The sequence below is a fragment of the Heptranchias perlo genome, chromosome 2 (assembly GCF_035084215.1).
Source record: "Heptranchias perlo isolate sHepPer1 chromosome 2, sHepPer1.hap1, whole genome shotgun sequence".
Taxonomy (NCBI): domain Eukaryota; kingdom Metazoa; phylum Chordata; class Chondrichthyes; order Hexanchiformes; family Hexanchidae; genus Heptranchias; species Heptranchias perlo.
Window position 1 is genome coordinate 95,632,511 of NC_090326.1, and position 136,644 is coordinate 95,769,154.

General features: G+C 43.2%; 1 protein-coding gene across 1 annotated transcript; it reads right to left on the reverse strand.

Moving 5' to 3' along the window:
- Nucleotides 1–5,541: 5,541 nt before the first annotated feature.
- hepacam2 (HEPACAM family member 2) lies at nt 5,542–106,004 on the reverse strand. The gene is made up of 10 exons (XM_067998584.1): nt 105,869–106,004; nt 94,777–95,127; nt 88,652–88,936; nt 66,677–66,973; nt 56,800–56,925; nt 43,443–43,467; nt 35,547–35,584; nt 26,809–26,885; nt 18,615–18,736; nt 5,542–8,160 (listed from the first exon to the last, which is right to left on the reverse strand). Exons 1-9 carry the CDS (start codon nt 105,954–105,956, stop codon nt 18,635–18,637), a joined length of 1,389 nt encoding a protein of 462 aa, XP_067854685.1. The 5' UTR covers nt 105,957–106,004; the 3' UTR covers nt 5,542–8,160; nt 18,615–18,634.
- Nucleotides 106,005–136,644: the final 30,640 nt, after the last annotated feature.

The following is a 136,644-nucleotide window of genomic DNA, read 5'->3' on the forward strand; positions in this document are numbered from 1 at the left end:
GGCTCGATTTTCGCGTCGGGTTACCTGCGGGTTTCCAGCGGGGGGGCCCCGAAAATCCCGATATCCGGTCACGTGACCGGATCGCGCCGAAACCCCGCCCACTTCCGGGTACCGCACTGACGTGCGGGGCTGCGCGCTCAAGCCCCGCTGGTGGGAATCCTGCAGGCAATTAAAGCCAACGGGGTTCCACTTGAAAGTACTTGCCTTGCTTGTTGAGGTCAGTTAATGAGCTGAAGCAGCTGTCAAAAGAGGAAGTGTGGGATTTTGGGTTCAAGGCAGTGAGTTTCCCACACTGGGGGAAAACAGTCTCTCTCCAACCAGGCGTGTTGCAGCCAGCAGCCTGTGGCAGGTGCCAAGGTGCACTCCACGGGGGAGAGCCCTCACCCACGCAGGAGGCCACCACGTCACATAGGGCAACCCCTGCCCTCCACCACCCACCGCCAAGCCAGAGGACAGACCGACACGAAACCGCAGCCCTAGTGCGAGGAACCACCCACCTACCCTGCACAACCCCTCAGACCAACACCTGCCAGATGGGTGGTGCGTGGACACCCTCGGAGGACGAACAGCATGACCAGCCCCAGCAGCCTCGCAGTCCACGCCGTCCGCCGCAGAGACGTGAAGCCCCCCAACACGGTGTTGTTGCACGCCCACCTGCACAGCAGGAGGGAGGGCTACCGCAGGGAGAGACGCAACGCAGAGGGCACTACCCTCGCCGCAGGGTCCACAGACCGAGGCGCAGCTCCCCGGACCTCTCCGAGCAGCAGTGCACAGGGAGGCGCAGATTCGCTCGACATGTAGTCGTGGAGATCTGCAGGCTCTTTCATGCCGAGCTGCTCCTGGCTGGCCCCAGCACCAACTGCTTACCTGTCGCTGTCAAAGTCACCACTGCCCTCCACAACTTCTCCTCCGCATCCTTCCAGGGTGCAGCCGGCTACACCGCCGATGTCTCTCAGTCGTCTGCGCGGAAGAGCCCTGCAAATACACCTGCACCTACTCTGCAGTAACACGATGGGTGGCATCAGTGGTGGGTCCTCATAGTGATACCCAGGAGCGGGCATTATTGGACACAACGGACAGGATTCGCGGAGACATGGCAGTGGTGGTGTCAATATAATGTGTGCTGTTTGTTGCTCTGAAATTCAATATAGGTAACACCCAGGACAAACCCTCAGACACCCTTGTGCACCACCTTCATGCTGACGACACGTTTGCCTTACGCTGCCTACTGAACATATGTGATGCATGCCCTGTGGCTGCAGCACAGGTGGTGGCAGGTTGAGTGAAGCTGGCCGTGAGGGAGATGCACGAGAGGTTGAGTATGGGATGGAGCAATGAGATTGTATGAGGATTGGGTCGCGTGTTAGTGGCAGGATGAGTACTGGCGAGGTGAGTAGGTGGAGGTAAGATGAGGATGGGGTTTGAGTGGGTATGAAGGGTGATGTGACAGAGTAGTGTTGGCAGTGCCGAAGGAGATGTGGGGTGGGGGCAGTGTTGTGGCAGATGGAGTGTAGGGGAAAGACTTCGTGTTCTCACTGTGGCTGACCTACTGAGGTCATTGCAGCGCCTCCTGCACTGTATGCAGGTGGGCGATATGTTGGTGGCGCAGGTGACCCCCTCTGCCACCTCGAGCCAGGCCTTCTTGGTGGCAGAGGCAGGCCGCTTCCTCCCGCCCGCCGGGGGGAAGATCTGTGTCCTCCCCCTCCTCCTCACCCCATCTGATGATACCTGGGGTGAGGCATCATTAAACTGGGAGCAGCCTTCCCCCTGGGCTGCTCCATGCTGCAATTTGTCCCATTGGTTGCAGCATCTGTCAGTGGAGGACTGCCCCTTTAACTAGAGAGCCTCCAGCTGACAGATCGTACTGCGCATGCGCAGCCCGCCCGACGCGCAGACCAGCGCCGTGGACCCCGGACGAGCAGGTAATTGATTCCTATTAGTGTGTTGCCTGCTACGATCGCGCGGGCAACCCACTAATTTCGCCGAGCGTGTTGACCACGCTCCCGGAGGACCACCCGCTGGGAACCCGCAGGCCTGCTAAATTCGAGCCCATTGAGTGAGGGTTATTCAGGATGACATATGTCAGAGATGCCAATATCTTGTATCTTTCAGTGATAGTTATCACAAGTGTAGTCACACACCAGGCTGCCTCACACACGTTGCTTTTGTTGTTTTGCAGATTACACATGTTGATCACTTCTACAACATTGATGCTGTACATGCATGTAACTTGAACATGTTAACACTTCATTGATTGAGGAAAAATAGTCCCCCATAACAAATAGGGGTATGTTGTGTTGTATTTTGTCCTACCAATGTCACAGCAAATTAATGCACTTTATGTCTCCAGTAAGATGATGGCATGTTTTCCAAATTTTAAATTAAGACTGAACCTTTTTTTCAGAATGTACTAATATCTCCACTGTCCTTTGCAGAGCTTTTTCAGGCAACTTGTGCTTTTGGAGTTTTTTTGTCTGTTTTATATTTTGCAGCACATTATATTTTCAAAATCTTAACTTGCATGAAAACGCAAAATGGTACAAAAAATAGCTGCTACAAAGGTTCAATGCAACAAAAAAAATTCTAAAGCCAGGAAGTGCTGTATGATCAATTTGTAGGAAAATTACTTGCGCTAACTCCTTAATTTTCAAGATATTTTCTTTGTCCCTTTCTTGGTCTACCAGCACCATCCCTAGCTGTGTTGGTAGCCTCTTTATAACTCACCCTCTAATTTTTCTCTCCCTTCTATAGAAAGTTTCTAGCATTGACTCAGGACAGCGATGAGGCTGAGATTAGCAACTCGGAGGTATGGTAGATTGCACGTGTAAGCTCACACTTCACCATTCTACGACGTTGTGAGTTGCCGTTTCAAGTTGCCAGACTGTACCACCATATCATCATAGTCTAACATCAATGGGGCTTTCCACCATATGGATGCCTAAAATGTCCAACACTTCTTGTATTCTCTAGAGTTTAGAAGGTTAAGGGGTGATCTGATCGAAGTTTATAAGATATTAAGGGGAACAGATAGGGTGGATAGAGAGAGACTATTTCCACTGGTTGGGGATTTTAGCAGTAGGGGGCACAATCTGAAAATTAGAGCCAGACCTTTCAGGAGCGAGATTAGAAAATATTTCTACACACAAAGGGTTGTAGAAGTTTGGAACTCTCTTCCGCAAACGTCAATTGATACTAGCTCAATTGCTAAATGTAAATCTGAGATAGATAGCTTTTTGGCAACCAAAGGTATTAAGGGATATGGACCAAAGGCAGGTATATGGAGTTAGATCACAGATCAGCCATGATCTTATCAAATGGCGGAGCAGGCAGGAGGGGCTGAATGGCCTACTCCTGTTCCTATGCTCCTATGTTCTAGCCTTGTAATGGCATGATTTGTGATTACCGCAAATTTGAATATTTTGCTGCTGTACTTCAGCCTTATTTGTGGCTTCCTCCCTGTCCCATTTCCCCCTTCCTATATCCTTAAGTTGATGGGTACCATACTACACCTCACCTATGTGGCCAATCTTTGTGTGTGAATCTAGATAGTGAGTGTCAGCAGGCTCTTTATAGGAGCATCATAACTGAACCCAATCTTGCCCTCACCCGAATTCTACAAATAAGCACTTCCTAACAGCAGTCACTGGATAACATTTAGGAACAAGAACCCTGAATGTTATTTTTTCCTCCCTAGACTGTGGGTGGGAGAGTTTAAGGCTGTCTGAAATGGCCCAAATGCAGCAGAGATCAATTAACTCAGCACAGGTTGACATTTTAACTCGTTACTGCGACAGCAGAAAAAAAGGACGATACAACAGAATTTTTGCATCTTTATTAAATTTAGAATCACCAGGTTAGATATAAAAAGCATTTGTATGTAAACTTATATCTAATATACAAAATAACCTGAATTATTCATTAAAAGATCACTTCCTGACAAACAAGCAGTGATGAAATGACACCAGTGGTGTAACATTATTCTTAACACTACTTTTAATCCACCAAAGAGTCATGACACACTGTTTTGCAGCTGACAGGTGATGCACACGGACAACCACTGTTATCACATTCAGCAACAACCAATTAAAACACTTAAGCAACTATGATCAGTCATCCTAAAGTGGTCCTGTGATAAAGGGTCCGCACTTAAACCCATGCCTACGTATTTCCACTCTTCTATTATAACCTTAAAACACATTACTGCAGAACATGGAATGCCTTCTCCTTCACATCCCAGATCTACCTGCATGGCAGAAATATAGGAAACTATGTAATTTCCTTTCATCCAAACCTTAAACCTACCCCACAGTCTGTGAAAGTTCCATTTCTATTTTTCTGGTAACAGTATTTTTCTAGCTAACATTTAAATTACACATAGTATACAAATAATGTGCTTAGCTTGACTCCTGAGAATTTTTACAATATTTATTCACAAGTACAAAGGTGAGGGAGGTAATTCAGCCCATGCTTACTCACTCATCCGGAAAGAAAAACCTACAGTACCCTGCATAACACCATCTGATGGTAAGGTTTTTGCCTCCATTATGCTACCTGGAAGTCAAGGAACGATTATTCTTTGTGTGAAGAAATTCTTCCCAACATCAGTCCTAAATTCATCTTTTAGCAGTTTGAACATATCCCCCTTGTCCTAATGTCACAGTTTACCTTGACGTAATGCTCCACAATGGCTTTTTCAATTCCATTTAGTATCGTGTATACCTGCATAATGTCCCCCTCAGTTATCTTCCTTCAAGGTGAAAGAACCCAGTTCCTTGAGTTTTCCCTCATAACTCAATTCTCTGAAAAGGATGGCCTTCGTGGCTCTTTTTTTTGCACTGCTTCTGTGGATTGAATATTTCTCTTTTCTCTTGGTGATCAAAATTGAACACCGTATTAAAGGTGTCAACTGACCACAACACTGGACAGTTTCAGCAATAACATCCTCTAACATATAAGTGCTGCCCACCATTTCCTGAAAGGGGCTCCTTGCAAGTGCCACTCCCTGTTGGGAGCACCAGATCATGGAATCACCCCTACATTTTACTGATTTAACAACATGGTTTATCCATTCTATTCACTTTGTTGATTGTTGTTCCAGTCACTTGACATGTTAAGTCTCCAGTCTCCTAACATCTCCAGATCTCTTTTAATCTCACCTTTAGGTAGTTCTGTACCATTCATGGAATATTGTATGTTGCCCATTTTTTCTTCCAATGTGCAGTACACTACAATTACAACACACCTGTATTAAATTTCATCTGCCATCGTTTTGCCAATTGACAGATTTTATCTAATTCCTTCTCTAGGTCTCTGGTTGCTTCCTATGACTCAGATTCTCTCCCCTCTTTCCCCCCTCCCCAGTTTGCTTTCATCTGCAAACTTGACCAATTCGAATTGAGTTTCTGAATCTTAGTTGTGATGTAAAGAAGAAACAAAGGTGCTCTCAACACTAATCCCGTGAGCATTTTATTTAGTACGTCCCTCCCCCTCTCCCCCCCACCATGAAATCCCACCCCCCTCAACCAACAAATAATCCCGGCTTCCTTTCCTTCAGAAAGATGCTTATTTATTTTTTTTATCTATTCCTGGGCCAATTTAACCTGCTTGTTACTTCATTGCTCAATGGAAATTCAGCCAGTTTCATTCCTAATAAAATGATCACAAACCACCACTGGGAGTTTATCGATTCTTTATATCATGTATTTTTAAGTAGAGATAGTATTAAAACTGGCAGTGATAATATTATAATATAAGTACTGAGTATAATTATACCCCCCATATACAAGTCACATGCTTAATCGTTAAGTACCAGTCAGAATGCTATGTCGGTTCAGTCTTACCCCTTGAGTGCTTAAGTACTATTTTAAGCTTCCCAAATAGGCACTTCTTATTTTTCACATAACATGTACAAAATTGACTTTATATAAACTGTTAGTATTAAACATTATAAAACAGAATGAGAAATTTTCAGAGAATTAATCAAGATGTTTTTGCTTCACAAACATTTCCCGTTGAAAAACACAGTGGTAGAGAGACTAAAAGTGCCCCCATGTGTTTTTGTAAGAGTCCCTAAGACAGCCTTAAAGATAGACTGTTGCTCCCAAAGGGGTTAAAGCAACTTTTCATAACTTTTCTTCAGCTGGTATTATAAATAGTTTAAAATGAATAAAACATGTACCATTTAACCATTTATAGCCACTACAATGAAATTCTGACAAGAATCGGACAGAGTGTTAGAGATGTTTGGTCGTATGTGAATTTCTAGAAGGATAGAAGAATTTTCTTAAACAATTGTGTATCTTTAGTGCATTAAAGTTCAAATCCTCTTTTGGATCACGTACATATCTTTACACACCTTCCCTGATTCAGATAAATGCCCATGTCACACCAAACGATACAAAAAACATATATATTGTGATTAACTATTAGGTTTACACAGCAATATCTTTGGTAGTCTGGAAGAAAATACACTGTGTCAATTCAGAATTTGGGACTTTGAATTTGTTTTTTTTTGTGTTCATTGAAGTGAGGGATATCAGTGCTGGGGAATGGAACACTTATCTACTTATTGTGTTCAGTGACAGTATTGTGCACTTCGGGGTCAAGTATACCATAGTTATATGCAGGATAAAATTCTCTTAACAATATGCCTCTACCCCTCAATAGCAGAGGGCCATCTCTATAGCACTAGTGATATTTTCAGTTACTATATTAGCTATTTTTATGGCCTCTCCGAGTTAGATTATCAATTTAATGCCAACAATTGTTAAATAATCTACAGTTTTGCACTGTGACATAGTGGCAATTAGGAACAACATTGAGACTCCCCAAACTAATTGAAGTTAAGATCCTTACTGCCAACAGAGAGGGTAGACTTTCATCCCACCAATTTGGGCTGGATTCAGATTTAGTTCTGTTTATTTAAATTTCTTTTTATATAAATGTGTACTGCACATCATTGTACAATTAAAAATCTCATAGAAAATGTAAACCAATGCCTACACAGAATGACAAAGAAAACTTAAGAGTAAACAAAATCAATGAGTAATGCTTAAAAATGAAAGGAATTTTCTAATAATCCCATGTAGTCACTCAAAATATATTGGGTTGGATTTTGCTGTAAAAATAATGGTGAGGCTAACAATGCTCACTGTTATTCATGTGCAAATTGGACACTAACTTCCGGTGACTGCGCTTGCACAGTTAAATGCGGAAATCGTGAAGTTGCTGTTTGAGATGCGATGCTCCTCCAAAAGCTGCGCGAAAATGGCATCTCACTGTCTGGCTCCAGTTCATTGAACGCCATGAAGTTCCTGTACTCACCTGATGGATATGGACTAAACTCACCAAAAAAAGTTAGGGCTTCCAGTGTAAGTACCATTTTAATGGTGTGGGAAGTCTTAATTACTGCCAAACAACCTCTCTAGCACTGAAAATTAACTTTTACAAGTATGGAGTCTCATTCCTTCAGATTTTAATTATTGTTGGACATTAAAAAAAATGGAAATAAAAAATGTTTTCTTACTTTTTCTTTCTGCCTCCTTTAACTCTATCTCTTAATCCAACCTTTCTTTCCCTCTCGTTATTTCACTTACTGTACCTGATTTGACATTGAATTCATTATTCTAACTTACACTTTCTGGTTCAGTCTTTGTGCTGCTCATTAAAGATACTTCAATCTGATTAGTTAAGGAGATAAACAGCTGCTTGCCCTGTTCACACAAGTCCCAGATGCCCTGTGGAGGGTGCCACGCTGTTAGGATCTCTAATTTGCAAGAACTTGCTGGCAAAAGCTTACAGAAAGTCTATGGGCAAGTGCAAGTCTAACAAACGGCTGGCACCATTCAATCGCCGCTCACAGCAAAATCCGGCCCAATACTTTACCAAATCAGTTACATATTACATTTTCTGCTGAAACCTTTAAAGTTAAATACAATGGATTGATAGGACTTTGGAGATAAATAAATGTTTACAAACTGCATCAGCATTTTTTTCTTTCTTGGGAACAAATGCTTCTTATTGATTCACCAAAATGCCGGACTGTAAAATGTTCTGTTTCTAGGTGTCTGACCTTGGCTGTCATTACAGTTTGCTGTCAAAACACATAGTCATTGCATAACTGTCTCAATCTTCCTGCATGTGACAAAATACAGCATCCAACTGGTAAAAGAGAGAAAATGCAAGTTTACTGTACTTTGAAATACATGTGTTCACAACAGTTTGCCTGCCTTATTTACAATATACACAGAATACATTTAGCCTGTACATGTGAATACTTAGAAAGTATAAATGGCATGATCTGATCATAAGCACACTATGATCAGAGTGCAATGTGTGATATCCAATCATTTTTGGGTTCCAATATACATTAAATTGGCAATACAGAAAGGAATAATATTACTTACAGCACTAGGCTACTGTGCTAGTGTATAATTCAGATTAATGGTGGTCATTCCTTTTAATACATTAGAACATTGACAAGAATGTTAAAAATATTGTAAATGCAGATCCTGTCCTGTGATCCAATAAAATATAGGTTAGGATAAGGTACGCTTTATTTAAAATGGCAGAGATTTGTACTTTTTAGGTTGGAGTTGAGCCATCGCATACTATTCTGCTATGAATTTTCATGTGGAAATTGTGATTTTGCCAGGTTGTTTGAGATTGATGTCTAACTTCATTGGTAGGGTAAAAGATTGTGTCACACTGTAAATCTTTTATCATTAAACATGATCAGAAAACTTTCATTTCAAAGTATGGGTCAGCTACCTCAGCAAGAAAATCAATTTTAAATGCAAGTCCTCTACATCTTTATTAAGAAAAATTTTTGAATCCACATTGAGCATTGAGACTCTAGTGCCCACTGTGAACGCCATCAACTTTCTTCTATAAATGTCTGGCAATTTTCTTCAACTTTATTGGTTAAAATTCAATCTTCCTCATTGGTTAAGTTTCTGTTTTTAAAAAAAATTCTAATTGGTTATTATCTACTTTTGTTATTCACCAATTATAATCTTCCCCCTCAAAAAAACAACCAATCACATTGCAGCCCCATGACAGTTCCCTCCCCACCTCCAGATACCACTAAAAACAAAACTGTTCACATGACAGACACATAAAACAATTGATAATTCACATTCTAATTGGTTATCTTTTACCTCGGTTGTTCACCAATAATATTGCACAGAACTTTTCTTTCCTATTTCAACTTACTCTCCCAATGGTATTTCACCAAATGCATTCCTCCCCATTCAGGTTACAACAAAACAAAGTCCTACCTGACTGCATTGCAACAGAAACATTTTCTGAGATACAATCACCATGATAGTTCCTCACCTACCCTATTATATAAACCTAAAATTAAAATTGAACAAAAACAAAAAATTCAACAATTCCAAAATAAAATGACAAACAGCCTGTAAATGTAATCACATTATCTTCCAATTGCTCCAATACATTTCTCCATACAGCCCATCATGCTCTGCTGGACCCCATCAACATCCCCAAAATTGCAAACATCCTCCCCTTCATGGCCCAGCCCATAAAGCTGAGCTTTGATTAGAGCCACACATGTTAGAAAGCACTTGCACACTGAGTAATCATTGTTCCCTCTCTTGCCCACTGAAAGTTAACAGCAGCTTCCATAACTTCAGAAATACAGATGTTCTGCCATACTAAACTTCCTGAGTGCTGCATTCGCCCATTCTAAAATCTGCCCACAAATCCTGGGTGGGAACAGTTATATCAGTGTTATTTAAAGGGATCCTCAGCCACAATTAGGTAAGAACATAAGAAATAGGAGCAGGAGTGGGCCATATGGTCCCTCGAGCCTGCTCCGCCATTCAATAAGATCATGGCTGATCTTCGACCTCAACTCCACTTTCCCGCCCAATTCCCACATCCCTGATTCCCTTAGAGTCCAAAAATCTATCGATCTCAGCCTTGAATATACTCAACGACTAAGCATCCACAGCCCTCTGGTTCACAACCCTCTGAGTGAAGAAATTTCTCCTCATCTCAGTCCTAAATGGCCGACCCCTTATCCTGAGACTATGCCCCCTAGTTCTAGACTCTCCAGCCAGGGGAAACAGCCTCTCTGCATCTACCCTGTCAAGCCCTCTCAGAATCTAATGAGCCGGAACTTGCTCTGATCGGAGTAGCAAGATTGTCCGCACATCCATAAGACTATAAGACCATAAGAGATAGGAGCAGGAGTAGGCCATTTGGCCCTTCGAGTTTGCTCCTCCATTTAATCATGGCTGATCTGATTTTTACCTCAATTCCTCTTTCCTGCCTTTTCCCCATATCCTTAGACTCTCTTGCTGATCAAAAATTTGTCTAACTCAGCCTTGAATGTATTCAATGACTCAGCCTCTACAGCTTTTTGGGGTAAAGAATTCCAAAGATTCACTACCCTCTGGGAGAAGAAATTCCTCCTCATTTCCATCTTAAACGGGCGACCCTGCGGACAAAGGCTATGAAAATATTTACATCGTGGTCTCCGACGTCCACTTGCTCCATTTAAAATTTTTTCTCAGTTCGGTGCTGTGATATCAGTGCACCTTCCTCGTACCGAGAGAGACTGTGGGAATGGAAGCCAGGCCCACAGAATCTGTCAAGAAGAGAAGTCACGCCCACAAGCAGGCAAATAAATCTCATTCATTTAAAATGAATTTGTCTGTGTTATTGTAACTAAAAATTTAACATACCTTATTATAAAAAGCCAAGCAAATCGTTTAATTTAATGAAACTTACAGAAGTTAAAAGTTTTTTAAAAATTATTTTCTTTTTAAATGTTAATGATCAAAAAATATTAAAATGAGTAATTTGACATTTCACATTTTTAAAATATAATTTTTTGTTGTTTCGCAGTCAATACAGTCACTGCGCTTTTAAAAAGTAGTGTAGGGCTGGTATTTTCCAGCGTACCTTTTGGTGGGGTAAGCATCTTCGTTCAAACTGGGCAGATGGGTAAGTTTACGAATGTTTCCTGATTTTGTTTGATTGTAGCGTAGGTGGCCCTTTAATTAGTAACAGTCAAATCACCGGTGAACCAATGGGAGCAAGTTTACCATTTCAGGGTTTTACTGCACATGTGCGCATTTGCGAACTTGCACAATCGATTCACCAGGAGTTGGAGAGGATACCATAATGGAGCAGCGTCCTCAGGTGAGTAATTTCTGGCCCCATATGTTTCAATGAGATCACCTCTCTTCTAAACTCCAGAGAGTATCGGCCCATTCTACTCAATCTCTCCTCATAGGACAACCCTCTCATCTCAGGAATCAATCTAGTCAACCTTTGTTGTACTGCCTCTATGACAAATATATCCTTCCTTGGATAAGGAGACCAAAACTGTACACGGTACTCCAGGTGTAGTCTCACCAGAGCCCTGTATAATTGCAACAAGACTTCCTTACTCTTATACTCCAACCCCCTTGCAATAAAGGCCAACATACCATTTGCCTTCCTAATTGCTTGCTGTACCTGCATGTTAACTTTCTGTGTTTTATGTACAAGGACACCCAAATCCCTCTGAACACCAACATTTAATAGTTTCTCACCATTTAAAAATTATTCTGTTTTTCTATTCTTCCTACCAAAGTGAATAACCTTACGTTTCCCCACATTATACTCCATTGGCCACCTTCTTGCCTACTCACTTAACCTGCCTATATCCCTTTGCAGACTATTTGTGTCCTCCTCACAGCATACTTTCCTACCTAGCTTTGTATCGTCAGCAAACTTGGATACATAACACTCGGTCCCTTCATTTAAGTCATTAATATAGATTGTAAATAGCTGAGGCCCCAGCACTGATCTTTGCGGCACCCCATTAGTAACAGTCTGCCGACCTGAAAATGACCCGATTATTCCTACTCACTATTTTCTGTCCATTAACCAATATCTATCCATGCTAATATATTACCCCCAACCCCATGAGCCCTTAGTTGTTAATCGTTTTAGACTTATATAGGGCTTTTATGCCTATTTTTGGCTGTATTGACTGCTGTAGTTGACTACAAAAAATTGATGCAAGTTATTTTTTGGAGCTGCCCTGTGTTTTCTGTACAAACCTCCTCTGACAACATGAGTGCGCTTCTCCGGCTGCTATTGTGGCTGGAGTTCCAAGAGGAGGAAGAGCAGCAAGCAAGAGTGGAGAGATCTTCAGCTGCTGGGAGAAGTTAGCAAAGGAGGGGAGGGTGCAGGAGACCTTACCCCATGCCAGTTTACAGGACCAGAACATCTTACCTCCAGTTGCCTGAGCAGCAGTGTGTCCGGTGGCTCTGCTTCACCAGAGAGGCTGTTCACCAGAGTTATGTCACCTGTTGCAGCACCAACTGCAGCCCAGCACCAGGTCACACACTTCATTGTGGCTCTGAAGATGACTGTGGCCCTGTATTTCTACATCTTAGGGTCATTCCAGACTACAACAGGTGACATTAGTAACATCAATTAATTTGCAGTCCATTCCTGCATCAAGCAGGTCACATTCTTCAACAAGGCAAACTAATTCATGTCCTTCCCAACGGTGGCAGCAAAGCAGGAAAACAGGGCTCTGAGCTTTGCTGGTTTAGCAGGTGCAGGGTATAATTGGCTCTACCGACAAGGCCTTGTATGCTCCAAATCATGAACAGGAAGGGCTTCCACTGAACGTGCAGCTGGTGTGCGATGCCTGGCATCACATCATGCAGGTCTGTGGCCAGTTTCTTGCTGTTGCCCATGATGCCTTTAACCTACACCAGTCTTCAATCCCCCCTCTCTTGCACCCAGATCATGGATTGTCAGGCTGACTGCTTGAGGACAAGGGCTATCTCCTGAACATGTAACTCATGACACCTGTCAGGAACCTGGGCACGGGAACTATAGAGGAACACTACAATCAGAGCCAGGCCTCCACCAAAGCTCTGATTGAGCAAACCAACGGCATCCTGAAACAGAGGCTCTGCTGCTTCAATTAGTTGGGAAACATCCTGCAATACAGCCCTGAGAGAGTCTAAAGGTTCACTGTAGCTTTCTGCATGCTCCATAACTTTGCCCTGAAAAGGGGATAGCCCTTAGAGCCTCCTAAGAGGAAGATGCAGAGGTGCAGGAGCAGAAAGAGCAACCAATCCTGCCAGCTGCCAGAGCTTTACGGCAGCAGATCAACGATGAACACTTTGGTCGAATCATCCCTCCCCATCCCACCCCACCCCACCCCCCGACACCAACAGCCACTCCTACCATCAAGCCCAGTCTCCAGATGAATGCCTTCAACTTAAGTAACAGCATGGATATTTCTATGACATCACAAGGCAGAGTCTACAAACACCAATTGAAAGAAACTGCACGACAAGTATTCAGTGCAAAATGATGATTGTAAAATGCCATCAAACAAATTCCAGAACCAAATGTCATCCTTGTACAAACCCTTAATGCATGCCTTAGATGCTCTGCTGCTTACTTTGGTGCTCCTACAAGGTGCTATCCCAGTGGCTACAACACGGGTGGTGGAAGGATGCTGATCATCCAATGAAGGCACTTGAGATGGTCATGGAGGGCCACTTCAAGGAGCTCTGACCTGAATTCCTGTCCTCTCCATTGGGCGAGCTGCCAATACCCAGCATGTGTAGCGCTGACAGCTGACAAACTGAATATGGTTCAGGATCTTGGCAAAAGCACTGAGCTTGAGCATAGAGGTTGGGAAAGACAGAGAGTGAACCTCTAACGGAGTGAAGTGCTAAGAGAGTGAGGACATTCAGCTGGGAATTAGGTGAGTGTCAGAATTAGATGTAAAGGGGGAAGGAGGTGCTTAGTGATTTAAACCACAGAACTTTAGACTAAGACTGAGCAGAGCATAAAGGGAGCCGCACGAGGAATCAAAACAAGGCAAGGAAGAGCGCTGAGGATAAGTCACTAAGTATTTAGTTCATTGGTTAGTGTTTTTAGTGGTTATTAGGGATAAAAGGAGTGGGAGCGGAGACCCGAGAGCAGAAGGAACAGGACCAGCGACAGAAAACAGAGCGGGGATATAAAGGAACAGGACCAGCGACCAAGAACATAGCGGGGATATAAAGGAACGGGACCAGCGACCGAGAACAGAGCGGGGATGTAAAGGAACGGGATCAACGGCCGAGAACAGAGCGGGGATGTAAAGGAACGGGACCAACGGCCGAGAACAGAGCGGGGATGTAAAGGAACGGGACCAACGGCCGAGAACAGAGCAGGGATGTAAAGCAGCGGGACCAACGGCCGAGAACAGAGCGGGGATATAAAGGAACGGGACCAGCGACCGAGAACAGAGCCCGGATCTAAAGGAACGGGACCAGCGACTGAAAGGAGAGTGGGGATATAAAGGAACAGGATCAGCGACCGAGAACATAGCGGGGATCTAAAGGAACGGGACAAGCGACCGAAAACAGAGCGGGGATATACAGGAGTGGGACCAGCGACCGAGAGCAGAGCGGGGATATAAAGTTGAGACCAACTCAAACACAGACAGAAATTGGAAAGAGCAACATTAAAGGACATCTGGTTGGTGAGTAATAGATTTGTTTGCTCTCTAAGCTAGGGGAGTGGTTTAAAGTAGGAACCTATAACCTGCTAACACTTTATTAAATTAATAACTTAAACCAGATAAATTAATTTAAAAGATAACTAAAAATAAACCAAATTAATTAATTACATAAAAACTTTAAGCAAATGAATAAAACAAGATTAGATAGAGATGGCAGGGCAGGTGGTGTGTCGTAACTGCAGCATATGGGAGTTTGTGGAGAGCAGTGTGATCCCAGGCAACCACATCTGCAGTAAATGCCTGGAACCCAAGGATCTTCGGCTCAGAGTTGTTGAGCTGGAGTCCGAGGTGCAGACACTGCGATGCATCAGGGAGGGGAAGAGTTACCTGGACACTTTGAGCCAGGAGGCAGTGACACCACTTTGGTTAGGTAGTGGTTTAGATTTGGTTAGCGGTCAGGGACAGGAGGATGTGACTGCGAGCCAGGCAGGTAAGGGAACCCCAGATGCAGTAGAGGAAGAGCCTCAGCTATTGCCCGTGTCCAACAGGAACGAGGTACATGCTACTTGTATGGATAAGAACAAAGACTACAGGGAGGATGGGCAAATTGCCCACGGCACCGTGGTACAGGAGGCCATTCAAGTGGAGGGAGTGAAAAGGAATGTGGGCGTGTTAGGGGATAGTATAGTCAGGAGGATAGATACTGTTCCCTGCAGCCGTGGCCGGAAATCCTGAAGGTTGTGTTGCCTGCCTGGTGCCAGGGTTAAGGACGTCGCTTCATGGCTGGAAAAGAACTTGAAGCAGGAGGATGAGGATTCATTTGCCATGGTCCATGTAGGAACCAACGACATAGGTAGAACTAAGAATGAGGTTCTGCTGAGGGAGTTTGAGGAGTTAGGGTCCAAAGTAAAAAGCAGATCCTCAAAGGTAATAATCTCTGCATTACTACCTGAGCCACGTGCAAATTGGCATCGGGACAAACCGATTAGATGGTTAAACCCATGGCTGAGAGAGTGGTATGGGAAGCAGGGGTTTCAATTCATGGGGCAATGGCACCAGTACTGGGGAAAGAGGGAACTGTTCCATTGGGACGGGATCCACTTAAACCAGGCTGGCAACTGTGTCCTGGCGAATCGAATAACTAGGGCAGTAGATAGGGCTTTAAACTAATCAGAGTGGAGGGAGGGTTCAGGTAAGGATAAATTTATAAATCTATGAGAAAAGTCAAGGCTGTAGATCAGAGTAGCCATTTGGGTTAAAAACAAGCAGAGAGTTTAACAAAAGTAATAGGGCATTAGTGACTAAGGTCACATCAGGGAAGAATAGTAAAAAGTTAAAATTAAAGGTGCTATATCTGAATGCACAAAGAATTCATAACAAGATTGATGAATTAATGGCACAAATAGAGATAAATGGGTTTGATCTAGCAGCCATTACTTAGGTGTGGTTGCAGAGTGACCAAGACTGGGAACTAAATATTCCAGGGTACTTGACTTTTAGAAAAGGTAGGCAAAATGGAAAAGGAGAGGGGGTGGGGCATGGGGGGGGGGGGGTGGGGGGTGGGGGTAGCCCTGATAATAAAGGATGAGATAAAGGAAGTAGTGAGAAAGGATCTTAGCTCAGAAAATCAGGATGTAGAATCAGTATGGGTGGAGCTAAGAGATAACCAGGGACAGAAAACATTGGTGGGAGTAGTTTATAGGCCCCCTAACAGTCGTTATGGTGTTGGACAGAGTATAAATCAGGAAATTAGAGGAGCATGCAACAAGGATAATGCAACAGTCATGGGGGACTTCAATCATCATATAGGCTGGGCAAACCAAATTGACAAAAGTAGTTTTCTAGAACAATATGTCGAGGAACCAATTAGGGAACAGGCTATTTTAGATCTAGTATTGTGTAATGAGACAGGGTTAATTTGTAATCTTATAGTTAAGGATCCTCTGAGGTCGAGTGATCATATTATTATAGAATTATGAGTTTGAGAGTGATGTAGTTACGGCCGAAACTTAAATGTAAACAAAGCCAATTATGTAGATGGGAGGGGCAAGTTGGCTAAGGTAGATTGAGAAATTAGATAGAAATGATGGTAGATAAGCAGTGATGAACATTTAAGGAAATAATTCATAATTCCCAACTAATGTACATTCCCTTGATGAATAAAATCTCTATGGGAAAAATGATCCAACTGTGGCTAACTAGAGAAGTTAAGGATAGTGTTAGATTAAAAGAAGAGGCTTACAATGTTGCCAACAAGAGTAGTAGCCTGAGGATTGGGAGGGTTTTAGAAATCAACAAAGGATGACAAGAAATTGATAGGGGGGAAAATTGAATATGAGAGTAAACCAGCAAGAAATATAAAAAAAGATTGTAAGAGCTTCTACAAATATGCAAAAAGGAAGAGATTAACAAAAATAAACGTGGGTCCCTTAGAGGCAGAGACAGGGGAAATTATAATGGTGAATAAGGAAATGGCAGAGATGCTAAACAAATATTTTGTATCTGTCTTCACAGTAGAAGATCAAAAACATAATGGCAAACCAAGGGTCTAATGAATGAGGAACAAGCAATTAAGTTTAGTAAAGAACAAGTACCGGAGAAATTAATGGGACTAAAAGCCAAAAGTTCACTGGACCTGATGGCCTACATCCTAGGGTTTTAAAAGAGGTGGCTGCAGAGATGGTGGATGCATTGGTTTTGATCCTCTAGAATTCCCTAGATTCTAGAACGGTCCCCGTGATCGGAAGGTAGCAAATGTAACCCCGCTATTCAAGAAAGGAGGGAGAGAGAAAACAGAACTATATGCCAGTTAGCCTGGCATCAGCAGTAGGGAAAATACTAGAATCTATTATTAAGGATGTAGTAACAGGGCACTTAGAAAATTGTAATATGATTAGGCAGAGTCAGCATGGTTTTATGAAAGGAAAATCGTGTTTGACAAATCTATTGGAGTTTTTTGAGTGTGTAACTAGTAGGGTAGATAAAGGGGAACCAGTGGATGTAGTATATTTGGATTTTCAAAAGACATTCGATAAGGTGCCACACAAGAGGATATTACACAAGATTAGGGCTCATGAGGTTGGGGGTAATATATTAACATGGATTGAGGATTGGTTAATGGGCAAAAAACAGAGAGTAGGAATAAACGGGTCATTTTCAGGTTGGCAAGTTGTAACTAGTGGGGTGCCGCAAGGATCAGTGCTTGGGCTTCAGCTATTTACAATCTATATCAATGATTAGATGAGGGGACCGAGTATAATGTATGCAAATTTGCTGATGATACAAAGCTAGGTGGGAAAGTAAGCTGTGAGGAAGGCACAAAGAGGCTGCAAAGGGATATAGACAGGTTAAGAGAGTCGTTGAGAAGGTGGCAGATGGAGTATAATGTGGGCAAATGCGAAATTATCCACTTTGGTGGGAAGAGTAGAAAAGCAGAATATTTTGAAAAGGTAGGAGACTAAGAAATGTTGGTAGTCAGAGGGATTTGGATGTCCTTGTACATGAATCACAGAAAGTTAACATATAGGTACAGCAAGCAATTAGGAAGACAAATGTTTTATTCGCCTTTATTGCAAGGTATTTGGAGTAGAAGAGTAAGGAAGTCTTGCAAGTATATAGGACTCTGGTGAGACCACACCTGGAGTACTGTGTACAGTTTTGGTCTTTCCTAAGGAATGATATACTTGCCTTAGAGGCGGTGCAACAAAGTTTCATTAGATTGATTCCTGGGATGAGAGGATTGTCCTATGAGGAGAAATTGAGTAGAATGGGCCTATACTCTCTGGAGTTTATAAGAATAAGAGGTGATCTCATTGAAACGTATAAACCTCTTACATGGCTTGACAGGGTAGATGCTGAGAAGTTGTTTCTCCTGGCTGGAGAGTCAAGAACTGGAGGTTAAGGTCTCAAGATAAGGGATCGGCTATTTAGGACCGAGATGAGGAACAATTTCTTCACTCAGAAGAACTGGGTTGTGTGGCCCAAAGGAAACTTAGATGTCAGAAAGAATTCTCAAGAATCTAAATAAGTATGCCATCCAGTCTCTGCTATACATTGTTAAAAATAAGGAACTGCAATATAACATAATTAGCAAATTCAAAATGAAAGCCATTGCTACCTGTTGTGATAGATCAGGCATCAGGATGTTTTTGGTGAATGGCAAATGACATCATAAACTGTAGTGTGAACATCTGGTACTCGAATAATATCATATACTGTGTTTAATTTATCCGGTGGAACCTGGAATATATTAAATGAGCAAAACATATTTTTTAAGTCTGCTTAAAATGAATTCCCATTCACTAAAGAAAAAGGTCACATCAAACCACACTTGATTTGGAATGGTCCCAACATTTTACCATAATGAAGGAAGGCAACTTCCATGTTGTATTGCTTCTACCATTGGCTGTCTCTAGTACACTCTTCACTATAAATCCAACATAGTGGCGGGTATAAGATAAACATCCGGCAACAATCAGAGGTATTTAATGAGTTTTAAAATAAATCTATGAAAGGGGAATTGCATTATTAAAGTGTCCCCATAAACTTTTAAGTATCATTTATTAAGCATAATAGTACTGAAACTACTTAGTATCTGTCAATAAACCATAGCAACAGTGTACAGCTGACTGTTATCAGCCACCACTGTAACCTACTGCTTTGTCTCTGCCAAACTAAGTTATCACATCATTAAAATTATTTAAAACATTAAAATAAATCATTAGCAGGAAGGGAAAGAGAGGAAAATCTATTTCAATTTATAGTTTTTTGTCAATTATTAGTGTATTGAGTTGAGGGATTTCAGCAGGACTAAATGGAACCCTTTGCTACTTTGATGACCCAGTGCCAACATTGAGTCTTCCCAAGTCAAGGGCAGACTAAAGCTCCCTCCCACTCTACCTCAACAGTAGGTTTTAATATCAATCTCAAAAGAGGTCTTCCTCCAGCAGTCGTGTGACATTTTCTATCACAAACTAGTTAATCTCTGATGGCAGCACACAGAGGTCCAGACCAAGAGTAGTCTTCAGGTAAAGTGGGATTAGAAGCCGGAGGATAATTGGACCAGGATGTACAGATGTAATTCAGTCCCCATTTTAAAGTCATATATTCAGTCCTTATTTTTCTACAATACTTTGATTTAATTTAACATTATAATTTATAGTTAAATAATTAAATCTAGAGCAATTTGGGAAGCAGAGAAGTTGAGTTGGTTGGAAGAGAGAAGTTTCTCTGCAGTACAGGCTGAGGAGATGGGATACACAAAACTGATGCAGTACAGTGGCAACACTGGTAATTACAGCATAATAAATTTATGTAGATAGTTTCCGTTATAAAAGTCGACATTGGAATTTATAATGGAAAATTTGATAGGAAATGCATACAGATGTTATATTTTTAATATGCTACTGATTGATTTCATGTGTCATTGCACAGGGGGAGTTGGGTCAAAGTGTAATCTTCAGGTGAAGCAGGGTTAGAAGCTGGGGGATAATTGGACCAGGTTGCACAGATGTAATTCACTCACCATTTTAAAATCATACATTCTGTCCTTATTTTATATTTCTATATTTAAATTTCTATGGCCACATTTATAATGGAAACTACCTATATAAACATGCTGCAATTACAACCTCATTCCAGTAGTGGCACTGCAGTGCTTCTACTGGGGGTGGGTATAATTACAGTGTGACAAGTTTACATGGGCAGTTCCTGTTACAAGTATGAATACAAAAACTTACAATGGAAAAAAGTTGACAGGAAGTCTCTGCAGATGTCAAATATTTAATATAAATACATTGATAGATGGATAGATATCCATTGTAAAACAAACCTTTTAAAGGGAATAGAAATGGGGGGCGAAATACAACTTCAAAACGCTTGTTTTGTGCTAATGCCGAAGTCTAATTTCATCCCCATAGTTTATTACCATAGTATGTAGGTTATTATCTTGTCATAAATATTAATAAATGGGCATAAATTAAAGAAACCATTTACCAGGGAAGTTACTAAGGTGGTGCAAAGTGTATGTGCACCAATATGTTGCATAATAGATTGGTAGGATATGAACGAGTGTGTAGGGAGGCACAGAAAATCAGAGGATGAATCAACTCGGCCCAGCCTGGCACTCCCCCAGCTGCTGCATTGCCAGAGGTCAAAGAACAGGTCACTTTCCTGCCCTTTTGGGCTCAAGGAATACTGTGTGGCATCAGGAATATAAAGAATTATATAGATATGTATATGTGTATGTGTATATATTTGATTTTATTTTGCATTATGCCCGTGTCAGCATCTGGAGTGTAACAAAGAGAAAAAAGGGCAAAGAACCATTATGGCACGCCAAGTCTCTGTACCCTTTGCGCTTAACACTCATTTTCTGGGTCATCCCTATTATGGGAGGGAAGCTCTCACTTGAGCATTTAAATTGAATACTAATGACACAAGAGTGGCTTCAAAAATCCTCCTGTGTCATTTTCTTGAATTTCCGCCTGATGGAAGTGGGCTTTAAAGATTGCAGGCAGCACCTTCAGATGGGAAGTGCGAAAAAGGGCTGCCAACAGCCTCCTACTAGACTAGGTAAGTTTTATTTTATTCTTCAGGGCCAGCAAGGGGGAGCAACAGGGCTGAAGGACATCTAGTTATTTTTTTTGACAGCAGCTAGAAGTCCCCAAAAGTCAACAGACATCTGCAGCATCATCCAAGTTCCCTTCCCTCAATATGGGTGCCCTGAAATTCCCAGGGGTGTTTCCATGCTGGGGTGAGGGCCGGACCATGCAAATGAACTGAATTCAGAAATTCACCTGCGTTCAGGTATGCCTCCAGATGGATGCAGTACAGAAACAACCATCTGACTAACCTTGGGGCAGGGGGAGGAAACTCAGCCCCAGTATATTCAAACGTTGAATCAAATGTTATTTTATACATTGTCAAGTTTATGTGATGTAGTATCATTTAACCCTTACCCTAGTGAATAAAGAAATATTCTGTACAGTTAGTGATGATTCAGTTTCTCCCAGGCTCTACATTGTCCAATCTAACAACTTTGGAAAAACGAGTTAGGTCATAAATTCTCAGGTCAAACGGTTGCAGAATTTGTTTTCCCCTGAGGGCAAGATGCAATCAAAATCTCTAAAAGCTATTACAATTGTTTCACTGTGTGCTCTGCTCTATAATTTTATCATTCCATCAAAGCTCATATAAAATGCTATCTGGGTTTATGGTTTCTAAATCACAAAATGGTGACTTGCACAGCCAGACCATTCAATTAGATATTGTTACAATCTTTCGGTACAGAGATATTGGGCTCGAATTTAGCAGGCCTGCGGGTTCCCAGCGGGTGGTCCTCCGGGAGCGTCGAAAACGCGGACGGCGAAATTAGTGGGTTGCCCACGCGATCGTAGCAGGCAACCCACTAATAGGAATCAATTACCTGCTCCTCCGGGGTCCACGGCGCTGGCCTGCGCGTCGGTTGGGCTGCGCATGCGCAGAACTATCTGTCAGCTGGAGGCTCTCTAGTTAAAGGGGCAGTCCTCCACTGACAGATGCTGCAACCAATGGAACAAATTGCAGCATGGAACAGCCCAGGGGGAAGGCTGCTCCCAGTTTAATGATGCCTCACCCCAGGTATCATCAGATGGGGTGAGGAGGAGGGGAGGACACAGATCTTCCCCCCGGCGGGCGGGAGGAAGCGGCCTGCCTCTGCCACCAAGAAGGCCTGGCTCGAGGTGGCAGAGGGGGTCACCTGCGCCACCAACATATGGCCCACCTGCATACAGTGCAGGAGGCCCTGCAATGACCGCAGTAGGTCAGCCGCAGTGAGAACATGAAGTCTTTCCCCTACACTCCGTCTGCCACAACACTGCCCCCACCCCACATCTCCTTCGGCACCGCCAACACTATTCTGTCACATCACCCTTCATACCCACTCAAACCCCATCCTCATCTTACCTCCACCTACTCACCTCGCCAGTACTCATCCTGCCACTAACACACAACCCAATCCTCATACAATCTCATTGCTCCATCCCATACTCACCCTCCCGTGCATCTCCCTCACGGCCAGCCTCACTCAACCTGCCACCACCTGTGCTGCAGCCACAGGGCATGCATCACATATGTGCAGTAGGCAGCGTAAGGCAAACGTCTCGTCAGCATGAAGGGGGTGCACAAGGGTGTCTGAGGGTTTGTCATGGGTGTTACCTATATTGAATTTCAGAGCAACAAACATCACACATTATATTGACACCACCACTGCCATGTCTCCGCAAATCCTGTCCGTTGTGTCCAATAATGCCCGCTCCTGGGTATCACTATGAGGACCCACCACTGATGCCACCCATCGTGTTACTGCAGAGTAGGTGCAGGTGTATTTGCAGGGCTCGTCCGCGCAGACGACTGAGAGACATCGGCGGTGTCGCCGGCTGCACCCTGGAAGGATGCGGAGGAGAAGGTGTGGAGGGCAGTGGTGACTTTGACAGCGACAGGGAAGCAGTTGGTGCTGGGGCCAGCCAGGAGCAGCTCGGCATGAAAGAGGCTGCAGATCTCCACGACTACATGTCGAGCGAATCTGCGCCTCCCTGTGCACTGCTGCTCGGAGAGGTCCGGGGAGCTGCGCCTCGGTCTGTGGACCCTGTGGCGAGGGTAGTGCCCTCTGCGATGCGTCTCTCTCTGCGGTAGCCCTCCCTCCTGCTGTGCAGGTGGGCGTGCAACAACACCGTGTTGGGGGGATCCACGTCTCTGAGGCGGACGGCGTGGACTGCGAGGCTGCTGGTGCTGGTCATGCTCTTCGTCCTCCGAGGGTGTCCACACACCACCCATCTGGCAGGTGTTGGTCTGAGGGGTTGTGCAGGGTAGGTGGGTGGTTCCTCGGACTGGGGCTGCGGTTTCGTGTCGGTCTGTCCTCTGGCTTGGCGGGGGGTGGTGGAGGGCAGGGGTTGCCCTATGTGACGCGGTGGCCTCCTGCGTGGGTGAGGGCTCTCCCCCGTGGAGCGCACCTTGGCACCTGCCACAGGCTGCTGGCTGCAACACGCCTGGTTGAGGAGGGACTGTTTCCCCCAGTGTGGGAAACTCACTGCCTTGAACCGAAAATCCCACACTTCCTCTTTTGACAGCTGCTTCAGCTCATTAATTGACCACAACGAGCAAGGTAAGTACTCTCAAGTGGAACCCCGCTGGCTTTAATTGCCTGCGGGATTCCCACCAGTGGGGCTTGCGCGCGCAGCCCCGCACGTCAGCGCGGTACCCGGAAGTGGCCGGGATTTCGTCGCGATCCGGTCACGTGACCGGATATCGGGATTTTCGGGGCCACCCCGCTGGGAACCCGCCGGAAACACGATCCCAAAATCGAGCCCATTGTCTATTAATACACCAGAAGACATGTTAAAAAATGAGTTGAATATTTTCTGCTAATAGCTGCTCATATATAGATTATAAAAGACCAATGAATGATTAGTTTGCTATAGAAGTCAACAGGTGCACCTTATTTTTCTTGTGTTAGCTTTTTGAGTGGTGCACAAGTGTTTCTAAATCGAAACCATAAATAAAATGTGAATAGCAGCCAGGATTTTCCTTCTATTGCTATTCATTTTCAGGAGTGCTAAAAAGAGTAAAATACCATAGTAAGGCTCGCCACCTCAAATCATTCCCACGTAGAACATGCTCTGCCATGTTTAAATGGAAGTGTGGCCAACGATCCTGCTCCATTTCCTCCAACTTCCACCCCAAATCTGACCCAAATTAAAATTGTCACTCATATAAATGGCGGAATGAATAGCACCATGGTATCCCTGTGATGGATGTCACATTGAGGAGGCCTTTTTGTTTGCTGGAGATGAAGGTTGATGTTAAATTGCCTGCATGTTGATTTTAGCTGTTTGCTGCATTGAAGACTCTGTCAATACTTTTCCAGCCTTATTTAGTCAGCTCTGCAAGAAGTACAGTTTTGAACTGGGGATATGGATTTTCCATCGGGAATCTCCCTATTCTTATGTTTTGCAGAGGAGGAGGATGATGATGTGGAAAGGCTAGTTTGGAGGCATTTGGAGACTGCACAGAAGACATTTGTTTTCCACATGTAGGTACCCACTCAAGAGTTTACAGATCTCGGAAGTCTTACTTAGATTTGCACATCACTGCCTCAGAAAGCAGTACTTCCCCATGGAGGCAATTGGGGAATTATGTCAGCTGCTGGCTAAAGATTTGCAACTTTAACCAGGAGAACGGCTTTGTCTGTACCAGTCACAGTTAGAACTGCCTTGATTTTCTTTTCAACTGGATCCTTCCAGACAGTATCTGGTGACAATTAGTCAGGCAGCAGCTTACCATTGTATTATGAAGGTCATTGACGCTCTCGTCAGGCAAACCACAAGAGTTCATTTCATTCTCAATGGAAAGAGAGATAGATAGAGCAGTAGATATCAAATTCTAGAGACTGGCAGGTCTCCCACCGTTGCAAGAAGCATTTGACGGAATGGAGCCCCAAAGCCCCAAATGAAAATCTTCTCAATTTCGTGAACAGGAAAGGTTTTCATTCAATTAACGTGCAGCTAGTGTATGATAACAATCACTTTATCCTGTACGTGAATGCCAGGAAGCTTCCATGATGTTTTTATTGTGTGCCAATCACCATACCAGTGTTAATTGTATCCATGTGATTTATATCAATTAGTGTTAATTGTATTCAGGTGGTGCACATCACTTGGGCATTCTCTTGCATCCATTTATAAGAGAACTGATGTAGGGTGTGGTGGTGGTGGTGGTAATGTGGGTCTCTGTGAATAAAGTCTTGAAACAACTGAAGACTAGGCTCTAGTATTCTATTCTTCACCACCTGACTATCCAATTTATAACAACCAGCCCTGATAACTCAAAGCTATGTATCAGGATTGTTGATTGCTGATCAGGGTTATTCCCTGTAGTCATGGCTTATGACTCTGGTAAGGCTTCTGCAGACGGAGGAGAAGAACAAATATAATGAGGTCCATGGGACTAGAAGAAATGTGACACAGCTGATTTGAGGCATTCTTAAATACTTTTAGGTGCCTGGATAAATCTGGTGGAGTCCTGTGATATAGCCCAGCAAGAGTCTGCATAATTACAGTAACTTGTTGCATTCTACATAATATCCAGAAGCTGAAGAGTATGATGATGAAGACAGTAGGGAAGGATTTCCATTCAAATAGCATGAAAAAGGTGCATAGGAGGAAGAGGGTGGAGAACAGGAGAGCCATCGGCCAACAGCTAGAGAAAGGAGACAACTTATGGCCGTGTGCTTTTAATGAACAAATGCTGACACACCAAATAAAAGTGAATTCACACCTGCCTGTTCTTCCTCTCTCCTCATCCTCAAAGTCCTTCACTGTCAAAAACTTCTGTCTACTTCCTTGTATCAGCCGTGGTTTAGTTGGTAGCACTCTTGCCTTTGAGTCAGAAGGTTGTGGTTTCAAGTCCCAATCAAGAGACCTTGAGCACAAAATCTAGGCTGACACTCCAGTGCAGTACTGAGGGAGTGCTGCACTGCCGGAGGTGCTGCCCTTCAGATGGGATGTTAAATTGAGACCCTGTCTGCCCTCTCAGCTGGACGTAAAAGATCCCATGGCACTATTGTGAAGAAAAGCTGGGGAGTTCTCCCCGGTGTCCTGGCCAATACTTATACCTCAACCAACATCACGAAAACAGATTATCTGGTCATTATCACATTGCTGTTTGTGGGACCTTGCTGTGTGCAACTTGGCTGCTGCATTTCCTACATTACAACAATGATTACACTTCAAAAGTACTTCATTGGCTGTAAAGCCCTTTGGGATATCCTGAGGTCATGAAAGGTGTTATATAAATGCAAGCCATACTTCTTTCTTAACAAGACAGAAATTTAAGTTTTACATATCTTCATCCAACTCCAAAAAGTTGCAACCATTCACATAAATGAATGTGAAGTCTGTGCGGTCAAACCATGTTTACTTTCCAGGAGAACATTCGCCAAAATGTGTCAACAAATCCATATATCCCATCTATAACTACTTCTTCGTACCATGTCTACCCTTTGTGCCAGCTTCCTTAACTGCGCTAGCTCCTATTATACTACATTTATGAGTTGCTCCCTGAGTGAGATGAGATTGAGTGGTGGGTGACTTATGAGGATTCCAGATGCAAATGATTATCACCTTTTTCAATAGCACAATTTCTACATTTACAGTTGGATTATTCAACAAAATGAAAGCAAGTTGAAGAAGAATCACATATAGGAGCTTCTGTTCAGCATTAAGCAAATGTCAAGTTTCTACAAACAGTCTTGCTCAGCTGACCAGTACACCCACCTGTTGAAATTCTGCTGATGCTGGCACGGCAACAAATTCATATATTCCATAATCATCCGTAGGAGGTTCTTGTTCCTCTGAAAACAAACAGAAAATGATTGACATGTATGGGAAAGTCTAAATTATTGGAAAACAGCCCACAAGTTGCAAGAATGGGACGTGCATGCATGCCAGTGTTATTCTTTGACCAACTACTAATGTTTTTAAGCATAATGGTCTGAAAGCATGAAAATCAAAGATTTATAGGATATTGTGAAACTTACTGTGTGCAGCAATGAATTTCTGTTGGCATTCCTCATGTATCTGTGGTCTGGATCTAAAATGGAGCTACATTTAACCTGACCTGTCCTCTTAAGGCCACAGTTAAAATATTCACTGTGGGAAAATGGTCATAATAGCCAAATACCGATAACTATAGCTGCTTGTAAATTCCTGAGGTGACCTGCAGGCTAATTGTACCTGCTTGTAAATTTCTGGCTCTGGATAAGAACATTGGGATTTTGGCAGACACTTTGAAGTGTGATATCTGGAGTGTGAAGAATGCACACTAGACGCAACACTTCCATCCATACTAGAGGGCATTGCTCATGTGATTTAGAGGATATGGGGCTCAATTTTGAAATGTTGGCGGGTTGGCAGCAGGGGTGGAGGGGGGGGGTGGTGAAGGTCCATGTGGCAAATTTGATTGACAGGCTGGCTGTCGTCAGAAGCTGCAATGCGAGGGGGGGGGAGAAGGAGAGAAAGAGAGAGAGCAAGATGTCATCCGGCGCTGGAACGGAAGATCGGGGTGGGGGCAGCAGAGTGGAAGATCGTGGGGGGGAGAGGGGAAGATCCGGGGGGGGGGGTGGAGAGTGGAAGATCGGGGGGGAGATCGGGGGGACATCGGGGGGGCGAAGAGGGGGAGGTCGGAGAGGGAGACATCGGACATCGGAGCAGGGAGGAAAGGTAGGTTGATTCTGTGTTTTAACTTAGTGCAATGGTTTTTCATTTAATTTATTTTGTTTCTTTTTGCCTGATCTGGCCCTTCATGGCTGGTTTCACCAGGCGTGAATCAGAAGCCATGGGAAAGCCGCTAACTAACTAATATGTCACAAGTAAAGTGCCTTAAGTACCTCAATGAGGTACATTTGGCCCTTTAACTATCATCCCGCCGGCTTTAATTGCCAGCAGGACATCCGAATTCGGGACGCCTGTGCGCATACAGGTGCGTCTGTGGGGAACTCGGAAGTTGACGGGTTGGAGCTGGCATCCGAACCCGAACGGGATTTCCCCGAATTTCGGAGTGCCCCCGCCCCCAACGCATCCGCAATTTCCTGGGAAAATTGAGCCCATGGTGTTTATAACACCAGGGGTGTTACGCCATGTAACAAATTCATTATTATCATCACTGATTTATAGTGACTGAACAGGCTAAATTATACGAGACTCCCATGGTGGTGCAGAGGTTTGCTGGCCAGGGTGCATATAGTAAAATTGAACATCAAGGTCTGCAAGTTCAGTGAAGATATTTGCTGCTTTTTGGAAGGCACACTTCCGACTGCTCAATCACACCTGGACTGCCACTGCTGACCCACCAAAGGTCACATCTCGGGAGCGGGAGAAGGGAAACAAGGAAGGGGAGTATGGGAGGAGGGAAGGCAGGAGAGGGGAAAAGAGAGGAAGAGGGGAAAAGAGAGGGAGAGGGAAGGAGAACGGGAAGGGAGGGAAGAGAGGTAGGGGGAAAGCTGAGTAAGGTAAATTCAGATTAGTGGGGATAGTGGGATTGCGCATGAAGCATCCAGCCATCAGGGAAGGGAAAGTGCATACAGTAGGTAGGGAAGGTGCTGTGGATGGAATACGTAGTGTGGGGAGGAAATGTTACTGTAACAGTGGAACACTCCTTCAGTACTGCACTGAAGTGTCAGCCTAGATTATGTTTTCAAGTCCTGGAGTGGGACTTCAACCCACAACCTTCTAACTCAGAGGCAAGAGTGCTACCACTGAGCTGAGGGTCCAAAGTGGTGGACCCTCAATTGAAGCTTGTCACGGTATAAGAGTGCTAAAATGACGCCAGTTTCATTTTTGCTGTAGGGATCTCCTACATCTCCAAATGTGCCTGTATGTCTTTTTGAAAACTGCAATTCTCTTTAAGATTCTCCAAGCTTGTTAGAGCAGTGATGGTTTCTGAATTTGGTGCTAACAATACCTCGGTTGGCACAAGTAAAGAAGCAGAAGTGGAGACACAGAAGTGGAGTCAAAGGTACCTGAGGAGCAATTAAATCTCCTGGCTATTAGAGTGTAGCCTGCGGAATTAGTGGTACTTCACTCACCTCTTTAACCTCCTGGCTGAGTATGAGGTGGAGGCGATGAAGATGATCATGATGAGTGTGGGCAGTGAAGGAATGATATCTGTTACATTGTGCCACATTATATTTTGTCATAAAGTACTTATCAGGACAAAGCAGCCCGCTTGATTGGCACCCCATCCACCACCCTAAACTTCACTCCCTTCACCACCATGGCTGCAGTGTGTACCATCCACAGGATACATTGCAGCAACTCGCCAAGGCTTCTTCAACAGCACCTCCCAAACCCGCAACCTCTACCACCTAGAAGGACAAGGGCAGCAGGCACATGGGAACAACACCACCTGCACGTTCCCCTCCAAGTCACACACCATCCCTACTTGGAAATATATCGCCGTTCCTTCATCATCGCTGGGTCAAAATCCTGGAACTCCCTTCCTAACAGCACTGTGGGAGAACCTTCAACACACGGACTGCAGCGGTTCAAGAAGGCGGTTCACCATCACCTTCTGAAGGGGCCAATTAAGGATGGGCAATAAATGCTGGCCTTGCCAACGTCGCCCACATCCCATGAACGAATAACAAAAAAGGATCATCTACCAAAGAAAAGGAATGTTTGAACGGCGACTAGCAGTGTTTTAATTGGAGATTTATTCAATCAATTTTAGAATTCTGAAGCAATTTTTTTTGAAAAACAGATTAATAGTGCTACTATTAAGGTAGTACGAAAGGTCTTCGACCTGAAACGTTAACTCTGTTTCTTTCTCCACAGATGCTACCTCACTTGCTGAGCTTCTCCAGCATTTTGTTTTTATTTCAGTTTTCCAGCATCCACAGTATTTCGCTTTTGTTAATAGTGTTACTACTATATCGAACCAAAAACTATAAACTTTGGAGATATTATAGAACATGAGAGATCCAGAGGTTAAATAGGCATGAGGCAAGTGGAGCACTTTATCTGAAGCTGGGAAAAAAACAAATGTAAGGCCCAGGCTTGCCTTGTATAGGCCATGAGAAAGGACAGGATATTACAAGCCTCTTAAAAAGGATGTTGTGTGATTTATTTTCTAAGAACATGAACTGCATTGGCTCATTCTGGTGGTGTGTGAGGGCTGTGGGATGAAAAAGAAAGCCGATTGCAAAGAAAATAAAGATCGACAGGTGCAGTGTATGAACAAACTGGATTGGAGAACAAAATTCCCTCATGCCAAGAATTTGCTTAAGTCTACATACAGTATAGGGTGGAGCTGACGATATTGTGTTGGTGGCTGTGAACTGTTACCGTCAACTTGTTTTACAGGTTTGCATCTAGTTCAATTGTGGAATTAAATTACTGTGATCAGAATGTGGTTACTTATTTGTTAAATGGGAGAAGAGTGTCCGATGGAGTGTTGAAACTAGAACCAGCAGGAATAAATTTTATTTTCCTGAATGCTGTCAAAGGTTTTATTTAGAGAGATGTATTTATCAAGAACTTTTGGGTTGCAAGCAAATAATTCTGTATCCACTGGAAAGCATTTACTGCCATTTAGATAATAGTTTTAGCACAGAACATTTTATCCAGAAGCTCCCTCGGAAAGATCACACTATTTAACTCCTCAGAGATAGAATGAATAGAAAGATTTCAGTGAAACCAAGGTGATGGGCCAAGGCCCACAGACAATTCCAAGGTTGAAAAAAGTTTTTTAAAAAAGATAAGGTAAATTAAGAAGTCGTCGTCACAAATAGAAGATCCAGATTTTCCTCAGCAGTGGCTCTACTGCTGGAGCTGTGGCAGGCTTTCTACCTACCCAATCAAGCTAATACTGACCCTAATGAATTTCCTCAGGTCAGCCTCATTAGCTTTACAGGAAGGAGTCCCGACAGTATTCTGCCTGTACTGAGAGTCTGCCTCGAGGGAAAGGGAGAAATGCATGCTGTAGGTCTCAGGCACCTGCAACAACAGAGTGGGCTGGCTGGCTGTGGGTTAGTAGAAAGAGCAGAGCCTTTAGAAGAAAGAAAATTAAATTTTGGAATGACAGGAGTGAATAAATCATCCCATAATTAATTGGGCATCTTAAGGGATAGATTTACCCCAGGATCAAAGGCCCTCAGATATTCAGCTCATATAGCTCCAACAGCTTCTCCTTCCATGTCCAGAAGGTTATGCCTGATGTGTCCCATCGTTCCATTCTTGGCCCCCTGATTTTCATTATCTACATGATACCTCTTGGCAATGTCATCTGTAAGGTCACAGGGACCAAGCCCAAATGATTTAATTTCTGCTCAATCTCTAGTTCCACCCTCTGAGATTTTCATCTGTATGAGAAGCGCTATATAATTTTAAGCTGCTGTTGTTGCCCTGTATGAACTTTATTCACTAAAGAGAATATTAGAAATATGTTGCATATTTTTTATAGCACATTGAATAACATCAAAGGATTTTGAAGTTAGTGTGAGACAGGTACGGGACAAGTTAAAGGAACTGAAGACAAATAAATCCATTGGATCTGATGACATTTATCTAGGGAATAGATTTGTGGAGCACTAACTAGCCTCATGAGAGAACCATAGGCTTCAGTAAGGTAGGGCTGAAAATAGATTAATGTAAAACCCATGTACAGGAAGAGAGACAAATCCAGTTCAGGTACCTACAGATTTACTAACTTAATTTTCTTATGAGGTAAAATAATGAAAACCATTCTCAGTGGTAGCCTCGTGAAGTATTTTTATATAATATACTGTATAAGAAATAGTCAACTTGGCTTCAGAAGGGAATTTCTGGAGTCAGCTTAATTTGAATAATTTCAGTAGTCTCTGAGCATGATTCCTGCATGCATTAGGGAGACCACCTTGGGGAAGGGTAGAAATTCACTGCTGCAGGGCTTGAGGTTCTTATGCTCTTATGGAGGGCTGTGTATGCTCAGTCATTGAGTATAGTCAAGACCAAGACTGATAGATTTTTGGACTCGAAGGGAATCAAGGGATATGGGGATCGGGCGAGAAAGTGGAGTTGAGGTCGAACATCAGCCATGATCTTATTGAATGGCGGAGCAGGCTCGAGGGGCCGTATGGCCTACTCCTGCTCCTATTTCTTATGTAGCAGCAAAGCATGCTTAGCTGCCTCTGGGGCACTGTAGTTCTAAAATTTTGAAAATTCCATGCTGCAGTAGTGTAGCCAATTGAATACACGGGGGGAGGGGGACAACTGATCAATAAGGAGCTGATCCCTTCTCCTTCGTGTGCTTATCTAACTTCCCCTTAAAAGCATCCATGCTATTTGCTTCAACTACTCCTTGTGGTAGGATGTTCCACATTCTTATCACTCTTTGGGTAAAGAAGTTTCTCTTGAATTCCCTATGGGATTTATTAGTTAACATTTTATTTTTATGACCTCTAGTTGTGGACTCCCCCACAAGTGGAAACATTTGCTCTATGTCTACCCAATCAAACCCTTTCATTATCTTCAAGACCTCTATCAGGTCACCTCTCAGCCTTCTATTTCTAGAGAGAAGGGCTCCAGCCTGTTCACTATTTCCTGATAAGTATATCCTCTCAGTTCTGACATCATCCTTGTGAATCTTTTTTGCATCCTCTCCAATGCCTCTACATCCTTTTTATAATATGGAGACCAGAACTGTGCACAATTCTCCTAGTGTGGTCTTTTTTTATTCATTCATGGGATGTGGGCGTCACTGGCAAGGCCAGCATTTATTGCCCATCCCTAATTGCCCTTGAGAAGGTGGTGGTGATCTGCCTTCTTGAACCGCTGCAGTCCTTGTGGTGATGGTTCTCCCACAGTGCTGTTAGTAGGGAGTTCCAGGATTTTGACCCAGCGATGATGAAGGAACGGTGATATATTTTCAAGTCAAGATGGTGTGTGACTTGGAGGGGAACGTGCAGGTGGTGTTGTTCCCATGTGCCTGATGCCCTTGTCCTTCTAGGTGGTAGAGGTTGCGGGTTTGGGAGGTGCTGTCGAAGAAGCCTTGGCAAGTTGCTGCAATGTATCCTGTAGATGGCACACAATGCAGCCACAGTGCGCCAGTGGTGAAGGGAGTGAATGTTTAGGGTGGTGGATGGGGTGCCAATAAAGCGGGCTGCTTTATCCTGGATGGTGTCGAACTTCTTGAGTGTTGTTGGAGCTGCACTCATCCAGGCAAGTGGAGAGTATTCCATCACACTCCTGATTTGTGCCTTGTAGATGGTGGAAAGGCTTTGGGGAGTCAGGAGGTGAGTCACTCGCTGCAGAATACCCAGCCTCTGACCTGCTCTTGTAGCCACAGTATTTATGTGTCTGGTCCAGTTAAGTTTCTGGTCAATGGTGACCCCCAGGATGTTGATGGTGGGGGATTCGGTGATGGTAATGCCGTTGAATGTCAAGGGAGGTGGTTAGACTCTCTCTCATTGGAGATGGTCATTGCCTGGGACTTGTCTGGCGCGAATGTTACTTGCCACTTATCAGCCCAAGCCTGGATGTTGTCCAGGTCTTGCTACATGCGGGCACGGACTGCTTCATTATCTGAGGGGTTGTGAATGGAACTGAACACTGTGCAATCATCAGCGAACATCCCATTTCTGATCTTATGATGGAGGGAAGGTCATTGATGAAGCAGCTGAAGATGGTTGGTCCTAGGACACTGCCTTGAGGAAATCCTGCAGCAATGTCCTGGGGCTGAGATGATTGGCCTCCAACAACCACTACCATCTTCCTTTGTGCTAGGTATGACTCCAGCCACTGGAGAGTTTTCCCCCTGATTCTCATTGACTTCAATTTTACTAGGGCTCCTTGGTGCCACACTCGGTCAAATGCTGCCTTGATGTCAAGGGCAGTCACTCTCACCTCACCTCTGGAATTCAGCTCTTTTGTTCATGTTTGGACCAAGGCTGTAATGAGATCTGGAGCCGAGTGGTCCTGGCGGAACCCAAACTGAGCATCGGTGAGCAGGTTATTGGTGAGAAAGTGCCGCTTGATAGCACTGTCGATGACACCTTCCATCACTTTGCTGATGATTGAGAGTAAACTGATGGGGTGGTAATTGGCCGGATTGGATTTGTCCTGCTTTTTGTGGACAGGACATACCTGGGCAATTTTCCACATTGTCGGGTAGCTGCCAGTGTTGTAGCTGTACTGGAACAGTTTGGCCAGAGGCGTAGCTAATTCTGGAACACCTGTCTTCAACACTACAGCCGGGATGTTGTTGGGGCCCATAGTCTTTGCTGTATCCAGTGCACTCAGCCGTTTCTTGATATCACGTGGAGTGAATTGAATTGGCTGAGGACTGGCTTCTGTGATGGTGGGTATATCAGGAGGCGGCCGAGATGGATCATCCACTCGGCACTTCTGGCTGAAGATGGTTGCAAACGCTTCAGCCTTGTCTTTTGCACTCACGTGCTGGACTCCGCCATCATTGAGGATGGGGATGTTCACGGAGCCTCCTCCTCCCGTTAGTTGTTTAATTGTCCACCACCATTCACGACTGGATGTGGCAGGACTGCAGAGCCTTGATCTGATCTGTTGGTTGTGGAATCGCTTAGCTCTGTCTATAGCTAATCTGTCTATATTACTATGAATTGAAAACATTTTGATCTTCCTAACATCTCTTTCTTTTTTTAAAATTGATAGCACAATCTCCAGCATGTGTTTAGAATGCAGAGATCACTAACAAGGTTGTTCCATTCAACAGAACGGAAGAGAAAAAAATTCTGAATCATTGTTCAGTTCAACTTGAAATTCAATGATTTACAAAATCTGAGAGAAAGAACTTATTTTTAATGCTATATAAACAAGTCGAGAAGAGTCCTGAAGTGCTTTCGACTGGAATTAAAGATTCTAGAATTATGTAAGTTTGTACCACAGAAGGAAGCCATTGGGCCCATTGTTTCTCTGCCAGCTCTTTGTTAAAATGAATCCTGCTGTCCTGTTCTCTCCCAACGTCCTTGTATTTTCCTGTCCTCCAAATGTTTATCTACTCTTCCCTTAAAATATTTAATGGTCTCTGCCTCAACTGTTCCTTGTAGCAAAGAATCCCAAGCTCGAACTGCTCTCTGCAAAAAATTATTTTCCTCATCTCTCTCCTCACTCTCTAATGACCCTTCATCACTGACTCCCCAACCAAAATAAATGGTCTTTTTCTAGTCACTCTATCAAAACCCTTCAGAATTTTAAAAATCACTATTAAACCTTCTCTTGTCTTTCTCTGCTCCACTGAAATTAGTCTCAGTATCTCAAGACTCTCCTCACTTTCATAATCTTGTCCTTTACTGTATGTTTCATTGTTTAATAATGGGATGTGACAACCAAGTCTGCCATAAAGATTATTTGCATCTCGAACAGGGAGGTGATGTAATCAGGTGCATGTTTGATATTAGATAATCTATTGTTAGACTTGTATGTACAGAAGTAAGATGTTCTCAGTTGCTTTCATTTATATGATCATTTCAAATTTTTAAATGTCACTTTATTCTGAGTATTACCTGACACTTGATGTGCTCGTATATAATCTGTTGGTGACCTACAACATATTAAAAACAAGTTTAATGCAGTGAATTAGGATTGGAATTGATTACATACTTTCATCAGGAGCTCATGCATCGAGCTGGTCAACATCCATTAACTCTTGCAGTGCAGTCTCCCCATGAGCAATCTAATTATGGTTAACACCTTCCTTATTAATTCTGGTTTTCTGTTGCTTTTTAAAAATCTTTTATGTAAACAATGAGTGCTGATAATATAAATAGAAGAACCAATTAGCAGGAGTTATCCCTGGCCAACTGAAGGAGCTACATAAAAGGGCAGAGAACTTTGAATTGATACGGAAACTTACCAATACTGCTTTATCCTCATTTGTACCTGTGTTTGAGAGATGTGATGGATTGTGAGAGCTGTATGTCATCAGCATACCTGTGGAAGCTGAGGAAGCGGACGGGGCCAAGGATGGATCCTTGGGGGATACCCGAGGTGACAGTATAGGGGTAGGAGGAGAACCTATTGTAAAAGAAGCTCTAACTATGATCAGATAGGTAAGACTGGAACCAAACATGGGCAGTCCATTCGAGCTGAACAATAGAGGAGAGACGTGTTCGACCTTGTTAAAGATTACAGAAAGTTTGAGAAGGGATAATGCACCGCCACAATGTCATTAAGAACTTTGCTTAGAGATGTTTCAGTGCTGTGGGAGAGATAGAAACTGGATTGGTGGAATTCAAACAGGGAGTTGCGGGAGAGATGGACATGGAGCTGGGAGGTGACAACGCATTCAACGACTTTGGAGAGGAAAGGAAGTTGGAGATGGTGGTAGTTAATCGGGGTCAAACGTGGTTTCTTCAGCGGAGGGAAGTTAATGATGGCAGTTTTGAAAGGGAGGGAGTCGGTGACTGATGACAGAGAACCACTTACAATATCAGCTAGCATGGGACCAGGAAAATAAGTGGATGATCAGGAGTTTAGTGGGAATGGGATCAAAAGAGCAGGATGAGATAAGCTTGGAGAGGGCGGGTGGGCGATAGGAGAGAAAGTAAAAAGATAGGTCACTGTTGGTGTAGGAGGGGAACTGGGAGTTGGGTTGTCTTAGGATTACAAGGGTAAGGATGAAGCAGCAAAGGATGCCGAAAGTATAGGTTAAGGGTATAGCTATGAACATGGGCGGTAGAGTTTGTATTGAGGGAAAGGTTTTGACAGGACAGAAGGTTGGTGAATTCAAAGGAGAGAGGGCAAGGGAATCAGAGGTGAAGATTGGAATCATCAAAAGCAAGGAATCACTCAACACAGAAGTAAAGGGAAGAAAGAAGTGAAGATACCTTATGGAGAAACTCAAGGTGGTGCTAAAGGTTGGGGGGGGGTGGGGGGTTGTTATAGAATGAGGATTTCAAAGGAGAGGTGAGAGAAATGCAAAAGGTGTGAGATGCCAAAATAAGATTTGATAAAAGTGCCACGCCATTGTTGTGGCAGTTTGGGTGGGATAAATACTGAAGAGAATAACCAAGTTGGGAGGTTTCAGCGCACGTGAGTCAAGGTTTAGTCAATGCCAGAATGTCAATACAATCATCCACAAAAAGGTGACAGATGGCAAGGGTCTAGTTTGCGAGTGACCATACATTTTGCAGAGATATGTGGTGAAGGCTGGTGATTGTGGATTCCCTGGCAGAGGCTGGGGTGGGGGAGGGTGGTGGGGATGGGACAATTAGATTGCTACTTATCATAGAATCATAAAATCATAGATGATACAGCACAGAAGGAGACCATTCGGCCCATTGTGCCTAGGCCGGCTCTTTGAAGGAGCTATCCAATTAGTCCCACTCCCTTGCTCTTTCCCCATAGCCCTGTAAATTTTTTTCCTTCAAGTATTTATCCAATTCCCTTTTGAAAGTTTCTATTGAAACTGCAATCACCACCCTTTCAGACAGTGCATTCCACATCTGCAACTTGCTGTGTAAAAAAAATGTCCTCATGTCACCTCTGGTCTCTGGTTCTTTTGCCAATCACCTTAAATCTGTGTCCTCTGGTTACCAACCCTCCTGCTGTGGAAACAGTTTCTCCCTATTCACTCTATCAAAACTGTTCATGATTTTGAACACCTTTATGAAATCTCTCCTTCTCCTTCTCTGTTCTAAGTCGAACAACCCCAGCTTCTCCAGTCTCTCCACATAACTGAAGTCCCTCATCCTTGGCAGCATTCGAGTAAATCTCCTCTGCACCCTCTCTAAGGCTTTGACATCCTTCCTAAAGTGTGGTGCCCAGAATTGAACACAATACTCCAGCTGAGGCCTAACCAGTGTTTTATAAAGGTTTAGCAAAACTGCCTTGTTTTTGTACTCTAAAGTCAAGGATCCCATATGCTTTTTTAACAGCCTTCTCAACTTGTCCTGTCACCTTCAAATATTTGTGAATACACACCCCCAGGTCTCTCTGTTCCTAAACCCCCTTTAAAATTGTACCATTTAGTTTATATTGCCACTCGTCATTCTTCCAACCAAAATGTATCATGTCACACTTCTCTGTGTTAAATTTCTTCTGCCATGTGTCTGTCCAGTTCATCAGTCTGTCTATGTCCTCCTGAACTCTGTTACTATCCTCCTCACTGATTACTACATTTCTGAGTTTCGTGTTATCTCCAAACTTTGAAATTATGCCATGTATACCCAAGTCCAGGTCCTTAATACATATCAAAAATAGCAGTGGTTCTAATACTGACCCCTGGGGAACACCACTATATATTTCCCTCCAGTCTGATAAACAACCGTTCACCACCACCCTCTGCTTTCTGTCCCTTAACCAATTTTGTATCCATGCTGCCACAATCCCTTTAATCCCATATTTTGCATACAAGTCTATTATGTGGTACTTTGTCAAACAACTTTTGAAAGTCCATATACACAACATCAACCGTACTAATCTCATCAACCTTCTCTGTTACTTCATTAAAGAACTCAATCATGTTAGTCAAACACGATTTGCCTTTAACAAATCCATGCTGACTTTCATTTATCAGCCCATAATTTTCCAAGTGCCAATTAATTTTGTCCTGGATTATTGTCTGTAAAAGTTTCCCCACCACCAATGTGTACTTCGAAACTACAGCACAGAGACAGGCCACTTGGCCCAACTGGTCTAGGCCGACATTTATGCTCCACACGAGCCTCCTCCTTCCCTACTTCAACTAACTCTACCAGCATACCCTTCTATTCCTTTCTCTCTCGTGCCTATCTAGTTTCTCCTTAAATGCATCTATGCTATTTGCCTCAACTACTCCTTGTGGTAGTGCATTCCACATTGTTACCACTCTTTGGGTAAAGAACTTTCTCCTGAATTCCCTATTGGATTTATTCATGATTATTTTATATTTATGACTTCTAGTTTTGGACTCCACCACAAGCGGAAACATTTTCTATACGTCTACCCTATCAAACCCTTTCATTTTTTAAAGACCACAATCAGGTCATCCCTCAGCCTCCTCTTTTCGAGAGAGAAGAGCCCCAGCCTGTTCAGCCTTTCCTGATAAGTATATCCTCTCACATCCTTATTGTGGGTTTAATGAATATTAAATAATCCCTTACTTCATATTTGTGATACCATACTTGTCATATCATACTTGTGAATATTTTTTGCACCCTATCCAATGAATCTATATGCTTTCTATAATATGGAGACGTTAGACTGGCTGGCTTGCAATTGCCGAGTTTATCCCTCGCCCCTTTTTTTGAACAGATGTGTAACATTTGCAATCCTCCAGTCATCTGGACATCTGGAGGATTGGAAGATTGTGACCACAGTCTCCGCAATTTCCACCCTTACTTCCCTCAGTGCTAACCGGACCGGGTAACTTTTCTACTTTGAGTACTGCCAATCATTTAAGTACCTCCTCTTTATCTATTTTTATCCAATTCAATATTACTATTATTTCCTCCTTTACTGCTACATTGGCAGTATCCTCTTCTCTAGTGAAGACCGATGCAAGGTATTCAGTTAGTACCTCAGCCCTCTGCCTCCACAAGAAAATCTCCTTTTTGGTCTTTAATCAATCCCACCCTTCCTTTGACTATCGTTTTACTAGTTATATGTTTATAAAAGATTTTTGGGATCCCTTTTCTATTAGCCGCTAATCTATTTGCCCCTGTTATTCCCTTTTTTAGATCTCCTCCTTACTTTCTGTACTCAGCCTGGTTCTCTACTGTATTATGAACCTTACATTTGTCATAAGCCTCCGTTATCTGTTTCATTTTAATTTCTATATCTTTAGTCATCCAGGGAGCTCTAGCTTTGGATATCCTTCTTTTCCTCCTCATGGTAATGTGTCAACTCTGTACCCGAACCAACTCCTCTTTGAACTCCTCCCATTGTTCAATTACTGTTTTGCCTCCCAATTTTTGATTCCAATCCACGAGGGCAAGATCCCTTTTTAACTCATTAGCCTTCCTCCAGTTAAGCATTTTTATGCTTGATTGTTCCTTGACCTTTTCCTTAACTATTCTAAACCTGATGATATTGTGATCACTGTTTTCTAAATGCTCTCCCACTGAAACATGCTCCACCTGCCCCACTTCATTCCCCAGAACTAAATCCAGCACTGTTTCCTTCCTCATTGGGCTAGAAACACACTAATCAAGAAAGTTCTCTTGAACACATTTCAGGAATTCCTCCCCCTCTTTGCCCTTTACTCTGTTACTGTGCCATTCTATATTAGGATATTTGAAGTCCCCCATTATCACTGCTCTATAGCTCTTGCATCTTTCTGTAATTTGCCTGCAATTTTGCTCCTCTATCTCCTTTTCACTGTTTGGTGGCCTATAGTATAGAACCAGTGGCCTAATAGATCCTCTACTGTTCCTTAATTCTAACTAAATCGATTCAGTCTTTGACCCCTCAACTACATCATCCCTTTCCATTGCTATAATAGTTTCTTTGATCAATGCTGCCGCCACCCCCCCACCCCCCCAATCCTTCCTTTCCTTTCCTTCTTTCCTGAATACCTTGTAGCCAGGTATATTAAGTTCCTAATCCTCCCCTTCTTTGAACCAGATGTCTGTTGTTGCCACTATATCACAGTCGCATGTGGCGACTTGTGCCTGCAGCTCACCAACCTTATTTACCACGCAACGTGCATTTACGCATGTGCACTTCAAACCTATCTTAGACTGCCTTGCATTTGCCCCATGTCTGATCACTTCTATTTCTGAACTATTCTTTACTCTAGTGCTACTTGCCCTTCCCAGGCCTCCGTGCACCTTGTTTCTCCTCTCATGTTTCATCCTGGTGCTCCTCCCCCTGCCAAATTAATTCATAGACAGTGAGTGGCAGGTGCCACATGGGTTTGACAGAGGATGCTAACGGAAGCACAGAGGGCAACTGTGAGCTCACTTATGGATGGGGTCAAGGCCAGGACAGCAGAAGGAGAGAAGGAAAGTGGAGTAGTAATGGATGGAGAAGGTGGGAAATAGGGAAGATAAAAGATGAGAGCAGAGCAAAGTCAGAGGAGAGCTGAAGAATAAAATAGTAGAGGTCTCGGGTCCAGAGTGGCAAGCAAAATATTTATGCAAAAAGGATACAAAAGCATATTAAAATAGAATTGGCATTTTATAACAAGGGCATTGAAAGGAGCATGACAAGATGGGATGGGATATTTTCAGTGAAGCACCCTATCTATATATCAAAACAATTGGTAAAAATATCCTGCTTAGCTTGAAATTCCATGTTTTTAGTTTTGAAATATCGGGCTCGATTTTAGGAGCGTGTTTCCGGCGGGTTCCCAGCGGGGTGGCCCCGAAAATCCCGATCTCCGGTCACGTGACCGGATCGCGACGAAATCCCGGCCACTTCCGGGTACCGCGCTGACGTGCGGGGCTGCGCGCGCAAGCCCCGCTGGTGGGAATCCCGCAGGCAATTAAAGCCAGTGGGGTTCCACTTGAGAGTACTTAACTTGCTCGTTGTGGTCAGTTAATGAGCTGAAGCAGCTGTCAAAAGACGAAGTGTGGGATTTTAGGTTCAAGGCAGTGAGTTTCCCACACTGGGGGAAACGGTCTCCCTCCAACCAGGCGTGTTGCAGCCAGCAGCCTGTGGCAGGTGACAAGGTGCGCTCCACGGGGGAGAGCCCTCACCCACGCAGGAGGCCACTGCATCACATAGGGCAACCCCTGCCCTCCACCACCCCCCGCCAAGCCAGAGGACAGACCGACACGAAACCGCAGCCCCAGTCCGAGGAACCACACACCTACCCTGCACAACCCCTCAGACCAACACCTGCCAGTTGGGTGGTGTGTGGACACCCTCGGAGGACGAAGAGCATGACCAGCACCAGCAGCCTCGCAGTCCACGCCGTCCGCCTCAGAGACGTGGATCCCCCCAACACGGTGTTGTTGCACGCCCACCTGCACAGCAGGAGGGAGGGCTACCGCAGAGAGAGACGCGTCGCAGAGGGCACTACCCTCGCCACAGGGTCCACAGACCGAGGCGCAGCTCCCCGGACCTCTCCGAGCAGCAGTGCACAGGGAGGCGCAGATTCGCTCGACATGTAGTCGTGGAGATCTGCAGCCTCTTTCATGCCGAGCTGCTCCTGGCTGGCCCCAGCACCAACTGCTTACCTGTCGCTGGCAAAGTCACCACTGCCCACCACACCTTCTCCTCCGCATCCTTCCAGGGTGCAGCCGGCTACACCGCCGATGTCTCTCAGTCGTCTGCGCGGACGAGCCCTGCAAATACACCTGCACCTACTCTGCAGTAACACGATGGGTGGCATCAGTGGTGGGTCCTCATAGTGATACCCAGGAGCGGGCATTATTGGACACAACGGACAGGATTCGCGGAGACATGGCAGTGGTGGTGTCAATATAATGTGTGCTGTTTGTTGCTCTGAAATTCAATATGGGTAACACCCATGACAAACCCTCAGACACCCTTGTGCACCCCCTTCATGCTGACGAGACGTTTGCCTTACGCTGCCTACTGCACATATGTGATGCATGCCCTGTGGCTGCAGCACAGGTGGTGGCAGGTTGAGTGAGGCTGGCCGTGAGGGAGATGCACGAGAGGGTGTGTATGGGATGGAGCCATGAGATTGTATGAGGATTGGGTTGCGTGTTAGTGGCAGGATGAGTACTGGCGAGGTGAGTAGGTGGAGGTAAGATGAGGATGGGGTGTGAGTGGGTATGAAGGGTGATGTGACAGAATAGTGTTGGCGGTGCCGAAGGAGATGTGGGGTGGGGGCAGTGTTGTGGCAGACGGAGTGTCGGGGAAAGACTACGTGTTCTCACTGTGGCGGACCTACTGCGGTCATTGCAGCGCCTCCTGCACTGTATGCAGGTGGGCCATATGTTGGTGGCGCAGGTGACCCCCTCTGCCACCTCGAGCCAGGCCTTCTTGGTGGCAGAGGCAGGCCGCTTCCTCCCGCCCGCCGGGGGGAAGATCTGTGTCCTCCCCCTCCTCCTCACCCCATCTGATGATACCTGGGGTGAGGCATCATTAAACTGGGAGCAGCCTTCCCCCTGGGCTGCTCCATGCTGCAATTTGTCCCATTGGTTGCAGCATCTGTCAGTGGAGGACTGCCCCTTTAACTGGAGAGCCTCCAGCTGACAGATCGTACTGCGCATGCGCAGCCCGACCGACGCGCAGGCCAGCGCCGTGGACCCCGGAGGAGCAGGTAATTGATTCATATTAGGGTGTTGCCTGCTACGATCGCGTGGGCAACCCACTAATTTCGCCGTCCGCGTTTTCGACGCTCCCGGAGGACCACCCGCTGGGAACCCGCAGGCCTGCTAAATTCGAGCCCATCAAGTCCAGTACAAGGTTAAAATTAACCTTATTAAATGTAACAATCTCAGAAAAATCCAAAATATACAGAAGTTAAAAGAATAGTTAAAAACATTGTCAGATAGTTTTACCTGTGGTATAGCTCCTCCTTAATAACTGTAAGAAAGAAAAGCATAAATTCAGACATATTTAATAAAGCCATACTACAAACACAAATACACTGAAAATCAAACAGTCACAAACAATAAATGGCAGATCTATACTGGAATTGCAGTGAAGGAAGCTAATGGTGATGGCGCTGTGCTAGCACAAGTATTAGTGCCAATGGTAACAAGTCAGTGTTGGCACTGGCACGTGCGATAATTGGTACAACCCAATATTCGCACTGGTGTACTGAATAATTATTAAAAAACTAAGTATATGTAAGTAATGATAACAAGCTTGTGACAAACTGCAATTAGACATACTGGTAACCACCAGTATTGGAGCAACAGTAGCAATTTTCGAACAGCCCAAGACAATTGACCTTCCCAGGCAACAGGCCCCTACTGACACTGCTGTTGGAGAGTATTGTTAACAGTCCATCAGAGCAGTTGTGGGGTACTGGCAATAGGTCCACACTAATAATGCTTTTGGGGAGTACTGTTCATAATCCTTCACTAGCACTGCTGTTGTGGAGTACTGACAACAGGCCCATATTAGGAGTCATACCACTTAAGCTGTAAAATAAAAAATTATGGACACAGAACCTAAAAACCAGGCACAAATAGTCAAAATCAGGGTGTACATTCCATGAATATTGAAATATCCTCGTATTTTCACTCTTTGCACTATTGGTAACCATTTTTGTACTGGTGCTTGTTTAGGTTGGATTCTGAGAGACAAATGTTTGTAAGCCACTCCTGCAGTGTGGTTCAAAGTCTTCCTGGAGTAGAACACGTACCTCCTGCTGTAACCACCTGCTGAACCTCAGCATCCAAAGACACCACTCCTTGGTAAGGTCGAAATTCATTCTGCGGGGACGATAAATCCAGGTGACAGGGTAACGGCAGGTAGGTACCCTCCTCCTCCTGTGATGTCTCACTTCCCTGGCATCCAGAAGAAGAGAAATCCTTTCCAGAAACCAGATATAAAGGAAATCCTAAATAGGACGTCCATTCTGAAGACAGGGACAGCAATCTCCAAACCTACCCCACTTTCCTCACCACAATTTGGAAAGCAGTACAGCCCTAGGTTTGCTGAAAATTTCACAAACTTTGAACAGTAATGATATGGAATTGCTAAACTCCAAATGCACAGAACTTGCTGACTGTGCTTTAAAATGTTGGGCCGTTCGTAACCAGACTTTGCTACCTCAACGCTCACTTTAGACAGAGGCAGCCTGCACTTCACTTGTGACCAGAAGAACCAGAGGAAAGCTGGTTGCAGGGATTTGTGGTGTCATTTGGCCCTTATTTAAATTTTACTGTAATAAGATTGCCTCTTAAAGTAGTAGTTAGACACACAAGTGAAGCGTATAGCCAGCATGGGGGCAGCACAACTTTATCTCTGCTTTTCACCCCAAAAGTAAACATACTTGAAGCAGAGGAAAATTAGCCCCCTGATGTCCTATATGTTAATGGGAAATAGTGTACCCTCAAATTAATATTTAAAGGGAGCACTCAGCAGAAAATGCAGCAGGATGCAAAATGGAAACAGTTCCAATGGGGCAGGACTTCCAGCCATTTCTTGGTTTCTTGCCATCCATTGGGTGAATTCAGAGCAAAATCTAGGCTTTGTTCTGCGACTTTAGCTGCTTTCATGTTGCTCCGGAAGGGTACTTTCACTGCTGATCCTCAACACACAGGTTTCGCGTACCTGACAGCGACCCCCAACGTAAACTTGTTGGATTGACTCAGACCCAGGCTGGGAAGACCTGGTAAAAAAGAAATTCTTCCCGTTGACCATCGCTTATCTTTCAGGATATCAACCTGTTTCTACTGACATTTTCAAACAGTTTCTTTGCTTCTCTTGAGATTTTCAAATGGTTCCTCTCATGGAATTTTCCATCTGCCAAGTGCTCTTTTCAGGAGATTTTTCCAACTGCTCCACTATTGACCAGGCTTGCTCCTTTTTATATACCAGCGAAGAGTTACCAAGAATTCATGAATTTTGAAAAATTGTGACTCAAATTCAAAAAGTAATTGTCAGTAAAATACAAGCTGAACCAATCACAAAGTCTGTAAGAATCATGAGTTACACTTCTTCTCAAGCCTGTTAGTAAGGACACCATCACCACAAACTTTGTATTATTGAATCAAGGTAACTTGGTTACAAACCTCTGGTTTAGCTGGCTATTAAATTCCCTAAGGATAATGACTGAGTTAAAGAAACAGTCACTAAATCAGAACTTAGACAAAAAAACATAATTTTTGTCACAACCTTGATATATTTTGATGGCACATATTTTAATGCTTAAGATACATACCTTCAAAATACAGTAAGATGTAAATTCTGCTCATTGAGGATAATGCAAGAAAGCAAATTAAGATTTTTTGATTTGTTTCATTCTCCAAAACCTGCAATGCCAAAACAAAGTCTTAAACTGCTCTTATATAGTTCCTCAGCCACGGGCTCTCGTGGAGTGGGTCTCATACAGCTGGCAGCCACATCAAAATAAGCCTACTGTGTTTTTTTTTGCAGACCGGCAGTTAAGAAAACCTGTTTCTTATTGGGTCCTCCTGACTACTCTTCGTCTCCCTAGTGGCAGTAAGCGTAGTCATCTTTTGTATTCACTTTGGACAGGATGCAATGGCATGACATCATCATACACATAGGCAGTTATGTTTTCCACAGGGACACTGTAATGCAACGTCACAATGTTACAACACTGCACACATGCACTGGCCAAAATATTGGGCCGGATTTTCCTGTAACAATAACGGGAAGGCTAACAGGGCTCACCATTATTTCTGTGTATCTGGTACAGCAACTTCCAGCGACTGCACATGCGCAGTCAAACGTGGAAATCCAGAGACTGCTGTACCAGATGCGACCCTCCTCGGTAAACTCCGCGAAAACTATCTCTCACCAGCTGGCTCCCCATTTAAATGAATGGAATGGCTTGAAGTTCCTGCACTGACCTGAACTAATCGAGCCAAAAAAAGGTAAGTCAAGTCATTTCAAGTCTAAGGATGTTGTTAGCGGCGTGGAAAGTCTTAATTACTGCCAAACAACCTCTCTGCCACTGAAAATAAAATTATACATGTGTGGAGTCTCAGTCCTTCAGATTTTAATTGTTGTTGGATTTTTTTTTAATTTAATTTTTATTTTTTCTTTCTGTCACTTAATTCAATATTTCTTACCCTCTCTTTATTTTGCTTTCTGTACCTGATTTGAAATTGAATTCACTATTCTAACTTACGCTTCCTGGTTCTGACTCAGCGCTGCTTATTAACATGCTTCAATCTGATTGGTTAAGGGGATACACAGCTGCTTGCCCCATTCACACAGGTCCCTGATGCCCGGGAGAGGGCACTGTGTTGGATTGAGAATCGCATGAGAACAACATGCAGTGCAAAAGCCTCTGAAAAGTCTTTTCAGGCAAGTGCAAGTTCACCATTCACAGGGAAATCCGGCCCATTATGTCCCGTCTGTGAATGCATGGAATGGAGGTATCTACAATGTGGCCAGTTTAGAGGAAGACCGGCTGCACATTACAAAGGTAAATGTGGGAGAGTGGGCTTGTTCTCCCAAGGCCCAGCTGCAATATATATTGTGCATAGGTACCAAGAACCAAAGGTGACATGAGGAAAAACTTTTTTACATAGCGAGTGGTTAGGATCCGGAATACACTGCCCGAGGGGGTGGTGGTGGCAGATTCAATCATGGCTTTCAAAAGGGATCTGAATAAGTACTTGAAAGGAAAAGATTTGCAGGGCTACGGGGAAAGGGCGGGGGAGTGGTACTTGCTGGATTGCTCTTGCATAGAGCTGGTGCGGACTTGATGGGCCGAATGGCCTCCTCCCATGCTGTAAAATGGCAAGTGACCAGCAAGTCAGGGTCACGCTTGCGGACTGAGTGGAGGTGTTCAGCAAAGCGATCACCCAGTCTGCGTTTGGTCTCCCCAATGTAGAGGAGACTGCATGGTGAGCAGCGAATACAGTATATTAAATTGAAAGAAGTACAAGTAAATCACTGTTTCACCTGGAAGGAGTGTTTGGGGCCCTGGCCCTTTTAATTCCCCTTCCCACTCCTACTCTGACCTCTCTGACCTCGGCCTCTTACACTGTTCCACTGAAGCTCAATGTAAGCTCGAGGAACAGCGCCTCATCTTTCGTTTAGGCACTTTACAACCTTCCGGACTCAACACTGATTTCAATAACTTCAGATCATAACCACTGCTCCCATTTTTTCGGTCAGCTAGTGCTGGTAATGGTTCTGCTGCTGCCATTTACAGCAACTCCTGATCAATCTTTTGTTTCTTAACCTGACCCATTACAGCCTTCCTTACCTTGTACCATCATCCCTTTTGTCATTTAATCACTCGTGTCCTCTACACTATCACAGACCTTCCCTTTGTTCTTTCCTCCCCTCCCACCCCTCTTTCCCTGGCTCTGTACTTGCTCAAAAACTTTAACTCTTTTAACATCTTCCAGTCCTGACGGAAGGTCTTCGACCTGAAATGTTAACTCTGTTTCTTTCTCCACAGATCTTGCCTGACTTGCTGAGCTACTCCAGCATTTTCTGTTTTTATTTAAAGAAATGAACCTGGCAAGTTTACCTTGGGGTTACTGCTAGCTGTGCGAGACCTGCATTTTGGGAACCAGTGGCACTGGCATTCGTCTCACACAATATAAAAGCAGCTTTAGGAACTATAATTTTAGGCCTGGATGGCATATAAACTTTGGAAGTGCCACTCTGAAGTTGCAAACGTGGGACAGGATTGAAATTCAGCTGTACATAAGAACATTACAATTAAAACAGAACAGTGCAGAGTTAAGGCATTAATATCTGGGAGGGTTTTACATTTTTGATTCATTACATGATTCAAGGAATCAGGCTGTACTTCAAATATGAACACTTACAAGACACTTTGTTGGTTCAGTCACTGCTTGTTGATTTAATTATTTCTTCTTAATTCACTCACTGCTTCCATGGTTGGTGCAATATACACTGACATGCCTAGGTACAGATAATTGCTTAGATTTTATACATGGCTGTGTTCTAGGAGTCTGTAGCCTGGAAATTGCTGCTGCTGCTACATTAATCAGGCCTTAATTGGTTTACTGAAAGTTTCTGGATGAATTTACTTCTGTTCATTAACCCTTGGTATTGTTAGTTTCAGTAGTTGGAGTAAATCATGCCCTAAGATATTTTCATAACAGACTAACCAATGGAGCAACAAAACTGCATTAAGGAGGTATTTAAACCTCTGAACTTGTGCAGGAGAGAGCAGGTGAATTCAGAAAAATTGCTATACAATGTAGGTAGGCAGGCAGGGTTCACAAGAGCCCTTCTAATGTGCTCGAATTGGAAGCACAGATACAAGATGTAAGGGCCAGAAGTGCAGTTTAATATGAGCTGATGGGCACTGTCCCCAAAAGTGTCTTATGCAACAGACTTGAGAGGAAATAACAGTAAATACAGTTTCTAAAACCCAGTGGACCTGGAGAGATGAGAGGAAGAACATGGCTGACCTCAAAAAAACTGTTAAGAAGTACAGTTTGTTATGATAAGTACCTGTTCCAAATAGATGTGCAACACAGTGTTCCCTCATAACCTGCAAGTCATTTTGTACCAACCCATCATATTCATTAATAGAATATTCTATGCAGCACTGACACAAAAGAATGCTTATTATGCATGGACATATATGCAGTATGACAGAAATATAGTGAGCAACTGCATAAATCAAAGTAATCCAAAAATCTTGAGTCTTCACAAGGAATCCAATTCAACCAAGCTGTATGATGCATGCTTATTTAATGTCAGAGAGCTTACAGAGATAGGGAGGGGTGAGACTTAAAGGGATGAGAATTTTAAATTTGAGGCATTGGGGGACCAAGTGCTAGTGTTGGTCACCAAAAACAGGGGTGATGATGTGAGATAGGATACGGGCAGCAGAGTTTTGGATGAGTTAAAGTTTATGGAGTGGACAATGGAGTCTGGTCAGTAGAGCATTGGAATAATTGAGACTGGAGGTGACAAAAGCATAGATGAGGATTTCAGCGGCAGATGGAGCAAGACTGAAGTGGAGGCAGAGGATGTTATGGAAATGAAAGCAGGTAGTCTTTGTGATGGAGAGGATATGAAGCCGGAAGCTCAGCTTGGAGTTGAATAGGATGTCAAGGTTTCAAACACTGGTATTGCCTGAGTCAGTAGCTGGGGAAGGGGATGGAGTCGGTGGCATAGGTTTGGTGTTTGTAGGGGGCCAAAGCCAATGGCTTCAGTCTGCCCAATGTTTAGCTGGAGGAAATAGTGATTCATCCGAGACTGGATGTTGGAGAAGTAGTCTGACAGCACAGCGGCAGTGGAAGGGTTGACAGAGATGATGGAGATGTAAAGCTGGGTGTCGTCAGTGTATGAGAGCTGCTTGAAAAGTGGCCTTGACCTGCCTGATGCAGTGCTGGTGGTCACATACTGCACATTCATGGAGTATAACCCCTTGCAGTTCATGTGAGCTATTGCATTTTGGATAGCGGCCTGGATGACTACAGGGATGCTTGTACGCTTGTAAAGCCAACAGCCCAGTTGAATTAGGCAGCCCTGTCATGCTGCTGTTATTGATAATGGGAAAGGAGATGAGAATTCTGTCCATTGTGAATAAAGCATCAGCCCACTATTTGATGCAGCTATGGACAGCAAATTGGCTAATACTGCTCATGTTGCCTGTGCAGGTCTAGAAGGAGCTGAAGGCATACATATTGAAGGTCACAGTCATCTTGACAGGCACTGGCAGATGTCACCCCTATGTGTGAGGTTGTCTGAAGGTTTCCTGAAGCAAATGGCACTCTAATCTCAATAAATGCCTCCGTGCTAAACCTCTGCCTCTGAGGCAGTGCTCTTCAGTCATTTCCAAGTTCTGTACCTAGGTCTGCAAATGCAATGAGTGTGTAGTGATGAGTCTGAACAGCAAGCCTCAGGCACCATCTGACATCTCTACTCCTGTTCATCCCCTTCCATTAAATCAAGTGCCAGGTGAGCACTCAAAACAATCCCCATTGCAATGAACTTTCCGTCAGCAGAATCTTAATGAAACAGCAACTCCCTTCAGAATCCTGACAGACAAGAACCCTGCACAGCTGCAATGCCCATTTCAAATGTTTGATGCATGAAGGCTAAAATTTGCTGTACTTCTTCCTTAATGAGTAATTATGCTGGAAACAAGCCTAATGCTGCCTTAAGTACAGAAGTACACAACATCCTCATTTACAATTTACACCAGCAGCAATTTCTGAGTACACATCTAAGATAACTGTAGCTGCTTCATCATAGCAATTCACCCTGCTGTAGAAAACACAACTAACAGTCCCATGCTAACAGTGATATTTGGGAGTACTATTAACAATCTCTCACTAGCAATCGTGTTAGGGGGTACTGGTAACATTCTTATATTGACAGTGGTTTTGTGCTCTGTTGAAAGTCTGGTATCAGAGTAATTGAACTGTGTTTGAACACCAGGAATGTGTATAGTTATATTGGTCTTTGTCACCCCCAGGCTTGATTAGTCTCTGGTTAGTTTGGCTAGATTGGGAGCTCTCATGCCTTTGAATCAGATGTGGAGATGCCGTTGATGGACGCTGTTCTCTTGAAAGCTAGGTAATTTGCTGCGAACGATGGTCTGTTTGAGGTTGGGTGGCTGTTTAAAGGCGAGTAGTGGAGGTGTGGGGATGGCCATAGCGAGGTGTTTGTCCTCATTGATGACATGTTGAAGGCTGCGGAGAACATGGCGTAGTTTCTCCGCTCCGGGGAAGTACTGGACGACAAAGGGTACTCTGTTGGTTGCGTCCCGTGTTAGTCTCCTGAGGAGGTCTATGCGATTTTTTGCTGTGGCCCGTCGGAACTGTCGATCAAGAGAACAGCGTCCACGACGCCACACAACCCTGCCACGGTAACCTCTGCAAGACATGCCAGATCATCGACACAGATACCACCATCACACGAGAGGACACCACCCACCAGGTGCATGGTTCATACTCCTGTGACTCGGCCAACGTTGTCTACCTCATACGTTGCAGGAAAGGATGCCCCAGAGCATGGTACATTGGCGAGACCATGCAGACGCTGCGACAACGGATGAACGGACACCGCGCAACAATCGCCAAACAGGAGGGTTCCCTCCCAGTCGGGGAACACTTCAGCAGTCATGGACATTCATCCACCGACCTTCGGGTAAGCGTACTCCAAGGCGGCCTTCGAGACACACGACAACGCAAAATCGTCGAGCAGAAATTGATAGCCAAGTTCCGCACCCATGAGGACGGCCTCAACCGGGATCTTGGGTTCATGTCACGCTACACGTTACCCCACCAGCGAACAAATGTTATCTGTTTTTAATATAATGGGTCATTTGCTGGCTTTCTCTGCCTTCCGGATGTTTCTGCCTCTCTCTGTTTTTTTTCCCTGTTTGTTTTTTTGTTGAATGTGTATTCGGGGGTTCTGCAGGTGACACCTCTCTGTCTGAACACGGTGATTGCCTTGGCAACGGGCAGTTGCAGGGGCATTCTGTAAACACCATGTATTGTTCTATATGTATAAATGCGTAGGCTTCGAGGAGCTCCTGAACATTTACCTGAGGAAGGAGGAAGTCTCCGAAAGCTTGTGAATTTAAAATAAAATTGCTGGACTATAACTTGGTGTTGTAAAATTGTTTACATTTGAATCAGAAGGTTGTGGGTTCAAACCTCTATTCCAAGACTTGAGCACAAAATCTAGGCTAACACTTTAGCTGACATAGCACTGAAGGAGTGATGTATTGTTAAAAGTGCTGTCTTTTGGATGCGATGTTAAACTAGGGCACTGTTCAGGTGTACATTAAGGATCCGGTGATATTATTTGAAGGCGAGTACGAAGTTTCCCTGGCTAACATTCTTGCCTCAACCAACAGCATCAAAAAACAGATCGAATGATCATTTATCTTATTTGCTGTTAGGGGACTTTGTTATGTACAAATTGGATGCTGCCTTTGCATCCAAAACAGTGACTACAACTCAAAAAGAAATTCATTAGATGTGAAGCACCTTGAGACATCCTGATGGCATGATAAGGTGCTTTATAATACAAACTCTTCCGGGTAGAAATTGAATCTCTTTGTTCTCGTTTTACTGGCATAAAAGGATGCAGTAAGGGCTAATTTCAGGGACCAACATCCTGCACCCAAAGGACACCTGAAAGATAATTGGGTTGGACAATTTTTCAGACACCCCTAGCGGCTGTCCAGAACAGGTGTTAGGCCCCTTACATATATGCAAGCACCCATTTCAGGCCCAAAAACAGGCCAAAGGCAATTTCACCCCCCCCCCCCCCCCCAATCTCTTTCTCGTAAAACATTCTCCTTACTGGTCTTCCTCATTTCCTGCTTCATAAACTGCAACTTATCCAAAAACTCCACCACTTACATTCTATCCCAAACTACATATCGTCCCCATCACCCTGCTCTAGCCAACCTTCTTTGTCTATTGTCCCCCGATGTATCAAATTAAATATCTTTGTCCTCATGCATATGTCCCTCCACAGCCCAGTCTGTCCCTTTATCTACTGCCTTCTCCAATCCTACATGCCAGCTTCTGCTCTTCCAAGTCCAGTTTCCTTTGCATCATTCCACTGGCTCCAGCTTTGCTAGGTCAACACTCTGAAATTCTAACCCTAAATCTCTCCAACATTTTTACTCCGCTGTTACCTTCAAAATCCTTCTTAAAACTACCTTTTTGACCGTGCTTTCAGTCATCTCCCCTAATCTTTTTCTCATCACTGCTCAGTTGTAATCTCTGTAAAGTGCTTCGGGACATTTTATTTCATTAAAGGTGCTATAACAATGAAAGTTATTGTTATGGTAACAGAATTGCACTTGGTTAATCACAATCTGTGGACCAAAGCTGTTTTAGGGGGAATAACATTCTTAAAGATTAGTGCCAAGAGCTGCTGACTTGCTTTGGAGCAGTTTTTCTGAAGCTGGGCAATAGTATTCTGTTTGAGGCAGGCATATCTTCAGTGTTCCAGAATGCAATTGTGGTTTCTGTCCACAAAAAGGGGTATCCTAGTGAGACCAAAAACTAACAAGGAATTTTGTGGATATCAGTAACTCTTAAGGTGGTTGTCTGGGTTGTCACATATTTGATGTATTGGAGGTCCATATAGTAACAAAAAAGAAAAGCTGGATTTCTTCCTTGTGGGGAATGCATCGAGCGGATTGTGTCTTTTTATGAGATCGTGAAATGCTGTTACATTTTATGGTGAGTTGTGCTGCTCATCATACTGCTTGGGAAGTGTTCCACCTGGTGAGGGCTCAAACATGTCCATTGTATGCATACATGTCCATTGTATGATGACCAACTACTGTTATGCAGATGTGTATTACAAGTGTAACAAATATCAAAGAATGTTTTTTACACAATGTATGTATCATGAAATACATTTAGCTTGTAACCACACATATTGTACAAATGATATGTCTGTATCAGGGACTTTTACTGGGGACAGCCAGAGACACTCAGTATATTAAGGTAATTAACTTGGAGGATGTGTATTAGACCCACAGCTCACTTTGTTTGATGTGGAGATGCCGGTGATGGACTGGGGTTGACAATTGTAAACAATTTTACAACACCAAGTTATAGTCCAACAATTTTATTTGAAAATCACAAGCTTTCGGAGGCTTCCTCCTTCCTCAGGTGAATGTCAAGAATGTCAAGACATTCACCTGAGGAAGGAGGAAGCCTCCGAAAGCTTGTGATTTTCAAATAAAATTGTTGGACTATAACTTGGTGTTGTAAAATTGTTTACACTTTGTTCGAGACAACTGGGAACGGGCCTTCTCCCAGACAGATAAGAGTCCATCTATATTGATGAGATTAAGTACCTTGCCATTGTCCCATGTCGGTAGCATCAGTAGCTATCTCCTCTTGATGAGGTTAAATGTCTCGCCATTGTCTCAGCAAGTCGATGATGTCAGGTCAGGTGCCGGCCTAGTCGGGATCTCTTTTGTCAAGATGATGATGTGGAGATGCCGGTGATGGACTGGGGTGGACAAATGTATGGAGTCTTACAACACCAGGTTATAGTCCAACAGCTTTATTTAAAATCACAAGCTTTTGGAGGCTTCCTCCTTCGTCGGGTGAGTCACCTGATGAAGGAGGAAGCCTCTGAAAGCTTGTGATTTTAAATAAAGCTGTTGGACTATAACCTGGTGTTGTAAGACTCCTTACATTTGTCAAGATTATGGATTATGTCTGGCCTTGCCACCTGTACTGAGGATGTTTAGTCAGCTCACCATAGGATTTCCTGCTGAACAGTATATAAAGACACAGCTCAAACAAGGGCTCAGCGTGGAGGATCCCTCCAGAGACAGCAGGCTAGGTTTGTTAAAGCAGACGTGCTGGCCGGAGCCCAACGCCCATGTCGGAAGAAGGAAAGAAGTCTACAGAAGGCATGATCCGCGGGATCCAAGAGGGTGGGGCCATGAGGACCGCGAGAGGCCAAGGTGCGAGCTCTACCCAGAGTGGAAGCGGGTAATATATCTCCAGTTTTCATTTAAATTGGTTTACCATAACCAATGGAGTCGACTCAAATCTTTCAGAACTGGGAAGTGAGTAGCGGAGCAGGGGCTCCCTAAGACCATCTATCAATTCCCAATACTAGTGACTATCCTTCTTGTGGAGAGGTAAGCAGATTTGCTTTGGGGTCTAGTTGGCTTTGAGATAAAATGTCTGGTGATAAGAGAATGGAATAAAGTCAATTTTCTGCGGTACACTGGGTAATCCTGAGCTAGGTGAATTCATTATGATCCAGATCCATAAAATGTAAGAGCGTATTGCCATACAGGCCAGCAAAGGACATACACCATACCCCATCAAATGCTGGTTCTAGAAGTTGGAATTGAGGAACTTCAGCAACCGTTTACCTCACTGTAACCACCAAGATAGTCACCAAGCCCTGAATATATGAATGCTAATGATGGCTGGTCAGCAAGTTTGGCTCATGTTACTGGATGCGTGGATTCTTGCCACTCAATTCCAAGTAGCTCTGCACGCCAATTTCTTAACAGGTAGGGTAATCCTAGCTTACCAATGCTCTATGCAGTTTTAGTCAGTTAACTCCAACAGTATCTCTAAGCACTTTTGAGGGTCCCTAAACATTGATTTTTGCAAATCTTTGCCTAAGTTTTTCAGAATAAAGTAAGTGGAGTCTGTCCTTGTGGAATGCACACACTCTCTCCATATCAGTGAAACTGAAACAGTACTTGTGTGAAATTCTCAGTAGTTTGGTTTGGAGTCATGTAAGCAGGGTGATGGGTTTCTATGCACATCAGACACTTGGTTGAACAAAATAAAGAAAAATGCAAAATAGAAGTACAAGAGCTTCATGGACTTCAGAAGGGTAATCAGTAATGCAATATAATGTTACTTCTTCAATGAAAGACCAGCACTTAATCTGTATTGCATGGACAGAAAAATACAAGGTCAGCACTGTTCAAAGCAATGGGCTGGCTAATCAATTGTATTAACTCAAAGTATTCAGTTTGCCTAAAATAAAATAAATTTTTTGCTCAGAAATTAGATTGACTGGCTCACTGCCAAGCAAAAATGTTATAAATAAGTTACATCCAGCCTTACAAGTGGAAATAACAATATATTGGACAGGAAACCTTTGAGTACCTGGTTGTGAACCTCACTTTATTTTTTATTGCGTTTACAATTTAAAAAAAAGTTCTTCTCTCCTGTTCTGAAGCCACTGCCTCGTGCCAGCGTGTAGTCCACAGTGCAGCCCTTCATTACCTCACCCAATTTCCCAGTCTTCTTTTTCGAGTCTGGACAATGAGTATCAGCAAGCTATTTGACTGTGGAGTGCATCACAGACAAGTCTGATCCTGCCCTGACCCAATATCCACACACATACACTTTCCAGCAAGAATCACTAAACTCTGGTTGATTTGTTTTTTCTCCTCCTTGACGCTGAGGTACTAAGGTTAATTTAAATGCCCAACTATCACTCCAAGTGAGATCAGCTAAGACCTCACAGACACAGGCTTCTTCTTGGCTTGTGTACCTCAGTACCACACAAGGCAATACATTTACTCACTAAACCATCAGAGAAGCTCTCAAAGTAAATTTTTTAAAGAAATTGAAGTAGAGGAAACCCATTACAAAACTTCAAATAATGTTGTTAAGTGACAATTGCAACTATGGAAATATGGAAAATTATTTTCATTGTTTCCGGGTCTCAAATGGGTGACCTAGTTCAGAACAAAACCCACAAAATAAATTTGGATTTTAGTTGATAGCAACGTACCTTTTCGAGGGAAATATCTTCTCAGAAAAAAGTAAAGAAGCATACAGACAATCAGAGACAGTGATAGTCCAACAATGATTGCCAATGAGTGAAGAGAACTTCCTTTTTGTTTCTGTCTTTCTTGACCTATTGAGGGAAATTGATCATACAATCAGAAGACATTCAGTGAAATGTACTATTGCTATTGCAGTGCACAGTAATTATAAACAGGATTCAGTAGAAATGAGCAACTGTATTCCCAGTCAACTGCAATTGACTGGGAAGGATGCTGCATGTGAGTGAGGCAGAGAACATTTTTTTCCATCCAAACTGGATTTACACAGGTGAAGCAGTTGTTGCTTTCTAGTTGTGGCAAATGTTAGATGTGAATTCAGAAATGGCTGAGTGCTGTTGTTTTCTGGCCACAATGGGTTATATTTTCCTCCTTTTGTTAATCTTAGTGAAAAGTGGATGCAAGTATAAGGCAATGCTCCCCCATTTACATTCACATCTATATTTTTATTGCGAAAATTAACTTACGAAAGAAAGCATAACCCAATAGGCTGAAATTTCCCTTTTAATGACAAATAGGAGGATGTCTCTATCTCTATAATTAATGTTCCCAAAAAAACACATTTGCAAAAATTACATGTTCCCACAATCTCATTAGCGGATCAGTAATTGCAAAGAAAACCGGGCATTCTCCCATTTTCTTTAAAAGGGGAATTTCACCCATGTGTTATCCACAACTCGAGTCTTTTTAATAAACTCTCATAAGGAAGAGTATTTTTACGTAGCTGTATGAGTTTGGAGATTTAGCAGGTAGAGCTGGAGTACATCCATCAATTTCAACACAAGTGGTATGGGCTGATAGGCCTTCTTCTCTGCTGTACCTTCGTTGGTTCTTCAATTATTTACATTTAATTACATAGAATTACATCAACAGCAATGAAACAGGTCATTCAGCCCAACTGGTCTATGCCAGTGCTTAAGCTCCACACGTAACTCTTCCCACCCTCTTCATCTAACCCTATCAGCATATCCTTCTGTTCCTGTCTCCTTCATGTGTTCATCTAGCTTCCTCTTAAATGCATTTATGCCATTCACCTCAACTCCTCCTTCTGGTAGCGAGTTCCACATTCTAACCACTCTTTGGGTAAAGAAGTTTCTCCTGAATTTCCTATTATATCTATTGGTGACTATCTTATATTTATAGCCCCTAGTTTTGGTGTTTAGTTAATGAAACAGTAGCAGCTGAAGCTGTGATACCTGTACTCCAGCTGTATGTGTGGAGTGACAGAACTGAAAAGATCCGCTTTAATAAACAAGTGTTATGATTAATGCACAGTCCTGATTCTAGCCTTCATCAGCCAAATAGTCAATTGCTGGGTCACAACTCTCCCTGGCTGAAAATGGTATTGTCACTGAGCCAATCTGTTACTGGCCAGGATTCACTGCAGAAGTCAGTGTAGGTAGGGTATCTATGCAAAAAAATCTAGAGCCCGTCAATTAACAAATCTTCTAATATTCTTTGCTTCCTAGTTTTACACCAAATAGTAATGTTACTAAAAGATTAGGAGGTGAAAATCCGTGGGGCCATTTATGCTGCAGTAACACCAGTGGGACAGTGGTGAAGGGGCAAGTGAATTAAAGGGCCCATTCCACCCAAACCGGAAATTTCATCAGAATGAAAACAAAATGCAAATCTAATGTAAATAGGTCTTGTCCTAAAATCTGAGCCACAAAATTGAGATGTGTCTCATCTCACCCCATCCCTGTCAATAAAAAAACTATACTGAGTAAATTTGTATTGTACTCTAACCATTTTTATTAGTACCTTATGATTGTAAGAGTAAATGTTCCAAGATAGTTTTTTATGATTTGTGGGTGAACCGATAAGATTCACTGCAGTCACTGTTGTTTGCACATTATCTTCCTCTGGATTCATTAACATTGTACCATTTAATACATTAGGGAGAGAGTTTTAGCTGCAATCTAACATGTTTAGGTGCACTAAGGTGGCATACAGGCTTTGGCATAAAAACAGAAAATGCTGTAGAAGCTCAGCAAGTCAGGCAGCATCTGTGGAGAAAGAAACAGAGTTAATGTTTCAGGTCGAAGACCTTTCGTCAGAACTGGAAGATGTTAAAAGAGTTAAAGTTTTTGAGCAAGTACAGTCAGGGAAGCGGGGGGAGGGGAGGAAAGAAAAGAACAAAAGGGAAGGTCTGTGATAGGGTAGAGGGCACGAGTGATGATGGTGCAAGGCAAGGAAGGTGGTAATGGGACGGGTTAAGAAACAAAAGATTGGTCAGGAGTAGCTGTAAATGGCAGCAGCAGAACCATTACTAGCACAAGCTGACCGAAAAAATGGGAGCAGTGGTAATGATCTGAAGTTATTGAAATCAATGTTGAGTCTGGAAGCTCGAGGAACAGCACCTCATCTTTCGTTTAGGCACTTTACAACGTTCCGGACTCAAAATTGATTTCAATAACTTCAGATCATTACCACTGCTTCCATTTTTTCGGTCAGCTAGTGCTGGTAATGGTTCTGCTGCTGCCATTTACAGCTACTCCTGATCAATCTTTTCTTTCCTAACCAGTCCCATTACCACCTTCCTTGCCTTGCACCATCATCACTCGTGCCCTCTACCCTATCACAGACCTTTCCATTTTTTTTCCTCCACTCCCCTCCCCCCCCACCTTTCCCTGACTCTGTACTTGCTTAAAAACTTTAACATCTTCCAGTTCTGCTGAAAGGTCTTTGACCTGAAATGTTAACTCTGTTTCTTTCTCCACAGATGCTGCCTCACTTGCTGAGCTTTTCCAGCATTTTCTGTTTTTATTTCAGATTTCCAGCATCCACAGTATTTTGCTTTTGATACAGACTTGGGCAGATATGTGCCCAGTCCATTACCATGTCAAGTGATATTCATTTGAAAACCAAAAAGCTTTTGGACAGTAACAGTTAGACCTATTTTTATTTTCATTTTCCTAACAGACACAATGATTATTTTGTACAGAATTCATTGGTTCAGTTTTATGCTGTGAGGCTGCAGCATTATTGAGTAAAGCATATATCACCATAGTGATCTTGTCTGTACTGATTACAGTGAAACATTACCAACAATGAGCACCTGCTGCTTTATTTACTTTTACGATACACCTGTCCTGCAACGTGAAGCCTTCATGAAAACATAATGTAAAAGTGTGAAAAGTGCAGCCCATTCATCACATTCATCACTGGCAGTCAGTTTATATATTACAACTTTGCTGAATACTGGAACATTAATGAGAACCCAATGAATCTGTAATATTGTTTCTTAAAATTGTTTCACTTAGACAAATTTTTGGTTGAGTACTTTGATCAAACTGAAATAATAACCAGCCAAGTCCAGTGAACTTTTTCTTGAATTTAAAAGAATTCAAAATAAGGCCTTTTTCATTGTCATATCCAGTAGATGCACATTGTGGAACGCTGCTCATGGTTTCCAGGAAATAAGAACATAAGAACATAAGAAATAGGAGCAGGAGTAGGCCAATCGGCCCCTCGAGCCTGCTCCACCATTCAATAAGATCATGGCTGATCTGATCCTAACCTCAAATCTAAATTAATGTCCAATTTCCTGCCCGCTCCCCGTAACCCCTAATTCCCTTTACTTCTAGGAAACTGTCTATTAATCATAACCCAGTGTTCCCTATTTTGTATTTTGCCTACAATATATATTGTACAATTATACAATGGCTGAATGAGTTTCCACAATGAGTAACTGAATCATAAAGATCAGGAAGTTCCCAAGTCTAAGCCGTTGTATTAGCAAGGGTGAAGGTAGGGATGTTATAGTTGACCTTAGAGCCTGGATGAAAGAAGAGAAAATCTCTCATCTGGGCACTATTCAATGGCCACTGCTGGAAGTTTTTTGGGTGAGAACAGGATCAGGCTAAGCTATGGTGTAGTTGTTAACAACCTGGTATGAATCATGTGGTACCATAACACTCCATCGGTATGTTGCAATACAGATTATGCCACTCCATTCCCATAGTGTCATACTGAGACTACCAACACTCACTATCCCTCCAGCCAGATTTTCTGCACTATGTAAGTTCAAGATTTCACATTTCCCTGTATCATTTTATAATATTTATTTATTCAATTCCTTTAAAAAATATTGCAGGTTTTGCCTTAATTGCAACTTGTGATACACCATCCCATATACTAATGACCTGCATGAAAAAATTCCTCCAACTTCCTCCTTTGTTCTTCTGGAGATAATTCTCTTTCTATGCCCCTTGCTACTGATTGGCCAACTAGAAGAAATAATCTTTCATTTTTTACCCTCTCAAAACTTTTCATAATTTTCCTATTGGGTCTTCCATTAACCTTGTCTGTTCCAGTGAGAAGATCCTGATTTTTGACCCATTCTTCATGACTACAACCTCTCAATTTTAGCATAATTCTAGTGAATATTATCTGTACTCTATCGATAACTAATATTCTTCCTATAATTGGGTACCTAGAAATACACACATTAGTCAACTATGGCCTAACTAATGTCTTGTATAAATTCAACATCGCTTCCTTCCTTTTCTATTCAATACCGTGTGTATAAAACCTAGAATCCATTTGTCTTGTTTGGTTTTTTACCTACCGACCACCTTTAAAGATTTATGTACCCCTATATCTTTCCATTCCTGCACTCTGTTAAGACTCTTGATTAGGGTATACTCCATTCCAATGTTCTTCTTCCCAATATGTACAATTTCACATTTCTGTACACTGAACTGAATCTTCCACCAATCTGCCCACTCTACTAACCTTTCTATGTCCTCCTGCAATTTCCAGTATCTTTCCTCACAGTTTGCAATGCTTCCTGATTTGGTGTCATCAGCAAATTCAATGTCATTCCTCTTTTCCCTATATCCAAATCATTTACACAAGTGGAAAATAAGAGGTCCCACCATAGACACCTTCATCCCTCCTATCCAATAAATATCCATTCACTCCATTCTTGCTTTCTGTACCATAGCCACCAATCCATCCCTGTGGCTATATTCCCTTCAATATTAGATGTCTTAATTTTCATAACAAGCCTCTTATGTGGAACATTATCAAATATCTTCTGAAAATTCATATATTTAACATGAACCACATGCACAACCTACTATTTAGAACCCATGCTCACTATCCCTGTGTAGCCCATGCGTGAGTGTTCATTAATTTTAATCTGTATTATGGATTTGTTTACCCACAGCCCAAGGTAAGAAAACTGGCCTATAATCTTCTGGCTTAACCATTTTCCCTTTTTTGAACAGAGATGTAATATTTGCCATCCTTGAATATTTTGGCACTATTCCTGTTTCTAAAGATTTTTGGAAAATTATGGTATCTCCTCCTCAGCCGCCTTCTGTATTTTAGAATGAACACCATTTGGACCTGCTCAATTTTCTATTTTTGGTCCCATTAATTTTTTTTACTAAGATGTCCTTTTTAATATTTGGCCCTGATATTTACGGTGAGTGAGCGGGGGAACGTGTTTGCGGGAGGGAAACCTGGTAATTCCGCAGAAGGCTGCTGCTGGGGACCCATGGGGACGGTCCCTGGCAAGCGGGAAAGATCGGGGCTTGGTGGGGGAGGAGGGGTGGGGTCGGAGGCCGGCAATCAGGTGGGAGGGAAAGAGTGGCAGCGAGGAGAGGCCGCGATCGGCAGAAGGTTTGCTTGAGGGGCCGGGGGAGCACTCCTGCTCCTCTTGGCTCACAAGCAGTACTGGAAAAGCACTTATCTGCTTGATCCAGCTTCTCCTGTCTCCATTTCACTGCCGAATTTCCCGAGACCTGGGAAATTTGGCCGGCCAACATTAAATTTAAATCAGGCTCCTAACTGCACGGTGGGAGCCTGATTTAAATATTATAATGAAGTATCCGCCTCTTGCGAATGCACGTCTCGCAACTCGTCGCCATAAAAATGGCAACAGGCGCTTACATGGTGGGTTTAAGATTGCCAGAATATATTTAATTTGTACTTTATCCATTTTTGTTTAATTATTTCCACTGTTGGTTCATTGTTTGTTTGACCTGCTAATTTTTCCGATCAATTAACTGAGCTTTGTAGCTTTTCACCCCATGAAATTAATATAAATATCCAATCCAATACTTTTATAATTAACTCTCCTTCGATCTGTTAATTTGCAGTATGAACCTAGTTAGGTTATGACCACAATTTCCCAAATGTTCTCCTACCTCCAGTTTGTTTACTTCTCCTGCTTCATTACATCTAAAGATGCCAGGTTGATGTTTGAGGTTAAAATAGAAGGCTAAAATAGAAGAAGAGGGCTACAGGTATGATAAAAAAAAGAGAAAATAAGGAAAGAGCCTAAAAGAGGGATAAAGGAAGCGAGGAAGGGAGTATAAGGCGAGAATCTCAAAAATACTTAAAATTAATGAAGTATTCTACAAATATATCAGAAAAAAGGGAATTGTTAAATGTGAGTTAGTAGAGGATAAATGGAAATGGTGGGGATACCGAACATGTACTTATTTCCAGTATTTACAAAAGAGAAAGATATTGAAGGGGAAGTAAATCCTGAACTGGTTAAAAGCGATACTCATTCATCTCCCTGCTTTTCGACCCATCCAGGAATGTCAGGATGGCTGCTAGGGGAAAGGGATACTCCCTCCACTCTTGGCTGCTGACACCCCTCCACAACTCCACCATGCCTGAGCAAACGGGTACAATGAGAGCCATGAGATCACCAGGAACATCATAGGACATACCATTGCCATATTGAAGCAAATGTTCAGGTGCCTTGATCACTCTGGGGGTTCCCTACAATATGGTCCAGACAAAGTGGCCTGCATCACTGTAGTTTGCTGCATTCTGCATAACCTGGCATTGCAAAAAGAATTGGAGTTGGAGGAGGCACAGCAACGAGACGAGGCATCATCAGACAAGGAAGGCATGGAAAAACCACAAGGAGGGGCATCAGAATGCATTGCAGCTAGACACACGGGGAGTAATTGATAGTCCAGTGTTTTGGTGACCTCCTCAATCTCCTTACTTGAAAAGTCACAAAAAGTCCCTTAGCATCAGCAGTTTTTGTTACCTCTTCACCAGTTCCTTGATTCTGCACTGAAACCATTCAACCTCAATGTCAATGACTTTCTGACAGTGCAGAATAAGAAGCTGTAATAAGAAGAAACGATGAGCTGAAATTTAAGCCCTACTGTCCACGGAAACGGGGTGGTGGCACCTCAAAAATGAAGGGCAATGCACCCCAGGAGTGGTCCCTGGAGTCAGATGGTAGGCCTATTTAAAATGGAATTGGTGTCCTATGACATCAATTGCTGTGGTTGATTTTCCCCTTTCTAACCCAGGGACACTCAAGTCAATTGTAGTGCATTCATTTAAATTAGCTAATTCAGTATAGGTCGGGATCAAACGTGGGACCTCTGTTTGATTCAGTACCACCCCATAAGGTGCATTTATCCACTGAACATCAGGAGAGGTACATAAACGATATTGGTTTAAAAATCCAAATTTATAAGTATCTAAATTCACCTAAATTCATTCAATCCCATAGTAAAGGGCACTTTAATAAAATTAACCAGTGGATTTAATGACATTGGTTTTGTTTTAGCTTTTGACACGTGTTCCGACTGTGGCCAGTGTCTTCTGCATTATTGCAGCTTTCTTTCTTTCAGCAAAATAATTTTATACATTTAAATTTCAGTTATATGGACAATTTCTGCCACACAGAGTGGAATGTAGAAACTCTCTCACCCATGAGGAAGGCTTCAATCAACTTTCTTCAGGTTCTTTGTACTTGGTAAGAAATTGTAAAAGCATTGGCGTACATTGTTAGAATTGTCCCTGGAAATTTGTATCAATTTTTTCAGTCTTTAGCTAAAATGCCAAAGTTCTAGAAATGCAAAGAAGAGTGACTATATGTTGAGCAGAACAGCAAAGGCTGAATTTCACTGCCGAATTTAAAAAAGAAACAATGAAGTTGTCTAAAACAAAAACATAAAACAATGGAAAAATACAACAGGTTTGTCAGCACCTATGGCAAGATCAGAGAAGTTAATACTTCAGGTGTAGACCCTTCATCAAAACTTTCATCAATGCTCTGATGAAGGGTTGAATCTGAAACATTCGCCCAGATTTTGCTGTCAAAATAATGGCGAGTTTAATGGCACTCGCCGTTATTAATTTGTAAATCATCTAACAGCTTGTGGCAAGGAAGAGATACCTTGTGAATTGTGAATCACCAAAAGATGATTTGCACCCCTCTGCCGTTAGCCTCACAAAAACCTCCCCGTGAGTTTTATGAATTTGCTGTATTTGCACATTAATTGCCAATTAAACTCGCCGTAGAAAGTTAGGACTTCTACTTGATAGCGTAGGTGACTTTTTATTGAGGAGATGTATGTTCCTGCAATGCCAATCAACCTCTTCGGCCCAGAATGGGAACAATTTAAACTGTGGTGTCTCATTTTTACAGATAGCAAATTGTTGTCAAAAAAATTTTCGATTAAAAATTTTACATTTTTGCATTTTTTTTCTTACTTTTCCTTTCTGTCTCTTTTTTTTGCTCTCTCTCTTAATCCAATCTTTCTTTCCCCCTCTTTATTTCTCATTCTGTACCTGATTTGACTCTAATTCACCCTATTTCTTTCTGTCATTACTCTGTTTCTTTCTCAATCCTTAAATCTCATTGGTTAAGGAAATAAACTGCTGGTCCCAGATGCTCTGTTCCAGCAACTTGCAGGGCAAAAATTTATTGAGCTGAAGGGTGAGGGAAAAAGTCTAGCACTGTTGCGAGATGCCCCACTCCAGCAAAATCTGGACTATTAACTTGTCTGTTCTCTCCACAGTAGCTGGCTGATCTGGGTGTTTCCAGCATTTTCTGTTTTTGTTTCAGATTTCCAGCATTTGCACATTTTTGTTTTTCATTTATATTGAAGGTGAATATATATGATAAAAATAGATAGATACAGTATTTTTTGCCACTAGATGCCACTAGGGCATTCTGTAAATTTTAGTTATAACACCTGTGCAGAGAAATACATGAAAATAAAAATCATATTTTCATAGATATTGTTGTACCACCACAAAACAATTTCAATTCATTTGTTGGGTTACAATAACTACAAAAACGTGCATTAAAACTTTCCAAATGAACTGAATAAGCTTTCGATAAAAATACTTGCTGATCAGTCATGATATATCCCTTCTATATTGTGTAGAATTGTATATTGTTTATAAACTACATTAAAGGCATATAGACCATCATTACTGCACTGGCTTTTGCTTTGCTTTAACTCCTTCAAGTCAGTATTGGATTCTTGGAAATTGAATGCAGGAGTCTTACTGCACTAGTTTAAGAATCCTAGATATAACAGTGACACAATTCGCACAGGATGTAAAAAAGACATCTAAACATAACGCAATACAAATTAATAAACAGAAATGTGGTGCTCTATCCACAGACGCTCAATATAGCTGCTATTTCAACAACTAAAACGACCCACTGAATAAGGGAGGGCTCTTTCCTGTTTGTACCTGGGCTGTGAGTTCAGGGATCATGGCCGCACATTCAGTTCACTTTTTTTGCCAATAAGACTTGAGTTAACATTTCATAAGACAAAACTATAATGATTCTCAGTAGATGCCTCATTCACATAATAGAATAAATCCATTGTGTGTTTGAAAATGATCACTTATTCAACGTACGATTAACAATGTAAACAATTTAGTCCCTTCAAATTTCATTTCCATCCAATTAATTTGCCAGTCAAGTGATGTTCTATTTATGACTATTTAAATTGGTTTTAAAGACAACCATTATCACATTATCTGTGAAAGCTGCTGTTAATGAGTTATTATCAACAAACTCGTACATACCAGTAGCAGAGAGTATGAGTGTGAATTGAGTTTCATCCCGTTTGCCAGTGATATTGTTGTAGACACAGCACATGTAGTCGGCTTTCTCAGGTACTTTTTCAGACTTGATATTTAACATTGGCCCCCACTGGATGGGTGTCGTCTTGTTGTTGGCTTTTTGGAACCACGAATAGACATTTGGTGGGTTGGAATTTGCTGAACATTTAAACCAGACTGGCTCTCCTTTGCCAACAGCAAACACTCCTTCACGAACTTTGAATCGAGGTTCAGACTTCACCATCAAATCATAGGGACCATCTGAAAAATGTTTAAATGAAAGAATGATTACTGGAACAATAAGAAATGTTATTTCATTGTGTGAAATGCTTTGAGATTTTTGAACAAATGTGATAAGACACTATGGGGTAAGTTAGGATTTACATGGCACAGGTGGTGCTCTGGTGGAGCAGATTGCCTGTCTGTTACAGAACCCATCCACTAATCATTCCATTGAAGTCACTGGAATGAAAATCGGGCAGGTTCTACAATGGGCGGGCGATTTGCAGCGCCCGATTACAACACAGGCAGCGAAGATGAAAATTACCCCTATATAAATGTAACTTTCATTTTATTTTTATTATTTTAGTTCCAGCAATATTTAATGCAAAAAAAAATGAACTGTCTCTTTTCAGACACTTTGCACACAGTGAGCTTTCATATGTCTTCAAATTCATGAATGCATAAGAAAGTAAAACTGTGATCGGTACAAATTATTTCCGTTGTCCTGAAACGAATGGCCGTTTGCCTAGCGGGTGCCCGGTCCAAAGGTTCGGTTTGGGGACCCGATCCGCTTGGGGCAAGGGTTGCATGTCCCTAATGCTGCCCCTGACTTCGCCAATGATGAGGAAGATCCATACAGACCAATCGTGCAGAAAGGGAGGACATTAGGCTGAGAGCCTAGGCTGAGCATTGTTGTCAGCAGTGGCTGGTTACAGGGATTGGATCCGCTTGAGGCCATGAGTTGCACGTTCCTAACACCACCCTTGACAAATGAGATGAAGTGTAAATTGACACTCACATGTGATACTTAGTGAAGACCTTTGTTGCTGGAACTAAAATTTTGTGAGGGGTGCTGGTGGTGGACAAAATACTCATATTTTTATTACTTGGTGTCAGCATAAACGGTGTACATTAACCCAGCCTCAGGAGTGTACCCACCCTTTACTGTGTCTCTGTATGAGATTGTTAATTATTGTCAAATTATGGACAGCTTACTGCTGTGGTATCACACCCATCAGCAACTCTTGAGTGTCATCCTTGATTCAATGGTAGTACTCGCGCCTCTAAGTCAGAATGGTTGTGGGTTCAAGTCCCACTCCAGAGACTTGATCATGTAATCTAGGCTGACACTTCTGTGCAGTACTGTGAGAATGTCAAAGGTGCCGTCTGTCAGATGAGATTTTAAATCAAGGCTCTGTCTGCCCTCTCAAGTGGATGTAAAAAATCCCATGACATTATTCGAAGAAGAGCAGGGAAGTTGTCCTGGCCAACATTTATCCGTTGACCAACATCATAATAACAGATCATCTGGTCATTTACCTCATTGCTGTTTGTGGGACCTTGATGTGTGCAAATTGACTGCTGTGTTTTCCTACATTACAACAATGACTATACTTCAAAAGCACTTCATTGGTTGTGAAGCGCTTTGAAACATCCTGAGGTTGTGAAAGGTGTATATTCCTTGGTGGATGACCTCACACATTAAACTCCATCTGCCATAGTTTCGCCCACTCACTTATTCTGTTTATGTTCTTTTGTAACTTCCTGCTCCCAACTACTCAACTTATTGTGCCTCCTAATATAGTGCCATGTGAAAGCTTGGATATATAACTCTCTATTCTTTCATCCAAGTTATTAATATACATTGCGAAAAGCTAAGGCCCCAGTACGGATTCCTGGGAACACCACTTGCACACCCCACCATGCAGGAAACAAAACCTTTGGCTAATCACACCTATGCCGGCTCTCTGAAACCGCTTTCTACTTAGTCCCCTTCTCCTGCCCTTACTACATACCGTTTTACATTTTCCTTTTTCAAATATTTATCTACTCTCCTTTTAAAAGCTATTATAGATTCTGTTTCCAGCACTGTTTCTTGTAGGCATTCCACATTCTGAATCTTAAGTGCACTAAAAAAAAATGTATTTACAATGTTCTTATGCATAGCAACCAGAGCAATTCTATTCCCTCCTATCACATTGTAAATAATGTAAACAAATTGAGTACATACTGCTTGTGAAATTTCACTTTACTTTGTAATAACTGCATAATATCAAAGTGTAAAAACAAAAATCATTGTATACACAGAAATGTCATGATTGAGTTTAAGTCCCACTGTGGGTTATTTTCCTTCATGAGACTTGCCTGACTGCAACTTCTATCCCCAGTGATATGTAACGATTATTTCTTTACCTTAGCTCACTACTCCCTGAATGGCATTCCCTCTCAGAGGTTACTCCTTTCCACCCCAAGATAAATGTAAGGAACCTTACAACACCAGGTTATAGTCCAACAGTTTAATTTGAAAATCACAAGCTTTCGGAGATTATCTTCTTCGTCAGGTGAGTGAGTGAATGAGAGGTTCTCAAATCGCATATCTTATATTAGGCTGGGAATCAAAGGTGTCGTTGGTGTTCAGACAGGTTAGCCATGGAAAACAGTACGTCCCAGTATACTGAATACACAATGGGTCAAATTACACAGACAAAGAGAGAGAGACCCGAAAGGCAGAGAGAGAGAGTGAGAGAGAGAGAGAATGTCCAGTTGTATTAAAAACAGATAACTTTTTTTTTCCCCTGCTGGTGGGGTTACGTGTAGCGTGACATGAACCCAAGATCCCGGTTGAGGCCGTCCTCATGGGTGCGGAACTTGGCTATCAATTTCTGCTCGACGATTTTGCGTTGTCGTGTGTCTCGAAGGCCGCCTTGGAGAATGCTTACCCGAAGATCGGTGGCTGAATGTCCTTGACTGCTAAAGTGTTCCCCGACTGGGAGGGAACCCTCCTGTCTGGCGATTGTTGCGCGGTGTCCGTTCATCCATTGTCGCAGAGTCTGCATGGTCTCGCCAATGTACCATGCTCCGGCGCATCCTTTCCTGCAACGTATGAGGTAGACAACATTGGCCGAGTCACAGGAGTATGAACCATGCACCTGGTGGGTGGTGTCCTCTCGTGTGATGGTGGTATCTGTGTCGACACAGATACCACCATCACACGAGAGGACACCACCCATCAGGTACATGGTTCATACTCCTGTGACTCGGCCAACGTTGTTTACCTCATACGTTGCAGGAAAGGATGCCCCGGAGCATGGTACATTGGCGAGACCATGCAGACACTGCGACAATGGATGAACGGACACTGCGCAACAATCGCCAGACAGGAGGGTTTCCTCCCAGTCGGGGAACACTTTAGCAGTCAAGGACATTCAGCCACCGATCTTCGGGTAAGCATTCTCCAAGGCGGCCTTCGAGACACACGACAACGCAAAATCGTCAAGCAAAAATTGATAGCCAAGTTCCGCACCCATGAGGACGGCCTCAACCGGGATCTTGGGTTCATGTCACGCTACACGTAACCCCACCAGCAGGGGGAAAAAAAAGTTATCTGTTTTTAATACAACTGGACATTCTCTCTCTCTCTCACTCTGCCTTTCGGGTCTCTTTCTCTCTTTGTCTGTGTAATTTGACCCATTGTGTATTCAGTATACTGGGACGTACTGTTTTCCATGGCTAACCTGTCTGAACACCAACGACACCTTTGATTCCCAGCCTAATATAAGATATGCGATTTGAGAACCTCTCATTCACTCACTCACCTGACGAAGGAGATAATCTCCGAAAGCTTGTGATTTTCAAATAAAACTGTTGGACTATAACCTGGTGTTGTAAGATTCCTTACATTTGTTCACCCCAGTCCATCACCACATCACCCCAAGATAGTCATCAGAAAAAAATATTATTTTTTTGTAATGTAATATTTCAGTACTGTATGTGTTCAAATGATAGAATTTGAACCCTTAAAGTGATATCAGAATCAATAGAAATCAGCTGAAAGCTTTAGCAAGATCTACAGTGAATTTTAATGAAAGCCATGTTGTTCCAACCATCATTACTAAGAAATAAGAAAAATGTTCTTACAACATTCCCTTTAAGAATGAGGCTCAAAAAAGCAAAATATGGTCGTCCAGGGCTCACATCAACCATTAATCTGTTTGGGAGCCACCACATTGACTCAACATTAGTTCAACCTTGATCAGGCTACATGATTATTCAAAGTTTTATGAATTTCTTGACAGAAGAGTCCAAACCGTGGAGTAAAATGAGGAGCATGGGGATAATTGTTAAATGTGACAGAATTTTGATGACTCCTTTGAATGATGTGGCAGCCAATTCCCTGAGTTTATTGGGCTCAGTGAGTTGCTCATTTTTTTTGTTGTATGTGGCAGCAGCGATTTTAAAAATGTAATCTGGAGGGCAGTGAGGCACAAAAGTAAATATATATTTTCCTCTATATGCAAAGTTGAGAAAAATATTTTGTGACGTTTATAATAGTTTAGTAAAGGAAGTTTTATTTAATCTTACACACAAAGGAAAATGTACCCCATAATGTGTCAAAGCTATACATGGTGCGTTCACCATATCAGATGCTGTCAATGAGAAGCACTTCCCCTTAAGAAAGGACAGAAAATTGGAGTGAAAGACACTTTTGGCATAATGTTCTGAGTTTGTGCTGTTGGTGCAGGGCCTTGTCCCCTGGCTGCAAATATTAAGAGATCGCAGATGCGCTGCCAATGAATTTCCAGCCATATGGACAGAAAATCAATGTGTTGGTGGTTGAAGCAGTTAGCATTGATGCACTTAAGGGGAGGCTTGATGTATACATGAGGGAGAAGGGAATGGAGGGATACGGGGACAGGGTGCAAAGAGGTAATTAGAGTGGGAGGAGGTTCGCATGGAGTATAAACACGGCATAGACCAGCTGGGCCGAATGGCCTGTTTCCATGTTATAGATCCTAAGTAATTCTGTGATTTCATGATATGCGTGGGTGGTAAACAAGGCACCTCACCAACAGTGCAAAGACAGAAAATCCTCCTTTCAGGCCACTCACGTACTACCTAATGATTTGTTGAAAATTATCATTGGCAGACAGGCCTAGCAGGAGGTTAACTACCTGCCTTGTTGACTGGAGATAGTATGTATGACAAAGATACCCACTGAAAGAATGGGGAAAAGCATAAAAGTTATATGCAATAACTCTTGTATTTAATACACATCTGTTACACTTCAAAGTTTCAAAATATTATAAAGAGAAAGATAACTTGTCATTTTGTGCCAGTTTTCTGATCTTGATAACCTGGCCTCTCCCAAAAGACCAGCACTGGCGATTTACAAGCAGCTGCTAATCCACAAAGGCATTCTCAAACAATAATTCTCAAATTAGTTTCAGAATGTACCTATTTAGGACATGTTCCAACAGGGAATATCCGAGCAGCTTCCGTAAAGGGCAGGCCAGGTTAAATACAGCTCCATCTTGGCAACTAAACATTATAACAGTGCTCCAAACTGTGAGCAATGCCAATGATGATCAGCTAGCCTTATGTCAAAAAATATATACTTTTTATATTATTTGGTGCATTTTTGAGACTACTATAATTCTGCCTTTCAAATCATAAACAATTTTTTGTGTAAGAGTTATAGCCTCATCAGGGGGAATTCTTACTCCTGGGTAGAAAAGCAGCTGACCCGTTTGGGAGCTGCAGTGGAAGACCTAGCCAATTTTTAATAGCCAGACCTCATTAACATGCATCTGGCCAAACATCCCGACCATAGTAGCTGAGAAGTCAGCAGGAAGTGACGGAACGTTGGACAGCCCAGAATGTTGCCCGCGGTCCCAAGGTAAGTGTGGGGATGAGAGTGACAGGGGTACAGGGACAGTCACTGCGGGTTCCCCGCGCTCTTCTGGGTTATGGTGGCTTCGGGGTCCTATTGGCTCAGGCGAGCTCCTGTCTTGCCTGAAAAATCAGTTATTTTGGAACCGAGTGCAAATAGAGTGGGTATTTCACCTGCTCTGTTTTAACTATCCCCACCGTGTGGAGCACAAAAAGTTTGAGTGAATCCTTAACTCTGAAGCACTAACTATATAAAACCAGTAAGTGCCTATAGCCCAGAGAGAGTTTATTTAGATACGAGCTTTATCCCATTAGGTGTTGATTGCCTGTGTCTGTCCAATTCAGGCCCCGAAGCATAAAACACATGGCCAGGGCAATTCCATCCCTCTACTGTAAAATACTGGCACCACACCCGTTGGTCAGTATATGGTTTTCAACCAGCAGGAAAAAGGCTGAAATTTAGAGCCCCAAATCTTAACTTTTTACTTTTAGTTTCGGAACGACACAATCACTGAGACTATAAGAACTTTGCCAAGGTGTATCCTGAGATGACCTGAATGCAGCACAGGAAGTTTAAATCCCATGCTGATTTTGTCAGCAAGCTCTGACAACCAGACATTACCTGGGAATCACTGACAGTCAGCTGTGAATGCTGATAGTTGGTATGTATAACATAAACAGAAAATGCTGGAAATACTCAGCAAGTCGAGCAGCATCTGTGGAGAGATAAACAGAGTTAACGTTTCAGGCCGATGACGAAGGGTCATCGACCTGAAACACTAACTCTGTTTCTCTCTCCACAGACACTCCCTGACCTGCTGAGTATGTCCAGCATTTTCTGTTTTTATTTCAGATTTCCAGCATTTGCAGTATTTTGCTTTTGATTTAGTTGGTGCGTATGCTTTGTCTTGTTTCAATGGTTTACAGTACACTGGATGGCCATTAGTTTAACACCATTTGGGGTCCCTCCATGATTCAGTAGGTTTATCCAGCTGAGTCCTGCATAAGAGGAAGGTCCAAGGTTCAATTTCAATCCTTGGCCTGTGCTTAGATAGTTAATCTCAGCTGTGCATGAGGTCACGTGCCACAATTGGCCTTGGTGCCCCAGGTTAGGGAGGGGGAAATGAGCCAGGGTTGTCAATGCTTTCAGTGATCCTTTCTAGAACTACATTGTGTGTAGAAATTGGGTGAGGTCAGGATTGGGTCAACTATGATGCCCTTCTGTTGAATACCCAGCCAACCTTCACTGTCAAAGCTCACACATGAATAAATGAAGAATGACAGAGTGACCAGTATCCAGGGAACTGTATCGATCATACTTTTAGGGGAGGATGGGAGGGAAGAAAATTCACAAAAAAGTAAAAATAGTTTACATCTTATAGTCATTAATTATATATATTGTATCCATTTGCAAGGCTCACCCTTAGTCTTTTGGTCTAAGTTGCAATATACATAACATGCCACCTGTTCTTCAGATGCTGAGACCTATGACAAACAAAAGGCAGTGTACACACTGATAACATTTTATTGCTGATGGCATTATTTTGATTACTTTGTCACTATATTGCAGGCTTATGTCGCTAAGCAGCTGGCAAGTACAAATAATAGATGATCTTTCATCACAGTTTATACAGGATATGGTCTGTGGGTAGATTATAAACCCTTTAACATTACAGTTTTAGATTTTAATTAGTTAGGAACATAGGAAAGTACAGGACCAGAAAAAACTCCGCAGTCCATCTGGCTGCTCCCAAAAACGAATACCCATCAAACATCCTCAAATATTTATCCAATTCTCTCCTACATGTTTCCACCCAATTGCCTCCACTGTCACCATCTACAGAAATGAGTTACATCTAAACTGTCTGTGCACCTCCTCTCTTCTAAACTTGACCCCGTGTCCGTTCTGAGAGTTTGGGCACGATTTTAGCTTGGAGCCAGGAACCCGCAGCGTGTAGATATTCATGTGGGGAACCCAGAAGTCAAGTGAGTGCGTCGCAATTTGCAATTGCAATTCGACTGAAGGTAAGTATTTGTGCTTCCAGGTTTCCCACGCACCAGGCAGCCAGATTGACAGGCTGGCGGTCTTTCGGAAGTGAAAGGAGCCATTAATCGGAGACGGGGGAGGGAGAGAGGGAGAGAGAGATCGTGGGTCGTGGAAGAGATTGGGTGGGGGGGTAGATGGGGGGATGTGGACAACATCGGATGGGCCTTGGAGAAGAGCTGGAGGGGGTCCACCACTGCAGGGACTCCATCATCGGTGGGGGGGGGGGGGGGTCCACCACCTTGGTGGGGGTGGTATGTCGGCTGAACACGGGGGTCCGATCACGGCAGGTGAGCTTCTTGGGCCTGGATGAAGCACTCCTCCTCCTGGCCCACAAGCAGTGCAGTAAAGGCACTTATCTCATGGATCCAATCCTTCCTGCCTGCTTTTAACTGACGTGAATTAGAAGTGACGGGAAACCCGAAAAAAGGTAAAATTAGTTTGACATTTCTAATATACAAAAAATTAAGGGCTGCAACTCTTGCAACAAGGTGCATTGCCCCTTTAAATATCGGCCCACCGGCTTTAAGTGGGGACGGGACTTCCAGGTTTCTGTACGCGCACCCAAACGTGCCTGGGTTAAACCCGGAAATGGGTGCATTGGGGCTTGGATGCGGTCCCGCTCCAAAAACAAACTATCTTTACTGCTCACCTGCCCCCAACCCACGTGTTCTTGAGGGTTAAAATGACCCCCTTTGTGTCACTCTCAAACATATTATCACGATTCACTTTGTCTATTCCCTTTAAGAATTTTGAATACGAGTATAATATCTCCCCTGAGCCTTCTCTTCTCCATACTAAACAATCCCAGGATCTTTAACTTCTCCTCATAGCGCAGATGCTTTAAACTAAATTATCAGTTTGGTTGTCCTTTTCTGCAATCTCTTTCTGTGCCTCGATATCCTTGATGTAGTATGGTAACCAGAATTAGACACAGAATTCCAGGTGGGGCTGTACAGTGCTGGTACAGTGTTACCTCCTGAGAATGGCGTCATATCCCTCTGGCTACACATCCCAAAATCTATTTGGCTTTCCTTAGGCTGCCATATAATGTGCTGCTGGTTTCAGTGAGCTATCTATCAAAACTCTTCTTTGCTGTGTCCCATAGCCCAAAGCCATTTGGTTTATATGACCACTGTTTATTTCCCTTCCCTTGCATTTGGTCACATTAAATGTCATTTGCCAATCATCAATCCACCTTTCCAGCATATCCAGATCCCTTTGTATTTGGTTTTCCTTTTCTCTATTATTTGAACCCTGTTCCCGCAATTTTAACATGGACAAAAGAGCTGAATTCCAGAAGTGAGGTGAGAGTGACTGCCCTTGACATCAAGGCAGCATTTGGCCGAGTGTGGCACCAAGGAGCCCTAGTAAAATTGAAGTCAATGAGAATCAGGGGGAAAACTCTCCAGTGGCTGGAATCATACCTAGCACAAAGGAAGATGGTAGTGGTTGTTGGAGGCCAATCATCTCAGCCCCTGGGCATTGCTGCAGGAGTTCCTCAGGGCAGTGTCCTAGGCCCAACCATCTTCAGCTGCTTCATCAATGACCTTCCCTCCATCATAAGGTCAGAAATGGGGATGTTCGCTGATGACTGCACAGTGTTCAGTTCCATTCGCAACCCCTCAAATAATGAAGCAGTCCGAGCCCGCATGCAGCAAGACCTGGACAACATCCAGGCTTGGGCTCATAAGTGGCAAGTATCATTCGCGCCAGATAAGTGCCAGGCAATGACCATCTCCAACAAGACAGAGTCTAACCACCTCCCCTTGACATTCAATGGCATTACCATCGCCGAATCCCCCACCATCAACATCCTGGGGGTCACCATTGACCAGAAACATAACTGGACCAGCCATATAAATACTGTGGCTATGAGAGCAGGTCAGAGGCTGGGTATTCTGTGGCGAGTGACTCACCTCCTGACTCCCCAAAGCCTTTCCACCATCTACAAGGCACAAGTCAGGAGTGTGATGGAATACTCTCCACTTGCTTGGATGAGTGCAGCTCCAACAACACTCAAGAAGCTCGACACCAACCAAGATAAAGCAGCCCGCTTGATTGGAACCCCATCCACCACCCTAAACATTCACTCCCTTCACCACCGGCGCACTGTGGCTGCAGTGTGTACCATCCACAGGATGCACTGCAGCAACTCGCCAAGGCTTCTTCGACAGCACCTCCCAAACCCACGACCTCCACCACCTAGAAGGACAAGGGCAGCAGGCACATGGGAACAACACCACCTGCACGTTCCCCTCCAAGTCACACACCATCCCTACTTGGAAATATATCGCCGTTCCTTCATCGTCGCTGGGTCAAAATCCTGGAACTCCCTTCCTAACAGCACAGTGGGAGAACCGTCACCACACGGACTGCAGTGGTTCAAGAAGGCGGCTCACCACCACCTTCTCGAGGGCAATTAGGGATGGGCAATAAATGCCGGCCTCGCCAGCGATGCCCACATCCCATGAACGAATTTTAAAAAATTTGGTTTCAACTGCAAACTTAGCTTTGTTTCTATCCCCAGCTCCAAATCATTCATATACATTGTAAACAGCAATGGTCCCAGCATTAATCCCTGTGGCAGTCCAGCAGTTACACCTTGCTATGTCAATGCAGATCCATTCACAATCATTCTTCGCTTTCTCTGGTTTGGTCAACTTTCACCCTACCTCAGAAGCTTGCTTCCTAGTCCAGGTCTGCCTACCTTGTAGCTTAATCGCTTGTATGGCATGGTATCTGAAGACTTCTTGAAATCTAAGTATGTCACATCCACTGAACTTCTACTGTCAACAAGGTCTGTCATTTCCTTGAAGATGTCAGTGACTTTTAACATGAAAAAGCTATGGACTGCATTGAATTTTCTACCAATTCAAAGAGAATGACATTGTAGTAAGGACTATGGTTAATCCACTAAGAAGACTACTGTAAATAAGGGTGATTCTTAAATCACACAATTCTGCACAATGCAATTTATTGGTATGAATACAGTTTGTGTATCTTAAGGGACATGGTCCACTTCCAGGAACTGAGAGAGAGAAATGGTGCTTTAAAGTATGTGAAACTGTAAAAATTATTTTTTGTTGAGAGTTTTGATTTAATTCTTTGCAGTAGAGTCCAGTAATTATCTTTTTTATAATTTCCATTTCCTCTGTGCAAATAAAAATAAAGTTACATTTTATTATATGTGGCACATATCTGATTATAGAGGAGATTGTTGTAATAATGCACTACAAAATTTCCCAAAGCACTGATCATGTCTAATCCCATACCTGAGTGGTTTCTGATGTTTAATGCAATCCCCTGCAGCCAAAATGCAACAGTGGTTCACCTTATAACCATACATATATCTAAATATTGTATGACCTTGATCAAAATTTCAAAGCTATTTCAAAGCCTCCCAAGAATCCAATGCCTCATGAATAAAAGGAGACTATCATACACTATAGTTTCTGATTAGTATTGAGATTTAGGACGTACTTTCATTCTTGTCAAATTGTTTATAACTTTATATGTGTATAATATTTTATTTCCCCCTTAATTTTCTGAAAATTAATTACCTGTACACTTGAACATTTTTATTGGACTGGAGTTTCCATATGATTTCAGATATTAGCTTAATCTGGGTGGAATCGAAATAAATAACGCGAAGGATCACAACATTTTAAGCGTAAGTGAGTTGCGCCCACAACTACTTTACACTGGAGTAACCGCGATTTTATGCTGGTTCAAATGTCCATTTGCCCGAAGCAGTCCCCGCCCACAAAACTGGCCACGCCCCCAGGTCGGAATGGCGAGTGTCGCCGATTGCGCCCGTTTGGAGGTGTTCATCACATTGCGCCCAGATTCTTGGGCACACTGGCACCATGGTCACATCATTAATCATCTGACCTGCAGTGACCAGCAGTCAATTGAAGTCAAATTATTTTTCTGTAATATACAACACTGGCATCAGTGGAGCTGCCTCAGTGGCCTCAGACATCCATTGCTATCCATTACAACCATCTATCCTTTGTGCTTCACTTACCCTAATGCACATACAGCTAACTTTCATAAAAGGGAACAGTGTAAATAATCCTTCATTTATATTACACAGAATAATGGATAGTCAACAATAAATTATAAATGTACATTGGTTTTCGTTCATTGCTGCTTCACTTCAACTGTCTGTTATTCTTCAGGTCACCTGAAATTGTTCATTCCACATATTTAGGTACAATATTTTTCAGGTTTATAACTGAATTTGTTTGCTCATCAAAGAAAGAGTGCCAGCACATTTTGTTTGTCAGATATTAGCAGTTTCTATCTGGGATCAATCACATCTTTAATTACAAATAGCTATTAACTGAGGCCACAAAAACCGAGCAACACCGCTCTCTCTCTCTTTCCCTTGACCAGTAAGAGCCTAGGAATGATGTTACAAGATGGGGATCTCCATGGATGGCAGATCTGCCACACTGTCTTCTCGGTTAGGGATATTCAAACATCTTAAAAATTGAATGTAAAATGGCAAATGCTTCAAAATGGAATAGAGAATCTTTCTCCAATGCCTCTCCTCTGTTATCCAGCTGAGTGGGATTGCCCTCACCTGGTTCTACTCCTACCTTTCCAGTTGTAGCTAGAGAATCTCCTACAAAGGCTTCTCTTCCTGCACCATTACCCCTGGATTCCCCCAAAGATCTATCCTTGGCCCCCTCCTATTTCTCATCTACATCCTGCCCCTTGGCGACATCATCCGAAAACACAACATCAGGCTCCACATGTACACTGACGACACCCAGCTCTACCTCACCACCACCTCTCTCGACCCCTCCATTATCCCTGTGCATCCAGTACTGAATGAACCAAAATTTCCTCCAGTTAAACATTAGGAAGACCAAAGCCATTGGGCTCGATATTAGCAGGGCGTCGGGTTCTCAGCGAGGGGTCAACTGGGTGCATGGGTAACGCGCCCGGTGAAATCAGTGTGCTCCGCACGCAATTGCAGTCTAATTGGAGCCACTTACCTGTGCATCCGGATTTCCCACTGGTAAGCTGCGCGGTGGGAGGACTGCGCATGCGCAGCAAGGTCTGTGAGCTGGAGGAGCCCTGTTTAAAGGGACAGTCCACCAATGCTCCTCCTGCAGCAAACAACCAATGCTGAACCATGGAGCAGGCCAGAGGGAAGGCTGCCCCAACATTTTCAGACTCCTCACTCCAGGTGCTGCTGGATGGGGTGAGGAGGAGGAGGGAAATCCTTTTCCCGTGTGATGGGAGGAAGTGCCCTCCCTCCACCATGAAGAAGGCCTGGCTGGAGGTGGTCGAGGAGGTCACCAGCTGTGGCAATGTGCCATGAACCTGGGTCCAGTGCAGGAAGAGATTGAATGACCTAACCAGGTCAGGCAAAGTGAGTACACTTACGCATTCTCCCACACTCCGTCTTCCACATCACCTCCACCACCACACAACCCCTTCTGTACTGCCACCACAACGCTCTCGCATCACTCCTCACATCCACTCAACTATCATCCTCACCTTGCCTGCACGTACTCACCGCCCCTGTCCCCATTCGAACACTACCAGGCAACCCAATCCTCATACAATATCATGGCTATGTTGCACATGCACCCTCCCATGCATCTCCCTCACGCTCAACCCCACCCACACCAATGCATGAGCGGCTCACCATGCAATCATCACTCAATCACGCCTCTGTGTTTTGCCTTAATCGGAGAAGAGATGCCAGAACACCCGGGAGAGGGCATGGACCGGAGGGGGCCCGCCACACCAGGTGGCACTAACAGACACAGAGCAGCAGGCATTGGACATCAGCCGCACGCTGGAGTGCCTGTCCGTGGCGGATGCCGAGGCTGGGATTGCAAAAGCGGCCGGTGACAGAAAGCTAACACTCAGCACTCATGATAGCGAATGACCTTAGCATCACTTGGCATCTGCAGCACCTCAACATCTGTCCACATGCCTAATATTGCTTTCTGTTCTCTTGCAGGGCCATCTGCGAGCGCCGTGACCGTGGAGGGCGATTCTTCAGAGGACCTGCCGGTCTCTGAGGGTCCATCGTCACATCTGAGCCAGCCATCCACCAGCGCAGATACACACACCTAAGGGGTCCCCGTCCTCACTTAGTTGGGCTTGCACATGGTGAGTCACCACGCACGTGAGCATGAGCAGACCCTGGTGGCAGGGGCAGCCGTGGAGAGTTTGCGTCAGTGCGAGCACTCTTCTCCAGGCTCTGCTCAGCTGGACCCAGATGCTGAACCCTGGGGGCCAGCCGTGAAAAGCAGAGTCGAGGGGCAGCAGCACATTGCCGAGGTGCTGGAACAGGTGCCACGCGCACTCTCCACAATCGCGCAGAGGATGGAGGAGTCCAACTCCTGCATGAGGGGAATGGTGGCACAGGTACAGGAGGGTATCTCCGAGATAGTGTTGCAGGGACTTGAAGGCATCTCTGAGATAGTGTCGCGGGTAGGTGCGGGAATATCTGCGATGGAGGAAAGGCTAGCTTCCCTCGAGCGTCAAGCACGGCTCAACAATGAGTCCATTCAGGCACTAACAACGGCCGTTTGGATTCAGGGTGAGCAACATTCTGCCGCCTTGAACAGGCTGACAGATACTTTACAACTGGCCTTCCACAAGTCCTCCAAACTGCTGTCCAGCAGGGTGGAAGGAGTGATGTGGGCCTGGGCCACGAGAGGGATGATGGTTAAAGGGGACATGGAAGTGGGGACGCCACTCAAAGCGCTCCCCAGTCTCACCCGTTGCCCCCCTCTCAACCAGTACCCGCAATGCTGCCCCCTCTCCAGGTGGCCGAGTCTGCCCCTGCACAGGTGCAGGTGGAGCAGTCTTTGGAGGGGCCCTCACGGGCACCCAAACCCGGAGGGCGTCGGCCCAAAGCATCTCATTGGTCAGGGCATGGACAAGAGCAACCTGCCACTACCTCTGCTGAAGCCACAGGGGTAGCACTATGTAGGGGTTCCCGGAAACGCAAGGCGAAGGTTTTGTGAACACAAAGGGAATGCACAAGGGTGTTTGACGATTTGTCATGTTTTTTATTTATATTTATTTTATTTCACATGCACAATAAATCTTATTATTATTACCACTACTGCCACATCTTGCCCATTCTTTACTGGCTTGTGGAATAGGTCCCTTTCATGGGGTTCACCATGAACACGCACACTTGATGCCACCCATTGTGTCACTGTAGAGTGGGTGTAGGTGTATTTTCAGGGCTCTTTTGTGCAGACGACTGAGAGACGTCGGCGATGTCTCCGGTGGCACCCTGGAAGGATGCGGAGGAGAAGTTGTTGAGGGCAGTGGTGACTTTGACAGCGACAGGTAAGAAGATGGTGCTCGGGCCAGCCGGGAGCAGCTCGGCATGAAGGAGGCTGCAGATGTCCACGACTACATGTCGAGTGACTCTGAGCCTCCGTGTGCACTGCTGCTCAGAGAGGTCCAGGAAGCTGAGCCTCGGTCTGTGGACCCTGTGGCGAGGGTAGTGCCCTCTGAGACACATCTCTCTCTGCGGTTGCCCTCCTTCTTGCTGTGCAGGTGGATGTGTCACAGCACTGTGTTGTGGAGCTCCACGTGTCAGAGATGGACGGCGAGGCTGGTGATGTTGTTCGCCCTCCGAGGAGGTCATGACTGCAGCTACGGCAGCCCCCATCCGCAAGATGTACATTTGAGGGGGTCCACAAGGTAGGTAAATGTGTCTGGACACCGGGGTAAGTGTGCAAGTTTGTGAATTTGATTGTTAGGAGGAGGGTGGTGGAGGCCAAACTTTGTCCAAAGTGACAGAGTGGCCTCTTGCAATGAGTGAGGGTCTCCCCCCCCACCCCCCCACCTGTCAAATGGACCTTTGCAGCTGCCACAGGCTGATGGCTGCAACACGTCCATTTGAACTGGGAGTGTTTCCCCCAGTACGGGAAACAGTCTCAGTTAATTTCAAAATCCCAGCCCTCCTAAAATATCAGGTCAATCAGGTCTGTAAACGACCTGAAATACCTGTTTAAGTACTTTAAGTGGCACCCCGCTGGCTTTAATTGCTGGCGGGAGTCCCACATGCGGGGGCTGCGCGCGCATGTCAGCGCGTCACTGGGGAACCCGGAAGTTGCCGGGTTGGAGCCGGGCTCCAGACTCGACCCAGGAATCCTGGATTTTCACAACCCCCCCCACCCCCGCCACGAACGCACCCGATCGCGGGTGCAAAAATCGAGCCCATTGTCTTTGGCCCCTGCCACAATCTCCATTCCCTAGCCACCGATTCCATTTCCTTCCCATCAAAGGTGCTATATAAATGTAAGTTGTTGTTCTTGTTGTAGACCGTGTTAGATTAGATCTTTGTGTATGATGGATACACTTAATATCATACAGGATTTTGTAGACTCTGTGCTACTCTGTTAATTGCTTTAAGAATGAACCTGTCTGGGTTCTCTTGTTTTCATATTACACACATTTTTTTTCCAACAGGACAGCTGCAGCAAATGTTTGATGCTGGATATTTTATCGGGATTAAAGAAATCAACAGAAACATGCACCATTCAATTTTTGTATTCTTGGGATCAAATAAAAAGAAACACCATCGCTATTATATGTTGAGTTTTAAAGCAGGCATGCTACTACAGGATTGCAAGGGTTAATAATCTAAGTATATTTGCTGGAGGCAAGTATGTTATTCTATTGGTTTCAATTAGAGGTGCAATATTCACCTACTGTTACACTCTCATCCTTGTTTCATTACTGCTTTTAGTCTAATGCTACTTTGCAATTCAAATCACATCTCATTCAAATTCTGTGTGAGTGCTGAAAAAGATGGTACGGTGCTTGTGTTGTGGATTCTGCTCAGCAAAGCACAGGGTGCTGTGTAAAGATGCTTGGCATTAGTGTTTTATTATTTTTATCTCAATCCTCTCCATTTTTGTCCATTCCTCTCCTAACTTTAAAAAAAAATCAGGTGAAAATACAGTGGCAATAAAGGAAGTCCTGATAAACAGCACTCCCTGCACTTGTTTGAGTACACGTCATTCACCTACCTATCCCCACAATGATGCAAATAGCCAGTTTAACCCGTACCAAGATGCATTACCAGTACTATACTTGCATTCTCAATTTAATGGAGGCACAATATGGGGCACTATACCATGGAGGAAGTAGCAACAAGAATTCCAGTGTGTTCGCTACAAAGCAACAGGGCACAATGGATTCACAGACATGGGACAGGGCACTCCCCTCAGCATCATTTTCTTAAAGTGAATTTGTGGCCAAGAATGGTGAGTATTGGTGTAAATGAAATAGGACATAAGGAGATTTAAATGAGGAAAACAAAAAAGAACAAAAGAAAACAGAAAGAATGCATAACACAAAATATGGAAAAAAGAGACGGCAAAGAAAACTAAAAGACTGCTTTGGGTCACTAATTCCGTTAACAGCAAATGAATTGAATATTTCTGATTGGATTATAGGTTTACTATCATTTATTGCTACTTTTTTGGCCAATTTTTCAACAACACTTGCATTTATACAGCACCTTTTGAGTAGAAAAGCACCCCAAGCTGCTTCAGAGGCAAAATCAGACAAAAATTGATGCCAAGCCCAAAGAATGAGAGGAGTGACCAAAAGCTTAGTCAAAGAGGCGGATTTTAAGGAAGGTCTTAAAGGAAGAGAAAAAACTGGAGAGGTGGAGGAGTTCAGGTTGGGAATTCCAGAGCGTGGGACCTATGAAGCTGAAGGCACGGTCGCCAATGGTGGGTGAAAGGAACAAGGAATGCACAATTGGCTAGGGTGCACTGGGAGAATCATAGGGCTGGAGGAGGTTACAAAGACGGGGAGGGGTAAGGTCATGAAGGAATTTAAACATGAGGATGAAAATTTTAAATTGGAGGCATTGGGGGACTGGAAGCCAATGGAGATCAGCAAGAACAGGAGTGATGGGTGCAGAATACAATAAAGGCAGCAGAGTTTTGGATGAGCTGAAGTTTACAGTGGATGGAAAATGGGAAGCTGGCCAGGAGAACATTGGAATAGTCGAGTCTGGAGGTGACAAAGGCATGGATGAGATGGGCTGAGGCGGGGCGGAGGTGGCCAATATTACGGAGTTGGTCTTCGTGATGGAAAGAATATGGGAGCAGAAGCTCAGCTCGTGTCAAATAGGACGCCGAGGTTGTGAACAATATGGTGCAACCTAGACTGTGGCTGTGGAGAGGGAGGGAATCGGTGGCAAGGGTGCAGAGTTTGTGCCTGGGACTGAAGACCATGGCTTTGGTTGTTCATGACTTTGGTTAGGGCTTTTTTTGGTGCTGTTGGAGGAATGGAAACCTGATTGGCAGGAGAGATGGACACAGATCTGGTAGGAAAGAACATGTTCAAGGACCATGGAGAAAGAAAGAAAGACTTGCATCAATATAACACCTTTCACGACCTCAGGACATCCCAAAGAGCTTCACAGCCAATGCAGTACTTTTGAAGTGTAGTCACTGTTGTAATGTAGGAAATGCGGCAGCCAAATCAGGCACAGCAAGGTCCCACAGACAGCAATGTGATAAAGACCAGTTAATCTGTTTTAATGATGTTGGTTGAAGGATAAATATTGGCTCGGACACTGAGGAGAACTGCACTGCTCTTGGATCGAAAAGGGAGGTTGGAGATAGGATGATGATTAGTGAGGAGCGAGGGACCAAGGGTGGGTTTTTTAAGGGGGTTAATGATGGCATTTTAATACGAAGGAGGACAGTGCCTGAGGGGGAGGTAACCATTTACAATGTTAGCTAGCATGGGGGCCAGGAAAGGAAGTTGGGTGGTTAGGAGTTTAATGGGAATGGAGTTTAAGAAGCAGACTGGAGATTTTTTTTATTGAAAGGAACAGTTGATGTTTTGGCTATACAAGATTCATCAGGCAATGGTAAAACATTTGTATATGCATGCATTTGATCCATTTAACTTATGTTAATTCTTACTGTGATGGCCTCATTCTTGAGTCATAATTTCCACCTAATATAATATGTACATAGAGGAAGCAGCCTTAGGACAATAAACAACAAAGTAAAAGCAAGAAACTCAGCAGACCTGTCAAAATGTCAACTCTTGTCTCTCATCAACTATTTCATTCATTCTTGATTGTTACCTTCACACTGGGTGCAATTTTAGAATAAAAGTACATATTTATCTACTTTGAGTTTTTGAAGTATTACATTTGATTAACTTCTGCTTCAAGTAAGATAAGCTCTCCACCAGAGATAAGCTCACTTTAAAATATGAGATGAGCTTGAAAAGGGCATGGAGGGAATTGGGTGGGGGGAGGAAACTAGAGAGAGACAGGCTGCACAGTTAGGACGGGGGAGCTGGAAGAAGGTTTGGCTTGGTGGCCAAGAGAAAGGGGGGAATCATAGAATCATAGAATCATAGAAGTTACAACATGGAAACAGGCCCTTCGGCCCAACATGTCCATGTCGCCCAGTTTATACCACTAAGCTAGTCCCAATTGCCTGCACTTGGCCCATATCCCTCGATGCCCATCTTCCCCATGTAACTGTCCAAATGCTTTTTAAAAGACAAAATTGTACCCGCCTCTACTACTGCCTCTGGCAGCTCGTTCCAGACACTCACCACCCTTTGAGTGAAAAAATTGCCCCTCTGGATCCTTTTGTATCTCTCCCCTCTCACCTTAAATCTGTGCCCCCTCGTTATAGACTCCCCTACATTTGGGAAAAGATTTTGACTATCGACCTTATCTATGCCCCTCATTATTTTATAGACTTCTATAAGATCACCCCTTAACCTCCTACTCTCCAGGGAATAAAGTCCCAGTCTGTCTAACCTCTCCCTGTAAGTCAAACCATCAAGTCCCGGTAGCATCCTAGTAAATCTTTTCTGCACTCTTTCTAGTTTAATAATATCCTTTCTATAATAGGGTGACCAGAACTGTACACAGTACTCCAAGTGTGGCCTCACCAATGCCCTGTACAACTTCAACAAGACATCCCAACTCCTGCATTCAATGTTCTGACCAATGAAACCAAGCATGCTGAATGCCTTCTTCACCACCCTATCCACCTGTGACTCCACTTTCAAGGAGCTATGAATCTGTACTCCTAGATCTCTTTGTTCTATAACTCTCCCCAATGCCCTACCATTAACGGAGTAGGTCCTGGCCCGATTCGATCTACCAAAATGCATCACCTCACATTTATCTAAATTAAACTCCATCTGCCATTCATCGGCCCACTGGCCCAATTTATCAAGATCCCGTTGCAATCCTAGATAACCTTCTTCACTGTCCACAATGCCACCAATCTTGGTGTCATCTGCAAACTTACTAACCATGCCTCCTAAATTCTCATCCAAATCATTAATATAAATAACAAATAACAGCGGACCCAGCACCGATCCCTGAGGCACACCGCTGGACACAGGCATCCAGTTTGAAAAACAACCCTCGACAACCACCCTCTGTCTTCTGTCGTCAAGCCAATTTTGTATCCAATTGGCTACCTCACCTTGGATCCCTTGTAGTAGAGGCAGCTGAATGGATGGTCCATATCTTGGTGAGGAAGAAATCCATAAGCTCCTCGCACTTGTTGTTAGATGTGACAGTGGAGGGGCAGGAGAAGAAGTTTAAGGAGGCAGTTGGTAGTAGAAAAAAGAATTACAAAGAATTTATAACACAGAAACAAACTGTTCAGTCCAACTAGTCTGTGTTGGTGTTAATCCTCCAAACAGGCAGTAGTCCTAATCACATGTGCCTGCCATATCCCTTTAATCTCCCTGAATCCTGGGGTTATCCTAGTCCTCCTGGATGATCCTGGAGTACTGGATGATTTTGGCAGAGAAAAATGAGGCTTAGTAGAGCTTGATATGGTTGAACCAGATCTGCCGATGGACAGCTAAGCCAATTGTGCTCCAGGTACACTCGTGATTGTACCCAGGTGCAAAATTGTGCAACTGGTAGAATTTCCAGGGAAGCCTGAGATCCCAGTAGGCACACCCACAAAAGTGACATTGGGATGGAGGGAAGCAGGTGGAAGTTTATGTGGGGGCCTGGCGGAAATAGGTTCTGCCCCAATTTCCTGCCCCTCTGTTCCTAACACGCCAGAATTATGCCCCATAGAAAAGCAAAACTTCTAGGCCATCATCTTATTCGCAAGAGTACTCAATACCTCTTCAGTGAAAAAAAACAAAAACCCCTATTTGGACTGGCTTATTCAACATTCACTGTCACTTCTGGTGGAAAATGCTAGAAGTGGTGGTAGCTGGTAGAATAGCCCCCTGTCTGAAATCTGTCAGTAATAATGAGGAAAATGTAGGATATTATATTTTTTGGCTTCTATGAAGGTATTATTTTTGTAATTTTGAGAGGGTATCATGTTTCAACTCGTGACAAAGTATTGTGTTTAATCTTGTGACAGGTATTACGTTTCATCTCGTGTCAGGTATCGTGTTTCAACTCATGACAGGTGTTGTGTTTCAACTCATGACAAGGTATCATGTTTCAACTCGTGACAGGGTATCGTGTTTCAACTCGTGACAGGGTATCGTGTTTCAACTCGTGGCAGGGTATGGAATTCCAGTTCAGGTTAGAGTATAATGTTTGTACTCCTGACCAGGTATCAAGATCCTGCTCATAGTTGAGTATCGGGTTCCTGTTTGTGCCAAGGTCTCATATTACTAATCATGCCAGGCACTATGTTCCTGCTTATGTCAGGGTATTCGGCTCCTGCTTATGGCAAGGTATAATATTTCTAATTGTGGCAGAATATCATACTCCTGCTTATGTCAGTTTATTGTGTTGCTGTTCATGACAGGGTATTCTGCTTCTACTTCTGGCAGGATATATTATTCATAGTTGTGAAATAGAACCATTTTATTTGACCTGCTATCTTGGGCTCCCATTGCTTTAAACATAATAATACTCTCAATAAGTTTCAACAGTGCCACTCTATCTTTAAAGCATGCGACAGACCCAACACAATGAACTGTTCCTGAATATCGATATTTAACATATGACTTACAGTAAATATTCGGTGCAATCGGTTCACTTTCATTCACACTGATCGGGTTCTTTGCCACACAGGTGTAATTACTAAGGTCATCTTTTAAAACGGGGGAAATGAACAGCATCTTGTTGTCTGATGAAAAGATGTGACGAGAGCTTGCCAGTAAGGGCTTTCCATCTTTCAGCCACTGATAAATGACCTTTGTGCCTTTATTCACAGTGCAGGTGAGTGTCGCATTGTCTACATACTCCACCGCCCCCCAAGCTGGATCACTGCGTACCACTGGTTTAGAAACAGGAACTGCAAAACAAAAAGATATTTCACGGTCAAAGTTTCACAGCTGATAATTTGCTAACTGCTAACTGCGGACTTTGTGTATTGTTCATATATTTTTAATGCAGTCTCAGAGCGAAAGATGGAGTAGATTTTATGGATTAGTGCTCTGAGTGCAGAGCTCTGCACGACAGGAGAACAATTCGGATGTGAAGGCCTGCCCACCCTACATGACTTTTCTTCCATTAAAATGAATTACAAAATTAAAATGTTAAAAATAACAATACGTCAGAATAGTTTGATCAGGCTGCGGGCTGTGGATGCTCATTTGTTGAGTATATTCAAGTCTGAGATCAATGGATTTTTGGACACTAAGGGAATCAAGGGATATGGGGATCGGGCGGGAAAGTGGAGTTGAAGTCAAAGATCAGTTATAATCATATTGAATGGTGGAGCAGGCTCAAGGGGCCAAATGGCCTACTCCTGCTCCTATTTCTTATGTTGTTGCATACATAGAAACTGCTGTCAGTGTCAATAATTGTCTTCTTTATGTGCACAGCAATTCAAACCATCCTTGAGCAGGAAAATCAAAGCTGTCACTCAGAGTCTGGACAAACATAGTGCATTGTGGATGTGTCAGGATTTTTTTCTCTGTTAGCATTCATCCTTTTCTAATGATAATTGGACACTTTATAGCTTAATTATCAACCAATTTCAATATTTATTCCAGTTTAAGTGGTTTGTTAATTGTTTGAGAAGCAATAAAAGACCATTCTTGCAGGTGTGTTATGACTGGCTACTTGTTTTTGTTATTGCTCATACGTTCTCAGTATGAACTAGGGGTCGGGAAAGGGGAGGGCTCAGAGGAAATGCATTTCTTCCATCATTTTAACGGCTCAGCAGTTTGGACAAAAACAGGAATCCCACCGAAAAATAGGAATTTCAGTTTCTTAAAATGTTATTCAAATATCTTTCTATACACTTTATCAGAGCCCAGTATGAGTCAACAACCTCGAGTGAGAAGGTGAGGTCGTTGGGCAAAACTCCACAATATCTCATTAACCTCATACTTCCATTACTCAACCCTGGCCACTTGCTTTCCAGAGATAACATTTCATGACTATCTCTGTCCATACAGATACCTATAATCTCCAATTCCATTTCTAAGCAGGTATTTATCTCATTCTTTTTGAAGCAGTTAATCAACATTAACTGGGTTTTTTTCTGGGACTTAACCCCAGCCACACTTTATTTGCTCCTCTCTTTCTTGCAATCTAGTTATGTGAGATGTCAGAATTCATCAGTGCTAGCCCATCATTTGAACATTGTCTTCTCAGTGTCAGCTTGAATCAAAGTACTGCACCAGCAAAAAAAGAATTTGAGGCCTCAATAGTAACCTGCTCCTGTCCAACTATCTGTGCATTGCCGAGTCTGTAACTCTGTCTAATACAGAAAGAATTGACTTGAAAAGTCGCATCAGTAGATACATTACAAAATTAAAGCCTGGTATTGATTGTGGTGGAATGTTTAGTGTATTTGAAATGAACAATGAGGTTTAGATGATATAGAAACACTTCTGTATTAGCTGTGAGAGCAACAGCAGGTGCTGAGGTGAGGTCATAACAGCAGCAGTTCATGCAAATGTATCTCATCGCTGATCTGACTGTGTGCAAGATGCCTTGGCACATGAAAGGACATTGTGGAAGACTTGTGGATCAGGCAGATGTATGGAATTTCAGAAGAAAAGAGAGACACAGACAGCATACATGGGAGGAAAGCAAAAGTGAGGTACAGAGATAGATAAAAGAAGCAAGCAAAGTGAGGGAGAGAGTGAGAGAGAGAGAGACATGTATAGAGAGCGGGAGTGATGGAGTTGGATTGGATAAAACACTGAAAAAGTGAGAAACAGGGACAGGAAAAAACAAGTGGGGAAACCGTAGCCCCAAATTTGCAAGTTTAGCGAAAATGGAATTGAGGTGGCCCCAGTGCAGACTTGTCTAATTTGAGTAGGCTGCTGGCCCATGAAAAACGTATCTGGACAACTTGGCCTGCGGAACACTTGGCTAAGGAGTGGAAAATGTCCCGTGGCAGTGACTCACAGTAAAAGGCAAATTTGTGGTGGTGGCAGAAAGGTGGATGAAATTTCCACAAGAGTACAGCAGAAAGGCATAGGAAACACTGCTCCTTTTGGTGCTGAAGGTCCTGCTGCAGGTGGTGCACCAAAGGAGGGTTGCCCCTCCAGCTGAAGCACTAGTGAAAGATGCATGGAGAAATGTCATCAACCAAGCCAATGCAGTCACCCAGGCCACTTGTGCCTGGCTACAAATGAGGAAGACATTGGCTGGTATCAGGCGGAAGGTGTGCGTGTGCTTCTCACTTTCACACACATTTCTTGTGAGGCCCATCAAGCATGCAACAAACCTAATTTGGAAACTTCTGCAGTCTCTGGGGGTTATCATTCAAAGCTTTGTACATTATTAACACCCTTTTGCACACTCTGATTTATTGTGCAAAGCTGCCCGCCACACTTTTCTTGCTGGTGTTGGTGGTGGTGGCTTTGAAATAGCAAACAGATGGAGAGTAATTTTCACCGCCACTGCCTAGGCGGTAATCTAGCGGTAATCTGCCGGAGTGGTTCACTCAGCCTCGCTTGCGAAATTGAAGCTGCGAAGGCAGGTCTCTTTACATAGAATTATATAGAAATTACAGCACAGAAACAGGCCATTCGGCCCAACCGGTCTGTGCCGGTGTTTACGCTCTACACGAGCCTCCTCCCTCCCTGCTTTATCTAACCATATCTGCATATTCTATTCCTTTCTCCCTCATGTACTTATTTAGCTTTCCCACTCTCTGAGTAAAGAAATTTCTCCTGAATTGTTTATTCGATTTATTAGATTGGACCTATCTTATATTTATGGCCCCTAGTTCTGGTCTCCCCTACAAGTGGAAACATCTTCTCTATGTCTACCTTATCAAACTCCTTCATAATTTTAAAGACCTCTACCAGGTCACCCCTCAGTCTTCTATTTTTTAGAGAAAAGAGCCCCAGCCTATTCAGTCTTTCCTGATAGTTATATCCTCTCCGTTCTGGTATCATCCTTGTAAACCTTTTTTGCACCTTCCCCAGTGCCGCTATACCCTTTTTGTGATATGGAGACCAGAACTGTACACAATGTGGTCTAACCAAGGTTCTATACAAGTTTAACATAACTTCCCTGCTTTTCAATTCTATTCCTCTAGAAATGAACCCCGGTGCTTTGATAGTATTTTTCACGGCCTTATTAACCTGTATCGTTACTTTTAATGATTTGTGAATGTGTACCCCTAGATCCCTTTGCTCCTCTACCCCATTTTGACTCTTATTATCCAAGGAGTATGTGGCCTCCTTATTCCTCCTTCCAAAATGCACCACCTCACACTTATCTATATTTCTTCTGACATGTCTAGCAAAAGAGCGGAGGGATCTATAACCATAAATGCTATAGAAGTGATGGGCCTGGCCAAAATATCTAAGGTGCCATTGCACCTTCATTTGTTATCCAGTCATGAATTCCTCGTCCTCAACTAAATCATTCAACTTAATCATAACCCCCAAAGGAAGACCCATCCTCACCAGTTTGTATGGCGGATTTAAATGTCAGCAGTAAGCAAGAATAATGGTGCAAATTATTGGCAGGTGGAAAAAGTTTAAAATGCTAAAATGATGTATTATCCAGAGAAACCAGCTAATGCACAAAGTAAAAATGCAGCAAAATATAATTGAATAAACAGGGAAAAAAAACACTTTTATCACCAACTCCCACTACGATCTCCCTTCAAGAAGCTTACTTGATCAGGCCAGGACCCAGGACTCCCGATGAACCCATTTTACATGGGCGAAGCGTGTGCTGTGGGCAAAGTCTTATTTGAGATGGCATTCCACCTGGTTTGAATAACTATGCTACTTTAATGAGGTTTGCACAGGCATATAGCGTTGCTTTGTTTTGTCCACCCAAATCAAAGCACTGCAAAACGATTGTGGATCAAGCACATTAAGTCTAGGCCTGGTTATATGACTTACACACATGCAGCACACAATATTTCACCAGTGGCGCACAGCTTTGCAAAATTAGCCCTTTTGAATCAAAATGAGAATGCATGAGAGACAGTTTGAGATTAAAGAAGTGTTAATGAGTCGAGGATATAGGCACTTACAATAGAGTTGCACTAGTCTAGACTGTTCATTACAATGCAAGGAGTTTATAGTGGAGCGATTCTGACATGATTTTTCTGATTAATTCAATGCCCATTGTAACTGGGGAAGCTATATTTATCCTGTACTCCAAAGTAGTACAATATAAGAATCTTTAGTGATGTTTGCAGACAGTAGAAGGGATTGAACCAAAAAAGAAGTAACCTTGGAATAGTCCCAAAGTAGCTGCACATATTGTGAGCATTATTCTGTGGAATTCCCACTCAGAACTGATCATTGAGTGTGAGATAAGTACTGCAAAAAATAATCCACCTGTATCAACTTTAATCTGAATCTTGCTCTGAAGAAAGCTACTCTGAGACTCATCATATATCAAGATAATACTTTGGGAGACCTAAACTTACCTCGGAAATACATAAAAATAATTAGATCTTTGTCAGTCGGCAGTCTATTGATAGACAATTATTTCAGGAGGTGCAGCTCCTTCTATGGTACAGTTAATGTAAGTAAAGAAATTCCAGGACAAACCAATAACCCTGTATTGATGAAGCACGTGGTAATTACAACAACAACAATAACTTGCATTAATATAGCACCTTTAACATAGTAAAACATCCCAAGGCACTAGACAGATGTGTTTTCAAACAAAATTTGACATTGAACAACATAAGGAGATATTAGGACAGGTGACCAAAAGCTTGGTCAAAGAGGTAGGTTTTAAGGAGCGTCTTAATGGAGGAGAGAGAGGAAGAGAGGCAGAGAGGTTTAGTGAGGTAATTCCAGAACTTAGGACCTAGGCAGCTGAAGGCACGGCCGCCAGTGGTGGGGTGATTAAAATCAGGGATGCGCGAGAGGCAAGAATTGGAAGAGCACAGAGATCTCAGAGGGTTGTAGGGCTGGAGGAGATTACAGAGATAGGGAAGGGCAGGGTCATGGAGAGATTTGAAAACAAGGATGAGAATTTTAAAATCAAGTGGTTACCAGATCGGGAGCCAATGTAGGTCAGCGAGCACAGAGGCGATGGGTGAATGGGACGTGGCAGCAGAGTTTTGGATGAGCTCAAGTTTATGGAGATGGGAGGCCAGCCAGGAGAGCATTGGAATACTCAAGTCCAGAGGTAACAAAGGCAAGGATGAGGGTTTCAGCAGCAGATGAGCTGAGGCAGGAGCGGAAACGGGTGATGTTACGGAGGTGGAAGTAGACAGTCTTGGTGATGGAGTGGATATGGGGTTGGAAGCTCATCTCAGGGTCAAATAGGATGCCAAGGTTGTGATCGGTCTGGTTCAGCCTCAGACAGTGGCCAGGGAATAGAGTTTGCGGTGGGGACCAAAGACAATGGCTTCGGTCTTCCCAATATTTAGTTGGAGAACATTTTTGCTCATCCAGTCGGTGAAGCAGTGTGACATATGAGAGACAGTGGAGGGGTCGAGAGATGTGGTGGTGAGGTAGTTGTCAGCGTACATGTGGAACCTGACATTGAGTTTTCAGATGATGTTGCCGAGGGGCAGCATGTAGATGAGAAATAGAAGGGGGCCAAAGATTGATTAGGGAACAATTATATCAAATCACTGCTGGATGGATGGAAAATCACAGAATCCCGATATGCACTCCCTGTGGGTGAGACTCAGAGCCAATAAATGAATGCTGGGTAAAGGGAGTTTGAAAAGCTACTCACCGTTGACATGAACAGTCAGTTGTCGACTCGCTGATGCCACTTTCACTCCAGAGACAGTCACTTTTATGGTATATTCACCATCATCACGTAATTCCACTGGATTAATCAACAGTGAGGCACTGGGAGGGGATAAGAAAAACCTATGCCCATGTTCCATGTCAGGAGTCAAGGTGTTGTTTATAGCAGTCACCAGAAGCATGGAGCCTGAAGATTGGCTTTGGAAAGTCCAGGTTATCTGAATGTTCTGATCTTTAGTTCCAGTGGTGTAGTTTGCAGGGAGCAGTAGAGGTTGTCCGACTGTGCCTAGGATCAACTCGGTTGGCACTGTAACTGTAACAGCTCCACAAGTGCCTAAAGAGAAAGTCAAGAAAATTCAAACAAATCTTCAATAGAAGTACACCAGCCACAAGAGATTCATCCTTTAGAAACTGAAAAAAATATTTTTTTATGCTCTATTTATTTTGTTTAAACAAAAAAATATTCATTATAGGCTAAGTTTTAAGCTGAAATTTTATATGACAGTAACGCAGTGATCAGATGACCTTACTATTTGCAAGAGAAAAACTAAAATGTTTTATTATGTTATTAAATCCTTGGGATGTAATCATTTGTCACCAGGTTTCACTGGTGGGTCCAGCACTGGGCTGGACTGCCACGTTTTTTTTCGCTAAAATGTCCTAATTACATCTTTGGACTTCAATTTTAATAGATTTATGAGGCCGCTGCCCGTTACGAATGCAATGTTAAGTGCTCTACTGTTGTTTTAACCACCCATTTGGGTGGCCAGGGTTAAAATTGGGGCTAAGATTTTTAATATATTGTAGGTAGACAAAAATTGTGATGAAAATTCAGTTCTTTGCTTAGGATTGATTGTTTTAGGTCTTAGGAAAACAATGTCATTGATCAATTTTGAAATAACTGCAGCTGGCAAATGAAAAGAGCAACACCATTATTTTACTTGTTGGAAACTAATTTTAAAAAATCACTCGCATTTTCAGTGCTGGAGCCCAGCAGTGCTGGAGAAAGTGGATCTGATTCTACAGATAACATTGCGCAGAGAAAATGGAAGAGTCTGTCATTTCTATTTTGCCAATTTTCCTCTGTTATCTTTCCTCCTGAACCATTTGACTAACAATGGGGCCTGGTACGACAGACACCAGCAATCCTCCAGAGCTCACTCAAGTGGCCAGTTTTGATGTGTGAGCCTAAACAATGAATGCCAGCAGGCTATTTGATCGTGGATGTCATGACAGTTGAGCTTTGGCCTCACCCATTGTCGACAAACAAGCACATCCTAGTAGCAGTCACTGGAATCATAGAATCACAAAATGATACAACACAGAAGGAGTCCTTTCGGCCCATTGTGCCTGTGCCGGCTCTTTGAAAGAGCGATCCAATTAGTCCCCTTCCCCATAGCCCTGTCAATTTTTTCCCTTCAAGTATTTATCCAATTCCCTTTTGAAAGTTATTATTGAATCTGCTTCCACCACCCTTTCAAACAGTACATTCCAGATCATAACAGCTCTCTGCGTAAAAAAAAATTTCCTCATGTCACCTCTGGTTCTTTTGTCAATCACCGTAAATCTATGTCCTCTGGTCACCAACCCCTCTGCCACTGGAAACAGTGTCTCCTTATTTACTCTATCAAAACCGTTCATGATTTGGAACAGAACTACAGACAGATTAGCCTGAAATCAGTAGTAGGGAAAATGCTACAGTCTATTATAAAGGTTTGATGTGGAGATGCCGGTGATGGACTGGGGTGGACAAATGTAAGGAATCTTACAACACCAGGTTATAGTCCAACAATTTTATTTTAAAATCACAAGCTTTCGGAGATTATCTCCGAAAGCTTGTGATTTTAAAATAAAATTGTTGGACTATAACCTGGTGTTGTAAGATTCCTTATATTATAAAGGTTGTGATAACAGGGCACTTAGAAAATATCAATGGGATTAGACAAAGTCAACATGGATTTATGAAAGGGAAATCGTGTTTGACAAACCTACTGGAGTTTTTTGAGGATGTAACTGGTGGAAAAGAAAAGGGAGAACCAGTAGATGTGGTTTATTTGGATTTTCAGAAGGCCTTTGATAAAGTCCCACATAAGAGGTTAGTGTGCAAAATTAAAGCACGTGGGATTGGTGGTAATATTCTGGCATGGATTGAAAATTGGTTAACAGACAGGAAACAGAGAGTAGGAATAAATGGGTCTTTTTCTAGGTGGCAGGCAGTGACTCGTGGGGTACCGCAGGGATCGGTGCTTGGGCCCCAGCTATTCACAATATATATCAATGATTTGGATGAGGGAATCAAATGTAATATTTCCAAGTTTGCTGACAACACAAAACTAGGTGGGATCGTGAGTTGTTAGGAGGATGCAAAGAGGCTTCAAGGCGATTTAGACAAGTTGAGTGAGTGGGCAAATACATGGCAGATGCAGTAAAACGTGGATAAATGTGAAATTATCCACTTCAGAAGGAAAAACAGAAAGGCAGAGTATTATTTAAATAGTGATAGATTGGGAAATGTTGATGTACAAAGGGACCTGGGTGTCCTTGTACACCAGTCACTGAAAGCAAACATGCAGGTGCAGCAAGCAGTTAGGAAGGCAAATGGTATGTTGGCCTTCATTGCAAGAGGATTTGAGTACAGGAGCAAGGATGTCTTACTGCAGTTATACAGGGCCTTGGTGAGACCACACCTGGAGTATTGTGTGCAGTTTTGGTCTCCTTACCTAAGAAAGGATATACTTGCCATAGAGGGAGTGCAGTGAAGGGTCACCAGACTGATTCCTGGGATGGCAGGGCTGTTGTATGAGGAGAGATTGGGTCGACTCAGCCTGTATTCACTCGAGTTTAGAAGAATGAGAGGGGATCTCATTGAAACATATAAAATTCTGACAGGGCTAGACAGACTGGATGCAGGGAGGATGTTTCCCCTGGCAGGGGGTCCAGAACGAGGGGTCACAGTCTCAGGATACGGGGTAGGACATTTAGGACTGAGATGAGGAGAAATTTCTTCACTCAGGGGGTGGTGAACCTGTGGAATTCTCTACCACAGAAGGCTGTGGAGGCCAAATCACTGAATGTATTTAAGAAGGAGCTAGATAGATTTCTAGACACAAAAGGCATCAAGGGGTATGGAGAGAGAGCAGGAATATGGTATTGAGATAAAGGATCAGCCATGATCATATTGAATGGCAGAGCAGGCTCGAAGGGCCGAATGCCTACTCCTGCTCCTATTTTCTATGTTTCTATGTTTCTAACACCTCCATCAAATCTCCTCTTAACTTTCTCAGCTCTAAGGAGAATAACCCCAGCTTCTCCAGTCTCTCCACATAACTGAAGTCCCTCATCCCTGGTACCATTCTAGTAAATCTCTTCTGCATCCTCTTGAAGACCTTGATATCCTTCCTAAAGTGTGGTGCCCAGAATTGAACACAATACTTCAGCTGAGGCCTAACCAGTGTTTTATAAAAACTTAGCATAACTTCCTTGCTCTATGCCTCTATTAATAAAGCCAAGGATCCCATATGCTTTTTTTTAGCAGCATTCTCAACTTGTCCTGCCACCTTCAAAAAACAGTGTACAGACACCCTCCGGGTCTCTTTGTTCTTGCACCCCTTTTAAAATTGTACCATTTAGTTTATATTGCCTCTCCTCCCCTGGGAAACATCACTGTTTTCCACCCTTCACCACTACTCTCTGTTTTCTGTCCCTTAGCCAATTTTCCATCCACGTTGCCACTGTCCCTTTAATCCCATGGGCTTTAATTTTGCTAACAAGTCTATTATGTGGTTCTTTATCAAATGTCTTTTGAAAGTCCATATACACAACATCAACCGCACTACCCTCATCGACCCTCTCCGTTACTTCATCAAAGAACTCAATCAAGTTAGTTCATCATGATTTTCCTTTAACAAATCCATGCTGACTTTCATTTATTAGCCCATACTTCTCCAAGTGCCAATTAATTTTGTCCTGGATTATTGTGGTAGAAATTGCTCGGAGTGGCAAACCAACATTCCTCACCGCTCCATAGATTTATACTAACCCACAAACTTCTATCGGGGAAAGAGTGGGGGAATGGGACTAACTGGATTGCTCTTACAAAGAGTTGGCACAGGCTCGATGGGCCGAATGGCCTCCTTCTGTGCTGTAACTATTCTATGATTCTATTCTATGGTCTTTTCGTCGGCCACTTCCTTGAATAGGAAGTGGAGAAGAGCCCAACATCAGTTCAGGTGAAGCTAGGACCCTGGGAGAAGTGAGAGGAGCGAGCTATCGCCTCGACCAATCAGATTGCAGCATTTTTGACAGCTGCCTTCACTGTCTCTGCAGGCTTTGGATGTGAAAACCAGGAAGTGAAAAGTACAACATTAAAATCATTGTAAAAACAGTTATAGACAGTGAAAAAAGAGAGGGGAAGAAATAATTGAATTAAATAAAAGAGACAGAGGGTTAAGTAAAAAGAAACATTAATTTTTTGATTTAAACAAATATTTTTAATGACCAAAAACTATTAAAATAAAGAGTAATGAGACTCCACATTTTTAAAAGTTAATTTTTCGTTGTTTGGCAGTCATTAAGACTTACCATGTTGTTAAAACCTAGTTTAGACCTGTATTTTTAAGCATATCTGTCTGATGGCGCAATTAGCTACTTTCCAGCTGGGCAGGTAAGTAAGTTTGCACTTTTTCAATGATTTCTCTAATTGCAGTGTGCGATGTCCCTTTAATTCGAAGCTGTCATATCACCAGTAAGTCAACTGGAGCAAGTTCCGGATTCACTGAGCATGTGTGAACACCGTAACTTGCTCCTCCATTTCGCCACAAACAACGGAGAGTGCAGTTGAGCTCTCCGTTACTTCGGGAGCGATTTCTGCCCCGTTGTCTCTAAAGATTTCCCCACCACCAGGCTGACTGGCCTGTAATTGCTAGGTTTATCCCTCTCCCCTTTTTATTGTAGAGATTATGAAATCTCATGCTGTTTTCCTTGATGTGCTGTCTGAGCAGAGGCAAAGAACGCAAGCTTGTTCACTTATGAATTTCCAATTTCAGTCACTAAGGAAAAATTTACAGAAAAGACCAAAATCCAGTATCCATGCACAGACACAATAAATGCCTTTTTTGTGTCCCAGAATTGTACATCAGGCTGAAATTAAACTAATTTAACTAATATGCAAATACATTTCTGTTTTTCTATGCACTGACATCAGAGTCACTGACCATAGTTTTTCATTGGTATCTTTTCACTTTTAACCTCCTTCAGTCATTCAGGTTCTGAGGGGAAGTTCGCACATACTCAATTCAGACCCTTACAGAAACTGCATACGTGAATGATTCATTGCACCTAATTGTTAACCAAGCCGCAGCTTTTGAGAATATTTCTTGTCAATTTTTTCCCTTCCTTCTCTCCTGATGTGGAGATGCCGGTGATGGACTGGGGTTGACAATTGTAAACAATTTTACAACACCAAGTTATAGTCCAACAAATTTATTTTAAATTTCACAAGCTTTCGGAGGCTTCCTCCTTCCTCAGGTGAATGGTGTGGAAATGTGAAAAATTAAATCATTGCTGATCTGTATCTTAACTCCATCTACCCATCTTGGTTCCATAACCCTTAATACCCTTGTCTAACAAAAATTTATCAATCTCAGTTTCAAAATTTTCAGTTGACCGAGCCTCAGTGGCTTTTTGGGGGAAAGATTTCCAGATTTCCACTACCCTTTGCTTGAAAATGTGCTTCTTGACATCACCCCTGAATGGCCTAGCTCTAATTTTAAGGTTATGCCCTCTTATTCTGGACTTCCCCACCAGTGGAAATAGTTTCTCTCTATCTACCCTATCAAATCCTTTAATCATTTGAAACACCTCAATTAGATCACCTCTTAATCTTCTATACTCAAGGGAATTCAAGCCTAGTCTATGTAACCTGTCCTCATAATTTAACTCCTTTAGCCCCAGTGTTATTCTGGTGAATCTACATTGCACTCTAACCAGAGCTCTATATAACTGTAACATAGCCTCCTTGAGATAAAGGCTAACATTCCATGAGCCTTTGTAATTATTTTTTGTACCTGTCCACTAGTTTTTTGTGATTTCTGTATATGTACCCCTAAATTTCTCTGCTCATCCACAGTTCCTTAGCTTCTCACCATTTAGAAAATACTCTGATCTATCTTTCTTAGGTCCAAAGTGGATGGCCTCATCATCTGCCACAGTTTTGCCCACTCAAATAACCTATCAATGTCCCTTTGAACTTTCTGCTCCCATCTACACTACTTACTGTGCCAACTAACTTAGTGTCATTAGCAAACTTGGATATACGGCTCTCTAGTCCTTCATCGAAGTCATTTATAAATATAATGAAAAGCTGAGGCCTCAGTATGGAACCATAGGGGACACCACTAGTCACATCCAACCAATTGGAGTTCTTATCCATCATCTCTACTCTCTGTTTCCTACCTCCTAACCAATTACCCACCCACGTCATTAAGTTGCCTCCAATTCCATGCGCTTCCATGTTCCAGCATTTGAACCATAGTAACATTAGACATTCTAACTAAGACAAGTGCCGTGACCCCAAAAAATTGGCCAGGGTCAGAGGTGCACCAATGTTGTGGCTGAACTCCTGTCACAATCAAGATGTGTTGGGATTCCCCAAAAACAGAAGATTCTGGTTTATGGGGTTGAATTTTTGTAGGCTTCTTCAGATCATCTGCCATAACTTAGGTGGAAGATTTGCAGAAACTTTGGCGAAATAGCGTAAATGGTGTTTCCATGGATCTTCTGCTGAAATTATAATGGACGATCAGGAGAATCCCTGTGAAAATTCAACCCCATGTCTCTAGATACATTCTCAAATGCCCTTCTTTCTGACCTTCCACTCCTCACTGATACCCCTCAGGCTAAACACTTTCTGTCTAAGAGGGCAGTAGTAGACAGTTTGCCCCCAGGCCACTGTCAATGATACTCTTGGGTTAGCCACCAAGTGACATCAGGACACAGTCCAATGAAGACATCCCATTCCATTTTACCCTCCCCTCGATGTGGGGAAATGAATGCTCCCCCACACTATCTCTTGCAACTGAAATTGGAAACTCCCAAAGATCTGACTTGAGCGACACCACCTTGTGGTACTGAAAGTTGAGACAGTACTCCAACATGCTGTGCTACCATGCTGCAAGGACATATGCTTTTTGTAATGAGAACAATAGTAACAACTTGCATTTATATAGTGGCTTTAACATAGAAAAAATCCCAAAGCACTTCACAAAAGTATAATCAGACTAAAATGGATGCTTAGCCAAAGGAGGAGACATTAGGTGAGGTGGCTAAAAGCTTGGTCAAAAAGGTGGGTTTTAAGAAGGGTCTTAAAGGGGGAGAGGGAGGTAGAGGTGGAGTGAAGAGGTAGAGCTGGGTGTTGTCAGTGTTTTGAACATTCAGTTGGTGTGATAATGTAATGGGTGTTTTATTCAGTTTATTCTGGAACATTCCTTGCTGGATATATTAAACAGTATTAAGAGGAGGCCCTGGAGTTTATTTTTACAGTATACTTGTTCCAACCCGGTGCCCTCCAATGTTCCATTAACTATATTCCATAACAATGTATATGACATACATGTGAAAGCTGATCCCAAAACACAAAAGTCTCAGCATGCTGAAGTGAGTGATGTGGCAGCAGCAATAATTAAAATATAATGGGTTTGACTAGGAAAATATAGCTTGCTATGAAAAATTTTTACTGCTTGTTTAGGAATGTTTCCAAAGTAAATGTAGTTGAAATGTTTGTTGATTTGTCATTTTGATATAAAATTGCAAATGAATTGACTGAATTTGTAAGAAAGCACAGCTCAAAGGTTGGATGCACTGGATTTCCTGACACTGCCGCCAGTTTTAATTTTCCTCTCTCTAATCTTGTTAAAAATGTCATGGTTCTGCTATGTGTTGAGTGACTTGCTGGCACTGCTATCATGAACAACAGGCGGTAGTGAAACACTGAGTCCTTTTCTGCTGAGGCTGTTATTATTCCCATCAGTTCCTCTGGAGCTAAGGTCATGAACAGTAGATGGGTTCATTGTAGCTTGTATCAGGCCATATCCCTGTTCCCTGTCGTACCATCAAAAAAATGGAAATATCAAATGGCAGTACTGCCACTTATAGTCTGAATGGCGCTGCCAGCCTGTCGTCTAAGTGACTTACCTAACTTTCTCCTAGTCCCGCTGGTACATCTCTACCTCCAGTGCTCAAAATAAGTTTATAGAATCAATTTATTATTACTGGCAAGTATAAGGTAACAACATTGATGGGGTAAGAGCTGCCTTTGGCTTTTCATGGGAGGAAAATTGAAGCCAATGTGCTTGTGGAGAGAAATGCTGACTAATCCTTTATTGACATATAAATTGGACAGGTTGATGGGTAAACAAATTGACTGAAACTGAAGAGACTGAGAGGACGTTAAGGAAGAGAGATAAACAGTGGCAGAGGTTACGAATATCTCTCCAGTTATATTTTGCCAATTGAAGTAAATATTCAAAAATCTACCAAGTCTGAAGCATTTTAATGTTTAAAACATGCTTATTTATTTCACATTTGTACTTTAATATCTTGCTCATAAATAACTTAATTTTCAAACCACTAAAAAATTGATATTTCATATTTTTGTACTTTATGTAATAAATTATATTCCAACAGGTAAACAGTTTTAGCATTTATCACTTAATTGTACAAAAGTTAAAAGATTTATTACTGAAAGTTCAAAAATATGCTGCCTGTTTAAACTAATATTACTGCAACAGTGACACATTGGGGGTAATTCTCACCTTCACCACTTGTGCGATAATCGAGCAGAGCAGATCGCCCACCCATTGTGGAACCTGCTCGATTTTCATCCCAAATCAATGGGATGAAAATTGTGCTTGTTCTACAACAGGTCGGTGATCTGCTCTGCCAGGTTACCACCCAGGCAATGTGATTGAAAATGACCTGAAGTTGAAAATTGCAAAAATGCACCCACTGACCACAGGGAATGTTCCGGGTTGGGGAGGGAGTTCCCTCAACAGACTGCCATGCCGCTAGGGGCACATATAGAATGCCCACTAATGAACAGACCAGAAAATACAATCAACGTATCTGGCTGGGGTGGGGGAGTGGTGCCAGGTGCTCCAACCCCTCCCCCCAGAAATTTCCCTTAGCTGTCCCTGTGGCTCCCTGTTCAGTCTGGCTTGAACTTCCAGTGGGCCTGACATGTCATGCAGCAGCATGATGCCATGCATACCACCACCACCGACCGTATGTGAAGTCCCACAGAGAGATGGAAAAGTGGGAACTCCTGATGTAGAAGTGCTCACTCCCAGCTGCACTGATGACCAATGTTTGGTGCAGGGCAGAGGCCCCGTCCCCAACAGACCAATCAAAATCCTTGATGTAAGGCTGCAACCTGGCATATCTGGACCCCAGCCCAATTTCCTGCCCCTTTTGGGGCGATAGTTTCTTCATGTTATCAATCAGCTACCATCTCTTGTCTTTGATAGCTTCAAATTTAGTGATTCTTCTCCTAACTGAAGTTTTCAAAACCCATGTATGCCATCCTCTAATCACCATTTTCTCTTTGGCTTGTTTTCTCTTTCACTCTTTTTGACCTTGGTGCTCCCCTGCATTATGGGCCTTGGCCATTCCCCTTGGAATAACAGAAGAAATTAATAAATCCCATGGATCACCCATTTAATCACTTGATCCTAAAGGTAATGAAGCAGTACTTTGGACTATCTAGTCATCCTTGAATTCTGACTAAGTGGCAGGACCAGGCAAGGATCACATTGAAAAATCCTGCACTTATGCTGTGGTTTTATTTTTTAAAACTGTTGCCACTTTAAAACACAGCTCTAATCATTAGGGTTGACAGATTTTTCTGTTACTTAATTTCTTTATTCTTACATTCAATTCTCTAGTATTCAGCTTTTACTTACAGCCTTTATTCATCTGGTATTCAATGGTAGCATGTGGTTACAAGAACATTAAAAATGTAAACATGGAATATAATATTCTGGTAATAAAGAGTATTTGGAATATTTATATGGTAGACTGCAGCTGCTATAGCTGTGTGTGTAAACAGATATTATCTGCTCTTCACCTCTATTTATTTCTCAAAATCTTTCTTTTTTTCATTAAGGTGAACATCATTCTGCTAAAAGGTGGAGGGATGGAGCTGTACAGATTACCCCCAGTGAAATAAGTTCCACTTCCTTAGTTTAAGCAGCATCTGCTCACAGAAAGAGCCAAATACTTGTCCGGAAGTTCACTGTTTACAATGTTTAAAATCACTTTTCTTTCACGCGCTACTTGGCTTATTGTGTGACTAAAGGACAGATACAGGCTCATCTCTGGGAAAAATACAGTCCCAATGAGTGACTCCAACGTACAATGTCTGTCAAATCTATAATTTCGACATAAAGATCTTACCGTCTTTAATAACTTTGTTCCAGGACATTTTAACTACCTTTACTCTGCAGTAAAGAGTTTATCGAAAATAGATCTGAAAGGATTGAAGGAAGTTATCATTTTATAAGCGGCAGGTAAGACAAACGATGGATACGCCCTGTTTATCCCCTCGGGTCAACCAAATAACCATCGACTTTACAACTCCTGCACTGCTAATCAAAAATAAATAAGATTCAAGCTACGGTGGCTGCTGCTCATACCGTGCGGGTTATATCACTCTGCTCGGCCAGGGGAGGTTGTCACCCAGTAGAAGCAGATCGATTCTACCCATTTGAACCAGCCGCCCTGAATGTGACCTATTGCGGTCGCGGTGCCCATGAAATCCTGTCCATTCTTCTTGTTGCTATTCCTTTTTATTGGTCTCATGCACTGAAACTCCTCGGGTCTGTTTACACAAAAAGACAATTTTGTTGCAACCTCCATTTAAAAGTAAATAAATATATATTATAAAGTTCTGCGACTGGTAAGTTTTGCTGGATCCTGCTTTTAAAAGGGAATCCCAACACCTGAATTGTCGTTTGGTTTTTATAAGTTCAAACCTTTTTTGATGATCAAACGCGAATAACTTTTGTTTTCTTTTTTCCTACCTATTGCCAGGATGCATATCTCGTACAGCAGAAGATGAGTTTTGCTGGTTTTGCTGCCGAAGGGATCCATGAAGACATCGTGTCCCATAGAGAACCTGTGTGGCTTTGTATTATGTTTCTCTGTTAAGGTGTAACTGGTCCCCGCTTCGTTTGATAGTGAAATGAGCCAACTGCTGCTTTGGCTCCGGGTTCACAGCACACACGCAAAGAGAGAGAGAGAGAGATAACACACATAAACTGATGGGTAGGTGCAGTGTATGTTTAACATCTCCTCCCACCTACACACCACAGCGCTGACACGTACAGGAGAAATACTAACACCGGAAAATCAATTTCATAGTAAATAAACCAACATAATTAATGTACTCGAGCATGAATGACAACGGCGTTGATAATCTATATTTAGGATTATTGACTTCTGCGTGTTTAAGTGAGGATCCATATCTTAAATTCACTGCTCAGAGTACAATGGAAACAATACTGAACTAGATTGCTTTTGTTAGTGCAGCGAGACATTTTTGTCCTGTGGACTAGTTTGCAGATGTTACAAAACTTGGCAGGGTAGTAAACAGTGAGGAGGATAGTGATCGACTTCAAGAAGAGAAAGACAGGCTGGTGGTATGGGCACACACGTGGCAGATGAAATTTAACACAGAAAAATGCGAAGTGATACATTTTAGTAGGAAAAACAAGGAGAGGCAAAATAAACTAGTGGGCACAATTCTAAAAGGGGTACAGGAACAGAGAGATCTGGGGGTATATGTACACAAATCGTTGAACGTGGCAGGGTGGGTTGAGAAAACAGTTAAAAAAGCATACAGGATCCTGGGCTTTATAAATAGAGGTATAGAGTACAAAAGTATGGAAGTCGTGATGAACCTTTATAAAACACTGGTTCGACCATAACTGGAGTATTGTGTCCAGTTCTGGGCATCACACTTTAGGAAAGATGTGAAGGCCTTAGAGAGGGTGCAGAAGAGATTTACTAGAATGATTCCAGGGATGAATTATGAGGAAAGAAGCTGATTTGATAGAGGTATTCAAAATTATGAGGGGTCTAGACAGAGTAGATAGAGAGAAACTGTTCCCATTGGCGGAAAGGTTATGAACCAGGGAACATAGATTTAAGGCGATTGGAAAAAGAACCAAAGGTGACATGAGGAAAAACGTTTTTACACAGCAAGTGGTTAGGATCTGGAATGCACTGCCCGAGGGGGTGGTGGAGGCAGATTCAATCATAGCCTTCAAAAAGGAATTGGATAAGTACTTGAAAGGAAAAAATTTGCACGGCTACGGGGATAGGGCAGGGGAGTGGGACCAGCTGGAATGTTCTTGCATAGAGCTGCTGCGGACTCAATGGGCCAAATGGCCCCCTTCCGTGCTGCAACTTTCTATGAGTCTATGATTTTTTTTATTCATTCATGGGATGTGGACGTCACTGGCAAGGCCAGCATTTATTGTCCACCCCTAATTGCCCTTATGAAGGTGGTGGTGAGCTGGCTTCTTGGGGTAATTTACTGGCATGGATTGAAAATTGGTTAGCAGACAGGAAACAGAGAGTAGGAATAAATGGGTCTTTTTCGGGGTGGCAGGCAGTGACTAGTGGGGTACCACAGGGATCAGTGCTTGGGCCCCAGCTATTCACAATTTATATCAATGATTTGGATGAGGGAACCAAATGTAATACTTGCAAGTTTGCTGACAACACAAAACTAGGTGGGATCGTGAGTTGTGAGGAGGATGCAAAGAGGTTTCATGGCGATTTAGACAAGTTGAGTGAGTGGGCAAATGCATGGCAGATGCAGTACTCTGGGTGGGGGACTTCAATGTCCATCACCAAGAGTGTCTTGGTAGCACCACTACTGACCGAGCTGGCCGAGTCCTGAAGAACATCGCTGCCAGACTGGGCCTGCGTCAGGTGGTGAGCAAACCAAATCGAGGGAAAAACCTACTTGACCTCGTCCTCACCAATCTACCTGTCGCAGATGCAACCGTCCATTACAGTATTGGTAGGAGTGACCACCGCACAGTCCTCGTGGAGATGAAGTCCCGTCTTTGCACTGAGGACACCATCCAACGTGTTGTGTGGCACTATCACCGTGCTAAATGGGATAGATTCAGAACAGATCTACCAGCTGAAAACTGGGCATCCATGAGGCGCTGTAGGCCATCAGCAGCAGCAGAATTGTATTCCAGCACAATCTGTAACCTCATGGCCCGGCATATTCCTCACTCTACCGTTACAAACAAGCCAGGGGATCAACCCTGGTTCAATGAGGAGTGTAGAAGAGCATGCCAGGAGCAGCATCAGGTGTACCTAAAAATGAGGTGCCAACCTGGTGAAGCTACAACTCAGGACTACATGCATGCTAAACAGTGGAAGCAACATGCTATAAACAGAGCTGAGCGATTCCACAACCAACGGATCAGATCAAAGCTCTGCAGTCCTTCCACATCCAGTCGTGAATTGTGGTGGACAATTAATCAACTAACAGGAGGAGGAGGCTATGTAAACATCCCCATCCTCAATGATGGCAACGTCCAGCACGTGAGTGCAAAAGACAAGGCTGAAGCGTTTACAACCATCTTCAGCCAGAAGTGCCGAGTGGATGATCCATCTCGGCCTCCTCCCGATATCCCCACCATCACAGAAGCCACTCCACGTGATATCAAGAAACGGCTGAGTGCACTGGATACAGCAAAGGCTATGGGACCCGACAATATCCCAGCTGTAGTGCTCAAGACTTGTGCTCCAGAACTAGCCGCGCCTCTATCCAAACTGTTCCAGTACAGCTACACACTGGCATCTACCCGACAATGTGGAAAATTGCCCAGGTATGTCCTATCCACAAAAAGCAGGACAAATCCAATCCGGCCAATTACCGCCCCATCAGCCTTCTCTCAATCATTGGCAAAGTGATGGAAGGTATCGTTGACAGTGCTATCAAGCGGCACTTTCTCACCAATAGCCTGCTCATCGATGCTCAGTTTGGGTTCCGCCAGGACCACTCGGCTCCAGACCTCGTTCCCAGCCTTGGTCCAAACATGGACAAAAGAGCTGAATTCCAGAGGTGAGGTGAGAGTGACTGCCCTTGACAAGGCAGCATTTGACCGAGTGTGGCGCCAAGGAGCCCGAGTAAAATTGAAGTCAATGGGAATCAGGGGGAAAACTCTCCAGTGGCTGGAGTCATACCTAGCACAAAGGAAGATGGTAGTGGTTGTTGGAGGCCAATCATCTCATCCCCAGGACATTGCTGCAGGAGTTCTATAGGGCAGTGTCCGAGGCCCAACCATCTTTAGCTGCTTCATCAATGAACTTCCCTCCATCATAAGGTCAGAAATGGGGATGTTCGCTGATGTTTGCACAGTGTTCAGTTCCATTCGCAACCCCTCAGATAATGAAGCAGTCCGTGCTCGCGTGCAGCAAGACCTGGACAACATCCAGGCTTGGCTTGATAAGTGGCAAGTAACATTCGCGCCAGATAAGTGCCAGGCAATGACCATCTCCAACAAGAGAGAGTCTAACCACCTCCCCTTGACATTCAACGGCATTACCATCGCCAAATCCGCCACCCATGAACGAATAAAAAAAATAATGTGGATAAATGTGAAGTTATCCACTTCGGAAGGAAAAACAGAACTGCATAGTATTATTTAAATGGTGATAGATTGGGAAATGTTGATGTTCAAAGGGACCTGGATGTCCTTGTACACCAGTCACTGAAAGCAAACATGCAGGTGCAGCAAGCAGTTCGGAAGGCAAATGGTATGTTGACCTTCATTGCAAGAGAATTTGAGTACAGGAGCAAGGATGTCTGACTGCAGTTATACAGGGCCTTGGTGAGACCACACCTGGAGTATTGTCTGCAGTTTTGGTCTCCTTACCTAAGGAAGGATATACTTGCCATAGAGGGAGTGCAGCAAAGGTTCACCTGACTGATCCTGGGATGGCAGGACTGTCGTATGAGGAGAGATTGGGTCGACTCAGCCTATATTCACTCGAGTTTCGAAGAATGAGAGAGGATCTCATTGAACCATATAAAATTCTGACAGGGCTAGACAGACTGGATGCAGGGAGGATGTTTCAGAACGAGGGGTCACAGTCTCAGGATATGGGGTAGGACATTTAGGACTGAGATGAGGAGAAATTTCTTCACTCAGAGGGTGGTGAACCTGTGGAATTCTCTACCACAGAAGGCTGTGGAGACCAAGTCACTGACTATATTTAAGAAGGAGCTAGATAGATTTCTAGACACAAAAGGCATCAAGGGGTATGGGGAGAGAGTGGGAATATGGTATTGAGATAAAGGATCAGCCATGATCATACTGAATGGCAGAGCAGGCTCGAAGGGCCGAATGGCCTACTTCTGCTCCTATTTTCTATGTTTCTATACTTACATTTCTTGAACCGTTGCAGTCCGTGTGGTGAAGGTTCTCCCACAGTGCTGTTAGGTAGGGGGTTCCAGGATTTTGACCCAGCGACGGTGAAGGAATAGCAATATATTTCCAAGTCGGGATGATGTGTGACTTGGAGGGGAATGTGCAGGTGGTGTTGTTCCCATGTACCTGCTGCCCTTGTCCTTCTAGGTGGAGAGGTCGTGGGTTTGGGAGGTGCTGACAAAGAAGTCTTGGCGAGTTGCTGCAGTGCATCCTGTGGATGGTACACACTGCAGCCACGGTGCACCGGTGGTGGAGGGATTGAATGTTTAGGGTGATGGATGGGGTGCCAATCTAGCGGGCTGCTTTGTCTTGGAATTTATGGTGTCGAGCTTCTTGAGTGTTGTTGCGCTGCACTCATCCAGGCAAGTGGAGAGTATTCCATCACACTCCTGACTTGTGCTTGTAGATGATGGAAAGGCTTTGGGGAGTCAGGAGGTGAGTCACTCGCCGCAGAACAACCAGCCTCTGACCTGCTCTCGTAGCCACAGTATTTATATGGCTGGTCCAGTTAAGTTTCTGGTCAATGGTGACCCCCAGGATGTTGATGGTGGCAGACTCAGCGATGGTAATGCCGTTGAATGTCAAGGGGAGGTGGTTAGACACTCCCCTGTTGGAGTTGGTCATTGCCTGCCACTTGTCTGGCATGAATGTTACTTGCCACTTGTCAGCCCAAGCCTGGATGTTGTCCAGGTCTTGCTGCATGCGAGCTCGGACTGCTTCATTATCTGAAGGGTTGCAAATGGAACTGAACACTGTGCAATCATCAGCGAACATCCCCATTTCTGACTTTCTGATGGAAGGAAGTTCATTGATGAAGCAGCTGAAGATGGTTGGGCCGAGGACACTGCCCTGAAGAACTCCTGCAGCAATGTGCTGGGGCTGAGATGATTGGCCTCCAACAACCACTGCCATCTTCCTTTGTGTTTGGTATGACTCAATCCACTGGAGAGTTTCCCCCTGATTCCCATTGACTTCAGTTTTACTAGGGGTCCTTGGTGCCACACTCGGTCAAATGCTGCCTTGATGTCACCTCACCTCTGGAATTCAGCTCTTTTGTCCATGTTTGGACCAAGGCTATAATGAGGTCTGGAGCCGAGTGGTCCTGGCAGAACCCAAACTGAGCATTGGTGAGCAGGTTATGGGTGAGTAAGTGCCGTTTGATAGCACTGTCGACGACACCTTCTATCATTTTGCCCATGATTAAGAGTAGACTGATGGGGCGGTAATTGGCTGGATTGGATTTGTCCTGCTTTTTGTGGACAGGACATACCTGAGCAATTTTCCACATTGTCGGGTAGATGCCAGTGTTGCAGCTATGCTGGAACAGCTTGGCTGGAGGCACGGCTAGTTCTAGAGCACAAGTCTTCAGCCGTGAATTTGTCAGGGCCCATAGCCTTTGCTGTATCCAGTGCTCTCAGCCATCTCTTGATATCACGTGGAGTGAATCGAATTGGATGAAGACTGATTTCTGTGATGGTGGGGATATCGGGTGGAGGCCGAGATGGATCATCCACTCGGCACTTCTGGCTGAAGATGGTTGCAAACGCTTCAGCCTTGTCTTTTGCAATCACGTGCTGGACTCTGCCATCATTGAGAATGGGGATGTTCATGGAGCCTCCTCCTCCCTTTGGTTGTTTAATTGTCCACCACCATTCATGACTGGATGTGGCAGGACTGCAGAACTTTGATCTGATCCATTGGTTGTGGAATCGCTTAGCTCTGTCTATAGCATGTTGCTTCTGCTGTTTCGCATGCATGTAGTCCTGTGTTGTAGCTTCACCAAGTTGGCACCTCATTATTAGGTACACCTGGTGCTGCTCCTGGCATGCTCTTCTACATTCCTCATTGAACCAGGTTTGATCACCTGGTGCTAATGGTCAAGTGAGGAATATGCTGGGCCATGAGGTTACAGATTGTGCTGGAATACAATTCTGCTGCTGCTGACGGCCCAGAGTGCCTCATGGATGCCCAGTTTTGAGCTGCTAGATCTGTTTTGAATCTATCCCATTTAGCACGGTGGTAGTGCCACATGACACGTTGGATGGTGTCCTCAGTGTGAAGACGGGACTTCGTCTCCACAAGGACTGTGCGATGGTCACTCCTATCAATACTGTCATGGACGGTTGCATCTGCGACAGGTAGATTGGTGAGGACGAGGTCAAGTAAGTTTTTCCCTCGTGTTGGTTCACTCACCACCTCTCGCAGGCCCAGTCTGGCAGTTATGTCCTTCAGGACACGGCCAGCTCGGTCAGTAGTGGTGCTACCGAGACACTCTTGGTGATGGATATTGAAGTCCCCCACCCAGAGTACATACTGTGCTCTTGCTACCCTCAGTGCTTCCTCCAAGTGGTGTTCAACATGGAGGAGGACTGATTCATCAGCTGAGGGAGGGCAGTAGGTAGTAATCAGCAGGAGGTTTCCTTGCCCATGTTTGACCTGATGCCATGAGATTTCATGGGGTCCGGAGCCAATGCTGAGGACTCCCAGGGCCACTCCTTCCTGACTGTATATCACTGTACCACCACCTCTGGTGGGTCTGACCTGCCGGTGGGACAGGACATGCCCAGGGATGGTGATGGAAGAGTCTGGGATGTTGGCTGAAAGATATGATTCTGTGAGTATGGCTATGTCAGGCTGTTGCTTGACTAGTCTGTGGGACAGCTCTCCCAATTTTGGCACAAGTCCTCAGATGTTAGCGAGGGTCGACTGGGCTTGTCGTGTCCGGTGCTGGGTGACCCGTCCGGTTTTATTCTTATTGTGACTTTCTGTAGCGAGATTGTACAACTGAGTGGCTTGCTAGGCCATTTCAGAGGGAGATTTAGAATCAACCACATTGCTGTGGGTCAGGAGTTACATATTGGCAAGATTGGGTAAGGATGGCAGGTTTCCTTCCCAAAAGGACATTAGTGAACCAGATGGGTTTTTATGACAATCCGGTAGTTTCTAGTTGCCTATGAGAGGATTTGTATTGTGTGATTTGTATGATTCTAGTTGCCTATGAGAGGATTTGTATTGTGTGATTTGTCTGATTGTAGTTGCCTACGCGAGGATTTGTATTGTTATACACGTCAACATCCTCTTTCTATGACATTTCTGAAGTGTAAAGCTGAATTGAACCAAAGGGGAACAATTAAAACAATACTGATGTTATCTTTGGGAACTGTTTGATCTGATCATGAACTATAAACAATGAAAGTGAGAAAAATGGTTCTTTAAGCACACAAAATATGCTCTGAATATTTTCTTTACAATTAAAAATATTTATTTCATCTATTGCTGAAAAAACATTCTCAGCATAATAACTGAGTTACACCTTATTGGCAGAACTAAAATCTATACTGCTTTGGTTGCATTGATCTTGAAACAGAACTATTTTGTACAGTAATTTTTTCACAGATTTAACAACAAACATGATCCATTTTTCCAGTATTTTAAAACCTGTTGATTTGCTGAAAAAAATCATTAGCTGCCACTTTCTGAAAGTGAGTTAATAGATTTGAACTCTGTTTTCTCTGGTTTTTGCTTTGTTGGGCCTGATGTGATTTCTCTTTGTCAGCCGTATATCGGGCACTTCTCCAGCCTGACTTTGCCTATTTTGATGAAGTGTCACACTTGAAGTTTTGATCTATCATTTCCTTTCAGGTTCTGATTGATCTGCAATGCATTTCTAGCATTTATGATTTTATTTCAGATTTCTAGCATTCACAGTTTTCTTTTTATCTCCTTTCTCAAGATTATGTTTCCATCCCTTCTAAATAACAAATCTGCCTGTACTGAGCATGACTGTATTTCTGGTTTTATTACAAAACTACATTGGTAATTTTACAAATTTGCATCCTGTTACAAAGCTTCATCTGTCGGGAATTAAGACAATCAGATCAGGAATTAAGACAAGTGCCCAGCACAATTTTCGACTTTATGCTTTGCCCCAGGAATATGAAATTGTAAAATTACCCCATATATAGTGTTGATGCCTGTATATAACATTCTAGATTGTCCCATGAAGTTTAACAGATGACATTCTCACCCAATGTGGTTATTGATTCAACCTGTTACACCACTTAATATACTAAAAAAGAAGGAAAGTTGTCTCGGAACTCTCTGTCACACGAATTCACCTCCCACATTCAAGATAAGTTTAATAATTTATTTGCCCGGTCATGAGAATGTGTGTGAATATCTGTTATTGCTCATTTCATTGACATTGCAACCAGCATTAGTGATGTTCATTGTAACACTCGCAGCATCACATCCACTTACAGAAATATAACTTAACAAAGTGCAGCATTCTGTTGTGGGATCCTGGGCTTCATAAATAGAGGCATAGAGTACAAAAGCAAGGTGGTTGTGATGAATCTTTATAAAACACTGGGTCGGCCACAACTGGAGTATTGTGTCCAATTCTGAGCACCGCACTTTAGGAAGGATGTGAAGGCTTTAGAGAGGGTGCAGAAAAGATTTACTGGAATGGTTCCAGGGATGAGGGACTTCAGTTATGTGGATAGATTGGAGAACCTTGGGTTGTTCTCCTTAGAGCAGAGAAGTTTGAGAGGAGATTTGATTGAGGTGTTCAAAATCATGAGGGGTCTAGACAGAGTAGGTAGAGAGAAATTGTGCCCAATGGTGGAAGGGTCGAGAACCAGAGGACACAGATTTAAGATGATTGGCAAAAGAACCAAAGGCAACATGAGGACAAACTTTTTTACGCGGTGAGTGCTTATGGTCTGGAATGCACTGCCTGAAAGGGTGGTGGAGGCAGATTCAATCATAGCTTTCAAAAGGGAATTGGATAAGTACTTGAAGGGAAAACAATTTCAGGGCTGCGGGGAAAGAGCGGGGGAATGGGATGAGCTGGATTGCTCTTGCAGATTGCCAGCATGGGCTCGATGGGTCGTCTGGCCTCCTTCTGTGCTGTAAGCATTCTATGATTCTACGATTTTGGTGCATATCATCGTAAAGTTCCATTCCAAAGTGTTACAATTCATCATTTACATTAATGCTAATCAATGTGCATCTCTACAAATAGCAGGCATCAAGTAACATCAAGGACTAATTATATTGAGGAATATGTCAATCATGTAATAGTTTGCAGATTCATTGCATGACTGGAGGAAACTCCAAACAAGGAATGCTCTCTTCAGGGTGGTGGTGACCTTCTGGCCCATTAACATCAGAAAGTAGCAGGCTAGTCCCCATTAGGTATCCACGATAAGTCATGTCAACGTGCAGTAGGTTTTAACAGCATTACAAATACTTAAAATTTTCAGGGGAGGGGCAGAAAAATAACAACAATTTGCCTTTATAAATCTCGAAAAAGGCTGCAGCAAAACTCTAACCGTTTATTTGTCACGATTTACACAAAAATAATCTGGCTCAAATTTTCCAGCCTGGGGTGGGTGTCTCCACTTACCTTCACCATGAGCAGGGATCACAATTTCAGCTGCCAATACCTGGCTCCTACCAGCGGTAAATTCTATTATACGGGTCACACCACCAGCTGGCCAACCAGGCAAATAGGTCTTGAACGCACTCATGGAGAAATAGACCCAAATGTCAAATATGTTAGCAAAACACATTGGATTTAATCGTAAAAATCGGTGGTAGCTGAAAAAGGAGTCATGGGAATCTGAATTGTTAAATAAAATCAAAAAATAAAAACAGACATGTTGACTTGGAAGCAAAGGACAAACAAAAGAAAATGGTCATGGATGATTGAAGCATCAGAGAAGGAGGTCTAAAGGATAGTCACCTGCAGCATAAAGTTACACTTAGTACTACAATACCAATGATTACCATTTCATACGAACATACAAAATTGACAGGCAGGAAAAGACTGACTGGTCCATCAACCCTGCCCCACACATCATGAAGGCTGGAACACACTCCACCCCACCACCCCACCACCCCCGCCTCTTTCGCATAGCTGTCCTCTGGACCTTTTCCAAAGCCGTTATATCACCCACCATGTTGGGGGACCAAAACTGGGCACAGTACTCCAGGTGCAGTCTGACCAGCAAACTATATAGTGACAAAATGGTGTCCTTTGATTTATATTGAATGGTTCTATTAAGATAGCCCAATACTCAGTTAGCTTTAGCTACAAGTTCTCTAATTGATCATGAACCTTCAGTGATCTGTGCACACCACCAAGATCTTTTTCTCTCTCAACTTCTTTCAGTACTGTTCCTTGAAAAAGATATGCATATTCTGTTTTGGCCCTACCAGTCTGTATAACACTACATTTATCCAAGTTTAATGCCGTTTACCGTTGCGTGGCCCACTGCCCTAGTGGATCTAAATCTTTTTGCATTTGATTGCACTCCTCTACTGTCTTAAACCTTGCACAGATTTTGGTGTCTTCTGCAAACTTACTGCCCGTACTCCCAATACCACTGTTCAGGTCATTAATAAAAACCGTGAAGAGTAGCGGGCCTAGGACCGATCCCTGGAGGACACCACCAATAACATGTCTACAGGCTGAACCATATCCGTTAACTACAACTTTTTGGCTGTGGGATTGAAGCCAATTCCTAATCCAGCGTTTCAAATTCCTACTGATACCACAAGATTCTATCTTGTGAAGTAACCTATTGTGGGGTACCTTATGAAAGGCTTTCTGAAAGTCCAGGTAGACAATGTCTACCGGATTTCCCTCATCCACTGCCCTAGTGACTTCCTCAACGAACTACCAAATTTGTACTGCACAACCTATTTTTCCTGAAGCCGTTTTGTGCATTTCTAATGGTCTCTTCCCTTTCCCATTGATCACAAAGGGCATCTCTTACGATCCCTTCTAACATCTTCCCAATAATGGATGTCAGGCTCATAGGCCTGTAGTTCCCCGGCTCTGATTTGTCCCCTTTTTATGAATATAGGAACTACATGAGCTTACTTCCAGTCTGAGGGAACTATCCCTGTCTCTATTGAACTATTGAAGATACGGACAAGGGACTCACAGAGCACCTGTCCCATTGCTTTAATCACCCTTGGATGGATATTATCCAAACCAGCAGCCCTATCAAGTTTTCCTCAGAGCAGAGGAGGCTGAGGGGAGACTTGATTGAGGTGTACAAAATTATGAGGGGCCTAGATAGAGTAGACAGGAAGTACCTGTTTCCCCTAGCGGAGAGTTCAAGAACTAGAGGACATAGATTTAAACTGATTGGCGGAGGAATTAGAGGGGACATGAGGAAATACTTTTTTACCCAGAGGGTGGTGGGTGTTTGGAATTCATTGCCCGAATTGGTGGTGGAGGCAGGGACCCTCAACTCTTTTAAAAAGTACCTGGACCTGCACCTAAAGTGCTGTAAGCTGCAGGGCTACGGACCGGGTGCCGGAAAGTGGGATTAGAATGGGCACCTGGTTGTCCTTCAAGCCGGCGTGGACACAATAGGCCGAATGGCCCCCTTCTGTGCTGTATCTTTTCTATGGTTCTAAGTTTGAGCTTTCCTAATCTATCCAAGGTGACATTACTATCTATTTTAATATTAATAATGCTATACAATACAGAGCAGTCCCCATTTGGAATATAAGCATCATCTGCAGGATTATAGACTGACGTGAAATAGTCATTTAGCAGCTCTGCAATTCCCTGAGAATCAGTTTGAATCTGTCCTACAGTACCCTTAAGTGGCCCTATACGATTCTTAATGGTCTTCTGACTCCTGCCATAGCTGAAAAAGCTTTTGCTATTACTACCACAATTGCACATCATCTTTTTCAGAGATCTCTTAGCTACCTTTATGGCTGTTTATGTCTCCTTCAATTCCGTGAGATACTTTTCCCTGTTCTCCTGTGAGTTAAATTCTTTGAGTGTGTAGAATGCTTCTGTTTCAATCTGATTTGCCTCTGAAGATTCCTAGTCAACCATAATGGTTTTGTTTAGCCATGTGTTCTTCTTTTAACCATTTGGACATTCATAGCTTTCTTGTTACTTAAGTCATTCTCTTTCTATTTGAAGAGAAAGAGCGAGAGAAGGGAGAAATATTAACCACATATATGGCAGCCAGCAATTGTGTATTAAATATGATTTTATTGCTCATTGGTTAACAGACCTGCCAACTTCATTCATTAAGAGAGTAAATCACTCAATTTGATTTAAAAATACAATCTATTTTGATGAAGGCCACTCTTGAAAATAAAGACAACTCCACATATTTAAATGGGTTCACACTCTGCAACTTTTGAACATCATAAACATAATTCCTAATATTTCTCTGCTGTTGACAGCACTGTAGGCTATGTTCATTTGTGGTGTACATGCAGATGAGTCAGGTGGGTTGAAAGGCTTTTTCTCATTCCTGAATTTTAACGTTCGCATATCTAAAGATTAAGTGCTGCTGTCAGCCATCACATTGCCACTATTTCTCTCTTAAAAGCAGTAAAGTAAATCACAGTCAGTGCACAGGCATTGCACTCAATGGGAGTCAAAGCTCTTCTTTGTTTACCCAGACTTCCTCTGTGTGGTTTCTTGAAGCTCAGGTGTGCTCCAAAATTCACAATTTAGTAGCCAGTCAGAAAGCAGCTGTAAGAATCCTGTTCAGCGAGCTAAAAAGCCGCTTAGCCAGGATAAATAGTACATTGTGGACTAATCCAGCTGTGCCGTGCTCAATTTCTGTGAGAAGTAGTAAGAACCAGCAGTAGGTATACAGCGAAGATTGATAGATGCAGCCTGGCAGATGGTAGTAGATGACATGAGGACACATTAAAGTGCTCCTTTTGGAGTGGATTGGCAAGGCACCAATGACCAAAGGGCATGGGAGGCCATCACAAAAGAATTACATAGAAACTACAACACGGATACAGGCCATATGGCTCAGTGAGTCTGTGTTGGTGTTTATCCTCCATATAAGCGGTAGTCTTCATCCCATGTGCCTGTCCTGTTCCCTGATGCCTTTTATTCACATTTCCTTCAGCCACCTATCTAACCTATTCTTAAAAGTTGACATGATCTCTGCTTCAATCACTAGCTGAGGTGATGCATTCCTCAGCCTCACAACCCTCTTCGTAAAAAGGTTTCTCCTGCTTTTTGTTCAATATCTCTTACATTTAATCTTATGTCTATATCCCCTTGTCCTAGACCCCTCAACCATTGGAAACGGTCTGTGTCTATCTACATGTCTCATTCATGCATAATGTTAAGTATCTCTATCAAATCATCCCATAATCTCCTCTGTTCTCATGAAAACAGCCTCAATTTTTCACGTCTTTCTTCTTACCAGGCAGTTTCACAGTGAACCTGTGCTGTATGCTCTCCATTTCCTCAATGTACTGTAAAAATACTTAACTGGAGGAGGGCTAACTTCAGTGAGTTAAAAAGGGATCTTGCTCTGGTGGATTGGAATCAAACATTCATAGGCAAAACAATAATTGAACAATGGGAGGCCTTCAAAGAGGAGTTGACTCAGGTACAGAGTAGACACATTCTCACGAGGGGGAAAGGAAGGACATCCAAAGCTAGAGCTCCCTGGATGACTAAAGATATAGAAATTAAAATGAAACGGAAAAAGGAGGCTTATGACAAATGTAAGGTTCATAATACAGTAGAGAACCAGGCTGAATACAGAAAGTACAGAGGAGATCTAATAAAGGGAATCAGAGGGGTAAAGAAAGAGTATGAGAATAGATTAGTGGCTAACATAAAAGGGAATCCAAAAGTCTTTTATAAACATATAAATAGTACAAGGGTAGTCAAAGCAAGGGTGGGGCCAATAAGGGACAAAAAAGGAGACCTTCTTATGGAGGCAGAGGGCATGGCTGAGGTACTAAATGAATACTTTGCATTGGTCTTCATGAGAGAAGTGGATGCTGCCAATGTAGTAGTAAAGGAGGAGGTAATAGCAATATTGGATAGGATAAAAATAGATAAAGAGGAGGTACTTAAAAAATTGGCAGTACTCAAAGTAGAAAAGTCACCCAGTCCAGATGGGATGCATCCCAGGTTACTGAGAGAAATAAGGATGGAAATTGCAGAGGCTCTGGCTATAAACTTTCAATTCTCCTTAGATATGGGGGCGGTGCCAGAGGACTGGAGGATTGCAAATGTTACATCCCTATTCAAAAAAGTGGAGACGGATAAACCCGGCAATTACAGACCAGTCAGCCTAATGTCGGTGGTGGGGAAACTTTGAGAGGCAATAATCCGGGACAAAATTAATTGGCACTTGGAAAAATATGGGCTAATAAATGAAAGTCAGCATGGAATTGTTAAAGGAAAATCATCTTTGACTAACCTGATTGAGTTCTTTGATGAAGTAACAGAGAGGTTTGATGAGGGTAATGCGGTTGATGTTGTGTATATGGACTTTCAAAAGATATTTGATAAAGTATCACATAATAGACTTGTTAGTAAAATTAAAGCCCATGGAATTAAAGGGACAGTGGCAACGTGGATAAAATTGGCTAAGGGACAGAAAGAAGAGAGTAGTGGTAAATGGTTGTTTTTCAGACTGGAGAGAAGTATACAATGGTGTCCCCCAGGGGGTTGGTATTAGGACCACTGCTGTTTTTGATATATATTGATGACCTGGGCTGGGTATAGAGGGTATAATTTCAAAGTTTGCAGATGACACAAAACTCGGAAATGTAGTAAACAATAACGACAGTAACAGACTTCAGGAGGACATAGACAGACTGGTGAAATGGGCAGACACATGGCAGACGAAATTTAATGCAGAGAAGTGTGAAGTAATACATTTTGGTAGGAAGAATGAGGAGAGGCAATATAAACAAAATAGTACAATTTTAAACAGGGTACAGGAACAGAGAGACCTGGGGGTGTCTGTACAAAATATTTTTGAAGGTGGCAGGACAAGTTGAGAAGGCTGTTAAAAAAGCATATGGAAGCCTTGGCTTTATTAATAGAGGCATAGAGTACAAAAGCAAGGAAGTTGTGGTAAACCTTTATAAAACACTGGTTAGGCCTCAGCTGGAGAATTGCATTCAATCCTGGATATCACACTTTAGGAAGGATGTCAAGGCCTTAGGGAGGGTGCAGAAGAGATTTACTAGAATGGTGCCAGGGATGAGGGACACCAGTTGTGTGGAGAGACTGGAGAAGCTGGGGTTGTTCTCCTTAGAACAGAGAAGATTAAGAGGAGATTTGATAGAGGTGTTCAAAATCATGAACAGTTTTGATAGAGTTGGAGAAACTGTTTCCAGTGGCAGATGGGTTGGTAGCCAGAGGACACTGATTTAAGGTAATTGGCAAAAGAACCAGAGGCAACATTGGGAAACATTTTTTTACGCAGCAAGTTGTCATGATATGGAATGAGCTGCCTGAAAGGATGGAGGAAACAGATTCAAAAGGGAATTGGATAAATACTTGAATGGAAAAAATTTATAGGGCTATAGGGAAAGAGCAGAGGAATGAGACTAATTGGATTGCTGTTTCAAAGAGCTGGCACAGGCACAACGGGCCAAAAGACCTACTTCTGTGCTGTACCATAAAATGATACTATGAACATCCTTCCTAAAGCGTGGAGCCCAAAACTGCACAAGCGCTTTGATCTTACTAAGATTTTATATAGATTCACCATTATATCTCAACTTTTCTATTTTTTACCTCTTGCCACAAAACTCAGTATTCTATTAACTATTTTTTATGGCCTTGTCCACATGAGGCGTGAGCCTTTGGCTTAATGGTAGCATTCCTGCCTCTGAGTCAGAAGGTGAAGGGTTCAAACCCAGACATTGAGTGGAGACTAGAATATAGTTTCTAAATACTGGGTTGACATCCAGCAGGGTACTTGCGTCCAGACAGAGTGCCCACTGGCTCAGTGGTAGTATTCCCACTTCTGAGTCAGAAAGGTTGGGTTCGGGCCCAACTCCAGACAGCCCTGGGCAGCGGAGATGCTGTCGTCATCTCTGAGTACTGGATTGACGTCTAGCGGGGGTACTTGCATCCGATGGATGTGGATGCCCTCCTCCCTCCTCCCTCACCGTCATGGGGATCTTTAGCCTAGATTGCAGCTGACCTAGGAGAAGGTACTCCAAAGATAAAAACTGAGGAAGGTAAAGGGGGTGACTCACCTCCTGACTCCCCAAAGTCTTTCCACCATCTACAAGGCACAAGTCAGGAGTGTGATGGAATACTGTCCACTTGTCTGGATGAGTGCAACTCGACACCATCCAGGACAAAGCAGCCCGCTTGATTGGCACCCCATCCACCACCCTAAACATTCACTCCCTTCACCACCAGCGCTCTGTGGCTGCAGTGTGCACCATCCACAGGATGCACTGCAGCAACTCGCCAAGGCTTCTTCGACAGCACCTCCCAAACCCGCGACCTCTACCACCTAGAAGGGCAAGAGCAGCAGGCACATGGGAACAACACCACCTGCACGTTCCCCTCCAAGTCACACACCATCCCGACTTGGAAATATATCGCCGTTCCTTCATCGTCGCTGGATCAAAATCCTGGAACTCCCTTCCTAACAGCACTGTGGGAGAACCTTCACCACACGGACTTCAGTGGTTCAAGAAGGCGGCTCACCACCACCTTCTCAAGGGCAATTAGGGATGGGCAATAATTGCTGGCCTTGCCAGCGACGCCCACATCCCATGAACGAATTTTTAAAAAGTCACTTGCCTCCTTATGGCCATGGTGCAAACTGAGTTTACTACACATTTGGATTAAATCATAGAATCTTACAGCACAGAAGGAGGCCATTCGTTCTGTCCTGCTTGTGCCGGCTCTTTGAAAGAGCTGTCCAATTTAGTCCCACACCCCAGCTTTCTTCCCATAACCCTGCAAATTAGTCTTCTTCAAGTACATGTCCAATTGCCTTTTGAAAGTTCCTATGGAATCTGATTCCACCACCCTTTCAGGTAGTGCATTCCAGATCTTAACAACCCTCTGTGTGAAAAAAATTCTTCTTTTTTTTTATTTGTTCATGAGATGTGGGCGTCGCTGGTGAGGCCGGCATTTATTGCCCATCCCTAATATTGCCCATGCCCATCTCCTCATTTCCCCTCTAGTTCTTTTGCCAATTATTTAAATCTATGATCTCTGGTTACCAACCCACTTGCCAGTGGAAACAGTTTCTCCCTACTTGCTCTATCAAAACCCCTCATAATTTTGAATACCTCTATTAGGTCTCCTCTTAACCTTTTCTGCTGTAAGGAGAGCAATCCCAACCTCTTAAATCTCTCCACATAACTGAAGTCCCTCATCCCTGGTATCATCCTGGTAAACCTTCTCTCTACCTTCTTCAAGGCCTTGACATCCTTCCTAAAGTTCCAGAATTGTACACAATACTCCAGCTGAGGTCTATTTAAAGGTTTAGCATGACTTCCTTGTTTTTGTATTCAATGCCCCTGTTTACAAAGCCAAGTATCCCATACGCTTTCTTAACCACCTTATCAACTTGCCCTGCTACCTTCAAAGATTTGTGAAGATGGACCCTTAGGTCCCTCTGCTCTTGCACCCCCCTCAAAATAGCACCATTTAGATTATACTGCCTCTCCACATTGTTCCTCCCAAAGTGCATCACTTTTCCGCATTAAATTGCATCTGCCATGCGTCCTCCTGAAGTCTGCTACTATCCTCCTCACTATTTAGCACATTGCCAAGTTTTGTATCATCTGCAAACTTTGAAATTGTACTCCCTATACCCAAATCCAGGTCATTTATATCTAATAAGAAAAGCAATGGTCCTAATACCGACCCTGGGGGACCCCACTGTATACTTCTCTCCAGTCAGAAAAACATGCGTTCACCACTACTCTCTAACTCCTATCCATTAGTCAATTATGAACCCAAGTTACCAGCACCGTCCCTTTAATACCATCTGCTTCTATTTTCCGAATAAGTCTGTTATGTAGTACTTTATCAAATGCCTTTTGATTCTACTAATCATTGCTACATTGTGGTAAAACGAGATTTGATTGTGGTCTGTTGCTGCTCAGTGCCGGTCACCATTTTTTTATTGGGAAAATCGGTCTTTTGTCAAATAGGGGGCTGAGGATATTATCAAATTGTTGGATGAGTCTTATATATTTGCAAAAACAAATTCTAGTCATGCTACAAGTCGTTACAATGTGCAGTAGTACTATTAAGCCTTGCGAGGCCTTAGGCCACTGTGTCTCCTCACACAGTGAAACTTTGAGTGCTCCACCGTAACTAAGAAGATAAGCGTGATTGTATTTACAACAGGTTTTAATTCATTTGTTTTGTCGTACCAAACAAAATTAATAACAAAAATTGTGAAAAACATCTAATGATAACAAAAAACAGTTTAAGTCTATTAATTAACATTTATATAAAAAATATTTGATTTCTGTTGCCATTCTCTTTTGTCATGATGTGGAGATGCCGGTGATGGACTGGGGTTGACAATTGTAAACAATTTTACAACACCAAGTTATAGTCCAGCAATTTTATTTTAAATTCACAAGCTTGTGAATTTAAAATAAAATTGCTGGACTATAACTTGGTGTTGTAAAATTGTTTACAATTCTCTTTTGTGATATTGATGGTAGAATAAAATTAGCCTGAGTCACCACTAGGTGACACTCTAAGCACAGAAGTTTGAATTTAAACATGAGACAGAGTCAAAGGATGCAGTTATATTATCACTTTGTGTCACTGCGAAACGGTTTCTGCTTCAATAGCGACTATCAATCCAATCTGACTCGAGTCGAATGGTATGGGACCCTCTTAAACTGCTTGGTTTTGATACTGCATGCAGTATAACTCCGGTGCAGTATAAAACTTGGTTTAAAAAATGCTCACGGGCAGTAGAGTTTTACAAACGCACATGCCTACAGAGCTGTCTCTGGGCCACAAGAATTCAATTTGGAGCCAAACAGTATAAACAAGCCACTGACTGAGTGGTACTGATTCTGTAATGACTGGACTCAGTTTGGTGATCGATGAGCCACCATCTTGAATTCAGGTTTGAAATGTATAAATGTATAAATGCAATAAAAGTCGGTTGCTTTCTAATTTACTTTTCAGTTAGTTGAAAAGACTGTTGCTCAAAAGGAAACTGAGTATATTTTACAAAGGTATTTTTTTCCTTCTTTTCCTCTCTTGATGGTCACCCGTGCAAAAGCACGAAATCCCAAGCTTATATTGCTCAATAAATGACTACAGGGAGATGATCAGGAGTAGTCTAAATTCCCATGTTGTGAAAGACAGTTCCTGCTCTGGTTTCTACACCGATCTTGCCAACCTTTACTTATGCCAAAATTTACCGCCAATCTCATTAGCATAGTCTGGAATGTAAATAAATGGCATTAACAAGCAGAAAAGAGCATAAACAATCAGGGCCCGAGGAAAGCGCAGAACATACACCACATGCCTTCTTTAAGATCCTCTGTATTTATGAAAATTAAAGTTTGAAGCCATCAAATTATCATTTATGCACATTAGGCACAGCGTGTGGAAGCTTTCCAATTTTTAATGTGACTCATTCTGAAACCATAAAAATGCATTCAAAGATTCGGAAAATACAGTGCAGGTCTCAGTGAGGGGAAATTTTTTTTAAATCACTTAAATAAATTGCAATAAAACACCAGAAATATGACTTTGGGTCCCGCTGCACCTAAAATGTTGGGTGTAAATTTATAGCCAGTTGAGGACTCCCGTAAATGCAGGAAACTTGCGTTTTCTGGTCTTTGGAATGGATCACGGAGCTATGTTAATGAGTGGATGAGTGGCAGAGGGTTTCAGTGGAACTTTTGAAGAATTGGCCCAAAAAATTGAGGATACTTGGGTGTAGCGTAAAAGCCGTGTAAGTCACTTATGCGTGAATTTCCCCGCTTTTTGTCATTACACTGTTGTTTCATCACGAGTTTTGAGGAAATTCCGGGCCTATATATATGATTTATATTTTTAGACTTTATTAAGATATTTTCCTCATGTTCTGTACCAAAGACCATATTCATGATTAAACCCTCACTCTACAAATTGTAGTGCCATATGACTTCTTCAATATCTGGTGATGTAGCAGATTGCAGTGGTTTACAGAACATAACTGTTCCTCCTCGGATTTAGAAAATATTAAACAAATACAATCCTTCCCAAGTCCTTCAGTAAATACCGGACCTGCAATTCCCTCAGCAAACACTGGATCCATCACCCAAGTGCCTGGATTAGCAGCCACCTTAGTGATTGTGTGAACATGCAGCAAGTAGGTACTTTGTGTTTGGTGTTTGTTTCTTACCACATTTTACGGGCCACAGAACAAAGGCATTGTGATGGCAGCAATGCAGAGTGTTTGATAAAACATGGGCAAGCCTGTGCATTTAGTAGAGTGCTGTGCATTCTCCTTCAGCCTTACAAGGAAGTGCTGTCATGGATTGTAAGGTAGCATTGTTAAATTATGCAAAGTGCAAGCAAATTTACCGAGGGAACCATGTATAGTCAGCAAATTTCTTCCTCACCTGTTCCCAGGTTTGGGCCACAGGTGTGACAACATTAAGTCTCTGCAACTCCCACCAAGATTGCTCTAATCGTACTCTTGATTGGAAAATGCATCTCTGCTCCAAAAAGATGCATCCTTCTCCGTAGCACCCCTGAAGCAACACCTTGGGATGATGCTGTTCTGCCTCTGTGCCTTGCTTCTGTCATTTAAAAAAATTGGAGCGAAGCCTGTTAGTAGTGGCCAGCAACCTTTAAGAGTTCCTGGTATTGAATATTCTGCCTCCTGTCCCACACGGGCTCCTAATGCATCATGTGCTGTGTGCGCCAAAAATGCAATTAAATGAATTGAATTTGTTTTAAGTGTGAGGTCAGCACAATGTACAACAGATGCACAGTGCCAGGACTAGTGCCTCTGTGCCAGGAGAACATTATCAACCCTGTGATTGTAAAAAGACAAACTTTGAAGGAATGAGTAAAGAACTTGAAGGAATCAATTAGCAAGTATTGATGAGGGAAAGTGGAAAACTTTTATAACTAACTATGATGATAAGTAGACATCCAAAGTAAAAATTAATATAAGCTATAAAGGCATTTTCCACCGTATCAGTGAGACTAGGATGGAAATGTGCCCAAAGAATCACTAAGCAAGAGGGGAAACCAATTTCTACCGCACTGAATTTCCATAGAACAGCGTGCCATCGACTGCACCAGGTGCCCATTTAACCACTTGGGCAACATTCCATCTAATACATTAATAGAAAAGGATATCACCCAATGAACATCAGAATGGTGTGCACCCACCACCAAAGAATTCTGCGTATCTATGTGTGGTTTGCATGGAGTGTTCATGATGTCATCTGAAGGGCAGCAACAGGTGTATCCACTTGAAACTTGGCTCATGGAACAGTTGGCCTTTTGCCATACCCATCAGCAATGAGCCTATGATGAAGTACATGTGAGAAGTATTGAGCATATATTTGGAGCTGAAACACTGGTTCCAATTTGTGGAAAGCACTGGGATGCTCTACAATATACCCCGAAGAGTTGGCAGAATGGTAGTGATATACTGCACACGATAGTCTTAGAAAGAGGACTACAGCAAAACACAAGGGGAAGAAAAGAAAATTAAGCAGTTCGCAGAAGCAGAACAGCCAGTCCAGGAAGAAGCAGTTTTGCAACAAACTAAATGAAGAGTTTTTCCCTTGAGGCTGACTTTTACCTTTAATTGGATTTAATTTTTTCATTTTTTTCATGAATCATTCCTTGTTTCTACCATTTAGCTGTGAATCATTAACTTTGAAAGAAAAAGACTGCAATGTTTAAACCGATTTACTGGACTGTTTTTCTCTCCAATTGGTGGGTTAGAGACAGAGTGGGAATACTCCTGCCAATGTAAATCCACTGCCAACCCACTGCAATTTCCTCCCAGGTCCTCATATGCCATGCAGGGTGGGTTTGGAGCAGTAATACCACTCCTCATAGGTTTACCACCATTGGGAGGGAGGGAAACAGTTCTGGTACTGCCTTTAAAAGACTCCAGCTAGTTAAAGAGCAACATCATTTTTCTGCAAGAATGGCTGAAGCAGCAGCAGCTTCATGGGCAGTGTCCTAGGCCCAACCATCTTCAGCTGCTTCATCAATGACCTTCCCTCCATCATAAGGTCAGAAATGGGGATGTTCGCTGATGACTGCACAGTGTTCAGTTCCATTCGCAACCCCTCAGATAATGAAGCAGTCCGAGCCCGCATGCAGCAAGACCTGGACAACATCCAGGCTTGGGCTCATAAGTGGCAAGTAACATTCGCGCCAGATAAGTGCCAGGCAATGACCATCTCCAACAAGAGAGAGTCTAACCACCTCCCCTTGACATTCAACGGCATTACCATCGCCGAATCCCCCACCATCAACATCCTGGGGGTCACCATTGACCAGAAACTTAACTGGACCAGCCATATAAATACTGTGGCTACGAGAGCAGGTCAGAGGCTGGGTATTCTGCGGCGAGTGACTCACCTCCTGACTCCCCAAAGCCTTTCCACCATCTACAAGGCACAAGTCAGGAGTGTGATGGAATACTCTCCACTTGCCTGGATGAGTGCAGCTCCAACAACACTCAAGAAGCTCGACACCATCCAAGACAAAGCAGCCCGCTTGATTGGCACCCCATCCACCACCCTAAACATTCACTCCCTTCACCACCGGCGCACTGTGGCTGCAGTGTGCACCATCTACAGGATGCACTGCAGCAACTCGCCAAGGCTTCTTCGACAGCACCTCCCAAACCCGCGACCTCTACCACCTAGAAGGACAAGGGCAGCAGGCGCATAGGAACAACACCACCTGCACGTTCCCCTCCAAGTCACACACCATCCCGACTTGGAAATATATCGCCGTTCCTTCATTGTCGCTGGGTCAAAATCCTGGAACTCCCTTCCTAACAGCACTGTGGGAGAACCGTCACCACACGGACTGCAGCGGTTCAAGAAGGCGGCTCACCACCACCTTCTCAAGGGCAATTAGGGATGGGCAATAAATGCCGGCCTTGCCAGCGACGCCCACATCCCGTGAACGAATAAAAAAAATTTTAAAAATGGGGGGGTCAACAACTGGAATAGTTCCCAGATTCCCAGATGCATCCCTGGAAGTTCTTTTGGCCAGAAGATCAAGATTGTTGGGCATTAAGGGTGGGGAGCCCCATAAGAGAGTGGTGCAGGCTATTGGGAGGAGAATGGCAGAGGCAGTCAGTGCTACCTCCACCACCCCAAGAGCTGCCACACAGTGCAGGAGAAGGTTCAGTGACCTTATAAGGGTAGCTATGGTATGTCTAGGCCTCTTGGCAATATACATCTTCTACCACTCTGACAGCCTTCATTCACCTCATACTCTTTCTCCCCTCAGCATCTGGGGATCAAGAGAACTTGTGGAAAGGGGAACCTCTGCAAACACTCAAACATCCTCTTCAGTCAAACCAGTCTGCCAACTCACATTGCCTGCCAGAAGTGCTACAGCTAGTCTTCATGGATACTTTATTCAAAGGGATAATGCACCTCCAAAGCTTCTCATCATGGGATGCATGCACTCATATGCCCTTAACATTGCCTTCTCTCGCTCCAAAGTAAAAGATGGTCCATAACCAACCCCAAAGAAATACAACAGGGGGAGGAGCAACTGTGCAGAAAACACTGAGCGTACATGAAGAGGAGGTGCTGCACATCATGGACAGGCAGACAACAGAAACTGTGGAAGAGGCTGAGGTTGGAGGCAAGGTGGCAACAGAAGGTTGGTAAAAGTGGAAAATACTCACCATAGGTAGTCTCAGCTTTAAATGCTTCCTCAAAGTATTGCCATGCGCTTGCTATCAGCAACTATTTCTTTAAGGGGGAATGTCACTATGTGGACAGCTAAACAAGCGCCTCTGTGTTTCACATCATAGGTGGTACCTCGCAGGAAGAGGCTGGCCACGATGATGATCACCCAGGCACTTCCACTGGGAATTAGTTGCTGGAACCACAGCCTCAGCTGCTGCCTTTCTACATTGTGATATTATGATTCTTTAGACTCTTGCTGGGTTCCACCGGTTTTATCCAGGCACCTAAAATGAGAATTTCTATAGTCTGCTCTATGACATGTCTTGTGGGGCCTCATTGTATTTGTTGCCTTCCTGCTCCACATCTCCAATACTAGAACATGCAGGTTTGGCTCTCTGAGGTTTGCTGCTCATTTCTTCAATCTGCTGCCATCTTTCTCACTCAGTTTTCCTGCTTCCATTGCCCATTTAAGCAACAGCAGGTTTTATATCCTGCTCATCCTTCCAGGTATTTTCCAACCACCTCCCCCCCACCCCCTCAGTAGTCTCAGCCTCCACCCCAGCTATTTTACACTCCCTCCTCTGTAGAGTTGCCAACCCTCTAGGATTTCCCTGGAGTCTCCAGGAATTAAAGTTTAATCTCCAGGACACTGCTCTGAGAAGCCCAGGAGAAAAAATCATAGGGGCATTAAAAATTGTGGGCTTTGTTTTTAACTTTCTTTGAACTCTTTTGCTTATTAGTTATAAAAATATCGGATATGGGAGAAAAGGCTGTTTGACTGACAGTCAAAAATCATCCACTCAGGTGATGAGTCTATTCGCTTTCCAATTGGTGTGGAAATTATAGGCGTTTTGGGCAACCAATGGCAGGAGTGTGGGGGCGGAACGATTGGAGACATGAAGTCATGTGATGACACCTCCAGGAATATGTCCAACCAGAGTTGGCAACCCTACTCCTCTGCCAGCCATACAGTGCCAAATTGAGGCCTAATTCCTGCCCCTTAACTATTTTCTGCTGTTTCCTGGCATATTTGGGGGCCTGCAGGCTGTATCACCCCATAATACGTATATTAGCTGCCCTTGCAATTTACAGCAGGGTCAGTGCTATGATCTCAAGGCAGGTGCAAGTCCCACCCTGCCTTAGTCTCAATGATGCAATGGTCTTGTATGTTTATCATGTTGTGGCGCTGTGCTTTGTGCACTAGTGCTATGCATACTGGCATTCTACGCTCTAATTTTCTGGGTACTAGTTCTCTATGTTCTTTCTCATAAACCATAACTTAATAATATACTATGGGAAGGCTCCCGAGAGGTCTCCTGGTAATTGAGGACTTGCTCGTGATTCCACTGGCTACCTACCTTGATGTAATGCGGACCCAGATGGTACTGCCCAAACACTAGGATTGGCCTGTGCCATTCCAGCTTAGAGGGCGCTGGCAGGCTTTTAGGTGCTTCTCCTGCCAGTTTCCCAGGATCGGGTGCTGGCTGCAACTTGAGAGACAGCCACCTGTTTCTGTGCCTCTGCACCAATTCCACCATTGGAGACTGAGTCCTGACAGCAGCCATTAATCTGCATTAATCTGCAATAATGTCTCTATGTCCTTCACTCATGGTTGCCTGGATTCTTTCTAAATGCTAAAGGGATCAAGGGATCAAGGGATATGGGGAAAAAGCAGGAACAGGGTACTGAGTTAGATGATCAGCCATGATCATTTTGAATGGCGGAGCAGGCCTGAAGGGCCGAATGGCCTACTCTTGCTCCTATTTTCTATGTTTCTTTCTCAAGCACGTTGAAGCCAACTGGGCTTGTCCCCTGCATTTACAAGCAGTCTCCATCTCCAGAGACCACCTACATCATGGCAATCGACAGTCGTATCTAAAAATGCAATTAAAATTTCTTGACCAACAGCCAATTCAATACTATACTGGCATCTGCTATGAGACTTGCCATGTATTGAATTACTATGATGTCCAGGCAATACCTCCTCATAAGCTGTAAGAAGATACAGCAAAGCCAATTATTGACCAATATAAAATAGGCCGTGCTACAGAGTTAGATAAAAACTAACCAGAGTCAATGATAACTGTACATTTTGAATAATATGTGATCAACAATAAATTAAAGGAGTGTGCACAATTAGTTATTGCATTTTCCAAGGTTATATTCTGTAATCAAAAACTGCAGAAAGTCTCATGGGAAAACTGAATTAATCATAACTTCTTAGCCATATAATTGGCTTGGTAAATTGTGGAATTCAAAAAGCAAATTATATTGTTCCTAGATTTGTGTCCAATTTAGTTTAGTTCAATATGAATGCCAGAAATAGTCTATGGCTTCTATAATAGCGGCAGAAAACTCTTATGAATCTGTTTAATAATGTAGTCTCTGAATCCGAAGATTTGACACAGTTTTCCCCTGATGCCCTGCTGGTGGAGTATGCCCGTTGGCCACGTAATATTCGTGGTGGGAGGGCCGGTCCATTTTGAGGGCCGTCTTGAGGGCCATTTTGGCTCCAGGCTGCCACAATATCGGACGGCCTAGCTGGCACCCGGGCGGGAAGAAGGTAGATACATAGTTGGGGGGTCCGATCTCGAGGGAAGGAGGGACCTGGAGTGGCCCAGGCTGGTTTTATGGAGCGCAAAGGAGCACGAAGGAGCACTCTTTCTCTTCCTGGCCCCACAAATTATAATAAAACTTACATGTGGGCTCCTCGATGGCAGATCTGCCAGCTGAAACTGTGACTGATTGATGTATAGACCAGACATTAGCGTGTCCCACACAGCTATGTAATGCGTGTGATGTCATTATAAATTACATAGTTAAATCAGCAGCAAATATGGGAAGACAGCTGTTTAACTGACTTTGAAAATGAAATAGCAGATAGCACAAAATCTGTGAGCTTTGCAGAGGACAATCTTCCTGCATTTAATGACTTTTCACGTCAGTGTTTATTCTGACTTATGATTGTATGTGATTGAAGAATCACTGTACGTGAACGTGACTCATCTGCAAAATGTGTTTCCTTGATGTGTGTAAATCAGCAGCTGTTCTGAAACAGCAAGCCTTACCCTGGATTACCACTAATGCACTATCGCATAGCTGGCCAGTGTCTAATACCCTCACTGCTCCATTGTGCTGATAGAAAAGACGCTATTACAGCAACAGCTTTGGCTGCTGTGATATTATGTTCAAAGTTTATGAGGGCTTATTATTCCATGCCCAATCTGGATATGATTGATGAATAGCTGGTAGATTCATGTAAGGAGTCGTACAACACCAGGTTATAGTCCAACAGCTTTATTTGAAATCACAAGCTTTCGGAGCTTTTCTCCTTCGTCAGGTGAGTGCAGGGTTTTCGGAGGAGAAAACCCTGCACCTGATGAAGGAGAAAAGCTCCGAAAGCTTGTGATTTCAAATAAAGCTGTTGGACTATAACCTGGTGTTGTACGACTCCTTACATTTGTCCACCCCAGTCCATCACCGGCATCTCCACATCATGGTAGATTCATAGCATACCACATACAGGTTTTGAATTGGCACATACAAAAGGTTTGCAAGAGGGCTATTCAGTTATTTGGTATTCGGACATTATTAAACACTTTTTTTATACTCTTGGATACAAAATAAGTCTGTCATAGGAACATAGGAACAGGAGTAGGCCTTTTAACCCCTCGAGCCTGTTCTGCCATTCAATGAGGTCATGGCTGATCTGTGACCTAACTCCACATACCTTTTGTGTGTAATAGTATTTCCTAACTTCACTCCTGAAAGTCCTGGCTCTAATTTTTATGCTATGTCCTCTAGTCTTAGACTCCCCAACCAGCGGAAATAGTTTCTCTCTATCTACCTTCCCCTTAATATCTTAAAAACTTTAATCAAATCATCCCTTAATCTTCTAAATTCCAGGGAATACAACCCTAGTTTGTACAATCTTGCCTCGTAATTTAACCCTTGGAGTCCAGGTATCATTCTAGTAAATCTACGCTACACTCCCTCCAAGGCCAATATGTCCTTCCTAAGGTGCGGTGCCCAGAACTGAACATAATACTCCAGGTCTGGTCTAACCAGGGCTTTGTATAACTGCAGTATAATTTCTACCCCTTTGTATTCTAGTCCTCTAGATATAGAGGCCAGCATTCCATTAGCCTTTTTGATTATTTTTTGTTCCTGTCCATGACATTTTAATGATCTATGTACACAGACCCCAAAGTCTCTTTGGACCTCCACTGTTTCGAACTTCTCCTCATTTAGAAAGTACTCTGATCTATCCTTTTTAGGTCCAAAGTTGATGACCTCACACTTGCCTACATTGAAATCCACTTGCCACAGTTTTGACCATTTATTTAATCTATTAATATCTGTCACCTGATAGGCAATCTTTCTCTTACCTTCAGAATCCAATCTCCCTCTTTTTTTTCAAATCTTTCTGATTTTTCACACTTTGATCAACATTACCATAAATGTCAACAAACAGTCAATGTTTCACATCCCTGTCAAAGTGTCAGTGTTTACTGACTGAAATCAGCACTTTTACTGCTTTTGGTAAGTCATCCTACAATGCCCCAAAATGTTCTTGTGGGAATGCATGAAGTTTAGGGCAATTGTGCGCAAGCATGGACACTGAAAATTTGTGTTTATGTGCAGAGGTCATACCCCAATGCTTTGGCCCAGTATTTGGTAGCAGACTACAAATTCTTTATGTGGATTATTTGCATGACCTGTATTGCCTACTATTTATTTTAAAATGCTGTATGACCCAAGTCAAACATTTTGAAGGTGAATGCTACTCTATTATAAAAGAAACAGTATTGGGCATATATGCCATTAAAGTTACAAGCTTATGTTCCACTGCACTCTTAGAATAACTATTTGTTTTCACATCATAGGCAAGGCCTTTGGGTTTCTCTTTTCACAGAAAAGGGAACCAAATTTTGAAATTCGATCCTAAACCATTGGTGAAAATCATGGAATCCCACGTAATAAAATAGCATTTAATTTATTTAGTCACTTATGAAGCAGCCGCTATGTTCTTACGGCTGTTTTTGAGTTGTTGGTTATGATTCAAGTTGTCAGCATTTTTTGGAGCAGTTTGTCAACTTTTGTGAGCTTCCTAGTTTGACACATGTGTGACTGCAAACCAAATGCAACATAATGCTGATTGTAAACCTAATGCTAATCAAAGCATAACTAACTGCCTTTTGTAATATCAATGCTTTATATTATGAGAATGTTTGTAAACAATTTTACAACACCAAGTTATAGTCCAACGATTTTATTTGAAATTTACAAGCTTTCGGAGGCTTCCTCCTTCCTCAGGTAAATGTGTTTGTGTACATGTTGATTAAACTAGTTACAACGTCTAGATTTGACTTCATCTGGCAAGAGGGAATTACGTCGAGTTGTATTGTGCTTCTATATTAATTGTCTTGGGGTGTAACTATTAAATTATTCTGGAATGGGGATGTAAGACAGGTCAGGGAGTGCATTGCATTTTCGATGTATATGCTAGAAATCCAGTCTAGTCTGTATATATGTGGGAGGGAAAAGGACAAATTTTGGTCTGATTCAGATGACATATTAAGACCAAATATCAGAAATTCTGAGAATGTATTCCATATGCACGGAATGCAATCTACCATCACACTTGTTATCTTACAGACTCAGCATCGTATGAGGATTTTAGTGTTATGTCCAAATAAACACTCAAATTGATGTGGTAATAACAAGCTACTTTTGTTTCCAGACTCCCTAGAATATTCAAGGAATAGTCAAGGAATAACAAAGTAATACAAGAGAAGACATTGGAGTATAATTGCTACAAAGTGCTTACTCCCATCAGAAGCCATTAAGTGTTCCGTTAACAATATGCAAGTACCATACATATCACTTAACATATTACTTTTAATAGTCTTCACCTGGAAATTTTTTAAGAGGTTCTTTTGATTTCCCACCGCAGCTTTGGCAAAAGATCGGCGGAAACCTTGGAGAAATGGTGTAAATGGCTGTTTACACCATTTTTCCACTAATCTTCCATCAAAATTCTGGTGGGAGATCAGAAGAACCCCCACGGAAATTCCACCCCCTTGTATTTATTGCACACAAAATAAGGTTGTGCAGTTGATCTTTCTTTTGTGCACTCACTAGCCTTCAGTCCTCTCTATAGCTCACAACAAAAAAAAAGTTACTGAAGGAGCTGCCTGGGTTCTTGAATGGCTGCTCCTTCGCTAACCTAAGCACCGAATGACATTCAAATAATTGTTAAGACCAAATAAAAATCCTGAAGCTCAGAACATCCTGAATGATGAGGGAGAAGACAATGAGATTGATGCAAATAATCACACCCATTCAGACACCATTATGGAAACTCTACAGGTATTATCTTATCATAACATTGGCCGATGCATTACTTTTAAGTGTGCAAAATTCCAGCTCAGGCCCTTTGCAGTAACTGAAATGTCATTTGGTGACTGCAGGGAAGCAGTTGCTATCACAACAAATCTTGGCAGTGCAATTGAATCTTTTGAATTCACAGCACAATTGGTTGCACAGCAGGAGCTCTTCTTTTCTTGGCCTTCTCCCAGTTTAACCATGTGACACTGAAGATTCTGACATTACAATATCTACATTATGGGATCTAAGGTCAGAAGCAAATCTGGACA

Coding starts and splice junctions, on each gene's coding strand:
- hepacam2 (XM_067998584.1), bottom strand. CDS start 105,956: ATGGGACACGATGTCTTCATGGATCCCTTCGGCAGCAAAACCAGCAAA. Junction 88,937..94,776: donor ACTGACTGTTCATGTCAACG/GTGAGTAGCTTT, acceptor TTTGTTTTGCAG/TTCCTGTTTCTAAACCAGTG. Junction 35,585..43,442: donor AAGGAGGAGCTATACCACAG/GTAAAACTATCT, acceptor AATATGTTGTAG/GTCACCAACAGATTATATAC.